General features: G+C 52.3%; 2 protein-coding genes and 1 non-coding gene across 3 annotated transcripts; 1 reads left to right on the top strand and 2 right to left on the bottom strand.

Annotated features, from left to right (window-relative positions):
- Positions 1–60,251: 60,251 nt before the first annotated feature.
- Positions 60,252–66,379, top strand: RNF32 (ring finger protein 32). The gene is made up of 8 exons (XM_049785299.1): positions 60,252–60,284; positions 60,634–60,910; positions 61,709–61,851; positions 62,530–62,562; positions 62,704–62,828; positions 63,154–63,262; positions 65,823–65,990; positions 66,167–66,379. Exons 1-8 carry the CDS (start codon positions 60,270–60,272, stop codon positions 66,377–66,379), a joined length of 1,083 nt encoding a protein of 360 aa, XP_049641256.1. The 5' UTR covers positions 60,252–60,269.
- A 4,446-nt stretch (positions 66,380–70,825) lies between these two features.
- LMBR1 (limb development membrane protein 1) lies at positions 70,826–142,168 on the bottom strand. Its single transcript, XM_049785278.1, has 17 exons — positions 141,990–142,168; positions 135,612–135,684; positions 133,746–133,785; positions 130,436–130,575; positions 117,923–118,026; positions 106,590–106,716; positions 106,370–106,438; positions 105,238–105,302; positions 104,481–104,553; positions 93,991–94,071; positions 91,456–91,532; positions 90,668–90,745; positions 89,556–89,629; positions 89,372–89,462; positions 87,789–87,855; positions 75,250–75,411; positions 70,826–71,454 (listed from the first exon to the last, which is right to left on the bottom strand). The coding sequence occupies exons 1-17, from the start codon at positions 142,053–142,055 to the stop codon at positions 71,369–71,371; spliced, it is 1,473 nt and encodes a 490-aa protein (XP_049641235.1). The 5' UTR covers positions 142,056–142,168; the 3' UTR covers positions 70,826–71,368.
- LOC126026850 (U6 spliceosomal RNA) lies at positions 75,647–75,750 on the bottom strand. Its single transcript, XR_007502061.1, has one exon. It is a non-coding gene; the product is annotated as a U6 spliceosomal RNA (small nuclear RNA).
- Positions 142,169–143,119: the final 951 nt, after the last annotated feature.

Genomic DNA, 143,119 nt, shown 5'->3' with positions numbered 1-143,119 from the left:
TTCTTTCCTGGTACTTACTGTTCCATAAATCCAGGGAGTCCGCACCCCAGAGAGAAAGGAGAAATAGGAGAGTGAGGGAGAGAAGGGAAGGAGAGTGAGACCGAGGGAGGAGGTGAAGGAGACAGCGGAAGGGGCAGGAAGTAAGAAAGAGATGGGGGAGGTGAGGGAGGAAGGGGGAGAAGGTGAGGGAGAAGGCCGGTGAGGGAAGATACAGAGGGAGGAGGTGAGAAAAAGGAAAGAGGTGAGGGAGACAGAAGGGGAGCTGAGGATGAGGCAGAATTTGAGGAAGTAAGGCGGAGGTGAGGAAAGAAGAGGGTGAGCACACAGAGACAAGGGTGTCAGGATCACTCTGCAAAAAGGACAGTGAGAATTGGGGGTCTGAAGCCAGAGATGAAGGGCCCAGATGAAGGACCCTTGCTCTGAGCAGCCCATCCTGGAACATCAGCATCAGCCACAGAAAACGAAGAGATTTCTTGGGTGAGAGTTCGTGGTTTGCAGATAATGAAGCCCAGTCAAGGCTCTCGCTGTGGGTGACCAGACCCATGGGCAGCGCTGGCAGCGGGCGTGGAGCCAGGTGGCTGGTGAGGCCCACTGGGGATATGGCCAGGGCTTGGCTTGAGAGCCAGGCAGGACTTGCAGGACCCTATAGCAAGCCAAACTTTTCCCACACTGGCACCTCCTCCTCCTCCATCCAAGCTCCATAGGCCCCTTGGGAGTCTAGGGCAGAGGCCTGAGCTCCAGGGGTTCTGGCCACATCTCTCCTTCTCATTTCCAGTCTATTGGGGGATGTCTGAGCACTTCCACATCCCCCTCAGCCTTCCCTCATGTCCCCCAGCCAGCCCCTGGCTGACCAGGTTGGTGAACCCCAAGTCAATCTTATCCGTCTCACAGCAACTACTTCTACTGTGGCTCAAGATGCTGTCTGAACCCAGATTCTGGGGTCTATTGGAAGGCCGGGGTCCCACCACAGAGGGGACACTGAGCAAGAGAGATCAGGCCTTCTAAAAGCCGGGACTTGGCAGTGACCTGGATGATACCAGGACTACCAATGATAAAGCACAATGAATTGGACTTTGCTAATATCAAAGAGGATGGTGCATCAAAGGGCTAGGGAGCAGGGGGTGGGTGGGGGACCACACACCCAGGCAGAGTCTGTGTGACTCACCCTGATAAGGGATAAGCAGCTCCAACAGATCAAGAATCCCACCCAAATATGGAAACTGCTCATTAAAGATGGGGAAAACCTGGGGCACAGATAACTGCTCCCAGCAGGCCAGATAGCATCCATAGGCACCATGCTCGAATGCAGCAAATCTGCCCCATGGACCTGGACAGTGCAGGTGAGTGGAGAGGAACAGAGAGTGTGGAAGGCACCCGGTGGCCCAGACCTCATCTCTAGCAAGTGTGATGGGAGCAGGGGGCAAAGACAGGGTGCGGTCATGTGCACCTCGTCCGGCCCATGCACCCACACACAATGTACACTTTCTCTGGCTCTTGAATCCCAGCCAAGGTGGGGCCATCCCCTGGACCACAAAACAGATCTAAACAATTGAAAAAAAATTCAAACTTTACAAAGCATGTTCTCTGACCACAACAAAATTAAATTCAAAATGAGTAACAGAGAGATAGCTGGAAAATGCCCAACTATTTGAAAGCTAAATAATATATTTATGATTATTTCTATATGTATGTCAGGGAACAAATCAAAAGAGGAATTTAAAAATAAATTGAAGCAAATTAAAGGGGTAAAAAATAATACCAGTATGGGTGGGAATGTCGTCTAGTCCAGCCTCTGGAAAACAATATGGAGATTCCTCCAAAAACTGGAAATTGAGCTCCTATATGATCCAGCTATACCACACCTAGGGATATACCTTAGGAACACAAAAATACAATTCAAAAATCCTTTCCTCACTTCTATATTCATTACAGCGCTATTTCCAATAGCCAGACTCTGGAAACAACCAACCAAGATATTCTTGAACAGATAAATGGCTAAAGAAACTATGGTACATTTACACAATAGAATACTATGTAGTGCCATCAGAAAAAAAATGAAGTCATGAAATTTTCCTATTCGTGGATGGACATGGAATGTATTATGCTGAGTGAAATTAGTCAGAGGAAGAGAGATAGATACAGAATAGTCTCACTTATCTACGGGTGTTAAAAAGATAAAAAAAGACATTATTGTAATAATACAGACACAATAGAGATGAGGGCTGGAAGGACCCACCACAATATGAAGCTTAACACAAAGAGAATGCAGTTAGAGAGATGACTACACTAACAACTCTCATGGCAATGTTAATGAGTGAGAAAAGTAGAATTCCTATCTCGAATATAAGGCAAGGGGTGGGAGAGGAAGAAGATAGTGGGCATTGGTGGTGGGAATGTTGCACTAATGAAGGGGGGTGTTCTTTTTTTTTTTTTTTTTGGTTTTTCGGGCCACACCCGTTTGGTGCTCAGGGGTTACTCCTGGCTAAGCGCTCAGAAATTGCCCCTGGCTTGGAGGGACCATATGGGACTCCGGAGGATCGAACCTCGGTCCTGATCCTTGGCTAGCGCTTGCAAGGCAGACACCTTACTTCTAGCGCCACCTCGCCGGCCCCAGGTGTTCTTTTTTATACCTAAAACCCAATCACAAACATGTTTGTAATCATGGTACTTAAATAAAGATATTTTAAAAAGTTAAAAAAATAAACAGCATGTTCCAAGTTCGCACACAAAGCTACACAAGTGTCCCTTGGCCAAAAATGAGTGTCCCCAATTCTCTGAGAAAAGGATGCTGGGTCAGGGAGCAGAGTGTCAACACAGAAGCAGGAGGAACAAAGAGCAGAAAATTCAAACAATAATGCGTCCAAGATAAGGCAAAGGTAAAACAGACACTTCTCCTAGGAGAGTTCGTCAAACGAATATGACAAAACAAAGTGACGCAGGTGCTGGTTAGAGGACATGAGGACCAAAGCTCAGGGAGAGTGTGTGGATGTGTGTGTGTGTGTGTGTGTGTGTGTGTGTGTGTATCTGTCTGTCTGTGTGTGTCTGTGTGTCTTGTGCCACTGCCCTGGGTTTTGGCTCATTGCTGGTGAGGAGAAGCCAGTGCACCCCTGAGAATCTTCCTGCAGACCAACCAATGCAGAATCCTTTGCTATAGCAAGACTTCCTGCCAGGAACTGAAACCTCTTCTCCAAGAACCTTGCTGGCCAAGAGATAATCACTTGAGAATTCTCTGAGAATCTAAGGAAACAAAAGTCCCTCAGATACGGAAGAGCAGTTGTGCCCCTCAGCACAAATCAGTGGCTCTAGAAAACAGTGAAGGAGTGAGTGTGCGAAACCCAGGGCCAAACTGATGGATGGACGGATTTTGGTTTGGGGGCCACACCCTGCAGTGCTGGAGACATACTACTAACTCTGAGCTCAAGGCAGGGTTCAGGAAACTATATGGGATGCCAGAGATTGAACCCTAACTGGGTATGTGCAAGGCAATCGCCTCTCCTGCAGACCCCCCAAACCTGAGCAAATTTTAGTACTTGGAACCTGGCAATAATAAAGATGGAGGACACCAGGGAGGAGAGTCACTGCAGGTACTCAGCCATAAGTTCGTGGGGATACAGGAGGGACTGACAGACCCCGAGTCAGACAACAGAAGCATCCAAGGAAATCAGCCAAGCATACCGTCCACTTAGGATTCCTAAACTCTGAGGGACTGGGACCTTCCCCAACTGAGGCAGGCAGGGCCAGTAAGCAAGAAGGAGTCTATGCAGCAGACACCAAGCAGCACAGACCCTGGAGGTGGCCGCTGTGCAAGCTGGAAATTTAAAAAAAAGGGGGGGGGGCGGAGAGATAGCATGCAGAAGGTTGGTGTTTCGAATCCCGGCATCCCACATGGTCCCCTGAGCCTGCCAGGAGCAACTTCTGAGCATAGAGCCAGGAGTAACCCCTGAGCACAGCCGGGTGTGACCCAAAAACCAAAATAAAAAAGCACACACAGAGGAAGCCTGGGGCCCATTGTCCTCCTTAGCTGCTGCCCTGGCCTTGCACAGAGTCCTATCCACCAAACTACTTCCCCAGCTGGGTCTGGCTGTAGACATGGGCACAGTGGTCAGGGTCCCTGCTCTGCTCCCCAAAGTCCATACTTGTCCTAACCCTAAAACCTCCCTATACAAGGGAATTGGACAGGACCAAGCCTGCAAGTGGGCAGGGCCTGTGGGTAGTGAAGGGCACAATGCAGGAGTGGCAGGGCACTGTGCAGGAATGAGGGGTGCAGTGCAAGGGCGTGGGGGCACATGTGCAGGACTGTGGTGGTACAATTCAAGAATATGGGGTACAATGAGGAATGTGGGGGCACATTGCAGGGATATGGGGGAACAGTCCAGAGGTTTTGGGGGCACGGTGTGCAGCAGTGTGAGGGGCACAGAGCGCTGCATGGAACCGACCCCCACCCTCTGCTCCATGTCTGACTTGGCTGGGTTCTGAGACTCAGACCACCATCGTAGGACAAGGTGCAAGGGTCTCCAGGAGATATGACAGCTTCTCACTAGGGGCTTGGCTGCAGGTGAGTAAATAAGTTGCAATGACCCGAGTAGGAGCCTAGGAAGCAGAAACCATAGGCATAGTTAGATCCAGCCCAATCCAATGCTGGTGACCAATGCTGGGTGAGGTGCTCTGCCAACCCTGTCTCTCCAGCAGGCCATGTGGCCTGGGAATCCCTGGCACCATGACACCCTATGGGCCCAAGATTTGGAGGGAGGACCCCAGGCCCCCAAACACCCACAACAGCAAAAATAAGCGAATGAAACCATGCCACCTTGGGATGGAAGCAGGAGTCCCATCTACAGGGGGAGGTCTCCTCAACACGCAAGACCATCCCCAACATCTCTATGACCCTTTTACGCTCCTTCTTTCCCAGCCAGCCACCAGACCAGTTGGTGTTTCCCAGAAAACATGGAGCTTTCTAGCTTTTCTAAGCCTCCCCTGGACCTCAGTCAGCGCGATTCTGGGAGACGGTTTTGTTGTTCCTGGGTGCTCTGCCCACTCACTCGAAGCTGCTGCAGTGGCCATGCTGCAGGGATGCTGATAGAGGTGATGCACTGCTATTGGCCACTTCCGCTTCTCCCAGGCTCAGTGCATCTAGTTGGCAAAAGGAGCAGAAGTGAACCAGTTAGCTTCGTACCAAGGGGCAGTCCTGGCATGGGTGAGTTCCCCACACTGCAACTCAAAGAAAGTGGGATCCAAGGCTTGAACGCCCTGAGAAAGCTCTGTCGAAAATGTTTGTCTTGTGCTATCTCTCTGGCCCCATGCTTGTCTCATTGTATTTTCCAGACAGGGTTTGGGAATAATAGTGGTTAAAAATTCTTTCTTTCTTTGATTTTGGGCCACATCCCGCAGTGCCCAGGGGTTACTCATGGCTCTGTGCTCAGAAATCACTCCTGGCAGTGCTTGAGGGACGCCAAGAATCAAGACTGGTCAGCCATGTGCAAGGCAAAGTCAGCCTCTGCTTGGACTCTGTAAGTGTCTCTGCTGTTGACTCCATCCCCCAACACACACACCCGCCTTCTGGAGGGCTGCCTGGCACCTTACCACAGTGACTGGGCACAGCAACTTGCCGGGACCAACTGGCCTTTGCAGATCTTCCTGGAGGAAGTGTCTGTTCACACCATCTTTCATTCTTAGAGGTTCTAGAAATGTCTCGTGACTGGCCTTTGAGAATTCTGCAAGGGACTTTGCTGAACATAATTCGCACGCGTTTTCCAGCCTGGGATTTATATTTTCATTCTCCAAACAGTGTGTTTGGAAGAACAGATGCTTTCCATTCTGATGAAGGCCGATTCGTCTAGATAGGTTTTGTGGGCTGCCCTTTGTTCTGGTTGTCTCCCACTCTCTATTTTTGCGTCTCCATATGAGTTGGGAATCAGTTTTTCAGTTTCTACAAAATGCAAAAAAGAAACTAGTAGGTTTTTGCCTTCTTTCCTTTCAGGTCTTGGCCCATGCCCAGTGGTGCTGTGGTGTGGCTCCCGCAGTAATAGCCTGGCACCGGGGCTCCGGCATGCAAAGTTGGCCCATGTGGTAAGCATCACTCGGGCGCTGTGGCAGGTTTCTGCACTGAATCTACAGACCCATTCAATGAGTATTAATGTCCTGATCCTCTGAGCTTTGCTAAGCCCTGAAGGTGATGCACTACAGAGCACTGCAGCCAGAGCCAGGCCCATTCCCAGATCACCACAGTTGAAATGAGTGACATTCCCGGGTCACTGCAGTGTTCGTCTCCCAACAAGGAACCATACTCAGCCGGCGACATGCAACAGAAGCTCACAAACCACAGGATCCAAATCCCAGGAGCCTCGCTGAAGGGGAGGGCAATACCTAGCATAGGAAAATAGGGGGCAAGAACTGATGCCCTGAACCCGTGTTTGCACACAGGCCTGGGGAAGCATCTAGGAACTGCCAGAGACAGCTCCAAGTTACAGGGATTTGTTCTACTTGAGACTCGGGGCAGCTGAGTTTGGTATGTGGACAGATAGACGAATTAACATGCCAATATGCCCTACTGGACCTACAGTGGGCAGGGAGGGTAGCTGACCATATCCCCTTGGGGGGACTCAGAATATAGGAACAAGCCTGACAGCACATGGGAGACCACAATGGCTCCACACTGACCTGGCCCTCTCCAGTGGGTCCAACTGCCCCTTAACACAGCTGAACAGAGAGCAGTGAGAGAACAGGGCCTGGGTGGCAGGACAGAGACTGGCAGGGTAGAGTACGGGGCAGGACAAACTGTTGGGGAACAGGACCAAGGTGGAGTACAGACAGGCAGACCCCCTCGCTGGCTGTTCTTCCCAGTAGTCCCTCACAAGAAAGGCTGAGTTTTGCTTCCCCACAGCCCTATCCACCTGCGAGGGTCCTGCTCACTGTTGCTTCCTGGGCCATGAGCAGACACCCAGGGGTGAATGCTCTCAGCACCTCCCCCAGTTTCCACAGGGATACCAGTTAGGAACGTCCAGCTTCACACATGCCCACTGGCCTTTTCCTCTCAACGTGCCAGTTGGTGCATTGGAAACTAGGATGGAAGCAAGATGTCCACTTTACCTCACCTGGTCCCTCTGGCAGGCAAAGGCAGGGGATGTACTCACAAGCACAATACGGACAAGAAAATTTCAAACAAAAATCAGGCTTGGGAAGCATTTACCTTGTATGAAGCCAACCCCAGCTCAATCCCCAGCATTCCATATAGTCCCCCAAGCCTGCCAGGAGTAATTCCTGAGCACAAAGCCAGGAATAATCCCAAACACTGCCAGGTGTGGCTGGAAAACAAACAAACAAAGAAATCAGCCTTGACCGGACCAAGGCCTGACCTTGGCCTGACTTGCATCCAGAACCCCTGGCTCATGGGGAAAAAGCATCAGGAGCCAACTGGGCCTTGGGTCATGGGCCAGAGTCCCCAATGGGCACAGGGTGATCATTTCTGCCCAGAGGAGGGGCAGTTCTAGCATCAGAGCCACAGACAAGGCCAGCAGTGATGATGGAGGAGCAGGGTCAGAGCAATCAGCATAATTCATTTCCAAATCAGCCACGCACCAGGCTGCTCAGGACAGACTGCATCTCTGCACACCGACACAGTAATGAGAGCTTGATTGCATGTAGGGCCCTCAATCAGGGCAAAGAGAAAGAACATGCGCCTGAAACCTACCCAAGCCCCTCACCCCTCGCCTCACTGCAGTCCATCTGCTGTCTGGAAAGCAACCTTTGTTCTGCACAACTGGACACCCACCCTACTCTGTCTTGTCCTGGGGTTTCTCAGCCCTAAGGGTTGGCACAGGCCCTGCAAAGGGCTGAGTGCCTGGGGTTCACCCCCTGGTCACCCATGTGCACCCTGGAATAGGGACTCTCCCTGAAGTGGGCAGAGTTCGGTTCTGCATGGTTCTCCCCACCTACTCTCCGAGTCCCAGGCTCTCCTCCAGGAACTCTTCCTCTTGCCAAATGTGGTCCATGATTTGCTCCATGCCTACCACAGTTCCACAGTCCCCACACTCTAACCAGTTCCCCCTTCCGTCCTTCCCACCAGAAACCCCACACACTGAACCACAAGCTCCACTCACCCAACAACAAACCCCACTCACCCAACCACAAAACCCATCTAACTCTACCAAATCCCACCCACCCAACCACAAGCTCTACCCACCAACTACCCACTCCACCACAAACCCAACCCACCCAACTACAAAGCCCATCCAACTCTACCAAACTTCACCCAGCCAATCCCACCCACTCCAGCCATAAACCGACCCAGGCAACCACAAACTCTACCAACCCAACCACAAATTCCACCCACCCCAAGGACAAACCTCTCCAGCCCAATCACAAACTCCTCCACCCCCCCCCCCCAACTACAAACCTCACCTACCCAACCACAAACCCCACTTACCAACCATAAACTCCAGGTTCGGCAATGTCTGCTCCAACTCTCAGGCTCCACCCAGCCCCTAGGCTCTGCCCCTGTCCCTCAGGCTCTGCTCAGCTCAGGCCTTCAGGCTATCTGAGTTCCCTGCTGCCACCTGGCTTCCTCTGCAAAAGCTCAAGCGTCCACAAAACCATGTTTTAATCAGATCATATTCTCTGGGATTGGTCCATCCAGTAACATGCAGGTGACCAAGTGGCACAACTCCAGGCCTGTGGACTGACTCTGCAGCTCACGGAAGTATCCTGGGCCCAAAATGCAGGCTGATAGCAGCTCTAAGCTTCCATCAGCACCATCACCTCTGATGCACTGACTGGAGCAAGGGCAGTGCCTCGACCTTGCATGGCAGAGTTCCAAATCATAGACCCCAACCCCTTGGAGCCACATCATCCCCTGCCTGTCAGGTCTGAACCCTTGTCTCTGAAAACAGCAACCAGCAAACATGAATAGAATCAGGAATTATAACCTCAGCAGGTGTCATCAGACTCAATACACTGACTATCAATGTTATCCGTGCGGAGACAAAAGCTATCAGACTATATTACACACCAACCAGGCCATCAGATTCGACACACTGACCAGGCCATCAAACTGTGACTCACCAACCATGCCATCACACTGTGACCCACTGGCCATGCCATCAGACTAGTATCATGGTTTTATTGCTCCAGCCAGGGTGGCCCTCACCAGGCACCTGACCCCCAGTTCCAGTATACTGCACTTCTTGTTGGGGACCAGGGGTTTCCCTGCCCCTTCCCACATCCACTCCTACCAGTGTGGTCCCAAACACTCAGCTGAGAAACACCCCCACGCCCCAGCCTTGCCCGCTGCTGTGTCACAGTCTCCATGCAGAAGCTTGTCCCGGGGCTCTCCTGGACCAAGTGGGCCCCATTGTGCAGCTAATCCCTGACAAGGAGCCTGGGAGCTGGGCAGCTGAGTCCAGCTTGACAAAGCACAGCTTCCGCACCAGCCCAGCAGCTCTGGCCTCTGCATTCCCCAGGAGGCTTGTGAAAACACCCAGGAGCTTAGCAGGGCACTTCATTTGCAAAAAGGTTTGTCTCCCAGCCTGTGTCTTCCATCAGAAAAGCGCTCGCATCCCGGATTACAAGAGCTGCAATTAGAGCAAAGCCAAGAGCTGGGCCCTTCTCTTCAGAGGCGTGGCAGGCCGGGCTTGGCCCCTGAGTCTAAGATTTCAGACAGAGGTGCCAATTTTGACCCAAGCCCCAGCCTCCCTTTAGCAAACAAAAGCTCAAGGAACAAGCGGGGGGGGGGGGGCTCCCTGGGGCCGGGGAGAAGCTAAGAGGCATCAGGGCCTCAGCCAGAGCTGGCTTCCGGACCAAACAGAGAACAGCGAAGGGGCTTTTCACACACCCGTGAGAGGCCCCGAAAGCTGGCTGACGCTTCTGAAGCAAAAAGCAAAGGGAAGGTGTCTTGGAGGCTGCTGGGTAGGTGTGGGAGAGGGAGCTGTGGCCACCCCGGGGTGCCCCACTCCTGCCCCAGGGAACCTAAAGCCAGCTCTTGGAGATGGGTCGGGGCTCTCTGGGTACCTCCAGGCCTCAGGTTCACTCTGTCCCAGTCCTACAGGTCAGAAGGCACAAGAATATATGAGTCTGTCCTAGCTGAGACGGATCTAGAGCAGGGGTCTTCAAACTTTTTAAAGTGGGGGCCGGATTACGGTCCCTTAGAGAGCTGGAGGGCCGGACTATATGAGCTACTAATTCCTACTCACACTGCACATATCTTATATAAATAAAATGAGAACCATTTATAAATAAACAGATCATGCACCAGTATTTCAATGGGAACTGTGGGCCTGCTTTTGGCTAAAGAGATGGTCAATGTCCGGTTCCATATTTGTCACTGCCAGCCGTAACAAGTGATGCTAGTGGGCATCAGTTAATCTTGATCTGGTTGGAGATTTCAGATGTTTCATTCTTGAAAAAGACTGCTCACAGGCATAAGTGCTACCAAAGATGGTTACCATTTTGAGTGCGTGGTTCCTGATATTTGGATATACACTGAGTGTATATGCTGGCAGGTATCTTGGCAACCAAACAGCGCTCACTGCTGGCGGGCCGGATCAGACTCCTCTGCGGGCCGCAGTTTGAAGACCCCTGATCTAGAGGCATCTGTCCCTCAGCAGCATCTGTAGGTTTCCAAGGAGAGTCGGAATCGGATGGATGTGGGCATCCTCGGACCTGGGAATGGGGCCTGACCTGTGGGGACAGAGGCCAAGAGCCCAGGTGGGAAAGCCTGAGGCCCTAGGGGCTTCCGGGACCCCTTTGCATACTGCACCCACCACACCAGATGTGAGACTTAGGGGCCACAGGGACGGCCCCGGGTGCAGGTCTGTAAAGTGAAAGATGTCATTTCTCCCCGAGATGGTGCCGTTGGCCGAAGCTGGGCATGGGTGGGTTTGAGGGGGTCTGTGGCTTTCATACTGAAGTGTTGTAGAAGGTGGGTGCCCTCAATGGGCCAAGGCAGGTGTGCCTCCCTCCGCTTCAGTCATGCATCTCAGCGAGGCTTTGTGGCTCCAAGCACCCTCTGGCCCCCATGGATACCACGAGCGTCCATATCAATTCACAGGTGGTAGGGGGGAAACGCCTCATTTCCACCCAGCAAATGAGCTCTCAGCTGAGGCTCAGAGCCTGGGAGCTCCAGGGGATTACATGCCAAACCCTAACCCTAACCCTAACGCACAAGGTAGGCTTGTGATCCTACAGTGACAGTGTCACTGCCCTCAGGTGTGCAGGCCCTGGCAGGCCCCAGGAGGAGGTGGAGACAGACACTGTGAGGGTACTCGGTGGCACAGTTGGGCTGGGGGAGTCGGGGACATGGTGGGGTAGACCAGAGGGTCTTGCCTGGCACAGGAAAGGATCTGGGAGGCCATGACACTGACAGGGGAGCAGGCCACGAGCCTGGACTCTGCTTCTCAAACCTGCCTTGGAGCACTGAGACCAGAGCATGGCGAGCACTAAGTGCTGCTCTTGGACCTACATGAGCAGCAGGGACAGGTGGACACCTGGAGAGGGCCACTGGGCAGGGTCCCAGGAGGGCACAGCTGCTTAGTAGGCCCATGGCCTGTCCACATACATAATCTCTCTCTCCTCCCTCCTTCTCCCTCTCTCTCTCCTACACACACACAGCTTTTACATACACACACCACAAATATTGACACACTTACACTATTTCCCATACACACACCACACACATTCACACATGCACTTTCTCACATACACAGATGCTCACGTGCATCTCATTTAGTCTCACACCATCACTTTCTCACACACTCACATGAACACAGAGACACTTTATCACACATCCACACCACAGCTCCCACAACCCCTGCATTATGTAAGAGACATAATCTCCCCACATGCCCCAGCCTTAGGGTTCCCTCCCCCCCCCCACTGTGCCTGGTCCCACCCCTCAGCCCTGGTGATCTAGAGCAGGGTTTGAGAAGGGCAGGGGGAACCTGAGTCCTGCACCCACCACACAGATATGTGAGACTTAGGGGACAGTGCTTTGGGGTCCAGGGACAGGGCAGACACAGGTCTACCCTGACACTTATGCTCCAAGGCCTCTGACATTAGTGGTTCCAGACCTACATTCCCATCCTATCCTCATCTAATTTCACCCCTGCAAAGCTTAATCCCGGCCTCTGCTAGGGTCCCTGGGCCACTCTGACTCCGGGTTGGGTGACCCCTAGGCCCCTCCCTGCCACCTCCCAGACCCCTACCCATGGGCTCCCAGAGCCAGGCCTGGGGTCTCTACTCAGGAGCAAGCAGGAAGTGGGGTACAGTGTCAGGCCTCCAACATCAGGTTCGAACCAAGAGCAGATGGGAACAGCAGGAAGGCTTTCGGGGATCTTTCCGGTGAGGCTCAGCTGAACTCCCTCCTGCAGCCCTTGTGGGGCTTTCTGCTTGGGCTCAAGAGCAGGCGAGCCCAGAGAACCACTTGAACTGTCTTGTGCACACCGGCACCTTACCTACCTCAAAGGGCTGTGCTGCTTAATTAATGAATGTTTGCACAGTGCTCGGGGCTCAGCGATGAAAGGCCCTCGACAAGAGCAACATGTTATTATTATGAAAATGCGCTGGCGGCTGGGCAGATGCATGCAGATAGGCTGGGCCGATGAAAGATGGGCAGCAGAAGAGAGTTAATGGGTCGTTCCGGGCTGCTAATGGTCTCGCTGAAATTACTCCTCTCTGTAATGAGGATTTCCAGCAGAGATAACATCTTAACTGCCTGCAGAACCGAAGGGTATTTCCAGCGTGGCTTTTCCAGGGCCCAGAGACAAGGCCGAAACCTCCAGGTGCCCATTGGCCTTCCCTGCCCTGAACCCACCAAGGCCAAACAGCCAGGCCAGGTGGGATCCCAAAGTGGCACACACAGATATCCAGGCCAAAGGCCTCAGTGGTGAGCTCGGGTGACAGGAAGGCTGAAGGCCTGGTTGCTGCCACACACCCCAGCTAGCCCTGCCCACCTAAGCACGTAGCCTGGTACCATCCAGCTGTGTGCTGTCACCCAGCCAAGCTGGTCTCTGAAGGCCCCAGTGCCCTGTGCCTGCTTCCCTCATCCTGCATCTTCAGGTCAGTTCCTGCAGACCAGGACAGGTCTGGGGGACACAGGCCCAGAAAGAAGCATTGAGTGCAGGCTGCCCCCCGCCCCCAGTCAGGCTGGACTGTCCTGTGCTTCACTGATTGGGATGCAGCTCACACAGGACCAGCTCAGCATGGGCAACAGGCACACTCTGGGGACTCCAGTGGGAGAGTCAGCTGAGATGACATGTTAAAGGGCTATGGAGACGGAGCGTGTGGGGTGAGATTAGGTCATCAGTAGGGTCAGGGGCTCACAGCCTCCTCCTGAAGTGCGGGCGTTTGGGAGATGGGGTGGGTGGGTAGGGGGTAAGGAGCACTGTAAGTGAGGAAAGGAGAGCAGCCTGGGTGTAATTGGGAAGCACTGCAGTGTGGGAGCACTGTATATGGGGATGGGATGCACTGTAGGTGGGAGTGAGAGTACTACAGGCAGAAGAGGGGGCAGGAACTGCAGGCAGGATCACCAGGCACAAGAGCATGGCTAAGAACGGCTGCTCCAGGGCTCCATGCTGGGCTCTGAGCATCCTGCTGGGGCCTCTGCACAGATATGTCTGGGCTACACCCTCAGGCTCTGGTCAGGGCTGGGATGGGTTGAGGGCAGTCAGTACACAGACAGGCCGGCCTGAGGGTGCTGGAGCCACAGCAACATTCTCAGACACTTTGCCTAACGTCGCTGAAGGTGGAGGCTGACACTGGCAGGAAGGGCACCTCAGTGAGAACCCAAAGGGGATGGTGGCCATCCCGGACCATGGTCTCAGACCTTCAGACTCACCCCACCGAAGACATGCACCCCCGCTGGGTTCTGCAGGGATCCAACTTTCTTTCTTTTTTTTTTTTTTTTTTTTTGGGTCACACCCAGCGGTGCTCAGGAGTTACTCCTGGCTGTCTGCTCAGAAATAGCTCCTGGCAGGCATGGGGTACCCTATGGGACACCGGGATTTGAACCAACCACCTTAGGTCCTGGATCGGCTGATTGCAAAGCAAACACCGCTCTGCTATCTCTCCAGGGATCCAACTTTCAACCAAAGAGGAGTGACACACTGACCAGATACACTGACTAGACACATTGGCCAGACACACTGACCTACACACTGACTGGACACATTGGTACTATGCTAGATTGGTGCTAGGCCACCACTGCCTGCCCTTTACTCAAAACCAACTGAGAAGGGCCAAGCAATAAGGTGCTTGCCTTGCACGTGACCAATCTGGGATTGATTCATGGGACCCCAGATGGTCCCCCCAAGCACCCCAGGAGTGATTCTGGAGTCAGAGTAGGGTAATCCCTGAACCCAGCCAGATGTGACCCAAGACCAAAATAAATTAAAGGGCTAAGGTGGCCCAGTCACTGAGATGACCTGATGACCAGCAGGCTTCAGAGCCTGATAGCCCTAACCAATCTGGCCCACCACCAAGAAAACTTAACTTCAGAGTAAAGCAACATTGGAAATGATGAACCCTCGCGTTTAGCTCATCTGATATGAAAACCTCATCATTTCTAAAATAGTCTATTGAGCTTCTAAATTTATCCTCATCTATCTCTAAACTTGCCAATAATAAAAAAAACACTTGATTTGCATTAAATTAATTCTGATGTTAAATTAAAATAGCATCATACGATGAATTAGCAATTGCTCGATATTTAATATTCTTGATTAATGCTTATTTAATCATTAACCGTGCACCATCAACTGAACTTCCCGATCAATATAGCCTGGCTGCATTCATTAGTCCCAAGTCCCTGGCAGGGCCCAATTTTGAAAATAGCCTACACATGACCTGTGAGTTGGCTGGGATGCTTTGCCCACAGGGTCAGCATTTGCTATTTTGATGGAGAAAAGCCACAGCAGCGTCTACAGCACGTGGCCACGGGAGTGACACAGCCTGGCTCCGGTGTATGTTAAGCTTCAGTCAAAGCTTTGGGGCTCTGAGCTTGGTGACCCCACGAAAACCTCCAGGAGGGGCCTTAGACCAAGTGAGGTCTTGATTTGAGCTACCACCTCCAGAGCCATGGCCAATGTCTGTGTTGGCTGACAGACATACAAGATCCAAGTCTGTGGAGCATTGTGCCCACCAAGCTAAAATGGAGCCCAGCCGTGTTTCCCGAGCATTGACCTAGCACCCTACTATTCTGTCTCACTGGGAGGGAACTGGATCTCTGCCCTCCAAGAACCTGGGCAGATGGGCAGGGCTGCCAGTCTGTACCTCAGAGCCAGTCAACCCCCACAGTGTAGCGTGATCTGAGCACATCTGCTGTGAGCCCCACCAGGAGTCAGCCCGGAGCGCAGAGCCATGAGTCAGCCTTGAGCACTGAAGAGCTGGGCTCAAAACCAAAAGGGAGAAGTCTTCCTGGTATCAGCAGCCCAGCTAAGTCGGCTGCCCTCAACCCACACTCTGCCCAGGATCTCTCTTTCTCTTGTCTCTTACTGACTCCTTGAACATCCTCTCTGCCTCCAGCAAGAGAAACAGCCAAGTCTGCCAACCTCTCCTGCTCCCCAACTCTTCTCATGCTTCACCCCTCCTATTTCTCCTGTCTCTCCCCCTCCAATATCTCTCCTCCTGGTCCCTCCTCTCTCCATCTCTTTATCCTTAGTTCCTCCTACCACTCCCCTGATCTTCTTTTACCAAATTTTCCCTTCCCCATCCCCTCCTATCCTCTCTCTCTCTCTCCCATCTCTTCTTCCCTATCAACCTCTCCAGTGTCCCTTGTCCCTCCTTGACTCTCCCCTTCTCTCTTCCTCTTCTCACCCCTCCACTCTCCCTGCCATGCCCTCCCCTCTCTCCCAACTCCCTGTCCTGCCCCTCTCTGCCGCCCTCTCTGCACACAGGCCAAGTCTCTCATACTGGTGGTCCCCTGTCAGCCTCTGAGCAGCCCTAGCTACTCGGGCTCTGGGTCCCTTCAGGCATCTGAGTTCTAACTGTGTCTGGCCCAGGCAGGTGGCATGGATGTGCCCCCCCCCAACACACACACACACACACAATCCGGATTCAGGGTCTACAGGCCCATTTCCAGCTGCCAATGGCCTGGACCTGGAGGCCGCAGTGTCTGCACCCTGCAGAGAGGCAGGTGGGACCAGGCACAAGGCAAGCCCCTCCCAAGCTCTGGGCCCAGGATGGTTGGCACTTGGCGGGGTCCTTACTACATGGGTTAGGTCCCTGAATATGCCCTGGATTATTCAGGAGCCTGCCTACTAGTTGGTGTATGCAGGGCTTTGGGCTGTGTTCAACAGTAGGCCTGTCACTGGGGCTTCAGTATGGTGGGGAGCAAGGGGAGGGACTCTGGTGGGGGTTATTGTTAGGAGCAAGGTCAACGCATGGCTGGGAACATGGTTAGGAATGTGGTCAAGAGTGTGGTCGGGTCCGGGCAAAGTCAGGGCATAGTCAGGGAAAGGTCAGGAGCAAGTTCAGATCGTGGTCATAGCATGATCAGAGTGTGGTCAGGGTGTGGTCAAGTCATGGTCAGTAGCATTGCCACACTCAAACCCACTTAGCCCTCCTCAGCCACAAGCCCAGCCGCACTAGCAGTAGCCCAGTAGCAGCTGCTCCGCTGTCCCTCCTGTTTCTACCTTGGCACTTGACAGTGTGGGATGTTAGAGGGTCTCTGGTATCAGAGTGTCCCTTGATGTCACCTATTGCAGCAGGCAGCACTGGGGACTTCTGGGCGTCCCCTTAAAAGGGAGCAGGCTCAGGGGATACTTTCCCAAAAGGGTGCCCTATGGCAGGCTCAGGCCATCTGCACATCCGCACTGCACATTACCACAGGAGCAGCGAGAGTGTCTGCGTGGCCGTGGGCTGCTGAGATGCGTTTGTCTAGCAAATACTGTGCTCAGGGGTCACTCCAGAGAGTGCTGGGGGCAGTTTCACGAGTGCCAATAATGAAGCCCGAGTCCTTCCTACCGTGCGGCCAAGGTTGAGGCATGTCCCCATCATAGATAGATACCTGTGTATGGCAACTACTCAACCCCTTGCAGCACCCCAGGAGGAAGGACACAGGAGTCCATGGAGGTACAAAAGCCAGAGCTGTGAACACATCCTGTCTCTGCCCTCTGACCTCCCACCACTTTCTGGGGAGTCCCACTGCTCTGTAACTGTGTCCCAGTGCCTGGGATCCACTCGTACATTCCACCTGTCCTTTCTACACGCTCTCCATCTATCCTTCCTAAATACCCTCGACCTATCTTTCCTGCATGCCCTTCTCACGCACCCTCCATCAGACCTTCCCTCATGCCTTCCTCCTGTCACACACACCCTCCATCTATCCCACATACCCTCCACCCGTCTCAAAGTCCCTGTCCCCCGATAAGCACTTGGCCCTCCTAGCCGCAGCCACTGACCTGAAGCTGCAGTTCAAAGGTCACCAGAGGCCCTTCAGTAGGGGCACTCGGGATGTGCCATTCCCTACCCGTTTCCTCTCATGGTCTGCAGAGCACCTAGTACCAAGTAACCCTGCACTGCTCTGCAGTCCCTGATCCTACCCCAGGCTCCAGGCTTCTGCCATGAGATGGTCCCAGCACCACCCCTGATCCCCGACATTGCACGAGGATGGGCATGTGCCAGCTGGAAGCAGCCCCCCCCATTGTCTGTGAGCTGGGCGGCTTCCCCACACTGGCTGACGACTCTTGAGGGTGCAGTCGAGAGCATCACCTCTCCCGCTCTCCCTGGCACGGGTTAACACTCGCAGCTTGGCTCACAATTTCCCAGAAGACTATGGGCACTGTGGGGCGGCTGCAATCTGAGCCTGCCCACCCCCACAGCAGTGCGCAGCTGAGCTAAGTGCTCCCTAAATGGACTCTTGGCTGGGAAACGCCCGTGTCAGCAGCGGCTGCTCCCGGTAATGAAGGACAATGGTCTGGAGGGGACCGGGCTGGCCGCACCGAGGACCTGGTCCTGGACACACCTCTGCTGGGGGCCATGGTGTAGCTGCCAGCTTTGTCCCAGGCTGTCTCAAGCAGCTCTCTTCTCCCGCCCTGCACCGCGTTTTCCCGTAAATGACATCACCGTCACCCTGACCGTTCCGACTATCTAAGGAATGTCAGAGAAATGCCTGCTCCTCCCTAACTAGGACCACTTGGCATTCTTCCTGATAAAGGCCAGTTTGTTGAAGGGCTGAAAATTCACTCACCATGTGTCAAAAGAAGAAGAAAGAAGGAGGACGAGGACGAGGATGAGGACGAGGCGAAGGATGAGGAAAGGAAAAAGCAGGTTTCGATTTGCAGTTGGCCATTTGCATTCTGGGTCCGGGAGCCATGCTGAGGAATCCTGGTCTTGACAGACTCTCTGAGGGCCAAGGAACCCATGCCTGCAGGTGCCCGAGGCAGTGTCTGGGCTCTGGCTGAGGGCAAGGATGGGACGGATAATAACACCCAAAGGCTAGCTGGGAGTGCGTGTGATTTTACAGTGCATCTGATAGCATATAGATATGTACAGGCCTGTACTGTGTGTGCAAGCGTATACAACTACGTGTGTGCAGGGGGAGATTGTTCAGAGTATACAAGCGTGTGCGAATATGTGGACAAGTGCAGGGGGTGATTAAGGGTGTGCATGTGAGGACAGGACTGGGGGGGGGGGTGCCAGCATGTGCACAGGTGTGAGGGGAAGAAAGGTTCATGCAAGGGTGGCCAGGGTGTGTGGATGGACGTGCCTGTGTGTGCAGAGGGTACAAGTGAGTGCAGAAGTATGCAGGTATCTAGGAGCACATGTGTGTGTGCAGATGTGTGTGATCATGTTCAGGTGTGTGCAAGACTGTGAGGTCTGTGCAGATGTTCATAGGTATGCAGGTGTGTGCATACATGTGAAGGTGTGTGTGGGTGTATGCGCCAATGAGCAGCTGTATGCACAGGTAGGTGGGTGTGTATGGATGTATGCAGGTGTCTGTAGGAGTGTGCACAGTTGAGAAGATGTGTGTGGGTGTGTGCAGGTATATACAGGTGTGTGCGTAAGTGTGCAGGTATGTGTGGTTGTATAAGACTGTTTGCAAAGACTCATGCATCTCACATACATACCTGCAAACCCCAGCAGGACTCCCAAAGACAAAGGCTCAGACCTTCTCCTGGAGCCTCAGAGCTAGACACCAGGTGTCAGGCCAAGAGGAGCAGCCCAGCCAGCCCTCTTGGGCCCCCCATGCAGCAAGGTTGAGTGTCCAGGAGAGAAATGGAGGACTTCCTCCCCAGAACCCATGGGTGGGTGGAGCTGGAACTTTGGGTCTCACTGTGCCAAGGTGTGAGGTTCCTAAGCTGCCCCCCTACGAATCCACACAGGGGGCCCGGAGGATCCTGTTCCAGAAGCCCAGCTCCCCGGCGGCCTTTGGGCCCTGCCAGCCTCTGCTGCGCTAATTACTCAGAGAAGCACCAGCAGCGCCTTAATGTGGTGGCGGCGCTGATTGAAAATCAATCAGGAAGAGGCTCCGCTCTCCTCCCCCATCGCATCAATCAAGGGGAATCGTGTTCCTGAACCTTCTGCTGCCAAGCCAGGGCCGAGGTGATGTCATTTCCATGAAGTCGACCCTGAGTCACAAAACAACTAAAAATAGACACTCTGGGGTGGGTTCCAGCACCTTCTGTGGGGACAGGGTCGGTGCTCAAGGTGACTCAGGGAAATAGCCCAGGTGGAAGGGCGGCTCGCTTGCTGCTGAGATCCTTCGAAAGAATGGCATGCAGGCAGGACAGGCAGGACAGGCCATAGTCAGGCCGACGAACGTCAGGGCAGGCCACAATCAGACCACAGCCAGCCCATAGTTAGGGCACAGCCCCCAGGGCTCCTTCCCAGCACAGCTTCCCCAGGGCTGGGCACACGGTGGGCATTGGGGCATCTGCAGGACCTCAAACAGTACATCTGGTCCCTCAGTGCCACCCACCTACTACCTGGAACCATCTGCTCCCCATTTGCACCTTCCCGGGTTGTGGGGACCCGACAGCTGGTGCCACAGCCCATGGGAGGGGCTCTGTGTTCGGGACTCAAGAGTCACTCCCAGTTCCGACAGTCATAGGTGCTGGGGATGGAACTGGGACCAGAGAGAAAGATGCCCTCATCCCTGTCCGCTCTTTCTAACCACCAATATGAACTTCACAAGCACCAAGGACGTCAAGGCAGTGTGTGACTCAGTTGGTGACACCTTACCTTTGGAGTCTGGGCTTATCAGCAACGTCTGGGGTCGGCTGGGGACTGCAGCTCAACCATCTTCACACCCATCTGTACACACCTGACTGTTTCTCATCAACAGATATGGGGGTGCAGGAAGCACTTCCATCCCAATGCCATTCTCTGTGGGCACTGCTGGGCCAGACTGTGCCGCTTGGCTCCTCCGGGTGTGACGCTGCTGCTGAGTGTTTTCATGTGTAGTTGTGCTCTTGTGTTGTTGAGGAAGCTGTTTTACTGGTCTAAACTTTCCTGATGATGCACCGAGTCGTGGCTGTTGCTTTCCACGAGGCAACAATTGTCACACAGGAGTTTGTTCACACTTGTTCTCTCACCTGGACCACTGTTCATCACAGAGAGACATTTCCTGCCTGTGGACATGTTTCTTTCTTGCCAAGTCTTTGTACACAGCTGGATTGTGTGGCTATGTGCATATGGGGGGTATTACAGATCGTGATTGTGTGTCTGTCTGTGTCTATGTCAGTCCAAGTATCTGTGTATCTGTGGGTATCAGTGTCTATGTCTCTGTGTGTTTCCTTCTGTGTGTGTGCATCTGTGCCTATATATATGTGTGTCTATATGCTGTGGCCATGTGTGCGTGTCTTGTGAGTCTTTCTGTGTGCCTGTCTGTGTGTGTGCACAAGAGAAGTCACAGTCATTCTGCCATCCCCTCTGTCCCCTGCATTCAGCCTGGCCATGGGCCCACCCAGTCTCTCCCTGTCAAAAGGGGAACCAGCTGCAACTATTGGCCCTGGCAGCACCGGGACTTATCTAATCTGTTCCTTTCTGGTTCAACTTTAACTCAGAATTACTGGGGCTTGCAGCTCAGGGTCCTAGAAAAAAACTTGGGAGGTGGGACTATTCCTGCACTGCCCTGTCCCAGCCCCATTCCTGCACACCCTCGTCTCCAGAGGGAAAGGGAGGGGAGGGGAAAGGAGGGGAGGAGAGAGGAAGAGAGGGAGGAGAGGAGAAGGGAGGGGATAGGAAAGGGAGGGGAGGGGAAGAGAGAGGAGAGAATGGGAGGGAAGGCCAAGCCCAGCTGCTCTGCTGCCACCTCCCCCATGGGGCTGTCTATGCCCAAGGGCATAGACAGGACCAGGCGAGGCCTCTAGGCCTGGATAAGCAGTGGTGGCCTTGGGAGATGCAGGAGTCAGGGTCTAGGGGAGCAGAGACGAGTGGGGCTGTGGTCAGTCGGCCCCCCAGCTGAGCTTCAGGTCCTACCCCACGCACAGCACCACATAGGCCCCTTCCTGCCAGCATGACACCCGCCCAGTCCCTTTGCCCACATGGAGTAAGGCAGCCTGAATCCACAAGACTGAGCAGGAAGACGGGGTGAGGCGTGAGTCCCACAGCACAGACACTGCATATGTGAAAAGGCACACCTGTAGAGGCACGTGCACGCAGTTCAGACAACACACATGCATGGCACAGCACACCGTCCACAGAGACAACCCATGCAGGTCACATGAGCATACAGATGGAAACTGTCCAGGCACCAACATGGATGTCACATCTAGAATCACACCGTACATGCAAGAACAGGTGTGCATTCGTATGTTCGTGTTCACGTGTGTGTCACATGTGTGTGCAGTCACATGTGTGTGCACCGTTTGTATCACTACCTTGTATGGGGCGTGTTGTACATGTGCTCTGCAGGTGTTCTTGTGTGCCTGGGACACATCACACACAAATGCACACAGCACAGCAGGCAGACATGCATGCATCGAGATGCACCTGCAGACAGACACAAAAAACACACAGAGACAAGCACAAAGAGACACATAGGCATACATGCACGTGAAGACACGCATGTATGCAGACTCACATGTACACTGGCACACAAGCACACAGAGGCAGGGGTGACTGAACCCAGAGACGGGTGACTGACCAGGGAATGCCCAGCACAGCTCCCCCGCACTGGGCGGCCCCTTTGGTCGATCTGTCTGCACCCCTGTCTGCAGCTGCCTGGCCTCCCTGCAGGTCGCCTGTGTCCCCATGAGCATGCGCGATGGAGGGGCTGGGGGGGAGCTGCCTGCTGGGGTGAGGTAGGCTGGGAGCATGATTGGGGTGTCTCAGCTCTTCGCTGGCACAGCAGGGGCCCAGGGGTGCTGCTGATTAGCAAGATGCAACCCTGAAAGGCCTCTTTGGGCGCCGCCCCTGAAGTGGGCCCATTAGCTCATCTGTGCCCATCAGCGCTGATGGGGTATTGTGAGGGGGGCGGGCAGCAATCAGCACCCCCGGGTCCTCATCACAGGGGGCCAGGGCTCTCCACGCCCCCTGAGCCTGCTAACGAGGGCTGTGTGCCCCAGATGCCCACTTGGACAGGGCCAGGGTGGTGTGCGGCAAGTCTTGGTGGGGTGGGCAGGGGAGGGCAGTGGGAGGCTGGGTCCTAGGGAAGCCCCAACCCCCTTCAGAAATCCAGCTGCAGCGTTGACCAACTCTGGCTCCAAACAAAAGGGGTTCAGGCATATTCTAGTCTAAAGAGGGTAAGGAAAAAGCCAGAAAGGAAAAATCAGACACTGGGGATCACTTGCTCACTCGCTCACTCGCTCACTCAGCCTCTTTTACTTCTCTCTCGAAGCCTTACTTTGGCGCATCCACGTCCCCCAGCCCTTTGAAGGGAAATGCAAACGCCCCAGATTCAGAGCGTCCCAAAAGGCCTGCCTGACACAGCTCAACTGGCTGACCAGAGTCTGGACGGAGCGAACTGAAGGTCAGGCAGGGCTGGAAGGGACAAGCTAGGCCCAGGCCCTGCCACAGTCAGGCCTGCTGCTTGGGCATTAGCAAGCAGACTGGGCCAGACTCTAAGTACCCATTTTTCAGGCACCATTTCACCTGGGCCCAAACCCCGAATGAGGGTGGAGAGACGGGGGAGGGGGTCAGGAAGTGGGTTGAGTGGCTCTGTCCAGGGAAGGGCCCCACTCTTGAGGGGGAAGTCCTCCACAAACTCTCGCATCTTCACCTTCACTCCAAAGTGGACACGTTGTTGTGAAAGGACACAGTGCTCAGCTGTAACTGGTCCCCACCTATTTACATGGCTTTCGTGCAGATAAGATCTCTGGTGTCTGGGCCAGGCTGTCACTCAGCCTCTATCACGACATCAAAGCACAGTGGAGATGAAAGCGCAGTTCTCCACCGGCATCATAAACACGGTTTACATGCTGTGATACTCCAAGAATCTTTCATTTCGGCAGGTGGAGAGTGTGGAGCAGCACCATGTAAAACAGGGCCACGGGCTTGCGGTGAGCGATTACTCTGGCCTGGCTTTGAAAGACGCGCCACAATTATGGCATGGCGATGAGCAGGGACATGCCTGGCTCTCACAGGACACGGTGTTTACTCATCCGGGGTCTGGGCCATAAAGCCGTCATCGTCCACACAGCTAAAGGGACTGTTTGGGTTGGGCTCTGGTTGCATCTCACCCAGTGCTGTGGCCTGGAGGGAAGGGCCGGGCCAGGCCGGGCTGGGCAGGGGGTACTGGGTGCTGCAGGGTGCTGTGGCTGCCCTCGTCAGGGAGCAGGGAGGAGGCCTCAGCCAGGTGCCGGGGGTGGGGGGGCACAGGCCGTCTGGGTGCAGCTCCACTGAGCAGGGCGAACACCTGGCTTTAATCAAGAATGAGTTACGAGCAAATTAGTTGTCTTCTAATTGTGCTGGAACCTTTGAAAGAGCCACTCGCACCCGTCTGACGTTTAATGATGGAAACGCCTCTCAGCACAGCACAGCCTGCACAGCTTTTTCTCCTCCTCTTTCTCCAGGTCTGAGCAAGCTGTGCAGGGCTGGCCACGGGGCCAGTGGAGAGCACAGGAGGACTGGACAGAGGGACCAGTAGGCTCTGGGGTGAGGCATCTCCCACAGGGACCTTCTGGCCCTACCCTGAGACTTGGCCCCTTGGGCACTAAGGCTTAGAGGGCCTATGGGCTGAGGTGCAGGAGGCCACCTGCTTCTGCCCAGGCTATGGGAGGTGGGGGCAGTAGGAGCCCCTGTCCGACTGGTCAGGTCCTACACGAAGAGGAGTGAAGGCCAGGCTGGACTAGTGGAAGGAGGAAGGGCAAGAAGCAGGGCCTGAACCCGAGCCCCTCTCTGTCTCTGCTCCTTCGTCCACTCCCCCTGCCCTTGCCCAGTCCTAGGACACCCCTGCCCAGCCCCACCATATGGGGTTCAACTATGGGGTGAATGTGGAATCAGAGCCTGAAAAGTGCTTCCCACACATGATCAGTGACCGGCTGTAAGACGCTCGACCTAGACCCTGCACATCTGGGCCGAGTCCCAGAAAGACCCTGAGCACCTTTCCATGATGGAGGAAATGGGGGGAGCCCGCGATTGTTCAAGGCCACCTATCAGGACTCCAAAGATCACCCCAACTGCCAGAGTCCAGGTCACAGGGCAGGAAGTAGACAAAGGAAAAACTTGGGTATAGACAGAGCAAGGAAACCCCCGGCTGAGTGAGCACCCCAATATTCCCTGAATGCTGCCCCTGGATGCTCACAGCCAATGTAGACCAAGTGACCACCCCAATGTGCATTCCCAGGTTCACTAGTGCTTAGTCCCAGTGTAGACCTAACATTGAGCTCATGCCCCACCCACACAGGGTCCAGCCCCCCTCCCACACACACACCCATGTCCCTGTTCATGTACTGGTTGCCATGGTTTTTACACTCTGCACTACCCTCCCGGGATTGGACACTTTGTCCACTCAGTGTCCACACTGGCATGAGGGCAGCTGGACAGGTCCACCCGTAACTCTTCCGGGCTGCCCAGCTCCCAGGTGTTCCCCCTCCCAGAAGCTGGTTCCATATTCTGCCTCTCCAGCAGGACAGTGGTGGCAAAGAGCCAGCTGGCACGCCTGTCCACACCTGTCCTGGACCCCACAGGCTCCTCGGGTGAAAATGCTGAGCGATCAGGAATAATCAGACAGTTGGACCCCAGGACAGAGACCGTGGCAGCCCAGAAGGTGCGTGCCACAGATCAGACTTCCCCTGGGAGCAGAGTAGAGAGGGCGGGCCAGTAGGACCACAAATGCCTCCAAATCTCAGGGCAACTGCCAAGGGCAACCGAGACAGTGGAACTCACTGCGGTGTGCAGATGCCAGTGTGGCCTCAAAAGGGACATGTGATGGGGTATGTGAGGGGACACATGAGGGCTATGAGGGGTCTAGAGGGTGTGTGTGTGGGGACAGTGAGAGGGCACAAGCTCACACACAGACTTTGGGCCCATCTCTTATGGAGTTTCTGCATTAGGGTAACTTGGTTCTCTCAGGGTCAGGACTGGGCACGAGCTGAGGAAAAAATCAGGAAAATTTGTGCAGCTCGGAGCCAGCAGAACAAGAAAGGCCATAGCTTCCCAGGGCTCGAGGTTGAAAGGAAGTAGGTATGTGACCCTTGTGGGCACTGACAGGGCAGGGCATGGCGCCCATCCAGGGAGAACAAGGACGTGGTGAGGACCAAGGATGTTCTCCAGGGAAGCAGCCACAGGGGATCAGTGAAAGGGTCGGAGGCACCTGCCAGGCCCCATGAAAACATAGCACTATGTTCTACCAGGCTCCTCGCTATCAGCGTTCCATTCAGAACAGAAGTGACAGCATCCACATGGGCCACTCCAACTGTCCTCAGAACCACGCACCAGCTGCTAATGCAGGTTTGGGATCTACTGACCAGCAGAGGGTCTCATCTTCTCAGCAGACCAGAAGTTGGTTGTTGGGGTCTCTGGGGACGCATCAGCTCCCTCAGTCCCACATCCACCACCACATTGTGGTGCTGGACAATCTGCATGTACACACAAGCACCCAAGCACAGGCACACAAACATGTCCCTAGCACCATATGCAAGCTGAACACAAACACATCTATACCTGTACAAAAGGCCACGTGCATAGACACGTGCAACAGCCATGGGCACCCTGAGCAGACATACATACGCACACACAGCCACATGCATGTGGACACGCATTGTCACACGATTGTGCACTGAGCACAGAGGTGCGCACACACAGCACAGGTAGAAGCCTAGCCGAACAGAGTGGTCTAGCAGGCTAGCAGGGCGTCTCCTTAGGGGGATGAGGGCTGAAGCATCCTGAAGCATCCTGCCATGTCCCACAGGCTCCCTGACACCCTCTAATATACCTCAGACCTCATATGTCCCAGCAGCCCTGGACAGGAGCAGCATCCACCAGCTGCCACCTCTCCCAAACCGCAGGCACTTGCAGCTCAGCACTGAGACAGGGTCCCCATCTCTGTGCGCCCAGGAAGGTTTGGCAGTGTTCAAAGGCAAAACAGGATGGCTGGTTTCTGGTACAGTTACCTCACAATTCTATAGTCACTTCCCTGTAAGTCACTCACTGGCCGAGTGTCTGTCGAGGTTTAGTGTACACCCACACCAGCTTGCCTGCGGTGGGGGGCACGACTGGCTGAGCCCCTTTGAAGTGAAACCTCACTCCCCATGCTCAGGGAACATGAAACACTCAGAAAAATTGAGCTTTGGGTAAGTATTAGCTGCCATCTGCTCTCAGGGCACAGGGACAACCCTGATGTGCCTTTCAGGAGGCAAAAATTCAGATTCTCAGGGCCGGGAAGGTGGCGCTAGAGGTAAGGTGTCTGCCTTGCAAGTGCTAATGTAGGACGGACCGCGGTTCGATCCCTCAGCATGGTCCCCCCAAGCCAGGGGCGATTTCTGAGCGCATAGCCAGGAGGAACCCTTGAGCGTCAAACGGGTGTGGCCCCAAAACCAAAAAAAAAAAAATTCAGATTCTCAGGACCAGAGTGGTGATACAAGTGGTAAGGCATCTGCCCTGCACGTGCTAACTTAGGATGGACCACGGTTCGAGGTTCGATCCCCAGCATCCCATATGGTCCCCCAAGCCAGGTGCGACTTCTGAGCACATAGCCAGGAGTCATCCCTGAGCATCACCGGGTGTGGCCCAAAAACAAACAAAAACAATTCAGATTCGTGCCCTTGCTGTGCCAGGGCTGGGGATGGCACAAGCTCCACTTCCATCCTGCACCCCTTGGTCAGCTCTGTCTTCCTCATTCCAAACCCTGTGTAGACAGAATGAGTAAGTTACACAGTCTGGGCCAGAAGCTGAGACCTCTGTGTGCAGAGCCAAGGGGGTGACTTCCATGGTGCCACCCATATCCCTCACTGTGGGGTCAGCCCCTGCCTTTTGACACCCACTTGCTCTCCCCCAGTTGGGCCTGGAGAATTCTCTGGAGCCACCTATGAGCCTCTATTTCTAAGGGACAGCTCTAGAAATGTCCCATAATCAGCTTCAAACAGACGAGCCAATGCAGCATCTCCTGTCAAGCACTGAACCTCTAGAGAGAAGCACAGAGACCCCTGTTCCACCAGATGTCCTCGAGCTGAGACTCACAGACATAGCTGCAGAGAGCTTTCCTTAATGGTCGCTTTCAACACACTGGTGGGAACTGAAGCTCAAATGTTGAATTCAAGCAAGACCCACAGTTCCTGGGAGAACGGTGGCTGCAACAGAAAGTGTGAACGGGGAATCAATATCCACACTGCATGATCAATATCTATTGCTAGGTCAATATCTACACCCTGCAATAAATATTCATGACATGTGATCAATATTAACAGGATCAATATCCATCCCTATGACCAATAGCCATACCCTATGATCAACATATATTTTTATGATCAGTATCGATGCCCCCAGATCAATATCCAAACTCTGGTTACTACCCATGCTCTATGATCAATATCCAAACCCTATGCTCAATATCCATGTCCTGTGATTAATATCTATTTCTGGAATCAATATCCAGTCCCAGGATCAATATTCATGCCCTATAATCAATATCCATGCCCAGTATCAGCATCCATTCCCAGGATCAATACCCATGCCCTGAGGCCTGTACCAGGCCCCAGATCAATCGCCACACCCTGTGGTCACTACCCACATATGTCGCCACCATGTGGTCAAGACCCACATGTTCCCACCATGCACACACCCTGTGGTCACTAACTCCGCCCCACACCTGGACCTGGCTGTGACTGTCCCTCCTTCCTACCCACTCTGAAGAACCCCAACAGAGATGCCTTCTTCCTACTGAATTGTCACAGTCAGCCATGACCCAATGTCTCTACCAACCCCAGGAGTCAGGTGACAGCCACTCTCTCTGAGAATCTGTGGGCTTCAGCTCCTCATAGCATGACTGCTCCTCTCATTCTGCATCTGATGACTCTCTGCTGCCAGATAGGGAGGCCAGGAGACCACCATAGTGGAAGGGACACAAGTGTCCCCCAATGGCCACAGCCCATCTTTGCAGTAGAAGGGGGAGCCCAGACACTGCAGGGAATCACGGAAACAGATAGACTGGAGTGTGCGTGATGCTGGCGTGGTGCCAAGTGACATCACTGCTGCTGGATCAGCAGAGGGGGAAACGGCCAGGCAGTAAGACACAAGGTCCCACACGACCTGGGAGAAGGGACTTGACACAGACCATCCCAAACAGAAAAGGATGCCCAGGACATTGAGCTTCCATAGTGAGACAGATGTCACTGCGTGTGGGCCCCACATTCCAGGGGGACAGTATGCATGAGGTGACTCAAACTAACCACGAGCTGCTTGCACATCCCAGCTATAGGCGTGGGTGGGGTCAGGAGACACCCCCAGGCCACTATCACAAGGGAGCACAGCAACCATGACTGTCAGGCTTAGAAACAGCCTGGACAAACAAGCTAGGTCAACTCTGTCCTGGTCAGAGCAAGTCTTGGCCTCTCTCCAGTCGACCATGTTCTAATCACCTGTGACCTATAACCCTAACACTTGCTTACCTGGAAACATGGTCACTTGTAACCCTGACCTGCTCACCTGTCACCTGTAACTGTCCTGTCACCTGTCTCCCTGACCTGACCACTTGTTACCCTGGTCTGGCACCTGTAACCCTGATCTGATCACCTGTAACTCTGACTCATCACCCTGAGCAGTTACTTGTAGCTGTCTGATCAGCTCACACCTGTTGATCACTAGCACCTAGGAGACTGAGGCTCAAACAGGTGACACTTCTCCAGTGACTTGGAGATCACCTAGGGTCACTTCCACTCCATAACCAAGTCAGCTTTTTCCCTTGAGAAGCCCATGTTCTCCTTGACACACACTCACTCTCTCGCTCTCTCTTTCTCTCCCTCTATCCTTCTCCATCTCTCTCTTTCTCTCCTCTCTCCCTCTCTCACTTTTCCTACTTCTCTAGATTTTTTTAATAATAAAATTAACGATTTTGCTTTAATTGGGGGGCCACTCCCAGTGACACTTTGGGGTTGCTCCTGCCTCTGCACTCAGCAATCCCTCCTGGCAGTGCTTGAGATGCAGGGATCGAACCTAGGTTGGCCTTGTGCAAGGCAAGTGCCCTATCTACTGTACTATCGTTTTTGAAAAAAATAAAGGATAGGGAGGAGAAGAGAAGAAAAGGAGGAGGATGAGAAGGAGGAGGAGGAAGAGAAGAGGTGAAAGAGGTGGAGGCAGCAGTAGCAGCCACCAGGGCACAGCCCATATTCCTGTTCTCTTCATCTATCCTGTTTTCTGCACCAAGTTTACTAAGGAATCTTGAAGAGGCCCCAGGGAGAAGGTCCTCCACCCACAGGGGCCCCTTGATCCTCCCTGGGGTCCCATCTCTGTCCTCACAGGCTGGAGGCACAGAGGAAAGCCTGAGCCCTTGTTCCCATTTAATCCCCCATTCCCCCCAGCCTGCCTGCCCAGTGCTGCTGCTTCTTGCCCCTACCTATAGGTGCCTGGTGACACCCGCTGACCCCCCAGCCCCATCCCTGTGTACAGGAAGGGGAAGTCAAGGAGCCTGGGCAGAGGTCCTGGCAATGCAGGTGGAGTCTTCTGAGGCCTGTAACCACATGTACCACATGCCATGCTGAGGGGTCTCTGCTCACGCTCAGGGGAGCAATGCCCTCTTGGAAGCTGTGGCTGAGGCCCACAGGCCCCAGTGCTGCTAGAGTGTCCAGAGAGCAGACATGTAGTGCCACCTGGAGGGAGGATGGATGGGACAGTGGGAACTACAGGGATATAGGGCCCCAGGCCACCAGCATGAGGGCTATGCAGGGACCCCCAGCATCTGTCCAGGTGCTAGCCACTGTCCCTCTGTTCCTTGACCACACAGACAAGCAATGTGAGCAGTACCTGGTGTGCAGGAGATGTGCCCAGCCGCCCCTCTGCCAACTTGGGGGCAGCTCCTCCGGCTCCCCAACACCACCAGTGCATTAAGACATTTCAGAGGTTGCTTGCAAGTCCCAACCTTAAAATCCTGATTATTTATTTATGCCCTTTTTGTCTAAGAAGTTAAACCCCCAGAGCATCTCAGTTGAGATCAAAAGCCTTTCCCAAACCCCACCTGGCACACCTGCATGCCTTGCCATTCGCTAATTACCCGCCAGCCTATTGGCCAGGCACGGCTGGCACCGCCCCTGCAGCTGGGCCTGCCCAAGGCCTGCCTGCGAGGTGCTGGCTTCTGGGCCATGGACACACACACACACACACACACACACACACACACACACACATCTCTGCACATTGCTTTTCTTTCCCAGAGTGAGGAACCCAACACCCAACACCAGCAAGCAGACACGCAGATGTTCGGGAGCTGCTGTCTTACTCCTGGCTCCCTGGTCATGTTCTATAATGGGACAAAGAACTCCTGGCCCAGACCTGGGGTGCCCATCATCAGTTCAGCCCTTGTCCTGTGCGCTGGGCTTACTCTTTGGGATATTGGGAATAACAGTGATGACTCGCTTTTACGCTTCTTCAAATGAAAGCAATCACTGAATCACAGGCCTGAAAAGGTGATGAAATTTCTAAGTGTGGCTGCTGAGTCTGTCTCCTCCTGTTCAAAGCCTCTCTCTCTGTGTCTCTCTGTCTCTGTCTATGTCTCTCTCTCTCACTCACTCTCACTCTCCCCCCTTATTCTTACAATCAGTCATGTCTCCACTGGTCTGAACACTGGTGGGGATGCCAAGGGAAGGGAGTTAGTTCATGGTGCTAGATAGTTCACGCCATGGTGTAGTTAGTTCACACAATAATGCAGTGAGTCCAGACATGGTGCCAGCGTCTCTGCAGGTCTTCACCAAGGCCCAATGGCAGCTTCAGTGCCAGACTGTGCCCATGGGCTCCACCCCTGCCCAGCCCCCACCCATGTCTTCTCAGCAGAATGAGTGTGTGTTTGTGTTTGTGTTTGTGTGTGTGTGTGTGTGTGTGTGTGTTTAAAGCCCCAGGGCCAAACTTTCACCATGACACACCTGAATTTAGCTGTTCTCAGGGGCTCCAAGAAAATACTCAGGAACCATGCACACTAAGTACCAAGTCCTAAGTACTGAGTATCCATGCATGTTGGTGGAAGAAAGGTCAGAAGAAGGGGGAAGGGAGGAAGGAGGAAGGGAGGGATGGAGGGAACAGAAGGAAAAGGAGGAGAAAAGGGTAGAAGGAAGGGAGGAGAAAGGGCAGATGGAGGCAGGGAAGGGGGAGCTAAAAGCTCCTGGCTCCTTCCCCTCCAGCTCTGGTTTCACCCTCTGGAGTGGAGAAGGGAACCAAGCTCCAAGCAAGGAAGGCTCTGATGTAACTACACCAGAAAGGCCCCGTGTGTGTGTATGTGGGGTGGGGCGGGTATTCTGGTCTTTGGAGTCTGCTGGCTGGGAAGGTGCTGCTGTGAGTCTCAGAGTCTGGCCAGCCTGGAGATGCCAAAGTGCATCTGTACAATCAGGTGGCTCCATGCAGGAAAGACAGATACTTTGGAAGCTGTGATGTGCAGGGGCCGGTTCCAGCCAATTTAGGAAGCGAGATTAAGGGCCACACAGAGCAGCTCGACTAATCAGGGCCTCGTGAAGGCAAGACGATGTCATCGGCTCTTACAGAGAAGTGAGTGCCGAGAGATGGGATTACCGGGACCAGGTTTGCAATTGAGGCAACACATTGTAAGCTGTCGGGCAGAGCCCCGGGATCAGGACTTGGCTCACCACGGCTGGAGCAGCCGCTGGTTGAAGAGACACATGCCGCTCAGCTCTGCCCTGTGACTTGGGCCTGCAGCACCTATGCAACAGAGAAAAACACCCCGAATCCGCAGAGCCAGAGGCACCCACAGATACTCCCCCCTCATCCAGCTAAACCCTGAAGTGTGGGTGCCAGCCAGGCCGACAGAAAAGACCTGGGTCCTGGCGTCACACCCCACTATTGCTATCCCCAGGACTTCTCTTCCCCCGAGTCTTGCCCATGTAGCCATCACCGTGCCTGGATTCCAGGGTCTTTCTGGTTTGCAGTGTGAGCCCTATGGTCCGTTTTCATGGTGCTGGGTGTGGTGGTAGAGATGGGTGAAGGTGGTGATGGTGGTGGTGACGGGATGATGGTGATATGGTGATGGGGGTCCTAGGGGTCAGATGATGGTAATGGAAGTGATGATGGTGATGGTGAAGGAGGTGAGAGAGTTGGTGGTGGTGGAGGTGGAGGTGATGGGGGAGTGGAAGGACAGTGAGGGAGGGTAATTTTACAAACTCTACAGGAAGTCTGTGTTAAATAGTGTTGGGTAGCTATCTGAGAGAAAAACTTAATATTGGAACGCAAAGGTTACTGACAGGAAACAGACAAGCGGAGTGGGGGTTGGGAGCAGACGCCCCCCCCCCATGCGGTTTCAGACCCCACCCTGCCTGCAGCCTCCCCCTCCCCCTGCCCACAGCTCCCTGCCCTGCTGTCCAAGCACCTCTACACCGTGGGCTCGTGGCCACTCCCTGCCTAGCTGCTCCCTGCCCCTCTCCTCTGGTGAGGAGCTGGCACTGTCCATAGGTACCAGGAGCACCTAGAGAGGAGTCAGCCCTGTCTATGAAGACCCTCAGACACTGAATGAATGAATGCGTGAATGTGCCAGCCTGAGTGCCAGGTAGAGAGAGAGAAAGGGAAGGAGAGGGGGGGAGAGAGAGAGAGAGAGAGAGAGAGAGAGAGAGAGAGAGAGAGAGAGAGAGAGAGAGAGAGAGAGAGAGAGGAGGCTTCTCCCAATCTCCGACCCACTTTTTCTAGCACTTTCCACCAGCATATTCTGCTCTGCAGTGTGAAGCTGCATCACAGGGAGACACTGGTCATGAGGGCACCAGGTACCACCCCATGTGGGGGCATCTCAGAGCAACACATTTCTCTGCTCCTCTTCTCTGCAGCCCACTGGGAGCTGGCATAAGCATCTAGCCAGGATCCCCGTGTAGCCTACAATGACGTGGAGAAAGGCACCAACTGGTCTGTCCAAGTCTCGCTTCCTGGTCCCCGTCACACATCCGTCGAGCTTCACAAGATTCATCACCACTGAGGGGAGGGACAGAAAAACTCCCACCTGAGGGAGGAGCCATGAAGTAAAGCTGCTGCTGCTACTGCCCGTCCTCACTGCCACCCCAGATGCCACCAGCAAAGCAACAATGGCGACCCGTGCCGGCACCTCAATGTGGTGGCTGACTTGTGAACTCAGGCCCCTGCTGAAGTGATTTTTCCGCACCAGTTGTCATGTCAGTAATAATTTTACTGCGCAGTCACACATCCCAGCAAAATGAAGCACTGTGCATGTGAGGCATCCTAACTCCGCTCGAGAACTCCCTCGACAACCCGGTCCACGGATGAGCGAGAGGCTGCTGGTCACATGGCCGTGGTCTCCAAATACCGTCTGGGCCAACACCACTCATTATTTCAGCACTGCATGTGGGTGCTGGCAACCCCAAGATCCACACCTTCTCTAAACGCATCTTAATATCTTAATTGTAGAAACACGACTTGGAGACCCCAATCACCTTCGATGAGAGTCTGGCTACTATTAGCTTCGAGCCCTGCTCCACTTCAAGGTTAGGCTGCTGCTTGTCTCATTTAAACAGATAAACGCTCAAAGATAATTGGACAATTATCTCAATACACTTGTCCAAGAGCTCCCCAGCAGAGTGTGTGGCACCTGAGTGCAGCTCGGCTCCTGCTAAGTCGAGCAGGCAGGACTTACGGGGGTTGGAGCTATGGAGTTTAAGAGGCTTGTCTCAGACCTGTGGTCGGTGCTGGGACCCTGGGCATGTCACCAGTAAGGGGTATCATCGCACTGTGCCCCAGCACCGGCACTATGCAGAAAGGGCCCCATTCCAATGGGCACAGACCCCCTCCCCGCCCCCAGGCTGCAGGACGCAGCTGGATTCTGGGACCTCACAGGACTGTCACCTGCTGAGATGGAGCCTCTGAGATACAGCTGGCTGGAAGCCACAGACTGAGTTCAAAGTCATGTTGCAGGTAGACCCTAACCTGTTTCTGTGGGTGTCACCTTCTGGGAGGCATGAAGGCTACTCCAAAGTGTATTTCCTAGTGTCCACACATGTTTCTGCGTACTTGCCGGACCAAAAAAGTGTGTCAGGGACTCTGAGAAAAATGACTGGGAGCACAAAAAGCTCATCTTTGGGAAAATTATTATACCTCAAGTGCTTCCTGCAGAGAGGCCAAAGGGCCTGGATCCAATTAATGGGCGGCTGTGCAGCAGCTGATGGGCCTCAGTGAGGACATGTGGGTGGCTCCCCCGAGACCCTCGAGAGGGCATGGCTGACCATCAACGTGGTGCCTGGTGAAGTGCAGATGGCTGTGGGGAGAGGCCAGGAAGGGCCCCTGATCACTGTCCAGCTGGCCCTCAGCAGCCCCTCCCCCTGCAGCTAGGTGTGTCAGGGTGCCTGGCCAGCTTGGAGCAGGACAGGGCAGGACAAACCAGAAAGAAAAGAAACCAGCCAGATGCTGACTGGAGGGAACCAGTCAGACTCAGGAGTCAGACGTGTCCTCCTGGTCAGGGATCCACAGTCCAGGTAAAGCAGATGAAGCACAGTAGAGCTCACTTAGAAGGCCCTGTCAGCTGGGAGCACAGGGTGCGGGTGTCAGTGCCAATATGGGGGTGCAGGGAGACTGGGGTGTGGGTGTCAGGGTGTGGATATCGAGGTACAGAAGTATCAGGGTGTGAACATTCTTATACGTACATCTTAGTGTGGAGATAATGGTTGCAGCTCTTAGGTGAGGGTCTCAGGTACAGGCCCAAGAGTGCTGCCTGGCCCAAGGCAGAGCCGCTGAATGGGTGTTCCCCACTCCCCTCTCTTCAGCAGGGTCCCACACAGGGAGATGATCTGGCCAGGGTGTGGGATTTCTCACCTCCCCTGACTGCCCAGCCCCTCCAGGGCTGCTTCTTTCAGGGTGGCCAGGACTGGCCACGGGGTTCCTGGGGCATCCATGCTGGCCGCCCACACCCTCCCGAAGCTGATGTCTGGTTGGGGGACCGGGGTGGGGGGTGGGAACTCTTCTTCCCGGGGAAAGAAAAGGCTCCTCTTAATCTCAAAATATATGTTCTGTGGGAGGGATATTTTGACAAAAATAAAGGATAACCTGAAAGAATGCAGGATAGAGGCTGTAATTCCCAGGACGGATCTCCCGGTGCTGTTTGAAGCTGCAACCCCACCCATTACTCTGCATTAGCGACAACGATAAACAGTGTTTTTGCTTGAAGCCTCAATTACAGGAGGGCCCAGGATCCGCCTTCCTGTGCCGCTCCACTCCGGCTGCTCCGACTGCCGACTGCCGTCAAAGCAAAGCACAGGCACCGGCCAAGTTCTGGGAGCCTCGCTCGGAGTCCACAAGTTCTATGCAAAACCCAGCGCCCCGAGACCCGATTCTAGGACGGGATGATGCACTGCCCATGATGCGGCCAGACCTCGGGCCGAGGTGCTAGGGGCCATGTCTCTCCCCTCAGTCCCAGGGCCAAGGCTGGTGCTCTGTGGTCTGAAATCAGGGCTCACGGCGGGCAGGAAGGGAGGGAAGGCCTGTCCCATCGAGAGGCCCCTCACCACAGCCCCTCAGCAGGATGCTGGGGCCTTGTGGCTCTGTGCGGGATGTGGGGTCTGCATTCAAGACACTGGGCAGCCAAGCCCTTCACGGCTTTCTAGCCCGCCACTGCCAGGAAGACCAGAAGTCATGAGACCCAAGCTGGTTTCAGAAGTGGATTAATCCATGTTTTTAAGACCCTGCCCCATGGCGCCACCTGGTGCCCACCTAGAGGAAGGTCTTCTGGGCCCAGAGCCCCCTTTGTTGCCTTTTATCACAGGAAACCCTAAAGGCTGCCCAGGGCCCTGTACAGCTCAGAGACAGAGACCTGGCTGGTTTGGGGATGGGGGACCTCATGCTGGCAGCACATGGGTCCATGCTCACACATTCACCGGCTCCTCCTGCAACGTGCCCTGGCCCGTCAAACACAGGAGAGGAACACAGGGCCCCGGGGTGCAGGGGACCCACCTGGACAGCAGTAGTGCCAACGAGGAATCGCCCATCTCTGAGGCCTGGATGCAACCCCAAAAAATAGCATCTGTGCATGCCGACAGTCCCAGGTACATTGCCAGGTCCCTCCATGCTCCGGCATGCATTCTGGTATGGGCAGAGCGAAGATGCTGCCCACAGGCCTGGTGCCCCTAGGAGCCTCTCTGCGCCCAGTCTGCCATGAGGTGCCCTTCAGCCCCTTTCTCTCCCTCAATTTTCCCAATGTCACCCCAAGGCCTCCCTGCTCCAAGATATCCTCCAGGAACAGACGGCTCCAGAACATTCTGTTGTCATGCTGCTGCTCCCTGGTAACCAGCGTAGGGTCCTGCCTGCCCAGCGCAGCATCCCATCTTGTGGACAAGATGTGGTCCACACCACAGCCCTGCCTGATACTTCCTTTCAGTGTCCAAACACTTGGTGCCCTCCTCTCTAAAGACTCTGCAAAGTGTCACTGCCAGGCCTTTGTCTTGACAAGAAACTGAGGCACATAGGGAAAGTCCCTCTGACAGACTGGCCTGAGCTCACTCACCTGTCAGGCCAGGGCACCAGAAACGAGGCCAGCAATGAACCTTCAAAGGCCACCATGCACCCAAAGAGCGGGTATGGGCCAGGGGCAGGGTGGGTCCATCCTGCTCACTAATTCAGCTCGGCTTACAGGCTTGCAGGAGAGGGACCAGAACAGAGTCAGTGAAGGCCAGGAGAGGGACACAGGACAGGGACAGGAAAGAATGGGAAGGAGACCAGAAGATGTAGCCACCAGCCAAAGCAGTAGAAACAGGTCCACAACCTCAGCTCTCTAATGTCCCTAGTTCTCCTAGAGCTTGAACCCCAAGTCTGGGCATCTGCCTTCCAGTCTAGAGATCAGAGAAGAGTAAGGACACCTCAATTACTGTGTTGGCTGGCTGGGAGCACCGAAACTGAAATACCCCCTGGCCCACCTGTTTTGGGGAAACTCATCCTTATGTCATGAGGTAAACACTCTGGGCTGGCAGTGACTGCTAATGGAGCTTGGAGGATCTCCGTCTGGCTGCGGGTTTCAGCGCCCAACAGTGGGACTCAGCAGGAAAGTGCAGCTGGGGACATAGCAGCAGCCAGTATGCCTCCCCCAGTTCTCAAGCAGCCCCACCATACTCAGCCAGCCTGGGGCCATGCAGGTGATGAAGGAGATCACAGGGGGCATCAGAGAGTCCACGAACCCCCTGGCATCTGCCCGAGACTGGAAGGTGAAAGCCAGCCTGGGGACCATAGAGATACATGGTGCAGAGGGAAAGGCTGAGTGGGGCGAGCCCTGGGTCCTGAATCCAGCACTACCCCCAGAACAGAGCTGGAGGGTGGCTGGCCAGGCCCCATCTCCCCCATTTCTGTGTCTGGAACCCACACCCGCTCCAGCAGGTTCCCTGTCCCTGACTGGCCCTGAGTCTGTCCAGCCCCTCAGGTTCCTCTCCTGTGCATCTCTCAGCCTCATCCAGTTTTCTTCTGGGCCTAAAATTTTCTAAATCTATCCAATTGGTTCTGGAACTAAAATTTTAGAAAAGCCAAGGCGATTGAGCTGGATATAGCTTGCTGGTACCAGGACTCCAATTGAATCCCCCTCGAAAACAGCAGAACCTGTCACATGACCTTGCACCATGTCTCTGGGTGTAGCCTATTTCCAAAGTGCCAATGTCGCACTGACACTCAATGGAAGAGATTTAGGTTCCATGTCTCCATGTGGCCCTGTGGCTGCCAAAGTTGCCTCAGCTCCCTTGGTGGACCTAGACACTCTGGAGCTCTCACGGGCACAGGGTCTGTGCTGGGGGGCCGGCCTCCCCCAACTATCTCTCCTCATCCCTGGGTTCTCTGGGCCACTAACACAGCAGGTACAAGGAAGAGCCAAGAGGCCCCAAGCCACAGCAGGAGATGGGTCACCCCCAGTCTCATATTGCCTTCTAATTAGATGTGTCTCAATTGGTTCCTTCGGTTTTCTTGTTAAAAAGAGGTTTCCCCATTGCCTCCTTATCTGCCTTTTCCTCCCCTCCCCTTGGGGTGGGCTTCATTTTCCCCAATAAAGGCTACTCAGGTGGCCTGGAGGGGAGGCTGACATCTTGGTTCGGCTCTTGGTTCCACGTGGTGGACTGATTGGCTTGTTGGTGAACAGCTTGCGATGTGAGTTTCTGGCCTGTTTTTCCTCCCCAGCTGTGTCTGGATTATTTCTTGCATTGGAGTTGCTGCTAAATCTGCATCTCTTTCTTGTCCTATGTCTCTTGTCCTATCCGGACAGGGGGCATGGGAATTCCTCTACCACTCTGGGGATTATGGAATGCACAACCCACATTCAAAAATTGTGAGCATGCCCACGGATGCATCTTGATGAGAGTGAGAGGTGGAGACTATGCCAACTCACACCACACCCTCTGTGTCAGGCAGCAGTTCCAGCCCAGGTATGGTGACCTGGTCAGGCACAGCCTCACCTCCAGGGGTAGAGGGAACCTGGAACAGGCAGGTAGAAGACAGACACACAGAGACAGAATGAGAGATAGACAGAAAAAAGATACAGGGACAGAGGATAGAGAGACAGAGAGAGATGTAGACAGAGACAAGGAGAGACAGAAAGATACACAAAGGCAGAGACACAAAGGATAGAGACAAAGACAAAGGAGAGATAGAGACAGAGACACAGAGACACAGAAGAGAAAGAGAGACACAGAGATATAGAAATAAAGGAGACACAGAGACAGAGAGATACCAGAGATAGAGACACAGAAGAGAGACAGAGAGACAGAGACATAGAGAGAGGGCAAAGAGATAAAGATACAGAGATACAGAGAGGTAGAAATAGAGACACAGAAAGACATAAAGAGAGTCACAGAAATAGGTAAGGAAAATAGAAAGAGACACAGAGAGACATAAAGAGAGTCACAGAGATGGGGGCAGGGAGACAGCAGACCAGGTATGGCTCCTACCCTCCTGGGCAAAGCCCTTATACTCTAAAGGCTCCAAAGTCCCGAAGCCCTGCAGAGACCCCCCAGAGTTCCCCCAGCCCCTCAAAGGCCCCCCAGCCCCCACCTGCACCTGTAGTCAGCAGCCCTCCCCCAGCAACCTGGCACCTCTCCTGGCCCAAGTGCCAGTGACCAGGCTTGGGGAAAGCCTGCAGGGATGAAGGAGACAGCCCCGAACCAATGGAACTGGACTCGCAGGAAGGGCACCAGTGACAAGAGCTCAGGGACCCCAAGAGGGGGGGGCATGTGATGTGGGAGGAGACCCAGGAAAGAGTCACTCCATGAAATGCTGCATGTGCCCAACCCACCCAGTCTGTGCCAGGTGCAGCTTCAAGAGTAGAAAAGTCACTGAGGCTTTAGGCTGAATCTCTACATCATGTCTTTCTACCGAGACCACACGTTCCATCCTGTTCCTGAGGACAGCACCTTGGCTGGGACAGACACAGAGTACAGCAGGGAAGGCACCAGCCTCACAATTCCTGGCACCCCAAATAGTCTGAGCCCTCAGTACAAAGCCAGGACAAAGCCCTGAGCACCTCCAGGTGTGGCCCCAAACAAATAGATATAGCCAGAAAACTCGACCCTACTCCCAAGCAATCCCATCATTCATTCTCGAGCTTGGAATTCTCAGCATAGCTGTTGTTAGGATTTAACTCAGTAAATAAAAGCTTCTCCTGGAATTCAAATGTATTTTCACAAAGAACATCAATCCCCTCAACTGTTAGCACATTTCTGTGTTCAGCAGTGGATTCTTAATCACATACAGGCTATGGCCACATAGGATTTCAGGCAAGACAATGCCGAAAATCAGCCAACACTAGTGGAAAGATGGAGTAAAAACTGACAGTAATATAGAGATCTGATCAAAACACATCAAGGAGGGATGGCGTGGGGGAGGGAGATAATAATGAATGATGAGTCTATGGGGAGGTGTAGATGAGGGTGCAAAATGGGTGGAAGATGGTGAGTGGAGGATTGATGAATGGATGCATGGAGGATGGATGGATGGATGGATGGATAGATAAATGGATGAATGGAGAAATGATGGATGGATGATCAAAGGATGAAAGGATGGTTGTAAGTCAGTGTGGGTGAAGGATGAATGGGTTAATGGAGGGTGAAAGATGGATAGATGGATGGGTGGATTATGGATGGATAGAGAATGAGTGGAATTCTGGGTAAATGGATGGATGGTGGTTGGATGGAAGAAGGATGGGTGATGCATAGATAAAGGACGGATGATGGATGGATAGAAGCCTGTCGGATGAAGGATGTATGGACGGATGGAAGTCTGTGTGGATGGAGGTTTGGTGGGTAGGTGAATTATGAAGGACAGAGGATGAAAGGATGAGTGGATAGATTATGGTTGGATGATGCATACGTGAATGGATGAAAGGAAAATGAATCGACAGACTGATGGACAAATGAATAGAAACAGGCTTCCTAGCAGTTCAACTAGAGATGAGTAAGATCATCGTGTCTTGATTTGGTTCTTTAGACTGAGTGAAGTTACTTACCCCAGGACTGAGCTACAGGAAGACCCTGAGGAATGCCCCCAGAGTGAAGCTGTCAGTGGAAGAAGGACAACAAGAAAAAGGAGAAGAAGGATGAGAAGGTGAAGATGAGGAGAAGGGCAGGAAGGTGGTTTTCTGGATGCCTCACAGATGTGAAGCAGTCACACAATCTCTCAGCTCTTTGACTCATTGTCAGGCTGAGGTGGCCCAGTTCTTACCTGTCATGTGGCTGACGGAGAGAGCAGACACCACACACTGCCTCTGCCACTGGACCTGCTGTGACCAGCATGAAGAAACTGAGGCTGAGAGCTTCTGGGAGAGCAGAGAGCAAAGGCCACGCATTTTCCAGGACACTGGCCATGAGAAGCAAAGAAAGGAGCACCCAGTTCCAGCGGTCCCCCGCAAACAATCACCAGCTTTTGGGTGTGTGCAGCTGCACAGGGTCAATCTGGGTTCCCAGCTATGCCAGTGGGACCTCACCGCCCGCAGATCAGGAGCACCAGCCTGCGAATAAGCACTAATTTGAACCAAAGAGCCAAACGAAACTGCCCTGTGCTGGTCATAGAGATGCTGATACTCCAGACCAGAAACCACCAAATCAAGGCATCTGGGCTTCCCAAAAACACTGGAGCAGGGAGACACATAACAGAACCCCCAAAGTAGCAGGGTGGGTCTAGGCCTCGTCTCCAGGACCATAGGGGCAGGAAAGTCAGCAAACACTGAATCCCTGCTCTCTGGAAACTGTGAAATTCAAGATGAGAAAAGCTACATCACGTGCAACATTGAGAGCTTCTGACTAACAAACACCGTCCATCAACACCCACCAATGGCAGGGGAAGGGAACCATAAGTCTAGGGAGCATCAGGAAAGAGCCTGAGCACAGAGGTGGGTGACAGACGCGGGAACAGTCCTTGGGAGGAGCAGGAGACCCTGGGAAAAGAGCAGATTATGTGATGGCCCAACAAAGGGCTGTCCCACTGTCCTCCAAAGGGACAGCACGGAGTGGTTAATGTTTCTCCTGAACACATCAATATTCCTGCACATTGGACATGGCCATAACATATGCACATGCAAAATATGGAAACACATGTGTGAACACAAGAGCATGGGAACACGGTGTGTGTGTATGCACATGCAAAGATGCCTGTGTACAAATGCCCACAGTTGTTGTGTATGTAAACATTTTTATGGGATTATTATGTTACTGACCCTACCCTGATTGTGCCCTACCCTAGGGTGTGACCTGGCATTCTGCACCCACCCTAGGGTGGTACCTGATTCTGCTCCCACCATTGAGTGGTACCTGATTCTGGGGCATAAAAGTAAGGGTCTGTGGAAGGTGAAGGGCTTTTTTCCTGGGGCCTATTCTTAGGTCTTTTGGCTTCGGCCTCTTCACGGAATAAAGAGCTGTTTTCTTCGGAAGACTGACTGCCTGTTATAGGCTTTCTTCCCGCCGAATTCACCTCAGAACCGCCGGCTGAACAGGGTAACAGACGCGTGGTCCAAGCTGGAGGAGAAAGGCCTCATCCTCCGTCCCTCCTTCAGTCAACCTCATCAGGGGGGCTGATTTGCAACACACAGTGAGGGATCACCGTCCATGTGGATACATACAAAGATGCCCGTGTGTGCACTGTACAGTGTGTGTTGCTGTACAGGCATGTACGTGCACATGTGTGTGGCGCAGAAAGGCTTTGTGGATGTGTGCAGACAGGCTTTGTCCTACAGCCTTGGGGAGGGCACACTCTGTCCCTGTCCTGCTATGCTCCTCTGGCACCTGCCTCAGAAACACACACACTGGGCGTGTCCAGTTCTGCTCAGAGAAGATTCGGCAGTGCAGCGAGCCTGTAGGAAGCCGTCAGACAGCACAGGAGCAGAGGAGACAGAGGCCAGGCCCGGCTGCATGGAGCAGGGTGGCCCCATAAGCAGCTCTCTCTACAGAGACCAGGAATGGTCCCACACTGCCTCAAGCCCCATATGTGGCGTTCCCACAAGGACCGGGCAGGCCCCCACACTGGCCAGCTGCGACTGGAAACTCTCGTTCATGGCTCAGTGCTTAGGTTTAGGACTAGGAGCAGGGAACAGAAACACGGAATATTGTTTGTAATCTCAAATCCCGACACCGACATTTACAAAGCTGAGATGCAGGGGAGGGGGCACGCTTAGCTGATAAAAGAATAACAAATACAAAAATCTGCCAAACAACAAAGCTTCAATTTATGATACATGCTCATCAGTGTAACCCCCCAAAGCCCTTCAAAGCCTGCGGGTGACCCAGCCCCTTTAATACCCGGGCCAGCGCTGCACCACACACCAGGCCCACGCCCCAGGCCGCTTTGTCTGCGGGAGATGAAAGCAGGTGTAGACAGCTGAAGCCCTTTTCGGAGTTATCACCTGCTATTAAGCAAAGGCACCAGGGGGAGGAGGGGGGAGGGAGGGGAGAAGGAGGAGGGGGGGGAAGAAGAGGAGGGGTGAGAAGAGGAGGAGGGGGAAGAGGAGGAGAAGGAGGAGGGCGGAAGCTGGAGGACGGGAGGGGAGGGGAGGAGGAGGAGGAGGAGGAGGAGGAGGAGGAGGAGGAGGAGGAGGGGAGGCAGGGAGGAGAGGGTGGAGGGAAGGAGAGAGAGCACAGCAGGTAAAATGCTTGTCTGCCGCAACAGCCCCTAAGTCGGATTTCCAGCATCCCATAAGGTTCCCGAGCACCACCGGGCGGGATTCCTGAGCACAGAACCAGGAGGAACCTCCTGAGTGTCACCAGGCTCGAAAACAAACAAAAATAAAAACAAGAGCTTCAAGTAACGTTGTGATACACGTTGCTGTACTTTAACACACAGAATATGTGTGACTGTTTCTATATAAATACACTGAATCTACAGTTGCTACACACATACATGTGTGAAGTATATGTCATCTGCATGCACATGTGTGTGTGTGGGTGGAAGAGAGCCTGGGCAGGAAAGCAAAGCTCTCAGTGCCACATCGAGGAGAGAGTCCCTGAGGGGAAGTGGGGCTATCCTGAGCTAGAAACACAGGCTCTGGGGCTGGAGAGCCAGAACAGCAGGGAGGGTGCTTGCCTTGCATGTGGCTGGCCTGGAACAATCCTTGGCATCCCGTATAATCCCCGAGCCCATCTGGAGTGACCCCTGAGTGCAGAGCCAGGAATAAGTCCTGAGCATCACCAGGTGTGCCCCAAATAAAAATGAAGCCATCAAAGGGAGAAATCAGGGACATGTCAGAGTGCTGTGGACTTGGTCTGGGAAGGACAGGAAGAAAAATAGGTGACAGGCTCTACTGCTACCCAGTAGGAGAGTCAGTGTGGGCTCACTAGCTACACCAACAGGTCGACCGACAGGTTGACAGACACACGGACATGTTGGGACTGGGCCGAGCGGTGAGTCTGGCTGGTCCCGTCCATAGGAGACATGCTGGACTTTAAACGACAAAGACGTGGAGTTTGTGGCCACTGGAGAAGCTTTACACTACCATGGGCATCGGGACTAAGGGGTCCCCTGCCATGACCACAAGCACACAAGCTGAGAAACTGGACAGTTCCCTCGCAGGAGACAGAACTCGCCACAGACGATAATCACCTCGAAACTTCACACAGCATTGGCCAAAGAAAGTCAGATTCTGCTCACGTACAGGAGACTGCCTCCAAACAGATCGGAAGCTGAGCCATGGGACAAGTCTTCCAAAACACAGTATGGCAGGCTCAGCCATCAAGCAAAAAGCCTCTCTGCCTACTCGACTCGACTCCGTGTTGTTCTCTCTCCAACATGAATGGCCTCCTCGCTCCCCTCACGGCTTTCTGTGTAAGGTTCACTAAAAACAATCTTGTCTCCTCTCTATTTCTTTTAAAGGAACAAATCATGGGAAGTCTGTCCTGAGCACGCAGCACTGAATTCTAAATTAATAGAAAACGTTTTCTAGCAACTACCCTGGGGTGTGGAAGTAGATGACGCCATGAAGCCACTCAGCGGGCCAAAGGGAGAAACCACTCAGCGCATGGCAAGGAAGAGAATGGAACGGCCACAGCTGGGCATCAGGGAAACTCCTCAAAGTCTGAAGAAAGAGAGAGTCAAGCAACAGTACAGATTCCACTTTTAGACACTAGGACAGAAGGATGCTTTCAACCCTCAGGTGATGGAGTGATAGGAATGGGCTGGGAGCCATGGCACCATGAAACCATGCAACAGGTAAAAATCAGCAGACCAAGAAGAGCAAGCCACCTTGTCTGGGTCAATTGCATTTCTAAAGTTCCAAGAGCTGAGAAACAACACAGATCCTGCACTGCGGTGTGGAAGGCAACAGGCCCATTGAACTGCTTCAGGCAGCTGCTCCGGAGACTTGCCCGGGACACTTGTGGCTTCCTCACGCAAGCCCAGCCTGAGGAGACCTGAATGGCCTTAGTGGGGACAGAAGCCAACTAGAGACTCCCACAGTGGCACATTCTGAGTGATGGGGAAGCAAATACTGGGGGGCACCTGAAGCAACAAGGGTGGGGGGAATCTCAGACACACCCCACTCCCCAAGGCAGCTGGACCAGGGTAGGGCCCAGCGGGAAGGGACTAGATCCGAAACTGTCGCTCCAGGGCTGCAACAACACTTGAGGAATACAACACTTGAAACAAGGGCATCAGCATTCATGCCACACGGCAACAGTGGGCGTATGTAAATGTGAATATGTGTGAGTATTCGAGAGTGTGTGAGTTCAAGGGGGTGTGAGTTTAAGCATGAATGTGTGTGTGGACACTTCGGTATGGATGTGGTCTGTGATCATGTGTGTATGTGAGGATGTGAATGGAAGTGCGTACATATGTAGGAGTGGGTATGTCTCCTTTTGTATAAGTGCAAGAGTGTTATGTGGTTTGTATAAGTGAGTTGTATGTGTGAGTATATTTGGTATGTGAGTGTGACACATACAAGCGTGTGGTATGTGTGGCATTTACACATATGTAAACGTTAGTGTATATATGGTTGCATCATCACACACGCATGGGTGTATGTGCTGCAGATGCGTTTGTGGTGTGAATGTGTGTGTTATGTAAGAGTGATACAATCATGAACACATGTGTGTGCATCCTCACATGAATGGGGTGCATGTAAATGTGTGCTAGTATGTGCATTGCTATACATTATTATGTGGGTGATATGATGTGTGTGAATATGTGGTTCTGTCATCATGTATGCGGTGTGCGTGTGGTTTATAGGGGTGTCTGAGTGTGGGGCTTGTACACATGGTGTGTGTACATGTGACATACACAGAGGCTGTGCATGTGGTCGCTGTGGTGTGCATACACACAATGTCCGTGTGGCATGCGTGTACATGTTGTGTGCGTGTGTGTAGTGGTGTGTGGCATGTGAGTGCATGTTTAGTATGCATGGTGTGTGGTGTGTGTGCGCCTGTGGTTGTGTGTTTTGTACATGTGGCATGCAAACACATTATAATCATTGGCCCCAGCACTGTCTGGCCATGGGACTCTTATGGCATGGCTCCATTTTTCTAAGTGAGACTAAGGACGGATAACCTGCTAGTAAACCAATCACCGCTTGGTCATTTGAGGAGCCATGGTGGGGCCAGGGGCCCTGGAGGAAGAGGTCTGAGGGGACACGTGCCATCTCACAGGCTCAGACACATCATGCCCCCTTCTCTCACCCACCAACCCACCTCCAAGCACAGCACACATTAGTTGTGGGCCGGCCAGGGCTCATCCAGTTTCATAGCTTCTGGAAAACCCTCAGCAGACAATGACACTGACACCCAGGTCAGTGTCCACGGAGGTCATCATAGGGCACAGAGGGCTGGTGGGAGACTGCCTCCCAGTCCCAGGAAACAGCTCAGAACTGGACTGGGCAGAGAATAGGAGCAGCTTATCCCAGGAACCTCCAGGAGACTGTGTGCCCCAGTTTTCTGCCCTCGCTGTCTCTTGGGTGGGGGGTGGTCAAGGGCTGGAGCATGCTGTGGAGTGCCTGTCCCCCAGGGTGTCCTACTCAGCAGCTGTTCATGTCCCAATACCACATTATAAGGGGTTAGAGATCAAGAGTTCACAGAATGGGGGGCCCTGCCAGACTCCTCAGACCCTTCTTGCTTCCTCCTGGGCAAGTCTCAGCATCGATCCAGAGATGCTTCGCTAACTTGGGCTGGAAGCCTCCAGCTGAGCTTGGTGAGAACTACAGTGCTGAATGCCACACAGCCCCCACCGGGGGGTCACAGCCACGGCGAGACAGCCACAGGCCCTGCGGGCTTGATTTGGGGCTTCACGTCATCTGGATAATTTTGCCCCTGGGCTTCCTCTAGGCTCTGGCAACAGGCTGTGAGCATCCAAGCAGGCTTCAGGACTGGGTGCCAAGGAAGCTGGTGAACAATCGATGGTCGGTGCTGAGTAATCTTTTAACATATCCGTTAATACCCGAGATGTTCTTGTCAAGCTCTGCAGAAGCAGCATCAATGTTGGCAAGGCTGCGGGCACCACCGCTGCCAGAAAGGCACGAGCACGTGGCTATTTAGAAGGAGCCACTCCAAACAGCACCCAGCAGCTGTCAAGGAGCATGACAGGGCCTTAGCTTCCTAATGGACGTTTCTCAGGGATTCACCACAGGGGGGAGGGCAAGACTCAGAAGCACTGCAGAGAGACCCACGAGACTTCTTGGTTTGGATTTGCAAGGCCCCACCCTGGGCCCACTTGTCTAGTGCCGTTCATTTGTCCCCAGAGTACAAACCCATCCTGCCAGAGTGAGGCCTATGTTGCCTTTGTGGCCCAGCAGACAGTCATCCCAGCCTGAGATTGCAGGAGGTCTGGGGGACTCTAGCTCCCCATTCTCCCCAGCCTTGGCTCCAAGCCTGTTACTTCAGGTGAGACCTTCGAGGGGACTGGAACAGCTGGTCCCTCAACCCTGGAAGCAGAGACCTGTAGGGTGAAGGCCCAGCCAGGGTCGGGGGTGGTGGACAGAGTCCAAGATAGTAGAACAGTCATCCCCACAGCAGGAGCACTGACAGTGGCTATCATAGGGACCTCAGGTCAAAGCACTTGGGAGGAAAGAGCCATGGAGGATGGACAGATCAGAAAGGAGAAAGGAAACTGAGTCAGGGGACAAAGGAACAGGGAAGAGGGAAAAGAAGTCAGGGGAGCAGAAACGAAACTGGAGGGCCATGCCCACTGCCATGGGGGGCCAAGATCACAGAATGGGGGGCGGAGCAATAGCATAGCGATAAGGCCTTGTCTTGCACGCTGCCAATTCAGGAAGGACCTTGGTTCGATCCCTGACATCCCATATGGTCTCCTGAGCCAGGAGCAATTTCTGAATGAATAACCAGGAGTAACCCTTGGGCATCATTTGGTGTGGCCCAAAAAGCAAAAAAATAAAAAGATTACAGAAGGATCAGCAGGAAGCTGCCAATATGCTGGGTCAGATGACAACATGCTCCTATGATGAGACATGACATGGGGACCCTCGAACGGTCCGGCCACTTGGCAAGGTAGACGTGTCATGCAGGGACTTGGGCATGAGCAATCACATGGGGAGGAGCAGATGGATCTGTGGCACAGTCACATAGCACATAGCATAGACACAGAATACATGCTCACCCATGGGATCACACCACATAGTCACAGAATACATGCTCACCTACAAGATCACACACCGGTCACAGAATACATGATCACATAAAATCACACCACACGGGGCCGGAGAGATAGCACGGAGGTAGGACATTTGCCTTGCATGCAGAAGGATGGTGGTTCCAAATCCCAGCATCCCATATGGTCCCCCTAGCCTACCAGGAGCGATTTCTAAGCACAGAGCAAGGAGTAACCCCTGAGCGCTGCCGGGTGTGACCCAAAAAACAAAAACAAAAAGAAATCACACCACATACATACTCACAGAATACATGCTCATACACTGGTTCATACCACATGGTCGCAGAAAACAGACTAACACATAGAATGACACTAGTCACAGAATACCTACTAGTACCCAAAACAGAGATGGTCCCCCAACTTTCTCTTTCTTTTTTACCTATCCCTTTGATACGTAAAAGTCTACCTGGATCTCATTCGGTTCTCCTCGTCGGTTGAATTTGTCCTACTGGCCTGGCACACAGAGAGACCTTGAGGCGAGAAGCCACTGATTCTCTCCTAATGCTTTTCTCCTGACTGGCTTGGTTTATTAATCCTTCACAGTACCTGCTTCAGATCCATTCACCTGGAGTTGGAAATACAGTGCATGGGGTGATTTTACATACATGTTCACCCATAGGATCATACCACATGCTCATGGAACACATGCTCACACGTATGATCACACCACAGAGTCACAGAATACATACTCACACTAAGATCATATCACACCTGGTCATACACATATGTAGATCCCCAGCGCAGGCTCATATATTTACAAGTTCACACACACACACATGCAGTCCCTCCCTGCATGTCAGCTCCCTCCTGTCTGAGGAAGCACAGGTGGAGTAGCAGCATGACGCTGAGGAAGCAGAGTATCAGGATGACTCTCCTGCTGTCAGAGGCTGTCTCGGGGGGTGTCATGACCCACAGGCTGAGTCCCCAGTCCCCTGCTGGGCTCTGATTGGACAGGATATGGGGGCCCCAGATACCCCAAGGTGCACTGTCCACTGTGCACTGAGCAGCCTGGCTGGGGTCATGCTCTGGGCACCCTGGTACCCCTTCTGTGGCCCCCAGACTCCAGGCTGAGCAGGTGACCCCTGGCCCGAATGCCTTTTGGGATGCTCTGGGCCCTTCTGGCAAAGCTGCAGCCAAGCACCTCAGTTCCAGGCCAGGCGCCTCCCAGCAGCACGGCTCCCAGAGCCTCCTGAGAGTCCTGAGAAGGCGCCTTCGGGGGCTATTTGCAGGAGCCGATGCCAGGCCCTGTGTGGCCTGGAGTGCACATAAAGGAAGAGCCCAGTTCCTTTCTCCCTTTACTCAGCCTTCAGACAAGTGCCTCATTGTCCGAACGCAGCCCCTTTAAAGGGACATGTTTACTGACAGCTTAATCTCTTCAGCCCTAAGACTGGACATTCCTTCCTCAGGAAAACAAAACAAAAAATCCTCCCAATGGCCCCTTAGAGACACCCGGCCTGGGGGCAAGAGGGTCCCCAGCACTGAGGGCCCATGGCCCTTTGTGCCTGGTCTGAGGGTCCAAGCTGGCATGTGGAGTGGCCTGGCCTGACTCACTCAGCTGAAAGGACTTTTCTGGGCATAGTAAAGGAGGGGAGTAGCTTAATTAGAGATGCAAAACCTCTGAAGAGCAAACAAGTTCCCGTAGATTCACACTCACACCAAGGAGTGGCCTTCCTCATGCTGAGCCCAGGTGTGTGTGTGTGTGCGTGCCTGTGTGTGTGTGTGTGTGTGTGTGTGCGTGCCTGTGTGTGTGTGTGTGTGTGTCCAGGCCCCATGATCTTTCTTTCCTCTGAGCACAGGGAGATCTTTCCCACTGGATCTGACTATAACACTTCCTTCAAATAATCTCATAGGAAGCCAAATCAGCCTTTAATGATTGTAGGAAAAATAACATTTCTGTGTTGGTGTCCAAAGTAACAGCACCATACAGTGGCCACTGAGCTGTGGGGCTGTTTCTGTAACTGACCTTTGCCCAAAGCCCACTAGCCAAGAGCCTCCTGCCCCATTTGAGCTGGCCAGGGTCCACAGCAGCAGAGTGACTACACACAGAGGCAGAAATGGTGACACTCATACACATCTCAACATGGAAATAGTTTCTAGAAGCCTGATCCCTTCATGGAGCTGGAAGTCCCCATTTCCCAGAAGCACACGGGCATCAGGAGAAATGGGAGAAACAGAGGTGACAGCCGCCAGGGGACTTCAGTTCTCCCTCTGTGCCTGCCTCCACGGACCAGTCAGGGCAAGCAGCTGCATCTTTCTCCCAGTGCAGATGGGCATGGGGAAAGGAGAGGAGACTCGCAACCCCATGACCCCCATCCTCACCCCCAAATCTTCTCTCCTGCCTGTGCCCCTGTCTCATGCACTAAGCCAAGCAGGAATCCTCATGGGCATTGCCATAGCAAAGCGGTTGGTCACACAAAGTGGGTTGGCCACTCTCTGTCTCCATGTGCAGCCAAGTTGTTAGCTTTAGAAATTAGATTCAGCATTACAGAGCCAGAGCCACAGCACAGGGGTAGAGGTCAATCCCCAGCACCCCACCGGGGCCCCCACGACCTTCAGGAGCAATCCATGAGCACAGGCAGAGCTCAAAAAACAAAGATCCAAAAACTCAGTATTCCAGAAATAGAGAATCCTCAAAAGGTATACCTGGTTATGTATATAAGCAAAAAGTGATTTATCTTGGTATAACAGAAACTTCTAGCAATGCTGTCATGGAGAAGAAGTTGGACCTCAGGTACTCAGGCTTTCCATGACGTTGGCAAAAGGCAAAGTGGTCACAGATGTTCATGACTGGGAGTTGTGCCTGACTCAGTCTTAGAAGGAAGAAAGAGAGAGAGAAAAAAAGAAAGAAAGAAAGAAAGAAAGAAAGAAAGAAAGAAAGAAAGAAAGAAAGAAAGAAAGAAAGAAAGAAAGAAAGAAAGAAAGAAAGAAAGAAAGAAAGAAAGAAAGAAAGAAAGAAAGAAAGAAAGAAAGAAAGAAAGAAAGAGGGAGGGAGGGAGGAAGGAAGGAAGAAAGAAAGAGAGAAAGAGATAGAGAAAAAGAAAGAGAGAGAAAGAGATAGAGAAAGAAAGAGAGAAAGAAAGAAAGAGAAAAAGAAAGAAAGAAAGAAAGAAAGAAAGAAAGAAAGAAAGAAAGAAAGAAAGAAAGAAAGAAAGAAAGAAAGAAAGAAAGAAAGAAAGAAAGAAAGAGAGAGAAAGAGAGAAAGAGAGAAAGAGAGAGAAAAAGAAAGAAAAAGAAAGAAAGAGAGAGAGAAAGAAAGAAAGAGAGAGAGAAAGAAAGAAAGAAAAAGAAAGAAAAAAGAAAGAAAGAAAGAAAGAAAGAAGAAAGAAAGAAAGAAAGAAAGAAAGAAAGAAAGAAAGAAAGAAAGAAAGAAAGAAAGAAAGAAAGAGAGAGAGAGAGAGAGAGAGAGAGAAAGAAAGAAAGAAAGAAAGAAAGAAAGAAAGAAAGAAAGAAAGAAAGAAAGAAAGAAAGAAAGAAAGAAAGAAAGAAAGAAAGAAAGAAAGAGAGAGAGAGAGAGAGAGAGAGAGAAAGAAAGAAAGAAAGAAAGAAAGAAAGAAAGAAAGAAAGAAAGAAAGAAAGAAAGAAAGAAAGAAAGAAAGAAAGAAAGAAAGAAAGAAAGAAAGAAAGAAAGAAGAAAGAGAAGAAAGAAAGAAAGAAAGAAAGAAAGAAAGAAAGAAAGAAAGAAAGAAAGAAAGAAAGAAAGAAAGAAAGAAAGAAAGAAAGAAAGAAAGAAAGAAAGAAAGAAAGAAAGAAAGAAAGAAAGAAAGAGAAAGAGGAAGGAAGGAAGGAAGGAAGGAAGGAAGGAAGGAAGGAAGGAAGGAAGGAAGGAAGGAAGGAAGGAAGGAAGGAAGGAAGGAAGGAAGGAAGGAAGGAAGGAAGAAGGAAGGAAGGAAGAGCAAACATAGAAGATGAATGATGCTGGTGATGAGAGGAGACAGGAGATGCTCAAACACCCACTTGTCACCTGACCCCAATAAAGGAACCAAGGGACCAAGGGGACCCCCAAGACCGGAATCAGTACCACCAACCAAGGTTGCTCTCGAGGTGTGTGTCTGTGTGTTTCTTTGTGTGTCTTTGTATGTGTCTCTGTGTGTGTTATCTATGTGTGCCTGTATGTGTCTATGTGCGTCTTTGTGTTATCTGTGTGTGTCTCAGGAGTCAGGAGGGGACTGTGTTGCTGCCTGATTCCCCTCTGCAGTCAGGGAGCCCTACTGCTCACTGAGCACAGCCTTCCAATCCCAAAGAGCATCATTACCTGAGTAGTAGCGACCAAAACCACTTCCTGCCCCATTCACTTAGAAGCCACAGCAAACTACTTACATAACCCATGGACAATCCCCACCAAAGCCTCTCACCATACCTCCAGGGTGAGGGTGAGGGTGAGGGTTAGGGACAATCTACACCAAGCTACTTCCCAGACCCCATGGACAATCCACAGTCATCAGTCATAAGTGCTATCAGCCAAACAGAAAATGTATAAAGAATTCTTTACATTACAAAAAATCCAAACACAAATAGCAAAACCTTCCCTCTCGCAAAACAGACTGTGTGGGTATCACCAGTATGTATATCCTGCGATCCCCTCACCCCGTGTTGATGCCCCAGCCCGCCAATGTCACCCAGTGTAGATCTCCATCCTACTGATCCTCTCACCCAGTAGAGACATCCCATTACACAGATCTTCTCACCCAGTATAGATAGATGCTCTATCCACCAGTCTTCTCACCCAGTACAGATACCCCAACCTATTGATCCTCTCACACAGTATAGACACCCCAACCTGCTAGATCCTCTGACAGGTCTGAACACCGCAGTCACTGTGATGTGGCCACTGCCCTCAGATTGTGCCAGAAACTCTCCCACTGCAGGGAGGAAGCAACCAGGACAGGGTGTCATGATGCCAACTGGTGCCAGGCCAGTTCTGGGAACAGGAGGGGCCCAAGGTCATAGGAGCTGCTAGAGGAGGTGGGGCTGCATATTCCAGGGCCGGTGGGAGGGGCCCAGGAGCCCTCACATGGAACCCAAGGCAGGCAAGAGCATTCAAATGGGGAGGCGGGCGGGCTTATGAGATGAATGAAGCACCTTGCAGGGAAAAGACATGGATGCACGTGGTCAGCACTTGGCCCTGTTCACACAGTCATGTACATGACCCCATGCTATCCTATGTGTGTCTGTCTCTGTGGCCATGAAGAGCCTCTTGAACTCTGCAGGGAAAAACGCTCAGGAGCGGGTCACTAATAGAACCAACTGTACAAGAAGTCTGACCTGAAACCACAGTGAAGTCTAAATCCTTCCTTCCCCCAGACAAGGCAAAGAGGCACAGTCTATGGGCTCAACATGTAGGGGCCCATGTCTATCTCCTGCCCCCTCAGGATTGGTAAAGCAACTCTGTGGTGCCCAGGAAAACTCCAGAAAGACTGTATCCCAGGTAAAAAGATGGTGCCTTGGCCACATCCCTATAGGGAGCCCATAGGCTGATGAGATGGGGTGAGGCTAGAAGGTCCCCACAACCCCTGGAGCAGGAGCCACAGGAACTCTCACAGGATACACCCGTGGTCAGGTAGATAGAATAGTGGGTAATGTACTTGCCTTGCACACAGCCCACCTAAGTTCGATCCCTGGCATTCTATAGGGTTCCCAGACCTATGGAAATGACTCCCGAGCACAGAGCCAATGATTAATCCTGAGTACTGCTGGGCGTGGCCCAAAGCCAAAAAGGGCGACTGGTCTGTGATGTAGGCCTAGGTAGGCTGACCATGTGACCTGCACCCACAGAACCCGAGCAAGTGAGGAACGGCTGACAGCAACAAAGGGCTGCCTGACAGCCCCCAAATATCCTCTAGGTACTCAATTGGGGTCCTGCCCTGAGCAGCTCCGGACAATGGGGTGAGGTGCTTGAGGAGGGGACCAGGCAGCTGCGGTTCTCAGCTTTGGCCAAATGGGTCAGAGCTGCAGTCTGCAGGTGTCAGAACCTGAGTCCGACCCACGCCCACTTCAGAGTCACTGTGGCAGCCCCCGGGCAACACCTGGTACCTACCAAATATACAGATCACAGCGCACTCAGCATAAAAGGGGCACAGCAAAGGTGGGCAAGCAAACACCCACGGTCAGGATGAGCCCGGTGGGGTCACCGGGGACCCCGAGCCTGCAGCTGCCCGTTCCATTCTCAGGACCCTTGTTTGAAGCCCACGCACCACTGCTCTCTCCCAGGCCATTCGTTGCTTCCCCAACCAGCTCTTGTACCTATTTTTGTTTAAATTGGTATTGATCTGAGCCCTTGTTTGTCAAAAGTGGGGAGGATATGGAGGCACAGAGCTATCTAGAAAACAATTAATTTATCTCCCAGGATGATCAGCCCAGGCGCAGTAAAAAACGAACCTGAAACCCGGTGTTCAGTTGGAGAGTCCTCGCCTTTGTCTCCCCCAGTTTTTACGGTGTTTGAACAAGGATCTCTCCTCCCTAAGCCTCGACTTTCACAAGGTCGCCTGTGCGACATTTTCCTAAATCTTTGTCTGGCCTCAAGGTGGGTTTCTGTCCTTAATGCGGCCGCCATCAGGTAAAAGGCATGCCGAGGGGAAAGTCAAATAAAGAGCATTTTTTAAAAGACAAACATCAACCTGGGAAGTATTAAAAGCACGTTCCCAAATCCACCCCGATGACAGTTTAAGAAAAGACGCTTTTATGTGCGAGCGCTTGCCCTGGCCTTTCAAATGCGCCTGTTTACCTAGAGAGCCCGGCCAGGGCCAGAATCTGGCCTTGAAGAGGCGCCTTTGATTACACACACAGAGAACTCAATCCCGCTAATAAATCGCCCACACCTTTGTCTGCCCCGAAAGGCAGAGGCCGCGCTCTCACAAGAACCTACAAGCCTCTTTCAAGTAACCCGGTTTCTCCGCTTCTGACTTGTTGATTCAGACCGTGGGAGTGCCAGCCCGGCCCGGCCCCTCAGTGCTGTCAGCTCAGCTACCGAGTGTACTTTGACTCACATCAAAGCAGTAAAGCTTCCAGAAGATACACAAACCCACAGTGACAAGGCTGCGGGTCTGGCCCCACCAACGCCGAGGGTCCACAGCCAGGGACAGGCTTTCCAGCCGGTGCGCCCCGCACCCTAACCCACCCTGTTTGCGGGAGGAACTGACTCAAGAGTGAGGGTTCGAGTCATCCTAGTCACATCCACCCCACCCCCAGGGACCTCTCTGGACCCATAATGGATCCTCCAGGGACCCATGTGTAGCCCAGGCAGTGTCTCCAGGCCCTCAGTGAGAGATTCTATGTCCATCCTGACTCCCTGGGGCATGTCTTCAAGCTTCTGCTGGCTGAGAGCAAGGTCCTGGCACTCTTGGCAAGGCACGGTGACTGGAACCAACACCAAGAACCATCGAGAAATGGTCTGAGCAACAAAACAGGGTCTCTCAGACATGGAACTGCAGCTGCCTCCCCCAGGGCATTGTTACATCCCTCTAGCCACGTGGCAGAAGGACAGACAGAGGGACAGACAGATGGACACACAGGGAGAGGGAGCCAGAACAGAGACTCTCATTACTGGCACTGCCCAGACAGCAGAGCTCGTAGTTCCAGCGCCCGGTCTGTGTCATACTAACACTTACACACACACTCACACATATGTGCACTTGCACATGCATCCACACACAAGCATGAAAACACACATGCACACATAGCCCTGCCCTCCCCAGGCCCTTCTGGAAAGTTCTCCTAGAACCAGAGCCCCTACCCAGACGCTCCTGCAGGGTTGAGACCCCCACAGCAGGCACAGGGAACCCCTGCCCCATCTCAGTGTGTCTCTACCCATGTCTGCTGCACCCCCACATCCTTCCAGAACTCTGCCCCAGGACTGTTCCCTTCTTCAGATCGAGTCTGCTTTGGCCTCTCCTGGGCAGCAAGGCCTCTTCTCACAGTGAACACCCAGGCAGTCTAGGCCCTGTGCCCAGCCGTGTCCTTTCCTAGGCAGAGCCCAGGGCAGGCTGAGACCCCACAGCAGCATGCAGAGGTGGCCAAGTCAGGTATGCCTGACAGGCAACTCCCACGATGCCTCTGCGGTCCCTCAGAAAGGTGCACCCTATCATGGCACCAGAACTGGAAAGTCACAGCTTATCTCTTCCTGCTGCCCTCAGCACCTGGCAGGGGCCCCCATAGTAGTCCACGCTGTCCTCTTCCATTCGTCCCTTCACTGCCTGAGATGGTGGACACCCCGTGCCCACTGCCTACGCACATGAGGACCCCGTGCCCGTTTGTCTAGTGGGACTGGCTCCTCTACCGTGTTCTCCACTCGCTCCTTCGCTGTGAGCACAAGCCAGTCACGTGTCTAAAGGCAGGCGACTGCGGCCTGCAGGACCTTGTGTGAACCGTGGTCCTGTCAATGGACATGAGACCAGCCATGTCCCAGCAGAGCAAGGCAGGTGGAGAAAGACGGAGTCGTTACCACACACATGTGCAGGAACAAAATGTCCCCCTGGATGTCCCTCGAGGTGATGCTTAGCAAGAAGGCGAGCAGCAAAGACAAAGACAGAGTTGCCCCCTCCTCGCCCAGCCTGACTCGTCTGTGGAGCAGGAGAGACACTGGGGCACCTTGATAGCTGCTCTAATGGCAGCACTAAAAGTCAAACCCAGGACAACAGATCAAAGTTGTCATTCAAACTTAACCCTCAGGCCCTTTAGAGACAGTGAAAGGACTGGCCATGGGGGGGGGGGGGGGGGAGGACACTCTGCACATCATTCCAAGCATCACAGCAATTGGAGCAACACACCAGCCACACCACCAGCCAGGCATGGAACTCCAGAGGCAGCACAGGTGGCCATGGTGCTTGAAGGCAAGGCCGATTCCTCTCTGCAGCCTGGGTTTCAGAAAAGGCAAGGCCACCCCTGGGCAGTACTCACTGCAGCCGGGGGTGGGGGGGAGGAGTCCCAGCCCAGAGGAGGATCCACAGGGGCTAACCCACACCCATGGGAGGCAGTGACAGGAAGGGCTGTGAGCCACTGGGGAAGCGCATCGGACCTTCTGGGCAAGCCCCGGGGGGGCCCAGGGGGCAAGTGGTGACCAAGGCCAGTGGCTGGACATGGACCCTCAACCCTCGGGAGCTGCAAGAGAGCACAGAGCGACACAGCTGGGCAGCCCCACCCCCCGGTGCTTAGGTTCGGGCTGAGCCAGGGCAGGAGGGAAGCCGACAGACAGCCGGCCTGGGTTCCATCCCCAGCATCCCACGGGTCCCGCGTCTGCCAGGCTTGATCCCTGCGTGCAGAGCCAGGCGTCAGCCCTGAGGCGCGCCGAGTCCCCCGCTCTGCGCTTCAGGGTCACTCTTGCAGGCCTTCCCGGCTGCCCAAGGAAAGGCCCGGCGCCCAGGTGCCAGGCCACGGGACGGGAGCGCGGGGCGGGCCGAGGCCCAGGCCCAGGCCCAGGCCGAGGCGCGCGGGCTCGCGGCGCGTGCGCGGACAGAGGGCCCGGCGGGCATGCGCGGGGCGGTCGGTCCTAGGCAACGTGGAGCCGCCCAACGGACGCGGTGGGTGCTCGGCCGGGAAGGGACAGCCTGTGCACGCCTCGGCGCCGCGATGCCTGCGGCCCGGCGGGGCTTCGGGGCGGAGCTTCGGGGCGGAGCCTCGTCGTGGGCGTGTCCGCGGGGTCCCGGGGCGGGGCTTCGTTATGGGCGTGTCTGGGCGGAGCCTCGTCGCGGGCGTGTCCGAGACGGTCTGGGGCGGGGCTTCGTTGTGGGCGTGTCCGGGGCGGAGCCTCGCTGTGGGCGTGTCAAGGGGCCTGGGCCCGGCTTCGTTGTGGGCGTGCCTGGGCGGAGCCTTCCTGGGGGCGTGTCTGAGCGTTATTGTGGGTGTCTGGGCGGAGCCTCGTCGGGGGCGTGTCCGAGAGGTTCCGGGGCGGGGCTTCGTTGTGGGCGTGTCAAGGGGGCCTGGGCCCGGCTTTGTTGTGGGCATGTCTGGGGCAGAGCCTCGCTGGGGGCGTGTCTGAGCTCTATTGTGGGCGTGTCCTTGAGGGTCCGGGCCTAGCGGTGTTGTGGGCGTGTCTGGGGCGGAGTCTCGTCGGGGGCGTGCCCGAGCGGTTCTGGGGCGGGGCTTCGCTGTGGGCGTGTCCGGGCGGAACCTTGTTGGGGGCGTGTCTGAGCGTCGCTGTGGGCGTGTCCGCGGGGGTCCCGGGGCGGGGCTTCGTTGGGGGCGTGTCCTGGAGGAGCCTCGTTGGGGCGTGTCTGAGCGTCGCTGTGGGCGTGTCTGAGAGGTTCTGGGGCGGAACTTCGTCGTGGGCGTGTCCGGGAGGAGCCTCGTTGGGGGCGTGTCTGAGCGGCACTGTGGGCGTGTCCAAGAGGTTCTGGGGCGGGGCTTCGCCATGGGCGTGTCCTCGGGTCCTGGGCTGGGGCCTGAGTGGGACCTTAGCGTCGGTCCAGTACGACGTGGCCAGGCCATGCAGCCGGTCGGCATGTGGCCCCACCCCGGACCTCTCAGCAAGCGGAGGTGCTTCTAGAAGGGTCCAGGCCAGGTCTGGCGGGTGCCATCACCGATCCGCCACCCGCCCCATCGGCAACAAGCCCCCACTCGGGACCCACCTCCGTGTGCTGCCACTGGCCCATGCTCCGAGTGACCAGTCACGGCCCTGTTTGCTGCTCACGGAGTAAGAGTCCCTCTACTACTGTCCGGGACTGTTTCCAGCCTTACTCCGAAAGACGGACACTCTGCTCTCCGGGGTCGGCTCTTCTTCAGTGGCAGCTTCGGTGTCCGTCCTGCTGGCCGGGACGTCTGCTGTGCTTTGCCGGCACTGGAATGGAAGCGGAGAAGGACAGGGCAGTGGACACCGCCTGGTTCGAGGCCTGACACCCAAGCCCGTTGTCGGGCCAATAAAATAGGAGACACAGAACAAGAGCCTCTGGCTCCCACCGGTCCTGCCAAGAGCGGGAGGGCTGTGAGCGCCGTCTCTCCGTCTCTGCCGTGTCTCCCTGCTTCTACCCCAGCACCAAGCAGCTGTCCCTTGGTCTTGGTGGGGATTAACTTGGTTCTGAGCAAGGAGGCCCCACAAGCCCACCTGGGAATTGCCGCTGGCGATTCACTGCTGCTTCTGGAAGCGCAGGCATTCTTGCAATTGTCTCTGCCCATGATAAGTTTAGGTATCCAGAGCCATGTCAACCTCCTGAAGGTTGCCGGTTGGGTGGCCCGAGGAAGGAGCACGCATTTGAGGGCCCCGTGAGCTGTATCCTAGGTGTTCTGGATGCCTCCCGATTCTCCCGCGAGCCTAGGAGCTGAAATGAGGACCAGACAGACATTTCAAGAGGCACCCCAGTGAGGGGCCCCATTTTACCAGGGCCAAAGGCGCTTCATCCAGTCCCACACACGTTATGTCTATGTATTCATTCTCGAGCCTAGCAGGATAAGGGAGTAAACTGACCACAGACAAGAGAATGACCCCTCCTTTGTTCCCCAGGCTGGACCTCAAGTGCCGCTAGTCCCCACCCTGAGTCCTGCCCTGAATTCAGTTTCCAGGGATGCCCTTTGCTTGGCCCTGCTGGCTGGGCTGGTGGGATAGCCTACGGGACAGTGTGTAGGTCTCTACCTCTTCCGACGCCTCCAGAGGACTTTGGTCGATGCTGACTCTGCCTTTCTCTGCAGAATTAAAGGCTGTGCACTGCGGCATGTGAGGGGAACTGCCCAGCTTCTAAATGCTCCGAAACAAGGTGAGCTGCTCGTACCTCGGTGACTCCTGCGCAGGTCAGATTCTAACAGAGAAGAGTCGGCCCTGCACCCCCTCTGCCTCACACCAGAACATGGGTCTGCATCTAGCACGGGGCCTCGTTCCCTACTCACCACAAAGCAGATGCATCATTGCAAGATTTTCTCCCCCAAGACAAGTGCTATTTACCCAGCGCCTTGCTTCATCCAAGTCCTCCTGAAGGTGGCTGGTTGGGCGGCCTGAGGAGGGAACATGCATTTCAGGGCCCTATGACATGTGCCCTAGCTCTGCAGTGACACAGGGACACAGGCTTGGCTCTAGAAGTTCAGATTGCTGTGTTTGTGGCCCCACAGCACCCTTCACCAAAGCAGGAGCCCTTGGCGGTGATGGCAGCCGCCCTGCAGGACCACATCGTACAGGACCTGCAGCTGCAGGGCCTCTCCGTGGCTCCCCAGGCCCAGACCCAGGAACAGACACGGAGGGACCAGGCCACCCTCAAGGCCCTGCGGAGGAATGCGAAAGCCGTGGTGGATACGGGGCTGCGGAGAAGTGTGCGGCCCCTGCCCACGGCCCATCCAGAGACAGAGACAGAGGCCGTGCTGTACCCCAGACGGCCCCCGCTGTCCCTGGGTATGCAAAGTGACTCCCCACACCTTCCCAGGGCAGCTGAGGGGGACTGGCTGCATCTCCCTCTGCCTTAATCCTCCTCCATGGGGGTCTACTCCCACCTCCCCAGTGCAACAGGTCCCATGTCTGTAAGAATGAGTGCGAGAGCATATGTGGGACTGAGGGGGGGCGTGAAAAGACAAGTCTCCTGCTGACCCTTGTGCAAGCTGTGACACTCTCTCTTTTACCCTGGGAACAGACTGAAGAGCACTCGGTCAGGCTTGCCCTGACCCTGATTCTGGCCCAGATACCTGCTCCTGCCCGTTCCTCAACCTTAACTCTTGCCCCTGTACCAGATTCCTGACCCTAATCCATGATCCTAACTCGGGCTCCGTGATCCCCAATCCTGACCTGATCCTAATCCTTGATCTCTGAACCGAACCCTGGCCCTGAACCCCATTCTGACCTTTATCCCTGATCTTAACTCAGATCCCTGATCCCCAATCCTGACCATAACCCCTGACCCTGATCCCTGGTCCTGACCCCAGCCCTAACCAATCCCCTTGGGCTGAGTGTGGCCCCCGTGTCTCCACGGGAATCTCGGGGGCAGCAGGCCAAAGCACACAGGCAGGGCCCCCGATGCTCCTTCTTCCCAGAAGTCACTTGCCTGCTGAGGGCTGGCGCTTCTCTCAGCAGAGGTGGACTTGGGTTGCGGAGACCACCTGGGGCCCTAAGACAACAGCCTCTTGAGTGCTCCACAGGGCGTACTGGGAATGGACAGAGCCCACTGACCATCCAGCCCACCCTGTGTTCCCACCACAGCACAGAAGCTGGGGCTACTGTCCCCACCACCTCCACCGCTGTCGCCTGCCAGCTGGGAGCAGGTGAAGCAAAGGTCTGTGGTTGAGGGCGACTCGAAGCGCCCATGTCCGATCTGCAGGGAGGAGTTTGAGCTGAAGCCCCAGGTGCGTCCCAAGAGCCCAAGTGGCCCCTGGGGGGCGGCAGAGCGCAGTTGAGTCCTGGGTTCTGGGCCTCAGGTATCCCAGACACATGGGCCAGCACTGACTTGATTGGATTCTTTGTCAAGGCCACACCCAGCAATGCCCACCACAGCAGATACTGCCAGCTGCTTCTATGCCTAGCACTTCTGGGCCTCTGGCCATTTATAAAAGGAAGAGGCAGATGCATCTGACAACCTAACTGACCCAGCCCCAAACCCTTAGCTGGCCTGGGGAGGGGGAAGGTTCCTGAAGGAGGCCTCTGCCCTGCCCAGCCCTGCCCAGCCCTGCCCAGCCCTGCTGGCTCTGCAGAGGACCCTTTTGGTCCAGGCATCCTTGCAGCAGGAGCTGGGCTGGGCAGGGACAAACCTGCACATACAGGATAGGGCTTTGTGTCCGTGAGGAAGGGACAGACCGACCCATGACACAGTGTCTCCCTGAAGCTGAGCTCTGGACCCTTGGCCTGTGGCCTCCTATGAGGGCCTGCCTGAGCAAGCCCCTGGAAGCAGGAGGCTATGGAACAGCCCAGTGTCCCCCCCCACCCCACCCCACCCCAGCACACACCTCTGCACCACAGCCAGCCAGGGCCGGGACTGGCCTGGGCCCCATAAGCTTAACTAACTCACTCGCTCACTCTGTCCACAGGTGCTGCTGTCCTGTTCCCACGTGTTTCACAGGGTGAGCCCCCCTCCACCCCAGTCTGTGGCTGCTCCAGGGACCCCTCACCCCTTGTGATATGGGGTTGGAGAAGTAAATGCCCTGAGGTTCACTGAGGGCAGGGAAGAGGCAGGATGAGCCCCCCCCTCCCGACCCCTGCAGGCATGTCTCCAGGCCTTTGAGAAGTTCACCAATAAGAAGAGTTGCCCCCTGTGCCGCAAGGACCAGTACGAGACGCGTCTGATTCACGATGCGGCCCAGCTCTTCAGGGCGAAGTGCGCCACCAGGTGTGTGACTGTGTGAGCAAGTTTGTGACCAAGTTTGCTTCCTGGTGTGCTACTAGGTGTGTGAGCAGGTGAGGCTGCTGGGATTCCTGCAGGCAGTACAGCACCTGAGGGCCCAGGAACGTCCAGTGGCCCTTTAGGGGAGCAGCCTGCTCTCGCTTGCACCATGCAGCCCCCAGAGTCCCCATGCGGTGGGGACAGCCAGAGGGGACACGGGCAATGGGGACATCCACTCCCACAGGATCCAGGCATGCTGGAGGGGCCCAGGGTCCCCACGGGCAGGGCAATGGGGACATAGCTGCGGGTCGAGGCTGTGCCACTCCCACAGGATCCAGGCATGCTGGAGGGGGCACGTGGTGAGGAGGTGGTACCAGCACCTGAGGCGCATCGTGCCACCCTCAGACCCAGTGTTGCGCCGGAAGTTCTTTGAAGACAAGGTAGGCCCAAAGCCACTACACGAGGCTGGCTCAGTGCCAGGAGGACAGGGTGGGGATCGTGAGGGGCTGTGGGCAGACGTATGCAGCAGCGGGGTTGAGCAGGGAGCATCTGCCTGGAGCGTAAACAAGGCCAGAGACCACCAGCCAGACTCCCCATGGCAGGCCCAGGTATAGGGAAGACAAAATGGCTTCTTAACTACTTGCTGGGGTCTGGACTGAGGGGCTGTGGCCCATACTGGGCTCCCCACAGACAATGTAACCCCTGTCCCCAATCTGCGGCACGAGCTATACCAGGCCAGGCCAGATGCCCCGGTTTGGCAGAGCTGGATTCACCATCAAGAAACACCGGCCGTATCTGCTGCAGGACAGAGCCCGAGCGGCCAGAGCTGGAGTCTTCCAGGCCTGGGGTACCCAGCTGGGGAGGGCAGGACAGCAGCTCACATGTGCTCCCATGCCCCAGGTTCATGGCCTTGCATGCACTTGGAACTTAGTTTCAGGAGAAACCATGTTCGCAGCCTTCCCAGGTGCTAGCTGGGAACATGGCTGGGCCACACAACAGTGTCCTCCTGCAGAGGCACAGGTGGGTCCCCCTCTGCTGCCCGCTACCCATATCTACATGCCCAGTTCCAGATACTCACTGGCTGCTCTCAGCTTCCTGTCTAGCCCTGGCCTGTCCTCACAGCAAACCGGGCAGCGTGAAACACCACAGCCTCACCCCCCCTTCTCTCTGAGGGTCAGGGCTCTAAACTGGGTCACTGGCCCATTGGCGTGCATTCTGTAGCGCCATAACCTCCAGTGGGCTGATGGATGCCCACGAATGCCTGACTGGGGGGTGGGGGGGCAGCCTGGGAATCATCCAGGGGTGCCACCAAAAGTGGCGAGAGTGGCAGGAGGGATTCACAGGAACAAGCAGGGAAGTGCCTGCCCAAACTGCCAAGCCAGAGGACCTGCCGGTCAGTGGTGCTCCCACATCCATGGGTGCCGCACAGTGACTCCCCAGGCTCCCCGCCAGAAGGCCAGCACAGAGGGCGGACCTATCTCTGCCCTGAGAGAGAGACTGCAGGAGGAGGGGAGAACTGAGCAGGGCCCCATCCAAGATCAAAGGCGACAGAGGCCACTGGGAGTGCCCGCCTGGTCATGCGGCAGCACTGGGGTCGCCCGAGGTGGGTCTGCAGCAGTTGTTGAGCCGGTGTGGCCTTTCTCTGCTGCTTGGCTCCTAGGTGCAGTGTCCCCTCTCCTCCGGCCCAAGACCCCAGCACTTTGTCCTTGAGATGACTCGGGAGCTGCCCCAGCCCCCCGCAGGAGGTTTCTGGGGCTTTTGTCGAGTTTACATCTCCTCAAATAGCGTAATGGCCACAGAGTTTGCTTAGCACCGGCTTCCTTTATCGCACCGGAGATGGCAAACATTCTGTTGCTAACGTCAAGTGGCTCCGAGCACCGAGCAGGGACGGATATTAAACCTGTAAAAGCTTATCAACGGATCCAACTGATATGCCGTAAATTCCAAGCTTTTCACTTGCCCGCAGAGGGGGCCGTGAGTCAACACATTAGGAAGCGATTTGCTGCCCTGCAGACGGGCTGGGGGAGGGAGCTAGCGGACGCGGGCATGCAGAGGTCATGGGGCCCTACTGGCTGCCCCAGTCATGGCCAGGACCGACACCGACTGGCTTCCTGGGGGTCGGAGAGGAGGTAAAAGATGCAACCAAGGGCCATCTGTGTCCTCCCTGATTCTACTGCCCATGTAAACATGAACCCACACCAGTTCTGAGGGCTCAGCCAGCCACCGTATCCCTTCTAGAAGGTTCTGTGAAGGACCCTGCAGGACTGACATGATCCTTGCTTGGTACAGTCCTGGGCTAACTGATCGTGCCTTGGCATTCCTGTTCACATTTGCCCAATCAGGCTCCTTCTGTCCTAGGCTTCACTGCAGGTGGCAAGACAAGCCATTGTCACAGCGACCTGGGAGGGCTGGACTCGTAGACTAAGAGCCCAGGGCTGGTCAGCTCCAACCAAAACTGCAAAGGACTGTCCTGGACTAGATCATCCTAGAAGCTGACTGTCTAGATGGGTAGTGTGTGTATCCAGCAGGTATCTGTTTCCAGTGGACAGTCACTTCTTAGGGGTGTCCGAGGCCCAACGCAGTGGGTTTTGACTCTCAGAACCACACAATGAGGATGTGACAACCATTTCAAGCAGATGATGAATTTACCAACAATATCTGCTAAAACCATGGCTCTGGGACAGAATCTGCAGATTGCAGGGACAGTGATCATGGCTCAGTTATGGGCTACCCCAGGGAACACTGGCCAGGAGATGGGGCCATGGCACATAAAACTGGATTCTCCTCTGTTTGTGGGCAGCAAACATGTCTTTGCTGACTGCAGCCTTGGAGGCCTGGGTGTCCGGGCCAGCCTGGGTGAGTGTCGGGGAAGGTAAGCATTAGGACAGAAGCTAAAGTCCTAGGTATCTGTACCCCTGTGCTCCAAGGGCCTCTGAAGCAAAGATGTCATGGAGGCAGTGATGGCCCTGTCAGTGTGGCTCACAGGTGCGGCCCATCCAGTTCACAGAGCTGAGCCAGCGCCTGCTGCGCTCCTACCAAACCAATGTGGATGAGCTGCTCTCGGAAGTGGAGCACTGCCTGGCCCTGAACCGCGGCATCCTGCAGCAGCTGGAGGAGTCATGGGTCCATGAGCTATCAGGGCAGGACTGGGAGCGGATCCAGGCACAGGTGAGCAAGCCAGCCCTGTCCTCTGCAGTGGGACTCTGTGCGGGTGGTGACCTCGGGCAAAACGGACCTGCAGGTGGCAGATAGGTCCGCCCTGAGAAGCTCCTGAAAAGGAAATGCCCAGGGATGCGGGACAGCCATGCCATGTTGGGCTGCACTGATGCAGCCTTGTCTGGCAGGCACTGCAGCGGGAGAGCTCCGAGTGCACCATCTGTCTGGGCCCACTCCAGGTGCCAGGGACCAGCCGTGCCACAGCCCTGCTGTCGTGCTCACACCTGTTCCACCACACCTGCCTGCTGGCCCTCGAAGACTTCACCGTGGGGTACACCTCCCCTTGCCCTACCTGTCCCCTCTGCCGCTCCTGCTACCAAAAGATAATTCTGGAATGTTGACACAATGGTCAGAAACATGATGGATTCTGGGGAGCAAGTGGGGTTCTGGCAGTCGGTTCAAATGTGACCCCCTTGTGCTGGCCCATTTCGGGGCACTTGTGACCCCAGCCACAGCCACATGCAGTGATGTCCTGACCAGACACTATCCCCGGTACAAGCCAGGCAGAGCCCCACACTGGCCGCACTGCCACTGATGCAGGCCCTGGTTGATGGGGCATTGTGCGCAGCCAATCGCTTCTCAGACCAGCAGAACACTGTCCACCTTCAGAGCACCAAGTATGTGGCCATGTCCTGCAGGCCCATCATCCACCTTTGTGCCCATGTGACAATGGCCCCCACTGTGGGTCTTGGCATTCCCTTGGGGAATGGGGATGCAAGATGGGCAGTCAGGTGGCCAGGCTCAGCAGGACAGTAAGCAGGTGCCCTTGGATGAGATGCACTATTCATCAGACCCTAGCCACTCCTACAGTGGCCCTGTGGGTGCAGCCACATAACCCTCCCCCACTCCAGAAGACAGAGGCATGGGGGAGGGTAGCGCTGCCCTTGGCTCCAGGGTACACCCACCCCTTGGTCATACACATCAGGGACGGGTTTTGGGGCTTCCTGAACACACACTGTTCAAGGGACCCCACCAGCCACCACACCAGGCACTGCCACACTTTCAAGTCTCATTAGTTTGGGAAAATCCTCCAAAGACTCGTTGCGACCTCACTCGCCCCTGTACCCCACAAGCTGTCTACACTTCACATATGGGAGGCATATGACAAATCACAAGCAGCAGCCAACAGACCAATTACACCTGAAAGCCCACAGCCCTCGCGCCTGTGCCATCCACAGCACAGCCAGCAGACCAGACCATACCTGAGGTGCCCAGAGCCCAGCTCCAGTCATCATCTCCACCACACACGTGGGTTACACACACACACACACACACACACACACACACACACACACACACACACACACACACGACCAGTTGACCAGACAGAGCACATCTAAGGGTTCAGGGCCTCAAACACCAGCATCGCCCACCGAGTCCTAAGTGGGCTTCCTTTTGTTTTGTTTTGCTTGGGGGGAATCACACACGGCAATACTCAGGTTATCCTGGCTCTACACTCAGGAATTACTACTAGCAGTGCTTGAGGCCATGTGGTATGCTGGGGATCAAGCCCAGCAAGGCAAATGGCCTCCCCACTGTGCTATGGATCCAGCTCCTTAAGTGGGCTTCTTAGTGAAGGTGCAGCCAGCTTCCCAGACAACCTAGATGAGTGGCAGCATCTGCCAATGTGCCTGCATGAAGACAACAGCAGGCCGGGCGACCAGAGCCATCATCTGGCGAGGGGTCCGATGTACAATTTAGCAGAGAGCACAAGTCACTCAACTTGGCAGGCCTGGCAAGCAACCCAAGTGTGTGCACAGGTGGGCATGTACATGTGCAGGTGTCCATATGGGCACCCATGAGTGGGTTCAAGTATGTTGGTGTGCATGTATATGCTGTCGTACATTGCGTGGGACAGAGCAAGGCAGGGAAATGGTACCCGAGGCAGTTGCCAACCCAGCATGTCCCAGGAAAGAGGGTGCCAGGGTTGTGTCTCTGGACGCTCTGCTTCCCACGTGCAGAACCTTCCCTCACAGCGTCTTTCCAGGAAATAAAGGACGAAGAGTCAAAGAGCCTTCTCCCTCAGTCTAGTAAGGTGGCGGTGGCAAGTGGCCTTCACAGAGTCCCAAAGTCCTGTCCAAGAAGTTCTGAATTGCCGCTTCCATTTGGTCCCGTTTGAGCCTCAGAAATTGTCATCAAGGCTGAGGAACTTGAAAGCTGCTCCAGGTCTGCTCCAGAACCCAGGCTGCAGAGGTAGGGGGTGCTATATAGTCTCTGGGTTCGTTTGCAATGATGCAACGAACAATCTGCACATGAAATCTTTGTCTTCCAGGCTGTTAGTAATGAATTTTACTGAATGTTTAAAAAAAAAAGGACAAATTTAAAAATGTGGGACCAGAGTGATAGCATAGTGGTAAGGCATTTGCCTTGCTCGTGGCCAATAGAGGACGGACCCTGGTTCAAATCCCAGCATCCCATATGGTCCCCCGAGCCTGCCAGGAGTGACCTCTGAGCGCAGAGACAGGAGTAACCCCTAAGTGCCGCCAGGTGTGACCCAAAAACCAAAAGAAGAAAAAAGAAAAGGAAAGAACGTTTGCTAATTCTTCACATTCCAGAGTCGCGTTCTCAGAGCCTCCCACCCACTGGCAGGTCAAGGAATGACTCTGATGGGCTTGCCCAGTATTTGAAAGAATCAGAAAGATCCGGACATGTGGGCTGTGCTGACTACATAGGATGTGGTGGTGTGGCTCACCTGGTTCCAGCCACCGCACCACAGGCCCCCCGAGCATCCCCAGCAGCAGCCCCAAAAGCTGCTCAACACTCCAGGGCTGTTCCCAACACTGCAACATCGGGCTACAGTGACTGTTGGCATAGTGACAGAGGAAAACAGGACTGTCCTGGGGGCCTCTAAGCAGTGCTTGGGAGGCCACAGAAAACTAACAAGTCATCAGGAGGACGGTCCATATAGATGCTGACTGAGACGACAGCTGAACTCCGAGGAGTCTGTGCACTGAGCCAGGGCAGCAAACACATCATGTTAGCATACGCATGAGAACAGGTAGATGCTGGAGTGTGAACCAGACACCAATACTGGGTCAATCCACAGGAACTTGGATGTTCAGATACTCAGCAGCGACAGGGAGAGGTCCCCTCAGCCCTGCCCCAAGAGTCAGGATGTGGGGCGATAAACAGGTGCACACCTGTGCCCCTAAGCCATTTGTTCCTTCCCACAGGCTTCCCACAGGGTAAGAGGTGTGGGGGATGCAGCAGGGAAAGCCGGTCGCAATCTCCCTCTCCAGGCCCAGCCACGCAGACATTGGAAAGACCACAGCACATGAAATGACTTTGCAAGGCTTTAATGTCTGAGACATTTAAAAGGTCACACTCATGAGTGTCCATGGAAACAAGAGCCACAGCGGGCAACAAGGCGCTGTGGGCAGGCGTGCCTGCTACGTGGCCTGTGCCTCAGTGACATAAGGTCGTGAGGGGCCCCAGGTGACACATGGTCTCAGTGGCACAGACCCAGGGAGCACAGGTGGGCCACTGAGCAGCTCACTAGCACAGCTGGTACAGCAGCCTGAACCTGGGCAGCTACCACACAAGTAGGTGCCAGAGACTCCAGGAGTCCCGTGGTCCACCACGCACCACCCTCACCACCATACCCCACCTTCACCACCCTCGCCCACCACATGCCACCTCGGCTTCCATAGCAGGGAGTAGTAAGAACCTTCTGGGGTGCAGTGACAAAGGCTCCAAGTCCCACAGAACCATGAAATGTCACCAGGCTGGGTGAGGCAGTGCAGACATGTGGACAACGGCCCCAGGAGGGGAATGGCAGGAGTGCAGCGGCTGGCTCCATGCCCATGTCCACACAGAGGCACTCAGACTCCAGTTCCAGGCACCCAGACCCAGACTGGCACCGTGCCTGCCGGCCTTCAGAAGAGCCCTCCAAGTCGTCACAGCGCCTGGTGGAGGGGAAATCACTCGCCCTTTCTCCCTTTCTAGATTTCTCCTCCCTACCACCCTTTCTCTCTCCTCTCCTTCCCTCCCTCCCTTTTCTGTCCTTTTCTCCCTCCCCCTTCCCTCTCCTCTTTCATCCCTCCCTCCCTCCCTCCCCCCCCCCCCCGTTTCTCAGCAGGAATGTTCTAGCTCCTTAGAAGTCCTAAGAGGAGTAGGCAGAGACCCCAACCCCAATCGTCCCAAAGAGCCACGGGCACTGCCCTCAGCCCACCTCCATGTGTCTGACACGTGGGAAGCGCCTCTGGGTGAAGGGTCCACATGGGAAACTGCGGCGGCTCTCCCTGGCCATTTCCGGGGAAGCCTTCCAGTCTGGTTTCGTTCCATAGCTCCACCCCTGTGCCTAACCTGCCCTGGACACACTCAGCTTCCACTCGCTTCCACGGCAGACGCCTGGGCGAGTTCCTGATGTTCGGGTCCGACACCAAGCAGCAGTGTAGACTCTGGTAGGTGGCAGGCGTGCTGAGTCTGAGAACCTCACTTCACTCACGCAGGAGTGCGAGTGCCTGTGCCTGTGAGGAGCAGTCAGCCCGTGAGTCCGGTGAGGGCAGAGAATGCCTTCAGCCATTCAGCCAAGAGAGAGGATTGCTCCCTCCTGCAGAGTCCACAGACACGCCATGCAGCTCCTCTGGCAAACTCAGTCTGTGCTAGGCATGAAGGGATGCATCACCACTTCCTCACACACTAAGCTATGCCCCTGTTGTCCCTGGACAGGCCTGGTCGGGTCAGGGGTCCGGGGTCCAGGCTCAGAGCTTCTGCGAGCCTGAGTTCCCAGGCAGTCCAATGCAGGCTGAGCCGGAAGGAGGCACGGAACAGAAGCTGCACCCAGGTGGGGACATGAAACTGTAATGAGGTAAAGAGCCAGGTGCGTGCTGTTTTGAGAAACCAAGTGGACGAGTATCTGCGACCCTGCCACGAGCTACAGGGGACACAGTTCACCCACACGTGATGGGCAGGGCAGCGCACATTCCTGGGTTCTCGGCCCCACTCAGATCTCTGCGCTGGACTCCACGATCAGTGGCCAAGGGGACTCAGCCGCTGGGCTCTGGGCTCTCGTGACAATGATGAGGACCGTGATCCTCCACCGTGAGAGTTGTGGGTGCTCGGTGTTCCCAGGCCCACAGACATCACTCACTGCCCAGAAAGTCTCTCAAAGCCCATCTGTACTTCCTGGTGCAGCCAGCGTACAATGGAACGACTGTCACAGCACGTGGCCCTGGAACCCCAGAAATTGGGTCCTGTGCTCTTCAGACCCATGGCAAGGCCACCAACAAGCTCAGACCCTGGGGGTCTCAGGCACCGTCTGTGTAGCCCAAGCGGAGGGAGAGCACGAGGTGACAGGAACAGACACGTCCCTGGGACGCAGGGCCACCTCACAAGGCTTTCTGGTGCCCATTGACTGCAGACTTCGAGGTGTCTGAGTCCCGGGTAGGGTTCGAGAGCTGCAGTTTGCGGAGCCCTGCAGAGAAGGAAGAAGCAGTGAGTCACATGCACAGTGGGGACAGGGATGGAGCAGGTGATGCATGGAGGGGCAGGTCACACAGGCCCTCCAAGCCAAGGCACACACGTCACCTCAGCACCACATAATCCATCCTGGCCACATCACATGTGTGACCTCCGCACTGCAGAGGCCCTCCTGCCCACATGATATGTATCACCTCAGCATCATAACATTCCTCCCGACCATGTCACACATGCCACATCAGTGCCACACAGGCTCTCCCAGGCATGTCACGTGTTCCCTCAGACCACAACATTCCTCTGGCCACATTACGTGTCACCTCCAATAATGAGAAGGAGCCCACGGCAGTTGGCCCAGGGGTGTTGGCTCACACCTATAGCACAGTACCAAGGACTGAAGAATTCATTTCTGTAAGGAATAAATCTGGCTCACCCCAAAAACTCATACAGGCAAGAAATGTCTCCAATGAAACCCCAAAAGCCATGTGCCTGCCATCGGATAAGCTGCCGTCACTCAATACATACCAACAGCCTTCTCTGACTGTGCTCCCCATCTGCATGATTCCTCCCATGGCCCTGGGGATGTTCAGGGGACCTCACTGCCTGGGGCCAGGAATGCACATGCACATGGGAGGGCTGGCCTGGAAATAATGGACATGGACATGGACATGGAAGGACCAGTCTGGAAATCCCACCCCCTGGAGCCAGGGATACATGGTGTACAGTGGTGGTTACAAGAGCAAAAGCTGAAGAAAGTAGCAGAAAGTACTAGTAAGTAGCAATGTAGAATATGAGAAGAAAAAGAAAAGCAGCGATATGAAAGTAGCTGTTGCATATTCAAGAGTACTAGGAACAGAGCGACAGTAAGTCTAAGAGAAACCGTGAAAGCAGTAATAGAGAAATAAGAAAAAGTCAGCGTAACGGTGAGGAAAGTAACCAAGTAACAACAATAGACAGAGTGACCAATGTGATTGCTGGGGCAATCATCAGTATGGGAGAGACAAGTGTATAAAGGGAAAGTACTAGAGGAGACAGAGAGTATAAAGCAGGGGTCTCAAACTCGCGGCCCGCGGGCCGTTTGCGGCCCTCCGTACAACATTTTGTGGCCCGCAGCCGGCCTTCAAATATCACAGTATTCGCGATTATTCGCTTACCAAATAATCGCAATAAAAATCGCATTACTAAGAAAAAAATCACATTAAACATTCGCATACCCCAAGCAGTTCCGTTCGGGGTATGCAAATGTTTGATGCGATTTTTTGCGATTTTTTTCCTACTAATGCGATTTTTCATTGCGAATATTCGGTAAGCGAATAATCACGAATACTTTGCATCTAGCGCAGATGTCATTTCCATTGCTCCTGCCTGCTGTCCCTTGCATTATCGGAGGCCTAAGGGAGAGAAGGGAGACAAGTTTATTACAGGATTAGATTTTATCATACCTTCATCATCACTTCATCAAAGCCTGCAGTGAAGAGAAAGATTGATGACGAGCACAGACAAATTCAGGAAAAGTGGGAGATGCAGTATTTCTTTGTTGTCTTAGTTGCTCAGAGAAAGTTACAGTGCACAAGGAATACAACTTGAAACGCCATTATTCAACTAAACATGCTGAGGAATGTGCAAAATATCAAGGAAATGAGAGAGCCAAGCGGGTTGCCAGTCTTAAAGCATGTCTACTGAGGCAACAAGATTTCTTCAAGAAAGCAATCAAAGAGAATGTTGCATCAGTCGAAGCTAGTTACATGGTTAGTGAGATGATTGCTAAGGCAGGGAAACATTCACAGAAGGAGACTTTGTTAAAAAAAAAAAAATGCATGTAACAGGCTGCAAGTATTATCTGTCCAGAAAAGAAGGTCAGTTTAGCAAAATCAGCCTTTCTGCCAACAATGTGGCAGAGCGCATTTCTGACATGTCAAGTGACATTTATCATCAACTGTGTGAGAAAGCCAAATGTTTTGATGCATACTCAGTTGCTCTTGACAAGGCCACAGCTATAACAGACACTGTGCAGCGCACAATTTATGTCCGTGGTGTTGATTGCAATTTTGAATTGACAGAGGAGCTGTTCACAATAACTCCAATGCATGGCCAGACCACCACTAATGAGATATTTCAGCATCTGTGTGATGCCATTGAGAATGCAGGTTTGCCATGGAAGAGGTTTGTTGGAATAATAACCGATGGAGCGCCATCGATGACAGGGAGGAAAAATGGACTGGTAGCACTTGTTCAAAAAAACTTGAAGAGAAGGGTGTAGAGAAGGCCATTGATCTTCACTGCATTATCCATCAGCAGGCCCTTTGCAGTGAATGCCTGCCGTGTGACAATGTGATGTCTGTTGTGAAATGCATCAACCAAATCAGATCCAGGGGCTTATGCACAGGAGGTTCTGTGCTTTTTTAGAGGAAATGGAGTCAGAATATGGAGATGTGTTCTATTTCACTGAGGTACATTGGCTCAGCAGGGGAAATGTCCTGAAAAGATTTTTTGAGTTGAGAGAAGTGAAAGCCTTCATGAGAAGGATGAGAATGCTGTTTCTGAGTTGAGTGATCATAAATGGCTCATGGACTTAGCTTTTCTTGTTGACATCACACATAAGCTGAATGTACTAAACAAGATGTTACAAGGCCCGGGGCAGCTTATCAGTGCTGCCTATGACAAAACTCTCCACAAAACTTGCGTTATGGAAATCCCAGCTCTCTCAGACAAACCTTTGCCATTTCCCAGCATGCAAGGAGCTTGTGGATGCAGGCATACCGTTCAGTGGTGAGAAATATGTTGATGCTATTTTTAAGCTAGAGAAGAAATTTGATCACAGATTTGCAGACTTCAAAAAGCACAGAGCCACTTTCCAAATTTTTGTGGACCCCTTTTCCTTTGATGTGCAAGACGCCCCTCCTATGCTTCAAATGGAGCTCATTGACCTGCAATGCAACTTTGATCTCAAAGCCAAGTTCAGGGAGATTAGTGGAAAAGCAGACATGCAGGGGCAATTTTCTCAAAAATTGCCCCCCAGCTTCCCTGAGCTTTCCCGAATATTCAAGCGCACCATGGGCCTTTTTGGGAGCACATATTTGTGTGAAAAGTTATTCTCCACATTGGACTTCAATAAGTCAAAGTATAGGTCTAGACTTAATGATGATCATCTTCAAGCCATACTGAGGGTCTCAACTGCTTCCTCTCTAAAGCCAAATGTGGTTCAGATTTGTGAGAAGAAGCGCTGTCAAGTCTCTGGCAGCAAGGAATAGGCAAAAGATGCCATGTTCAGAAGAACTGTTTATGATCTTCACTCAATGTTCTATTCATGTTCAGATGAAATAATTAAAACTGTTAATAATGACGTTTGAGGACTTTTTTGTTTTGTGAAATCCCTTATGCGGCCCTGCCTCACCCCGACTTTGCCTCCTGCGGCCCCCAGGTAAAGTGAGTTTGAGACCCCTGGTATAAGGGGAAATGAGTGTAAGCAGGACAGTGAGTACAAGGGGAACAGTGACTGTAGGGACAGTGAACATAAGAAGACAGAGAGCACAAGGGAGAGTGAGTATAAGCAGGAGTGTAAAGAGGACAACAGCAGCGGCCCCTCGGACAACGAGTCTAAGCAAGCAGGCGAACACTCAGGGACGGTGACAGGCAGCAGCCAGGAGTGAGCAGTCAGTGGTGCCCAGCCCAGCAACTGTGGGCTCTCCGCTCTCAACTCCCTTCGGTGCTCTGCGGTCTTGCCCTACCCCTGCCCACCCCCAAGTCCTCACAAGGCTGCACCCTGGGTTGGTGCCCAAGTGCTGTGGCTCACCCAGGGCCCTCAGCAGCTCCTCCCGCACGGCGGATGTGAACTTTCTGATGAGACACAGCGTGGTGACAATGGCGAAGAGCAGGTTGTATGCCAGCACGATGTAGAAGTTTCCCAGCCAGTTGAACCTCCCAAAGTCTCCAAGCAGGTCGAAGCGTGTGATTCCTGCCCAAAACAGGTGATAGTGGCTCAGCGTGTTGCCTGCACGCACAAGGCACAGCAGAGGAGGTGGTATGTGGCCCAAGGTAAAACATGACTCTGTAGGACGCACCATCCCCCAGGCCTAAAAATGACCAGCTCTGTACCTATGGGCCCCTTCTCAGCAGGCAGAATGGAATCCCCCTACAGAATGGAATCTTGCACTCCTGCCCTCAGGAGCAGCCCCACAGGGCAGAAGTTCTGAAATGCACAGCATCAGGACTCGTGTGTCATCCTTGCGCAGGGGCCATGCTATTCTTCTCTGTATCATTCCAATTGTAGTACATGTGCTACTGAAGCGAGCACAGGACTTGTGAGGTAGGGCCCATAGCACCCCAGGACTGCAGGAAAGTGCCACATGGACAGAACCTCACGTGCGAGACAAACTAAGCAACTCGGGTCACCTGTCCTGACCCACACACCCACTGTCCCAAGCATAAGCTCCAGGGCCACCTCCCCAGAAACCAGGATTTGAGTCGAGGACTACCTGTAGCCAGCTATCCCCTTACAGTGACAGGAAACAAGCGGAACAGAAAAGGCCCCTTTTACAGGAGCCAGCAGGCCCAGAGCAGTGGGCAGTAGAGATAGGCCCAGCACAGCCTTTGGACACCCAACTCCAGAGTGTCCTGACTGAGGGAGCAGTGAGAGGGGAGCGCAGCCCAGGAGGCCTCCACAGGGTGGGGATGGGGGTGCTGAACTAGAACCAGGAGGAGCAGGATCTGGCCCAGACAGAACCTTGGCAAGGCCAAAGGTTCATGTAGACTCTAGGGAGAAAAGTATTACACACATACAAACACACAGAGCTATCACATGGGCACACACAAATATGCATGCACACAACAATGCTCACATCAAGATATGCATGTACACACATGCTGAGATCGATATGTGCGCACACAAATGTGCCTCCACACAATGCATGCATACACATGCTCACATATTCCTAAGGAGCTAGAACCCATAATAGCCCTGAACCCCACCTGGTGAGGCAAGCAGCGTGAATGGAAGTCTTTCTTTCAGAAAGACCTTCCTTCACAGGGAGCAAAGCTCATCACACCCCACCCCCCATCTCCATGAACGCTGGGTCCCAGTGGCAAATAACACTGAATGAATGAGGAAAGAAGCATGCTCATCCAAGAGAACCAGAGTTGTTTTTAATGCTTCTAGCTAAGCTTGCTTTCCAAATTTGGGTCCTGAGTAACTTACAAGTTACAGAAAGAATTTCAGGGTAATAAAAGTAACTAGATGCTGCCTACAAAAACACACATCTAAACAGTCAGAGCAAACATAGATTCAAAATAAAAGGTTGGAGGAAAATCAACCAAGCAAACAACTCCCTTAAAAAAGCTGGAGTATGGGGCCGGGAAGGTGGCGCTAGAGATAAGGTGTCTGCCTTGTAAGCGCTAGCCAAGGAACAGACCGCGGTTCGATCCCCCGGCGTCCCATATGGTCCCCCCAAGCCAGGGGCAATTTCTGAGCACTTAGCCAGGAGTAACCCCTGAGCGTCAAACGGGTGTGGCCCAAAAAAAAAAAAAAAAAAAAGCTGGAGTGGCCATATTAATATCAGATGACACAAACTTTAGATTCAGAAGTTATAAGGGACAAAAATGGTCATTTCGTACTAATCAAAGGATATGTACAGCAGGAAGAAATCACTCTCCTAAACATATATGCACCCAATGTGGGACCAGCAAAATATTTAATACAATTGTTGACAAATCTGAAAGAAGATATCAATGGCAATCAATAGTAGGAGACCTCAACACTGCCCTGCCACCCCTTGATAGGTCAACCAGGCTGAAACCCAACAAGAATATACTAGCTCTCATGGGCCCGGAGAGATAGCACAGCGGCGTTTGCCTTGCAAGCAGCCGATCCAGGACCAAAGGTGGTTGGTTCAAATCCCGGTGTCCCATATGGTCCCCCGTGCCTGCCAGGAGCTATTTCTAAGCAGACAGCCAGGAGTCACCCCTGAGCACTGCCGGGTGTGACCCAAAAACCAAAAAAAAAAAAGAATATACTAGCTCTGAAAAAAGACATGGAAGTGGATGTGTGTGTTGTGTGTGTGTGTACTCAACAAGAATATACTAGCTCTGAAAAAAGACATGGAAGTGGATGTGTGTGTGTGTGTGTGTGTGTGTGTGTGTGTGTGTGTGTGTGTGTGTGTGTAGGGCACTCCATCCCCAGAAACCTAGACCACATTCTTCTCCAATGCACATGGGTCATTCTCCAAGATGCCCTTCAACAGACAAATGGCTAAAGAAACTGTGGTACATATATACAATGGAGTATTATGCAGCCATCAGGAGAGATGAAGTCATGAAATTTTCCTATACATGGATGTACATGGAATCTATCATGCTTAGTGAAATAAGTCAGAGGGAGAGAGAGAGATGCAGAATAGTCTCACTCATCTATGGGTTTTAAGAAAAATAAAAGTCATCTTTGCAACAATCCTCAGAGACAATAAGAGTAGGGCTGGAACTTCCAGCTCACTTCATGAAGCTCACCACAAAGAGTGGTGAGTGCAGTTATAGAAATAACTACACAGAGAACTACCATAATCATGTGAATGAATGAGGAAACTGGAAAGCCTGTCTGGAGTACAGGTGGGTGTGGGTGGGATAAAGGGAGATTTAGGACATTGGTGGTGGGAATGTTGCACTGGTGAAGGGGGTGTTCTTTACATGACTGAAACCTAATCACAATCATATATGTAATCAAGATGTTTAAATAAAGGGAAAAAAAAAAGAATCGATACCCATTCTACAACTAGCTATACAGAGAGGGGATCACATATACTAGTACCCCGGGGGCAAAGGCAGGGGATATGGGATGCATGCGGGGAAGAGAGGTGGAGGGAGAACCCCACTGGTGACGACAGTCCCCCTGATTTAATGTCACATATGTACCTAAAATATTACTGTTAAAGATTTGTAATTCACTTTGATCAGAATAAAAATTATTAAAAAATGAAAATTCTTGGACTCTTATAATCTTCCACGGTTGAAGGAAGAGGATGTAGCATATCTAAACACCCCCATTACCATTGATGAAATTAAAATGGTAATCAAGTGTCTGCCCAAAAACAAAAGCCCAGGCCCAGATGGATTCACTAATGAATTCTTTCAAACTTTCCAAGAGGAACTACTACCAATCCTGGCAAGACTCTTTCATGAAATTGAACAAACGGAAACACTTCCAAATAGCTTTTATGAAGCCAACATCACCTTGATACCTAAACCAGACAGAGATGCTACAAAAAAAGAAAATTACAGACCAATGCCTCATTAAGAAGATCATCCACTACGATCAAGTAGGTTTCATCCCAGGAATGCAAGGATGGTTTAACATCCGTAAATCTATCAACATAATACACTACATCAATAACAAGAAAAATAAAAACCACATGATCATATCAATAGATGCAGAGAAAGCATTTGATAAGGTCCAACACCCATTCTTGATCAAAACTCTCAGCAAGATGGGAATGGAAGGAACCTTTCTCAATATAGTTAAGGCCATCTACCACAAGCCAGTGGCAAATATTATCCTCAATGGAGAAAAACTAAAAGCATTCCCTCTAAATTCTGGCACAAGACAAGACTGTCCTCTCTCACCACTCCTATTCAACATAGCACTAGAAGTACTTGCTATAGCGATTAGGCAAGAAAAAGATATCAAGGGAATCCAGATAGGAAAGGAAGAAGTCAAGCTCTCACTGTTTGCAGATGACATGATACTCTACTTAGAAAACCCTAAAGACTCTACCAAAAAGCTTCTAGAAACAATAGACTCATATAGCAAGGTGGCAGGCTACAAAATTAACACACAAAAATCAATGGCCTTCCTATACACCAATAGTAATAAGGATGAAATGGACATTAAGAAAACAACTCCATTCACAATAGTGCCACACAAACTCAAATATCTTGGAATCAACTTGACTAAAAATGTGAAGGACCTATACAAAGAAAACTATAAAACTCTGCTCCAAGAAATAAGAGAGGACACACGGAAATGGAAACGCATACCCTGCTCATGGATTGGCAGGATTAACATCATCAAAATGGCAATACTCCCCAAGGCATTATACAGATTTAATGCTATCCCTCTAAAGATACCCGTGACATTCTTCAAAGAAGTGGATCAGGCACTTTTGAAATTCATTTGGAACAATAAACACCCTCGAATAGCTAAAGCAATCATTGGGAAAAAGAATATGGGAGGAATTACTTTCCCCAACTTTAAACTGTACTACAAAGCAACAGTTATCAAAACAGCATGGTACTGGAATAAGGACAGGCCCTCAGATCAGTGGAATAGGCTTGAATACTCAGAAAATGTTCCCCAGACATACAAACACCTAATTTTTGATAAAGGAGCAGGAAATCCTAAATGGAGCAGGGAAAGCCTCTTCAACAAGTGGTGTTGGCACAATTGGATAGCCACTTGCAAAAAATTGAACTTAGACCCCCAGCTAACATCATGTACGAAGGTAAAATCCAAATGAATTAAAGACCTCGATATCAGACCCAAAACCATAAGATATATAGAAGAGCACATAGGCAAAACACTCCAGGACATTACAGGCATCTTCAAGGAGGAAACTGCCCTCTCCAAGCAAGTGAAAGCAGAGATTAACAGATGGGAATATATTAAGCTGAGAAGCTTCTGCACCTCAAAGGAAATAGCGCCCAGGATACAAGAGCCACCCACTGAGTGGGAGAAACTATTCACCCAATATCCAACAGATAAGGGGCTAATCTCCAAAATATACAAGGCACTGACAGAACTTTACAAGAAAAAAACATCTAATCCCATCAAAAAATGGGGAGAAGAAATGAACAGACACTTTGACAAAGAAGAAATACAAATGGCCAAAAGACACATGAAAAAGTGCTCCACATCACTAATCATCAGGGAGATGCAAATCAAAACAACGATGAGATACCACCTCACACCCCAGAGAATGGCACACATCACAAAGAATGAGAATAAACAGTGTTGGCGGGGATGTGGAGAGAAAGGAACTCTTATCCACTGCTGGGGGGAATGCCGTCTAGTTCAACCTTTATGGAAAACGATATGGAGATTCCTCCAAAAACTGGAAATCGAGCTCCCATACGATCCAGCTATACCACTCCTAGGAATATACCCTAGGAACACAAAAATACAATACAAAAACCCCTTCCTTACACCTATATTCATTGCAGCACTATTTACCATAGCAAGACTCTGGAAACAACCAAGATGCCCTTCAACAGACGAATGGCTAAAGAAACTGTGGTACATATACACAATGGAATATTATACAGCTGTCAGGAGAGATGAAGTCATGAAATTTTCCTATACATGGATGTACACGGAATCTATTATGCTGAGTGAAATAAGTCAGAGAGAGAGAGAAAATCGCAGAATTGTCTCACTCATCTATGGGTTTTAAGAAAAATGAAAGACATTCTTGCAATAATAATTTTCAGACACAAAAGAGAAAAGAGCTGGAAGTTCCAGCTCATCTCAGGAAGCTCACCACAAAGAGTGATGAGTTTAGTTAGAGAAATAATTACATTTTGAACTGTCCTAATAATGAGAATGTATGAGGGAAATGGAGAGCCTGTTTAGAGTACAGGCGGGGGTCAGGCGGGGAAGAGGGAGACTTGGGACATTGGTGATGAGAATGTTGCACTGGTGATAGGTGGTGTTCTTTACATGACTGAAACCCAAACACAATCATGTATGTAATCAAGGTGTTTAAATAAAAAAAAAAAAAAAAAAAACAGGGCCCGGAGAGATAGCACAGCGGCGTTTACCTTGCAAGCAGCCGATCCAGGACCAAAGGTGGTTGGTTCGAATCCCGGTGTCCCATAGGGTCCCCCGTGCCTGCCAGGAGCTATTTCTGAGCAGACAGCCAGGAGTAACCCCTGAGCACTGCCGGGTGTGACCCAAAAACCAAAACCAAAAAAAAAAAAAAAAAACAGGGCCCGGAGAGATAGCACAGCGGTGTTTGCCTTGCAAGCAGCTGATACAGGACCAAAGGTGGTTGGTTCGAATCCCGGTGTCCCATATGGTCCCCCGTGCATGCCAGGAGCTATTTCTGAGCAGACAGCCAGGAGTAACCCCTGAGCACCGCTGGGTGTGGCCCAAAAACCAAAAAAAAAAAAAAAAAAAAACGGGCCGGACAGTGGCACAGAGGTAAGGTGCCTGCCTTGCCTGTGCTAGCCTTGGATGAACCACGGTTCGATCCCCCGGTGTCCCATACAGTCCCCCAAGCCAGGAGCGCAGGAGCGACTTCTGAGCGCATAGCCAGGAGTAACCCCTGAGCGTTACCGGGTGTGGCCCAAAAACCAAACCAGGGGCTGGAGAGAGAGCCTGGAGGTAAGGCGCCTTCCATGCAAAAGGACAGTAGTAAATAGTAAATGGGTTCGAATCCCATATGGTCCCCCAAGCCTGCCAGGGGTGATTTCTGAGCGTAGAGCCAGGAGTAACCTCTGAGCACTGCCGGGTGTGACCCAAAAGCCAAAAGCCAAAAAAAAAAAAAAAAAAAAAAAAAAGACCTCTCATCAGGATAGGAATGGAAGAAACTTCCATATAGTCAAAGCCATTTAACACAAGACAATGGCAAATATTATTCCTAATGGTGATAAACTAAAAGCCTTTCCTCCAAAATCTGGTACAAGACAAGGCTATCCTCTCTCACCCTCCTATTCAACATAGTGCTGCAAGTTCTTGCCATAGCAATTAGGCAAGAAAAAGATATCAAGGGCATCCAGTTAGGAAAGGAAGAAGTCAAGCTCCCACTGTTTACAGATGACATGATAATATATCTAGAAAACCCTAAAGACTCTATCAAAAAGCTTCTAGAAACAATAGATTCATATAGCAGGCTACAAAATTCATATGGCAGGCTACAAAATTAACATGCAAAAGTCAATGGTCATCTTATACACCAATAATGATAGAAAAGAAATGGACATTAAAAAAAATCCACCCCATGGGCCCGGAGAGATAGCACAGCGGCGTTTGCCTTGCAAGCAGCCGATCCAGGACCAAAGGTGGTTGGTTCAAATCCCGGTGTCCCATATGGTCCCCCGTGCCTGCCAGGAGCTATTTCTGAGCAGACAGCCAGGAGGAATCCCTGAGCACCGCCGGGTGTGACCCAAAAAAAAAACTAAAAAAAAAAAAAAAAAATCCACCCCATTCACATTAGTGCCACACAAACTCAAGTATCTTGGAGTCAACTTAACTAAAGACGTGAAGGACCTATACAAAGAAAACTACAAAAAACTGCTTCAAGAAATAAAAGAGGGCACAAGGAAATGGAGACACATACACTGCTCATGGATTGGCAGGATTAACACCATTAAAATGGCAATATTCCCCAAAGCACTGTACAGATTTAATGCAATCCCTCTAAGGATACCCATGGCATTCTTCAAAGAAGTAGATCAAACACTCCTAAAATTCTTTGGAATAATAACTCCCACGAATAGCTAGAGCAACCCTTGGGTAAAGGAGTATGGGAGGCATCACCTTTCCCAACTTTAAATTGTATTACAAAGCTATCATCCTTAAAACAGCATGGTATTGGAATAAAGACAGACCCTCAGATCAGTGGAATTGACTTGAGTGTTCAGAAAATGTTCCCCAGACATACAATCAGTTAATCTCTGATAAGGGGGCAAGAAATCCAAAATGGAGCAAGGAAAGCCTCTTCAACAAGTGGTGTTTGGGCAACTGGTCAGCCGCTTGCAAAAAAGCAAACTCAGACTTCCATCCAACACCATGCACAAAGGCCAAATCCAAATGGATTAAGGACCTGGATATTAGACCTGAAACCATAAGATATATTGAACAACAAATAGGTAAAACACTCCATGACATTGAGACAAAAGGCATCTTCGAGTCAGAAACAGCACTCTCCATACAAGTGAAAACAGATAAAAACAGATAAAAACTATATTAAGCTGCGAAGCTTCTGCACCTCAAAGGAAATAGTGCCTAGGATACAAAAGCCACGTACAGAATGAGAGAAACTATTCACCCAATACCCGTCAGACAAGGGGCTAATATCTAAGATATACAAATTACTGATAATCGAACTTAACAAGAAAAAACATCTAACCCCATCAAAAAATAGGGAGAAGAAATGAACACTTTCTCAAAGAAGAAATACAAAAGGCCAAAAGGCACATGAAAAAATGTTCCACATCACTAATCATCAGGGAGATGCAAATCAAGACAATGAGGTACCATCTCATGCCACAGAGACTGGCACACATCACAAAGAACAATAAGTGCCGGCGGGGATGTGGGGAGAAAGGAACTCTCATTCACTGCTGGTGGGAATGTCTAGTCCAGCCCTTATGGAAAACAATATGGAGACTCCTCAAAAAGGTGGAAATTGAGCTCCCATATGATCCAGCTATACCACTCCTAGGGATATACCCTAGAACAGTGGTCGGCAACCTGTGGCTCACAAGCCACATGTGGCTCTTTACACTTTTAATTTGGCTCTTCTGTGTGCCGGGCAGGACTCTGGTCCTAGCTTCTGTCAGTGCGCACCCTGTGTGGCTCTCAAAATAAATTTCAATCGTGGTTTTGGCGAGATTTGGTGCAGTTGAAAAAAAAAGGTTGCTGACCACAGCCCTAGGGAACACAAAAATGCAATACAAAAACCTCTTCCTCACATCTATATTCATCGCAGCACTATTTACAATAGCCAGACTCTGGAAAAAACCAAGATGCCCTTCAACAGATGAATGGCTAAAGTAACTGTGGTACATATGTACAATGGAGGGCCCGGAGAGATAGCACAGCGGCGTTTGCCTTGCAAGCAGCCGATCCAGGACCAAAGGTGGTTGGTTCAAATCCCGGTGTCCCATATGGTCCCCCGTGCCTGCCAGGAGCTATTTCTGAGCAGACAGCCAGGAGTAACCCCAGAGCATCGCCGGGTGTGGCCCCAAAACCATATGTACAATGGAATATTATGCAGCCGTCAGGAGAGATTAAGTCATAAGTGAAATAAGTCAGAGGGAAAGAGAGAAATACAGAATAGTCTCACTTATCTGTGGGTTATAGAAAAATTAAAGACATTATTGTGATAATGCCCAGAGATGAGGGCCGGAAGGACCCTCATCACAATATGAAACTCACCTCAAAAAGAGGTGAGTGCAATTAGAGAAATAATCCAGTAACAACTACCATGACAATGTTAATGAATGAGAGAAGTAGAATGCCTGTTTCGAATACAGGCAGGGGGTATGGGAGGAGGGAGATGGGGGCATCGGTGATGGAAATGTTGCAGTGGTGAAGGGGTGTTGTTTTAGCGACTGAAGCCCAACTACAGTCATGTGTGTAATCACTATGTTTAAATAAAGACATTAAAGAAAAGAAAAGGAGAAAGAAAAAAAAGTAACTAGAAAATACATCACTAAAAACTGTAAATTGTTCTTGCCAATTCTGTTGGCTGCACATGTGAGAGGACAGGAAGTTCCTGGGGGCTCTGAGATCTCAGTGCTGGCCACAGACACAGGTGCTGTGGACAGCTTGAGTTCAGGGCATGGAGATATCATAGCACCCAGGTCTCGGCCACAGACCCCAACTCAGTTTAGAGATGGTCTGAACCAGCCCTGCTGCCAGGGTCCCCATTGGAAAGGGCCACACGGGACCGCTGTGACATCAGCATTATCCTGTACTCCAACTCCTCAAAGCCAGGCTGGCTGGGGTGGGCGAGTGTGAGTGCTCAGCTCCCTCCTAGGACTCCCCTCTGGGCCCCAAGCTATGTGCCCAGAAGACCTGGTGCTATGAGCCCACGGACAGGAGACTGCGTGTGTCTTTCTCCACCTAGTGGTGCTCAGGGCCATGCAATGCTTGTGTAGGGAGCCTGGCTCCGTCCTTTGAGCGCCCTTGGGACAAAGGTTCCAGATGAGATGAGAACCTACTGGAAGAACCACTTTCCCTCCAGGCTCACTTTTTAGGATGCTTGCCACAGGGTGGGGAGGGGACAAGGCCAGGAAAGAGATGGCTAGGACAATGACAGGGGAACATGGTCATGGTGAGTTCAGCTGAGAAGCGGGTTCTGAAAAAAGGTCCCATGAGAGGCATGATTCCCCCCTCGGGAACAGACTGCAAACTGCAGTGCCCACGAGGAAAAGGGGGGAAAGAAAAGTATATGCCATTGAGGCAGGTGCAAATGGGAGGGACCTGGGTGGCAAAAAAAATAAGAGTGGGGCCAGAGAGATAGCATGGAGGTAGGGTGTTTGCCTTGCATGCAGAAGAACGGTGGTTCGAATCCCAGCATCCCATACGGTCCCCTGAGCCTGCCAGGAGTAACCCCTGAGTGCTGCCAGAACTGACCCAAAAACGAGAGAGAGAGGAGAGAGAGGAGAGAGAGAGGAGAGAAAAGAGAGAGGAGAGAGAGAGAGAGAGAGAGAGAGAGAGAGAGAGAGAAGAGAGAGAAGAAGAGGAAGAAGAAGAGGAAGAAGAAGAAGAGGAAGAAGAGGAAGAGGAGGGGGAAGAAGAGGAAGAGGAAGAGGAGGAGGAGGGGAGGGGTAAGGGAGGGGGAGAGGAAGAGGGAGAGAATCCACCAGGCACTTATGTATGTGGCTCCAGTCCAGCAGAACGTGAGGCCTTGGGAGCTGGTGCCAAGCCCTCGCCCCATGACACGCCTCCAGAGCTGTCCCCCAGCCAGCCCACTGTACCCTTCCTTGCTCCTCGGGCACAGGGGACGCCCCTGGTCTGTGTGAGGGAGCGCGAGGCCCATCCCCCTCTGCTCATGCTCGAAACCCGTCTGCAGGGCAACCCAAACCTGCCTCCCCAGGCCGGGCTTCGGGGCACCCCGCGTTCTAGCTCCTCAGGAATTCTAAAGAGTTAACAGAGGAGTCACAAAGCAACTAAACAGTTTGCCTTTCCCATCATCAGGAGCTAAAGCTCTCCTTTCGGCAGAGAGATGTGCTTTTCTCAACGCTGTGAAAGGCCCCTATGACTCTGTTGAGCGTGTTTCTTTCTTTTCATCTATTCAGAGCCGCTGGGCAGAACCCGGAGCGCAGGCGCGGTGCCGGCGAGGCCTGACTCACTGTACCCTAATGCGCCCCGTAATCCTGTTTGAACAGCTGGGCCCAGGCATTTGTTAGCTGCATTCTAATTGTTCATCTCGCTTTTTTCCCTCCTTTTTATTTATCTCTATGGCAAACGGCTCGGGAATTTAATTTGTTGATCTTCAAAAAGTAAATTTTGACTAGTGTTTTCTTTGTATTGAAACTATACTCGGCATATAATTTTCTTTCAAAAAATCAGTATATCATACTATTAGCAACTAATCTTCACAGAGCATCCTAGGTTCATAGATGAGAAAGAAAATGGCAACGCAGCTGTATCACAGGGACATGACTCCTTGGGCTATCATAATACTGGGATAACATTTAGCTACAAATCAGGTTTCCAAAGTGCCTCCTTGGGCACTCTCCAGATTAGCGCCCCACAAGCAGATGTCAGAACAATGACGTGTCCTATGAAGTGGCACAAAGGCAAGAAGCGCTCAGCAAACGCGGTGTGCGGCTCCCTCCTGTCTACACGGACATCCCACGTTCCTTGCAGCCTGGACTTCTCCATGAGAGCCGCCTTTCTTCTCCCGCCTGCGCCCAGATGGCGGCCTCCCCACCAACAAAAGAGACCAGGGGTGGGCCAAATGGCACCTGGGGGCCCGAGAAATCCCGCCAGGAGCCAATGCTGTGCTGAGGGGCACTGCAGATCCAAATCCGGAGAAGGGAATGGACCCGACCAAGGGTGATCTCTGGCAGGATGTTCAGCTAACAGCAGGGCCATGGCCTGCACCAGCCCAGCTCCCCAAGGACAGGAAGGCTTGGCCTTCATGGCTAAGTTCAACAATCAAATGATCAAACACTCACACTAGCACAGAGTGGGCACACAAGGAAGGCAAAAGGGTGCCTCTTCCACAGTGTGAGGGCATCGAGCTGACGGGGTGCCCTGGTATAGGAGCTCAGAGCTGACAGGGTCCCCCAGTGTTGGGGCTCAGAATGCTGACTGCTCCTCACAGACAGAGGCGCCCCATAGCAGTGTATCTGAGCCACATGCTAAACGATATTATTGAAAGCTTGGCTTTACTTTTTTCAGACTTTCCATGAGTTTCCTCTCCTGTCCCCTTCCTGGAGATGGACCAGCATGTTCCTTTCTGGCCGGAAGGAACATTCTAAGGAGCTTCCACGGGAGGGAACCAATGGCTTCAGCTACCAAGGACAGATTCAGAGAAGGGTTCAGAGAGAGGGGTGCTGGGAACCCCCGATACTGAGGCATAAGCTCTGCCATGCAGGCCAATGACTTACCCAAAGTCCTTGACATGACAGGCAGTGCTGAGCTGAGTACCAGGATAGACACGCAGTTCCCGATGATCTACAGGAGGGGGGGGAGGGGACGACAGAGCAGTCACACAAGGGAGGCAGGATGCCTGCACTCAGGGACATTCAGGGACACGAGTGATACGGCCACCCTCATGAAGGCATTCACTGTGGACCTAAGAGAGCACTAGCTCTCTCTTGGCACATGAAAACCATGAGCAGTGTCTGTCAGGGACCTGAGAGCACTAACCATGCACTTGAAACATGAGCACTGTCTTTTGGAACCTAAGAGAGTACTGAGCTAATCACGAGCAAAGAGAAGTCAAAGCAGAAACCACAGGCCCGGAGAGATAGCGCAGCGGTGTTTGCCTTGCAAGCAGCCGATCCAGGACCAAAGGTGGTTGGTTCAAATCCCGGTGTCCCATAGGGTCCCCCGTGCCTGCCAGGAGCTATTTCTGAGCAGATAGCCAGGAGTAACCCCTGAGCACCGCCGGGTGTGGCCCAAAAACCAAAAACAAACAAACAAACAAACAAACAAAAAGCAGAAACCACAATTCAGCAGGTACATTTCCTCCCTCCTGAGGTGCTGTAAAAGCTCAGTCCGCCAGAGAAGGACCAAGCTGTTTCCAGTCTCTAACAGGACAGTTGGGTCTCTCCAGCTGCAGGGCAGGCAGGGGAGATAACAGGTGTACGGGAGAACTCATCCTCCAGCACTTCCAAGTGTCTCCAGGGATAAGAGCACCTATGGGATACCTACTCCTAATGGTTAATGAGCGGTCTCAGCATTCTGCATGGTCCCTGAACTCAAGGATCCCTGAGCAGAGCCAGGAGTGAGTCCTGAGCACCATTGGGTGTGGTCCCCAAACCAACAATCAATTCCATCTAAATAAAACATTGAACCACGGGGCCGGAGAGATAGCATGGAGGTAAGGCGTTTGCCTTTCATGCAGGAGGTCACCGGTTTGAATCCCGGCACCCCATATGGTCTCTGTGCCTGCCAGGAGCAATTTCTGAGCCTGGAGCCAGGAATAACCCCTGAGCACTGCCGGGTGTGACCCAAAAAACAAAAACAAAAACAACAAAAAAACATTGAACCAACTTAAAAATCAAAAAGATGGAGGGGCTGTAGTGGTGGCACAAGTGGTAGGGCATCTACCTTGCATGTGCTAGCCTAGGACGGTCTGCAGTTCGATCCCCCGGCGTCCCATATGGTCCCCCAAGCCAGGAGCGATTTCTGAGCGCATAGCCAAGAGTAACCCCTGAGCATCACCGGGTGTGGCCCAAAAACCCCAAAACAAACAAACAAACAAACAAGCTGGAAGCCCAGCCTCTAGTTCTCAGGGCCAAAGTGTCCTGTGCTTTCCCCAGGGTCAGGAGGCCTGGCATGCGGGTGAGAGTGAAGCCTGTGCAGGACAAAAAGGGGAGTCCAAGCTCCAAGCAGTCCCTCTCCATGGGGCACCTGGGGGTTATTCTGGGCCACACAAAATGCCCAGGGCCGAGACAGGATGTGTGCTGGGCTGAATGAGGAGAGGCTAGGAAGGCGCCACCCACAATCACTGCATTGCCCTTACCTTGGTCATAGTCGTATCATCCTTCCTGGGCATGAAGCTTCTGAAGATGCGAAGACTGTAGAAGCCAACCACCGAGGACACCATCAGGTAGCTGGGAGGGTGGGTAAAGGGCGAATTCTGCCACGTATGTGTCCCCCGAAACCCCTGTGGGCCCACAAGAAGCAGAGTGGCCCAGAAAGGATACAAAATCAAGATGATCTCCAGGGCAGCACCCACAAAACCAAATGCAGAGAGAGATGCACTTCCTATGCCTGGGCCCTGCAGGAGAGACACACACCTTAGAAACCTAGCCCCGCCACACCAGACCGTCCCCACACCACGGCAGTGGCATTCACAGAGCCTGTCGCTGACCCACCCATGTCCATTTCAACCTGCTCCAATCCCTTCCCACTGACGGCAGACACCAGGTAAGGGTGCCTCAGAGCAACCTAGACATGTTCACTGCTAAATCCCACAGAATACTTCCTGTGGATATTTGCGGGACAGAACTACAGCCACAGGTCATCACCCATAGCTGCTCACTTAAGCAACACAGCCCAGGCCGGCCACATAGAAGGTATATGGTCCAGGCTGGCCACGCAGGAGGGACATGGTCCAGACCCGCCAGAGAGGAGGAACATAGGCCAGCCAAGCAGGAGGGATGCAGCCCAGGCCAGCTATGCAGAAGGGACCACAGTCCGTGTTTCTTCCACCAGTGGGCCATGGGAATCAAGTGTCAAATCAGAACGGACAGGGTGTGGTATCCAATTTCTTTTGAAATGTGGCATAAAAATTGCCCTGATGGGGCCGGAGAGATAGCATGGAGGTAAGGCGTTTGCCTCTCATGCAGGAGGTCATCGGTTCGAATCCCGGCGTCCCATATATGGTCCTCCCGTGCCTGCCAGGAGCAACTTCTGAGCCTGGAGCCAGGAATAACCCCTGAGCACTGCCGGGTGTGACCCAAAAACCACAAAAAAAAAAAAAAAAAAAAAAAATTGCCCTGAGCATTGTGCCTATTCTCAAAGTCTATGCTGACCCAGAATTTAGGAGGGATCTGAAAAAGGAAATGATTCCTTAATAAAGCCAAAAGGCAGAGGCACTCCTGTCTGAGGAAGATCAGACTGTGCCTGACATTGGCAAGCTCACCGCCAGCTGCAGCCACTCGGACACTGGGGTCTGCATCCTGGGCATGTCTCCAGTGGGTGGTGAGGACAGGGCCCGAAGAGGTCAGACTTGGGGAAACTGGACCCACATAGCACAGTTTCTGGCCACACTGGCCAGGCCCTGTCTTGAGTCACCCCCACGCTGCCCCCTTACCCGCGAGCCCTTTGGCAGGGCAGTTTCATCCACCAGCAGATACAGGATGTTGCAGGCCACCAGGAGGACCGAGATGGTCTGTGAGGCAAAAGGCGGCGTCAGCTGCAGTGTGTCCAAGAGGGAGGACCATGCCCTGAGAGGGAGAATCATGCCCCAAAAAGAAGGGCCATGCTCTCAAGGAGGGCTGCCCTGAGGAGAGGGAGGGTCGTGTCCGGAAAGGGAGGACCATGTCCCCAAGAGGGAGAACTATGCCCCTGAGAGGAAGGATTATGCTTCCAAAGAGCAGGAGGACTGCTCAGCAGGAAAGGAGGGACCATAGTATACACTACAAGGAGGAACACTACAGGAGTGGGAGGACCGTGTTGCTCAAGAGAGGCTCAAACTGCAGAAGAGAATCACGTGAAACAAGGGGAGGAATCAGACAACAGGGAGAGGATGGTATCACACTAGAGGAGGGAGGACCCGGCTACAGGAGGAAAGAACCACACTGGAGAGAAAGAAGGCTATGGTGCAGGGGGGAGACCACAATGCAGAGCCCAGCAGGAAGTGCTGCGCATGCTTCGACGCACCACCAAGTCCTGAGGGGCATGAGACCGAGACCCCCATGCTGGCCATCCCGGGAGTTGCTCTTGGCCCAGGGACCCCAACACTGAGCCAATGGGGTGCTAGGTGGGCAGCCACAGACCAACCCAGGCACAGGCCATATCCCCTTGGGCTCAGTGACCATCCGGCAATACTCAGGCAAACAGGAAATGACACGCTTGACTTCACTGGGCAGATGAACTCACCGTCTCGATGAGGAGGAGGACCATGACGGCTGGGTACCCCAGATTCCGCTCCCATACTGAAGCCTTCTTCCGCCTCTCTGTTAGGGGGGAACCAGACACAGCAGAGGTTCAGCAATGTCCAGATGTGCACCTCAAACTCACAGGTGCAATCCAAATTCATAGGCACACCCCAAATTCACAGGTACAATCTCCATTTTGTTGTTAAATTTTGGGTTTTGGTTTTGGGGCCACACTTGGTAGTACACTCAGGGATCACTCCAGGCAGAGCTTAGGCTCCAAGAAGAGCCTATATGGTGCTAGGGTTCGAGCCAGCTCAACCACATGCAGGCGAGCACCCTCCCCACTCGTCCATGACATCAGTGATGTTACAGTTAGGATCTTTGTCAAGAATCAAAACTTTTCATTTTCTTCAATCAGCTATAAAAACCTGTTTACAAAGGGCTAGCACTGTTACATCATTACATTACACAGCTCAATCTTCTTCGGCTATTACTGGACTCTGCAAAGACATTTGCCTGCTTTTGGTTTTTAGGAACAGAGAAAGTATGGCTTGGGAGCAGGTGCGTAGGGCATGGGCGCCAATTCCTGGAGCCAGCAGAGGATTTCTTCTGAGAACGCAGTCTGTTCCAAAAGGCTTTTGAGCAATGTGAAAGGAGTGTCTTGTCTGGCTCTGTGCTTATGGAAGCGTTGGAGCCACTACTGGCCCAGACACATGCACTGTTAACAACCACATGGGACATCTACAGCTGACTCAGAAGATGGAAGCAGAGAATGAAGAACCACGAATCAAACCCAAACCAACTCCTAAGGCCACAGGCATTGCCTTCCTGCCATCCCAACGCAAAGCATTGCTAGCCTCAGCCGCGAACAGTAATGATCCCTGTGTGAGGGGATCTGAGTCACTGAAGGCCGAGCTCATCCTGAATAGAAAGCTGCCATGCACCCCATGCTAGCCACAACCCCTCATGAGGGCACATGGCGCCCAGATGGGCAGGAGCAGTGGGTCCAGGACTCCACAGTATAGGGGTACAAGCAAGCAGATGGTGGGGTGAGAGAGAAGGAAAGGGGCCTGAGGGCACTGAGGTGGGTAAGAGAGAAGGTAGGAGGGCAAAGATACATGGCATCAATTGAAACTGTTTCATTTTCCAAAGGGGATAGCCACACCAAGTATAAGAGACAGGCAGGGAGCATGAAAGCAGGGCTCAGAACCAGGTAACAGTGGGGTCTGAGGAAGGGGTGTAGGAGGAGGGTCCCCAAATGCAAAGGTACAGCCAGAAATGAGTCCAACAAGAAGGAAGGATGGAGCCAGGGTGATGAGGACAGATGGCCTTGGAAGGGGCAGAGAGAGACAAGGATCAAACATTCCCCAAACAGGAACATGGCTGACCAGAGAAATCATAAAAGAAAGAATAGGAAGAAGCAAGGAGAGTCCAAGACACAACCATTTCAGGTACAGTCATCTCAGACCCAGCTGTGAGCAGGAGGAGTATTCAAGACACAGCTCAAGATACAGCCATCTCAGGTACAGCTGTAATCAAGTCCAGCCATTTCAGACACAGTTATCTAACTAATGTCCCAGATACAACCATAGGTACAGCCATCTCATGTACAATGATATTAGCCATCTCATATACAGCCATCTCAGAAACAGCTGTCTCAGGTACAGCCAGGTCAGGTTAAGACAGTACAAAAGAATAGAGGAGGCCGGAGTGGTGGCTCAGTGGTAGGCCATTTATTTGCCTTGTGGCTAACCTAGGATGGATCTCGGTTTGATCCCCCAGCATCCCATAAGGTCCCCCTAGCCAGGAGTGATTTAACCTCTGAGCGTCACCGAATGTGACCCAAACCCCCCCTCCAAAAAAAGCATAAAGAGAACTGCTAGAATGAAACTGGTGAAAATATAAAGAGTTCTTAAATTAGGGAGTGGGGGGGGGGGTGTCCACACCAGCAGCACTCAGAAATCGCTCCTGGAAGGCTCAGGGTGGGGGGGCCCAATATGGGATACCGGGAATTGAACCAGAGACTGTCCAGGGTTGGCCGCATGCAAGGCAAATGCTCTACCGCTATGCTACTGCTCTGGCCCCAAGATTTCTTAAATTTTTGTTTTGTTTTGGTTTTGGGTCACAGGCAGCGGCGCTCGGGGGTTACTCCTGGCTCTGTGCTCAGAAGTTGCTCCTGGCAGGTTCAGGGGACCATATGGGATCCGGGATTCGAACCGGGGTCTGTCCTGTGTTGGCCGCATGCAAGGCAAAATGCCTTATCACTGTGCTATAGCTCCGGCCCCAAGATTTATTAAATTTTTAAATATTTCAAGCAAATAAAAGTTTTAAGGAGGGGCGGAAGAGATAACATGAAGGTAAGGCGTTTGCCTTTCATGCAGAAGGTTAGTTGCTCGAATCTCGGAATCCCATATGGTCCCCCGAGCCTCCCAGGAGCGATTTCTGAGCATGGAGCCAGGAGTAACCCCTGAGCGCTGCTGGGTATGACCCAAAAACAAACAACAAAAACAAAAAGAATAAAGAAAAATAACTGTACCTAATTTTGTCTTCAGTGTCTTTACATTTTCAAGTTCTTGTTCCAACTCTGTTAAGTTGTATTCCACAGATGAAGACAGTCCTATGAAAACAAAAGTGTCTTAGATGTGTGGCTGCAGGATTAATGGGAGACAGCAGGCAGCACTCAGAAAACAATGGTTCTAGCCCTAACATTCGGGAACAAGCAAACCTGCGGCATCATCCACTGGAATACCTGCTAACCGCTCACAACCTCAGGCTCCAGCTCTTACTGAGTAAATACAATGTGCTGCCTCAAAAATTTCTCGCGTTGATGTAAAACTATGTTGCTCCTTGCAGATGGGCCTTTGCTCAACAGCTCTATTGCACGCCTAGGCTGACAGACACATCAAGGACCACACACAGGAATATGTCACACACACACAAACATACAGACACACATCATCATCATCATCATCATCATCATCATCACAAACATCAGAGTAAGGGCCAGGACACCCACCCTTGCTGACACCACTGGTCCTCCACAACAGGAAAGGACATGCGCCCACTCATAATGGCAGCAACTGTAAATAGATGTCCCTCGGTTTATTCTGCCCCAATAAATTAGTGATAAAATCATTGCTCTAAATATTTAAAATGCATCCAGAGGACTGGAGCGATAGCACAGTGGTAGGGCATTTGCCTTGCATGCAGTCAACCCAGGACAGACCCCGGTTCAAATCCCAGCATCCTATATGATCCTCTAAGCCTTCCAGGAGCAATTTCTTTTTTTGGGGGGGGGGGCACACCCATTTGATGTTCAGGGGTTACTCCTGGCTACGCACTCAGAAATCGCCCCTGGCTTGGGGGGACCATATGGGACTCCGGGGGATCGAACCGCAGTCCGTTCCTTGGCTAGTGCTTGCAAGGCAGACACCTTACCTCTAGTGCCACCTCGCCGGCCCCAGGAGCAATTTCTAAGTATAGAGTCAGGAGTAACCTCTGAGTGCCATTGGGTGTGACCCAAAAACCAAAAAATAAAATAAAATAAAAATAAATAAAATATATGCTTTAAACCAATGAAGGGTTGTCAGAGGTGAAGTGAATGGCAGACCTTGCAGCCACTTGGTGTGAGAAGACATCTCCTGTTCACTGTGCTTGCAATAAAAACTTTTCTTGGCATCTCAGTTAATCTTCATTTTTTAAAACTTTTCTCTGAATTCTTAGGTACCCAAAAAGGCAAGCAGAGTAAAGAGAAATTTTTCTCATTTAGAAATGTTCCAGGGGAACGAAGAAGTTAGAACTTGACTGGTAGCACTGGGTATTTGGTTAAAACAGTCAAAAATCTTTGTGAAACAACGCATTTTAAAGATCTGTTTACGATTTGGTGACCAAAAAAAAAAAAAATGAAATGTGGTTTTGTAAGTGAACTAAACATTTGTCATGCTGTAGTTGCCAGCGCAGAATATTAGAAGTTATATGACTGACTTAAACCAGCTCTGATTTAATGCCACATTATTGTGTCTTCCAAGGTTTCTTATGTCATTCATTGTTAAGCCAGAGATCTAAGGTTTAGACTCCATATGAATAAACTAGCTGGCCTGCCAAAAAAATTAAATAAATAAATAAATAAATAAATAAATAAATAAATAAATAAATAAATAAATAAATAAATAAATAAATAAATAAATAAAAATACATCAGATAGGAAAGGAAAAAGTCAAACTCTCACTATTTGCAGCTGATACCATACATGACAATATATTTAAAAAATTCTTTTTTTTTTTTTTTGGTTTTTGGGCCACACCCGGCAGTGCTCAGGGGTTACTCCTAGCTGTCTGCTCAGAAATAGCTCCTGGCAGGCACGGGGGACCATATGGGACACCGGGACTCGAACCAACCACCTTTGGTCCTGGATCGGCTGCTTGCAAGGCAAACACCGCTGTGTTATCTCTCCGGGCCCTAAAAAATTCTTAAGACTATAAAAAAAGCATCTAGAAACAATAGATTTGTACAGTAAAGTTAGCAGCAGGCTACAAAATTAACATGCAAAAGCCCGTGGTTGTCCTATATACAAATAACAAAAGAGAAGAGAAAGGGTTTTTGTTTTGTTTTGGTTTTGGTTTTGGGGGCACATCAGGCAGCACTCAGAGGTTACTCCTGGCTCTTTGCTCAGAAATTACCCCTGGCAGGCTCAGGAGACCATATGAAATGTTGGGATTCAACCTGGGTTGGCCACATGCAAGGCAAATGCCCTACCCGCTGTGCTCTCACTCCAGCTCTAAGAAAGACATTTTTAAAACAATCCCAATCACAACTGTGTCTCAGAAAATCAACTACCTTGGAATCAGCTTAACTACAGAAGTAAAAGACCTGTACAAAGAAAACTACAAAGCATTACTTCAAGAAATAAAGGAGGAGGACACGAGGAAATGGAAACACATCCCCTGTTCACTGATTAAGAGGATTAAAGTAGGGGCCGGGTAGGTGGCGCTGGAGGTAAGGTGTCTGCCTTGCAAGCGCTAGCCAAGGAAGGACCGCGGTTCGATCCCCCGGCGTCCCATATGGTCCCCCCAAGCCAGGGGCGATTTCTGAGCACATAGCCAGGAGTAACCCCTGAGCATCAAACGGGTGTGGCCCAAAACCCAAAAAAAATAAAAAAAAAAAAAAAGAGGATTAAAGTAATCGAAATGGCAATAATCCCCAAAGCATTGTAAAGATTCTATGTAGTCCCTATAAAGAAATGACATTTCTTTCAAAGAAATAACTCCTGAAATTCCTATGGAATAACCTCCCAACCAAGCAGCTAACGTAATCAATCCTTGGGAAAAAGAAGATGGGAGGTATCATGTTCTCCAACCTCAACAAACTGTTCTACAAAGCAGTAGTCATTAAAGCAGCATTGTTTTAATATAAAGACAAACCCTCAGCTAAATGGAATAGAATTAAATAACTGGAGACAGACCTTCAGGTATATAATCAATAAAATTTTGATTTATAAAGAGTTATCCTTTACCAGCAAAAAGCATGATGTGGAGCAAGAAAAGCCTCTTCAACCAACGGTGTTGGGAAAACTAGTCAGTTACAAGCAAAAACAAACAAAAACTCACTTCTTCCTAATACCGTACACAAAAGTCAAACCTAGATGTCAGACCACAGAAACTGGCACACATCACAAAGAATATGAACAACCAGGGTTGGCACAGATGCAGGGAAAAAGGGACTCACATTCAGTGCTGATGGGAATGTCGACTGATCTAGTCTTTTGGAAAACAATATAAAAATTCCTTGGAGCCGGAGAGTTAGCACAGTGGTGTTTGCCTTGCAAGCAGCTGATCCAGGACCTAAGGTGGTTGGTTCGAATCCCGGCGTCCCATATGGTCCCCCGTGCCTGCCAGGACCTATTTCTCAGCAGAAAGCCAGGAGTAATCCCTGAGCACCGCTGGTTGTGGCCCAAAAATCAAAATCCAAAAAAAAATTTTTTTTTAATTCCTATAAAAAAATCTAGGAATTGAACTTCCATTTGACCCATAACTCTATTTCTTCGAATATACCTTTAAGGGTCTGAAGAAAAACGGGATAAAAGACCCCTATGTTCCTTGCAGCACTATCCATAATAGCCCAAATACAGAAACAACCCAAGTGTCCAAGAACAGATGAGTGGATAAAGAAATTGTGGCATATGTACACAATGGAATATGACTCAGCCATAAGAAGAAGTATCCAATTTGCTGCTACAAGGAGAAACCTGAAGGGTCTCATGCTGAGTGAAGTTAATCAGAGGGAGGACAGACCCAGAATGACTCTTAGATGCAAGATAGAAAGAAACATAATAATGAATAAATAATAATGAATAAAAAAATGCCCAAAGACGATGGGACAGAGTGGCCCTCCATGCCCCCCACACAGACAGTGGCCCATCCGTGCTCCCCACCCCTGAACAGTGGCCTGTCCCTACTCACCGGCACTTGGAACCCTGCCCTCTGTGGTGAAACAGCGTGGTCTGAGGCTTGTGTGCCTGAGTCTCACACACTGGCCTGCCCAGGCCTAAAGCCAGCCCTTCCCTTCCAGTCCCACCACATCCAGGCTGACACCGAAGTCTCTGGGGTTCATGCTCAGAGGGTGCAGGGTGAGGAGCGAGAGTAAGGTCAGGTCCCTCCTGCCTGTCCTGCCCTGCCTCCAGTGGACATGTGGAGACTGGGAAAGTGCCCCCCCCCCACGCCAAGACCAGCCCCCACTCCCTCCTGGCTGTCATGGCCCTCCCATTCACCTCCACTCACCTCCCTTCCCTTCCTATTCAGCTGCCCTCACCTCCCTTCAGTTAGAACCTCTAACCACTGTTCTACCCATGACGGTCCACTGCTCTACCGAAGGCCCTGCCCACAGCCATCTCTGTCTCAGGGTGGGGATAAATTGGCTGGAAGTGCTGCCTCCAGAAGATGCTTGTAACCCTGGGCACCCATAGGGGTAGCAGTTAAGCTGTGCCTTGTCCCCCAGGGCCGCTGGTGGGGACACACACCCTCTGCCTGGTTCCTGAGAGGCATTACTTTCTGCTTCTCTTCTCTCTTCTCTCTCTCTCTCTGCTTCTCTCTCTCTCTGCTTCTCTCTCTCTCTGCTTCTCTCTCTCTTCTCTCTCTCTCTCTCTCTCTCTCTCTCTCTCTCTCTCTCTCTCTCTCTCTCTCTCTCTCTCTTCCTCCCCCATCCCTTTCTTGTTCTCTCCCTGGTTTCTGAGATAGGCATTTCCCCCACCCCATCCAGGGCAGGAGAGAATGCTAGGCTGCCCTCAATGTTCAAGGTACTTCTAAGCCCAGGCTGTGATCAGCACAGGGAGGCTGCACAAAGACTCTTACACACGAGGCAGGGTGACGCAACCCAGCACTATGAAATACCTAAAGCCAAAGCTCATGCAAGTCCCAGAGCCAAAATTCTCAGCCAGGCAACAGATCTCATACACCTCTCCCTCCCTAGGCCCTCTGTAACCTGTGCTAGCATTTGCTCATTGGGTCTCGACACCCATCAGTCACCTGCTTACCCCCAGACCATGGCCTGTTCTGAGCACGTGTAAGGAAATGGGGCCCCAGACGACAATGGTACTTGAGAAGCTGGCCTGGCACATGCCTGGATTCTGGAAAGGAGAGCTCCAGCAAAGGACACTCCTGGAGGGCGGCAGCCCAAATTCAACATAAGCGGAGCTGTCTGGGAGCGGCCCACAGGACCCGCACAGCACCAACAGTCTCTCCGGCCCTGCGCAGTGAAGCCTCGACCCGGAACTCGGGCTCAAAGACCTTGTGGGTCCATCTGTCCATTCATCTGTGGGCAAATCCTGCTTTCTAGGCATTAGTATCTGCTCCCCGGGGACCTGTGTCCTTAGGGCAGGGCCTGCACTACCCACAGCCCCGGAGGAGGCCCAGGCGACTCGCAGGATCCGAGCTAAAGTGCTTCCAGTCACAAAGACATCCAGAAAAACCGACTTCTTGCAGCTTTACTGCAAAGTGCATCTGGAACGTCCGATGTCGGCCTGTCTAGTCACTAAGTCAAGTCTGTAGACGGGACCTGTTGGGACTAGTCATGAAAAATGGAAAGGGATTCTCCGAGAAAACCACAAAGCAGCTCATTCAAGGTCAATTTAACGGTATTATTCTGTTTTTCTTCCAGCTTAGACACAAGATTTCGCTACCTCAAAGGAAATGGAAAGAGTATCTATTTGCATTCCCCTGGGTGATGGGCAGCCCAGCAGCAATTAGTTCAGAATTACACTGTCACTAGCGTGCAATAAAAACACCTCCTTTCATCTCACTTCGCTCAGGAATACCTGCAGAGCGGCCACTTTGATCACCTAAGTATTTTTGATCCTGCCCCACCCGTCTCTTTGGATTCAGGAAAACTAAGAGCTGGAGGCGACTTTTCCCGGCTTTCTTCTTCAGCTGGAAGCAGTGCTGTGTTGAAGACACTTTGCTCCAAGGTAGCAGAGCCTCCCCTGTTCCGGTCCAGCGTTACCCTCCAACCTTTCCTAGGAGAGGGCAGGTACTTGGCACGCCATGGGGGCAGGCCCAGATGGCCAGGATGCAGGACATGGTTTCTCCCACAGACGCCCGGGGTGTAAACAGGATCCTGGTTTCCTGGAACAGGCCCATTCACCACAGTGCATTTGACTCCTATCAGTAGATCAGAAACTGCCTGAGCAGCTATGCATTAAGACACTGTCACTGTCCACGTGACGGGCTCTCTAGCACATGACCAAGAACGTCCATCATTGCTGGGCCCTGAAGATAGTCTGGGGGGTCCAGCAATTCATAAAGAGCTCGCAGCAAACTAGTTCAGGAGGGCTAGACTCCGTCCTTTGACATCCCACACCACAGCTCAGCTCAGCCTAGCCAATTGCTGCCCGCAACCCAGTGCTTGCGGCCTCTCTGCTGCTCCAAAGGCAGCTGAGTGAGGACCCAAGGAAAAATATAGGGTGGTGGCAGCGTTAGGGGACCCCTCATGGTACATTCACTGTGAGGAGGTGTCCGGAGCAGGATAAGAAGGTCCAGCTCGTTTTTGTTTTTCCTTCAGATAAAAGGTATCGGTGGAGCTTAGAGCAGAGATGTTTGATTATTTTTGAAACTTCATGCTCTTTTGGGATCCTGAGGGAACACCATCAGCCAAACAGCCTATATGTGTCAGATTCTCCTGCAGTCAAGCTGTTTCCATCAGACATCACCAGGTGCAAGTCGCCTGCTCTCAAAGACCAGCCCCACTGCCACTGCTACAGAAGTCAGCTCCTGTCCCTTCCCACAGCTTGCTGCACCCTGCAGCAGACTAGCCTGAGCCCCACCTTACTGCCATGAAAGTGACTCTTTGGCCCAAGACTGACAGTGTCAGAGGTGGGTCCCTCAGCAAAAGTCTCTTCCTGTCAGCTCAGAGGCCGAATGAGCAGCATCTGCCGAGGGAGGAGCCTGGGACCAAGTTCCCGTCGTCCTCCCACCCCCCACTGCTGCTGGAACCTGGCATTCCATCAAGCTGCTCAGGGACCCTTCCCTGGCACTTCTCAGAGTGGCCCAGACTCTCGCACGTCCAGAACACCTCATTTCCAATCTCCCTGCAGTCGACGGTGCTCTGGGCAAGCCCCTGTGGAGAGAGTAAGCCTTGGGATAGAAGGGGTGCAGAGGAGCAGCTGGGCTGCAGCTAAGCCTGTATGTGGGAGCATCAGCAGGGCCCGTGTCCTGGCCCCGTAGGAAGGGCACCTTCATGACCACGCTGACATCCAGCCCAGGGCTTTGGTGCCAACTCTGAGTCCATGAGTTCCAGGAGGACGCAGGCTTGTGTGCCTAGCACCGTCCTTCCAGAACTCACTAGCAGCGCAGCCTGAATCTCCACACCTGAGAAAGCAGAGGAGAGTCCAAACGAGCTGCGCTGGGCAAGGCTCTGTGCAAGATTAGAATCAAGTGGGAAGGTAATTGGTGCCCAGAGTGACAGACATGTTATCGTAAAGATGAAAATACCACCGAACAAAACCGAACTCAATCATTAAGTTCAAAGACAACAATATTCTAAAATAAATTACATTAAAAGAACTGTGAAGGTTTTGAACTCAAACAACAAAAAATAATTCCTATTCATTATGGCACTTCTAAAGGTACCCAGTACACCCATAGGCTATACACACAAGAAAGCTAATTATTTCAATTAACGCTGCTGCATTACTTAAACATTTAAACATGCTAATGACCTCCAGACCCTCCTTGCACTGGGAAGGAATTACCAAAGGATTTCTGCCACAATTAAAGTAATGGGACTTTCTGTTGGACTGAGTCGAGGAGGAGGAGGAGGAGGAGGAGGAGGAGGAGGAGGAGGAGGAGGAGGAGAAAGAGGCCTGAGTGTGTGCAGGTCACTGGGGTCCGGGGATCCCCTGCCATGGCCCCTCCTCTTCATTCTCCTCAGGCCTTCCTATCACTCTCACCATGCCCCTGTCCCTTCCCAGCAATACTTCCTTCTCCTGCGTCACCTTCACACACACTATCCAGTCTTGGCCACACCTGTCCCAGGCCTACAGCGACTGGGGGCTTCCTGAGCTGCAGGAGATGTCACAGAACAGGAGACCATCGGCTCAGCCCTCAAAGGCACACAGCGTGGACTGTAGAAGGCGTGTGCGTGGGAGGAGGTCGGGAGGGCTAACTGCCAGGGCCACACACTCAGACCCAGCCACGTCACACCCATGGGGACTGGTGCTCAGGAGGTGCTCCTGGTCTGCACATGGGACAGTCCTGGCAGTTGGGCAGTCCACAGGCACTGCATAGATCCACCTCATGGATGGCAGCACCAAACTGACATGGAACAATACAGCAACAACTTTCCACAGAAAGACAAAGTCAAACCTGCCCTGGAAAAACACAGCATAGACCTGCCACAGGAAAACACTGTACCCCAGGCCCAGCCACTCACTTCAACCTAGAGGCTGAACCTAAGATCACCTGGACTTTATTTTCTTTTGGTGGTTGTTTTCTTTTTGGGCTACACCTGGTGGTGCTCTGAGATCCTTAGGAATCATTCCTGGTGGTGCTCATTGAACCATACATACAAAATACCAGGGATCAAATCCAGGTTGGCCGTGTGCAAGGTCAGAGTCCAATCCACTGCCCTATCTTACCTGACCCTTATCTGTACTGTCAGAAATGTGATGAATCTGACACTAGTGAGTAAGAGCAGTAATTCTGAAATCACTTTGGCTTAACTGTCCATGCAGCTTTTAGTTGTGATTTGGGTTCTTGGACCATGTGGCACTGCTCAAGGGATTATACATGGTACAGGGATTGAAAACTCAGTCACAGTCAGCACTGCGTGTCAGGCAAGCGCCTCAACCTCCATACCATGCAAACACAATTTTAAGAAATCTTGGAAGAGAAAGGCTACACGTAGTTCTGGTCTCAAACCCCTGACGAGAACCATCTACCACTGCCAACAACACTCTGAGAAGCCTTGCTTTTCATTGCACTTCTCACAGATTTTATGCCAGATTGTTTGGGGGTAAAATGTGGAGTGTGATCATCACATGAATTTTTTAAGTTGTGCTTTTTTTTCCCCATAAAAACAGGTTGCAACAATGACTTGGTAAAATATGGTAGATATGATCTGAAATTCTTTGATCTGAGAACAAGGTCTAAACAGTCTCAGCACTTTGGAGTGATGATTTAACACAAAGTGGCTAGAGAAAGTGGGCACAAGCAGCCGCAGAGCCATGCATTCCCCACCCATCCACCCACCCAGTGACAGTGCCTGGCCCGTGCCAAGTCACCCGAAGATGGCCGCACATGTCAGAAGGGACTCGTGCAACCACAGGAGCTGGCACCAGGACCCACAACCTTCCCTCGGACAAAGGCAGGACTGGACATGTCCCCTCACGCCAATGTAACAACCATCCACTACAGCTGATTTGAACTGGGATCCTAAAACTCAGCTATTCCGCTGCTTCCTAAAAAAAAGGAGCACATGGGGCCGAAGAGATAGCATGGAGGTAAGGCGTTTGCCTGAGCACCCCTGAGCACTGGCAGGTGTGACCCAAAAACCACAAAAAAAAAGAAAGAAAAAAAAAAGGAGCACATGGGGCCGGAGAGATAGCATGGAGGTAAGGTGTTTGCCTCGCATGCAGAAGGATGGTGGTTTGAATCCCGGTGTCCCATATGGTCCCCCGAGCCTTCCAGGAGCGATTTCTGAGTGTAGAGCCAGGAGTAACCCCTGAGCGCTGCTGGGTGAGACCCAAAAACCGCTCAATCAATCAATCAATCAATACATTTTAAAAAAGGAACACAGAGCACAAAGGAGCTCAGCAAGGTCAAACGTCACTTCTCTAACCTACATCGTGTCTCTTTCCTTTCCGCTTCCTGAAACCAAACATGAGCCTTGAACCTCTTGCTTGCTTCTGTGGCTCTCAGGAGCCAGAGACCTGCATCACAGATGACCACAGAGCCCTGCAGCATGAATACTTGGTGAGAGGGGCCAGCACCCTGGGCCAGAGACCCCACCAGGGGCGAATAAGGCAGGGCTCAGCTGCAAGGCAGAGCACACACACACTCATACACACACACATACACGCGTGCATACCCAGACACGATCACACAGATCTGTTCACACTCAGATACATGCACACACACTTCTACAGACCATACACTCAGACACTACACACACTCATAGTCCTACACACACTCTCACCCAGGAGCAAGCAGACCATGACCACTCCCTAGACCGTGGCTGCCAGACCTCTGCCCACAGACACCCAGCCAGGTGTGCGCAGGACCAGCCGTGCCCCAGGCGACACACCAGGTGCAGAAGCTGAGCCTCCTCCCAGCACTGGCTCGTCCCCATTAGATGCTTCTCTCCAACTTCCTTTTGTTTGTTTGGGGTCACATGCAGCTCAATACTCAGGGATCGTTCCCAGCTCAGCACTCTGCAGTCTCTCCCAGCCCTGTTCGGGGATCTCTCCCTCAATGCTGGGGACTGGCAGTGCTGAGTTCTCTGGTTTTACCTGTCTCGGAGCATCCCATCTGCACATACCATTCAGGCGTCTCTGCAGTGCCTCCTCCTCAAGGCTGATGATGTACATTTGCTCATCCAGGTCCTCAAGGATCTGGAGGGAAAAGCAAGCCCCTGAAAATGCCCTGAGACATTAACTCCACCGATATCAGCCAGGCTGCCGTTCCAGTGGCCAGCGACCCAAGAACAGACATGTAAGCCAGTGCAGTTTCTGGTACATGAGGGTACATCAACAGCTGCGCAGTGAAGGTCTATCCCATTTGTCATGACAGCTTCCACTTGAGGCCTGCAGAGCTTGACCCCTCATGGTAACCAGCAGCTTACGGGTCCCTCACTCCTGCAGAAGCCGGGTACAGTCACACATGCTGACTGTCAGGTGACACTCAGTGCTAAGGAAGCAAACGGCCTGGCAGTGGCCCAGGTCTGTGGCCTCTGGTCTGCAGTGCCTCAGTACTGTCAGACAAGGTCCCCGCTGAGCAATGTGCACCAACAGTGCTGTTCTGTACCTAGAGACAGAAGAAGCTGAGAATGCTCCTCTCTAGTCCCGTGGCTGGGCAATGCAACTCTAGGCACACACATCACTGAAACCACCAGCACACTGCAGACACAGCACCAGTACATTCTGGCTTAGCACTCGAGTCAGCACTGAGATAGCAGAGCCTGACTCCTACCATGGAGAAGCGCATGATCGGAATTTGACTGGCATTTGCACAGCACACAGACCCCAGGCCCTAGGAGTGTTGGCCCAGAAGGAGCACAGAGCCGGGTGGGCACTCACCGTGGGCTTCACCAGCAGCTGTCCCATCACTGTGAACATGCGCGACAGGCCCACAGGTGTGCACACTGTGGGGAGAAAGGAGGAAACATGTCAGGGCACTTTTGGGGGGAGGAAGGGAGAGCAGGAGACATGGCCACACCGCAGACCACACAACACTCACAGGAGCTGAGCGAGCTGCTCTCAGTCAAGCTCATACAGGGAAAGGGAAGAAAACGGACCCGAGAACAAAAGGGCTTCTCTGCTAACGCAGAGGCGAGCCTGCCAGACCCTCCCGGCCTCTTTGAACAGCACCCTTTGGCAGACACTCCACGCGATGAGGAGCAACAAGAGGACCTGGAGCCTCAGTCTGTGTGTGACCAAGAAGGAAAGCCCTGGGCAGAGTCCTGCTGTGGCTTCAAAAGGGCTGCAGCGGGGCGAAAAAGGACCAAGACCACTGCTGCACATCTGTGCACAAGGGTGGATGACGTGTGCATAGGCGTGAGTACATGTGCCGGCGTGTGTCTGCAGCAGAGCTTGTGCACGTGTGCCGACTGGGGGGGTGTAGGCATGTGTGTGATCGTGCCCTGCATGTACACATAGGCACATGCATGTGCTTATGATATGTGTAGGTGTTTTGAATATGTGCATGACATGTATGCAGGTGCATGTTGCATCAGTGTGTGTATACAAATGAGCAGGCAGGCAGGCAGTGTTCCTATGTATTCCTATAGGTCCACGTGTGCACATGCACAGGCAAGTCTTGTACGTGTGTGAATATACTGTGCAGGTGTGTGGGTACATGTGTGCTGAGGTGGGGTACGTGTGTGCAGGTGACTGGGTGAATGTACAGGTGTGGGGGGTACTTACTTGTGTGCAGGTGTGGCGGTACATTGCGCAGTACAGGGCTATGCGTGCAGCTGTGTGAGTACGTGTGTGCAAGTCTATGGGTACGCACATACAAGTGTGAGGGTACATGTGTACAGAGGTGGGTACACGTGTATAGGTATGTAGTACGTGTGCGGGCGTGTGGGTGTGTGTATGCATGGGGCAGTATGTGTCTCTGTTCTGTGGAAGATGCTCCCAGAGACCAGTAACCGTCTCCTTAGGTCCCTGTGCTTGCACCACCCCTGTGCACAGCAAGAAACGTACTTACTGAGAAGCAGCAGGCAGCCCATGAGGGAGATGCCAGAGTAGAGGTAGGGCAGGTAGAAGTCCCAGAGATCTGGAAACAAGGCACGGGTGTCAGGACCTACTGGCCAGGCCCTGAGCCACCCACGATTCCCCACAAGAGCGGGAAAGAATCTTCCAGCAAGCCCTGCACCGTGCCACGCACAGCTCCCTGAACTCATGCCTCCCAGGGCCAGAGCACACACCATACAAGGACTCCATGCTGGCTGCATCCTGGTCCAGTAGTGCTGAGGCCACCCACACAATTCCAAGGATGAGCAGGGCCAGCAGCAGGAGCATGACCAGCGTCTCCAGGATGCGGGCACGCAGCCCCTGAAACACAGGGAAAGAACATCGTGGCTCCAGGCTCTATGGCCCCACAAGGGACCAGACCTGGAGTTCCCTAACTCACTCATCCTTCCTAGGTGCAGGAGAGGCCAGAAACGATGGGGCCGATGGACCCTCTGCAGGAAACCAGAACCCACCACAGCGCAAGCTGACAGGGAGCTGGGAACCCCAGTGCAGGGCCCCAGCCTCCACTCACCCTCGGGGCTGTGACCTGCGGAGCACAGGCCTCCAGAGCCCCCTAGTGCTCAGCTATGAAGTGGTCGCCATGGACAGCAAGGACCATGCAGGCCTGGGAGCACCTGGCCAGAACGGAACCACAAATTCCCAAAGGGTCAGCCGCAGGCCAGACCTCCACTGACCAGCAAGGTAGGCACAGCTCTCTGCTAGCAGATGCGTTCCAGATGGGTAAGTCATGTTATCACGTGGTTCTCTCTGCAGTACTAGAGCACTGTCCTAAGAAAGAGAGCCACGGAACAGATACCACGGGCTTCAGGAATGAGGGCATCCCCACAGGAATTCTGTTCGACAGTCCAACCACCGCTGAGCTACGGACAGAGGTTTCTTCTGGGATTTAAATAAACACGGGGTGAGCCAGGCCCCGCACACTCAATTGCTTCTGGAGACTTCTATGCTGCACGTGAGTCAAGGGAAAGTGCCGCTCCCATAAGCCTGTGTGTTTCTATGGCAATGAGTGTGCAAACAAGGGTCTGCCTGGACATCGTGACCCCACAGAGGCGCTGGGAGAGCCTGGGAAACAGCGCCACATTGGTGGAACGTCTAAAATAAATACCCAGTCATTGTTTCTAGCTAACAAAAAGGGTCTCTTGGTCACATCAGAATAAGGTTTGCTCAGCAGCCACGTGACAGAGATCGATAGACGCACCAAGAAAGGACGGAGAGGAAACACAAGTATTAATGATACTACCATGAAACACCAGAGTCAGATGCTCCCCGACCCATGCCCCAAGCATCTGTAAGAGCACAGACTTGAGAGAAGACTTGACAAGCAGCTTTGCCATGCTCTACAGCAAAAGCTTGGGGGCCAGTACTTCCCGTAATCTGTTACATATACTGATTTAACGTAGTCAATGTAATAGGAGAATAAGAGAACTGCTAGAACCTGATCAAAAGGAAGTAGTCTGTGGTAAAGTGAAATAAAAGCACTTATAGAGGGAGAGGATGCAGTCTGAGTGGAAAAAAAAAAAAAAGCACTCATCCTGGGGGCCTGAGCAATAGCACAGCAGTAGGGCATTTGCCTTGCAAGCAGACAACTTGGGATGAACCTGGGTTCAATCCCCGGCATCCCATATGGTCCCCCGAGCCTGCCAGGAACAACTTCTGATCACAGAGCCAGGAGTAACTCCTGAGCACCGCTGGGTGTGGCCCAAGAACAAAAACACTCATCCTGGAGCCAAAGACATAGCACATTAAGGAGGATTTTTGCCTGTCCATCACTGACCCCTGTTCCATTCCTGGCATCCTGTAGGGTCCCTGGAGCCCACCAGGAGTGAACCCTGAGCCCTGCCAGTGTGTTTTATTGATTCAAAAACTATGTTGCAAACAAACAAAAAAAAAACATGAATCTGCTCCCAGAGTTTTCAAATTTACAACAGAAAATTTAGTCCCTATGAGACGTGGCAAGCAAGAACCCCACCCCGCCCCTACCCAAAGTCCATGAGTTAACACAGTGTACATGTGGCACACTGGGTTGAAACTACACACAGGGGCCTGAGAGATAGCATGGAGGTAAGGCGCTTCCTTGGATGCAGAAGGTTGGTGGTTCGAATCCTGGCATCCCATATGGTCCCCCGAGCCTGCCAGGGGTGATTTCTGAGCGTAGAGCCAGGAGGAACCCCTGAGCACTGCTGGGTGTAACCCAAAAAAAAAAAAAAAAAAAGAAGAAGAAACTACACACAGGTCAAAGAAAACCCTGGCCTGCAGGTTCCCCAAACACTGCAGTTTGGGCCACGCCCCCGTGTGCCCAAAATTGAAGACAGGTCAAATGATCAGCCCAGCATGCACTGTGTCAGGTCAGGGATAAACAGTGGCAGCTCAGGAGAGCTCAGAGAGCAGGGCAGGCCTGGGTGGGAGCCCAGGAATGGGGAGGGGGTCTGGGGAGTGGCTCTTGGCAGCTGTGTTATTGAGGTGACGTGAGCTGACTACGGCTCACTCGTGGCTGTAGGGTCCACAGATCAGGGAGCAAGGACAGCGCTAGTGAGTAGAAGACTGAGTGGGCCCCTGCCCACCACCAAAGTCAGACCTCCACTGCCTCTTCAGGCTGACTGAGCCCAGGGCCCATCCAGCACAGCTGCACCAGCCCCTTCTTCTCAGCTCAAGTCCATGCTGTGGCTGTCTGCTTCTCTAATCTATCTGGGAGGGGGGAGGGAGTGGGGCACTCATAGGCAATGCTCAGGAGGCCCAGAGATTCCTCCCAGGCCAGTAATCATTGCCAAGACAGGCATCTGGGCTACACCAGCCATCCTCAAGGACAGCAGTGTCCATAGAGGCAAGCACAGGACTGGCAGGTGCCATAACCCACTGAGGACTCTCCTGCAAGGTGCTCCCTCCAGTGTGCCAGTCCTTTCCATACGGATCTGCATCAGGACATTAGCATGCTTCCCACCCACTGACTACTGTACCTGCCTGGAGACTGTCAGTGCTCCTGAAGGTTAAAGCAAGAATGTTCACGATCCATCTACAAGTTGGCAATAGTTCTAGAGTGGATCCAATTTTATTTTATATATTTTAATTTAAACACCAGGCAGCACTCAGGGCTTACTCTTGGCTCCACACTCAGAAATCACTCCTAACTGACTCAGGGGACCATAGTGGATGCCAGGGATTGAACTGAGTCAGTTGCCATGCAAGGCAAATACTCTAACTGCTGTGCTATTATCCCAGTCCTTGAACTTCTTTTTGTTTTTGTTTTTGTTTTTGGGCCACACCCAGCGTTGCTCAGTGGCTACTCCTGGCTGTCTGCTCAGAAATAGCTCCTGGCAGGCACGGGGGACCATATGGGACACCGGGAATCGAACCAACCACCTTTGGTCCTGGATCGGCTGCTTGCAAGGCAAACGCCGCTGTGCTATCTCTCTGGGCCCAGACTTCTTTTTTTAAATAAGATTTTTTTTTTTGTGTGTGGTTTTTGGGTCACACCCGGCAGTGCTCAGGGGTTTTTCCTGGCTCCGTGCTCAGAAATTGCTCCTGGCATGCACGGGGGACCATATGGGACGCCGGGATTCGAACCGATGACCTTCTGCATGAAAGGTAAATGCTTTACCTCCATGCTATCTCTCTGGCCCCCTTGTTTTTGTTTTTTAATAAAAATTTTAGTTGATGGGCCTGGAGAGAGAGCACAGCGGAGATTGCCTTGCAAGCAGCCGATCCAGGACCAAAGGTTCGAATCCCGGTGTCCCATATGGTCCCCTGTGCCTGCCAGGAGCTATTTCTGAGCAGACAGCCAGGAGTAACCCCTGAGCACCGCTGGGTGTGACCCAAAAACCAAAAAAAAAAAAAAAAAAAAAATTTTAGTTGAATCACCATGAGATCTACTGTTCCAAAGTTGTTCTGAATTGCATGTCAGCCATACAATGTTCCAACACCCTTCATCCATGCACATTTCCCTCCTCCAATGTCTCCAGTTGCCCTCCCACCTTCCCCCATGCCAACCTCTATGGCAGTCATTTTCTTCTCTGTCCTAGAGTGATCCAATTATTTGGGGGGAGGATGGACACATCCAGCAGAGCTCCTGGTTCTGCACTCATAATTTACTCCTGGCTATGCTCAGGAGACCACAGGATGTCAGGGATCAAACCCAGGTCAGCCAAATGCAAGGTAAACACCCTCCCTACTGTGCTATCACTCCAACCTTGAATGATTCAAATTTTTTTTTTTTTTTTTTTGGTTTTTGGACCACACCCGGCGGTGCTCAGGGGTTACGCCTGGCTGTCTGCTCAGAAATAGCTCCTGGCAGGCACGGGGGACCATATGGGACACCGGGTTTCGAACCAACCACCTTAGGTCCTGGATCGGCTGCTTGTAAAGCAAACGCCGCTGTGCTATCTCTCCGGGCCCGAATGATTCAATTTTTTTTTGTTTTTGTTTGTTTTTGTTTTTGGGCCACACCCGGCATTGCTCAGGGGTTACTCCTGGCTGTCTGCTCAGAAATAGCTCCTGGCAGGCACGGGGGACCCTATGGGACACCGGGATTCGAACCAACCACCTTTGGTCCTGGATCGGCTGCTTGCAAGGCAAACGCCGCTGTGCTCTCTCTCCAGGCCCCGAATGATTCAATTTTAAAACAACAGAAGGGTTATAAAATAAAATGTCTTCTTTAGTGATTAGAAAAGAAGATTAGGGGGGCCAAAGCAAAAAATAGCACAGCAGTAGGTGTTTGCCATGCACGTGGCCAACCCAGGATGGACCTGGGTTCAATGCCTGGCATCCCATATGGTCCGTTGAGCCAGGAGCGATTTCTGAGTGTCACTGGGTGTGGCCCAAAAAAACAAAACAAAACAAAAGATAGAAGATTAGGGGCTGGGGAGGGCTCTTGCCTTTATGCATGGGACCCTGGCTCTGTCCTTGGCACCACATAACCATTCTCCTGTACCCCACCAGGGTTGATCCCTGGTGCACACCCTGTGTCCCCCCCAAAGATTAGCAGACCCAAACCAGAAACACTTGGAGTGACACCCAGCAGCGAGGTGAACAGGACGACAGGATGTATATGAGGGCCCCATCTTCCTCCTGGGACACAGAGCTTCGTTGTCTCTGGATGCAGTGATGCTACTACACATCAGCACTGGGTTCTCTTCTTTACGCATCAGCATCAGTCTGGGCCGCAAAGTCACAAGAAGAACCAGGAAGAGCTTGGAACAGCCTTCGAGGCATCAGGATACCTGTCTGCTGTTTTCAGACTGCCTTCCTAAGTGCAGGCTCACTTGTGTTTCAGCCACAGTGACTTAAGCTGTGTAGCTCCCGCTTGGATGCCACTCCAGAGACCTGGCAACCTCCTAAGGCCCCGGGGACCTACTGCCTCCACCGGCCTCCATGGTATACTGCTCCATGAGGGCCTCTGCACCAGCTCAGTGCAGGTGGATGGACACTCCTGCATTAGGCGTCTGTCCTTCAGTCCCTCTGTTGGGAAGGCGTGGCCACAGTCCTAGTATGCAGGAGCGAATCGTATGTGTCCTGTAAGCCACAGGTGGCATGGCAAGGTTGACAAGGTTTATGTTTTTTTTGGTTTTTTTTTTTGGGCCACACCCTGTGATGCTCAGGGGTTACTCCTGGCTATGCGCTCAGATGTTGCTCCTGGCTTCTTGGGGGACCATATGGGAAGCCGGGGGATCGAACCGCGGTCCGTCCTAGGCTAGCGCAGGCAAGGCAGGCACCTTACCTCCAGCGCCACCGCCCGGCCCCAAGGTTTATGTTTAAAGATTCTATGGAACATTGTTCACTTCAGCCACAGCTCCTCCCAAGAACGTGTCCTTGCTGGGAGCCCCTGGGTAACTGAAAAGCCAGTTACTTTCTATGCACCTTAATAGTAGTGTAAGAATATGGTCTCAGGTGCCGTGTGAGATGACGTGCTGGGCCTATCTGCTGGGCCTCTGCCTGGTACATTGCTGACACCGGAACAAGTGGGGTCACTCAGACACACATGTCAGAGGTAAGAGACTCAAAGCCCACCCCCACAGTGGGGCATCCGCCAGGTCGGAAGCCTCTGTTTAGCGTTGACCTGACATGCAGCCTCACCCTCCAGTAAAGCTCATTCTCAGCACGCTGGTCTGATTTCAATGGCCCCCAAAATGGTCCTGGAAAAGAGACTAATGGCAATGAGGCCTTCGAGAAAATCGTTTGATGAATATGGGAAGTATGGGGGCCGGCTTAATTAACGTATAATTAAAATCTGAAGCCAGTTGTTTTAAATTTCCTCCCCACCAAAGCTTTTTCCTCTTTTAACAGAGTGCTGGATTATGAGACATCACTTAATCATTTACCCATCATATAAAATAAAGTTTGAAGTTTAGTTGCCTAGTAAACAGAATACCTTTTTTTTTTACAGCCTAGACTATTTTCAAACAAGCTGTTTGGAAAAGTAAATGAGAAAGCTACATGGCTGCTGCTGAGGTTTCTCTGGAGCTTGTCACAATGTGTACAAAGTTCTCTGGCCGGACCCTTCCCAGCTTGCCCACACTGATGAGCCAGCGCCCACTGGCAGGAAAGAGACAGCAGGCTGTGCTGAGGGGCAGACACCAGGAAACAAGGATAGGGTCAGGAGCTGAGACATTCCCCTGAAGCTCTCACTGACCCTGTCCAATGCCTCCATGCAGAGTCTGGCCCCAGTGCAATCAGCGCAGCGAGAGGCGAGAGCTATGTGTCTTCTCGAGTGTCACACCACCACCAGGTGCCACACGAGCCACAATGACTGCAAAGCCCTCCATGGCCTCTGCAGATGAATCCCAGAGGCAAGTGGGCTGGCACAGGCCCTGCATCCTACCACCACCACCCACCGCTCCAGAGATAACCTGCTGAATGGAGCTTTCCCTCAAAGGCATAGGGAAAATCAGCACCCATGCAGCCACCACTGGCAAGCAGTGATGGCCCAGATCAAACCCACCCGCAGGTACAGCAACTGGGAGGCCACCAGCAGGGACTTCCTCCGTGCCTGCAACTTCCGCTCACACACGGAACCCGCCAAATCTGCACAGGTGCCGCTGACACTGAGCAGTACTTCCTCCAGCGTTTCCAACAATTTATGGATGCGCGGCAGCAACGGCAAGCAAGAGTCATCAAAGAATTGCCAAGAGGCCGAGGCACTTCCTACACGCTGGCCTCCGGGACAGGAGCCTGATCCAAATTAGCCACTGGGAGAAAAGTCATTTGCTCATAAAATACAGTACAAGGTCACTTTTATGTAAGTTTGCCAAAAGGGACATAAACCAGGACGGCCTCAAACTGTGACCCAGGACAGAAGCACACGAAGCGACCTTTGTCCCCGTGCTGGGCGGCAGTGGGGCATGGCTTTATGGGCCTCCACACCGGCTCCCCTCTCCCCTCCACCTGGCTGGCCCAACTCATTAAGAAAGGAAGTCACCTCAGATTCTGTCCTTGGTTTATTGTCAAGCCCCGCGTTTGAAGTCCTGGAGTCGTTCTAATCCCGCAGGCCGTGCGCAGTCTGGGTAATTGGTCAGGATGCAGGCAGCACGCAGCCCACTGATGTGTGGCCCCCGATCGAACACACACATGGCTTCAGGGTGAAGTCACCTGCCCACACCTCCCTACTCCCTCTCCTGCGACCATCCAGGAAAAGCTGGACGCTCAGACTCAAACGCATCTGCGAAAGCCTTGAGCTGCTATTGCCACTGGGACAGCTCTCAGTTACTGGCCCTCACCCGGATGGTCCTCTGTATGGTGGGGAGGGGGCAGAGGGCATGGAGCACAGATACCTCCACAGGCCCATAGTGTCACCACCTGCAAACCAGCAGCACAACCTACCCACAAAGCTGGGAACTGCCCACCAGAGGAACAGGAGAGGCTGTGGGCAAGGAAGGCAGGAGAGGCGGAGAGGCTGTGGGCATGAGGGAAGCTGGATGGGCAGAAAGGCTGTGGGTATGAGTAAGGCTGGACAGGCAGAGAGGAAGCAGTGAAGGGCTCAGACTGGAAATGCATTTAGACACTAAGAAATCAGAGTCCAAGCGAAGGGGGTGCTGTGTCCTCGTGTGGGTCTTTCTCCTGGAAAACTCAGGATCCGTCAGGACACAGGGCTGATAGCACAGGAGGGACAGTGGCCAGTCTGCCAGACTTAGGCTCTGTTTGACCACCCTCCCTGCCCCCTGGACCAAGGGGCAGAGGAGAGCCACACAGACCCCAGCAGGCCAAGCCCTGGGGTGTGAGGCTGACCCCCTTGCAGGGTTCTGCAGCCAGTCCTACCTCAGCTACTGCACCACATGTACCGTGGATAGGGGACATGGGCTCCTCTGCACCTGCCAGCCAGCCTCAACACTGGGGCTCGGGTGGTAATAGTTGTCCAGGAAGCACTCCCATAGGGAGGGAGAGGAGACCCCCAGTGATGTCTGCTGTAGACCTCGAGTGCAGAGGGCTCTGGGCACACCCAGACTCAGCCGAAGGAGCCCCCACCCACTGCAGGTGCCTGAGTATCTCGCCATCCCGGGCAGCATCCAGGGCGCCCTCCCTGCCATAAGCCTGAGCACAGACCAGCTCACCTGGAATGAAAGGCCTCCCAGCAGTGCCCAGGAGGCCCTGCAGACTAGAGCTGAGGCTGCAGAAGTTCCCTCTACCACTCTCCATTTGAGCAGGACACAAGAGCTGAGGCTGCAGAAAGTTCCCTCTACCACTCTCCATTTGAGCAGGACACAAGAAGGGGACCTGCAGGCTCCCAGTCTGCCCATTCTGCAAGCAGTGTCTGCTCCCAGGCAGAAGAGTGACGGTCACCAGAGGGGTGCTGCACCACCAGGGTGGAATGACGAACACCCCATCTTGGTCATTTCCTGGCCATATTTCCTGTCCTGCTGCTGAGCTATGGCTCATGCTGTCCTCACCCGGGTCTCAGTGAGAACCACTCACTCTGGGGCCTGAGACCCTGCTCCAACAGCCACACTGGTCCCATGCTGGTCTCAGTAGGGTCAGGGTAGGGACAGCGGCAAGTGGTTTGACTCTCGTCCATCAGCAAGAGAAGCAGAGTTTAGTCATATCATTTCCATTCTAAGAAAGCTGCTAGCTCTGCTGACAGTTCCCCAAAGACCTTCTCCACACGGCAAAGGACATTGACAACTGGCAAAGAGTTTATCCACAGTGCATTGCTCCGAAAACCAGGTTTTCATAAAAAATAAAAAACAGATTTCTAGGGCTAAAGAGACAGCAAGAGGAGAGGGCACTGGCCTTGAACACAGCCAACCTGACTCAATCTCAGCACCTCATAGTGTCTCCCAAGCCCTACCAGGCCTGATCCCCAAGTGGCACTGTCTATGGTCCCTCCACAAACCACACCAAACTCTGCTGGCAATCAGCCCAAGTTCCTGGTGGATACAGCTCTGGCTCTCACACACAACATGCAGGATCAGCCCCCTTTCCCCCATCCCCGGAGTCCCGCTGAGGATATGTTCCTTGCAGGATGCAGGGCACACATCCACATCTCCTGGGTGACCCCCAAGGAAAAACTCCTGCAAAGCAGACATGTAAACCCTCCTCCCCGCCACAATCCTTGACCTGAAGCTCAGCTACCCCATGCCTAGCTCCAAGGCTAGTCCATCCTCACACACCTGGTCTGCACACTGCAAATGTTGGCCCACACACACAACTCAGTCACTCCAGCCTGGATTTACAGAGACTCTTTCCACGCTCTCATTTTGCTCCTAGAGCGCCCCATAGGGTAGGAGCACCACCATGGCACCATGAAGGGGAAGGGGCCCTCATCTTCCAGATAGTCCAGTTTCAGCTTCTAGGGTAGATCCCACTGGCACTGCCAGCCCCTTTGGGCACAGCCACCAGGCACTGGGACAGGGTGTAGGTACCCCACATTGGTAACACCCCAATCCAGATCAATGGAATTGTAGTACACAGAGAAGTCAAAGGTGACCCCAAGACTATCCCAGCTATGGCTCTAGCCAGCCAAGCACAAAGAACCCTCCCACCTGCCTACAGCTGTCCTTTGCGATCAGTAACCAGGACACCCCCGGGCAGAAGCCTGGAGTTCTCCTAGATCAGAGCACATTCCTGATGCGTGTCTAGCCCATTGCTGTACCAGATGATCCACTCAGGGCTGCCATGCTGTAGCCATCAAACTCATTCCAACACATCTCTGGAGTCTACACACACAGCTCTACGCTACACGCCACAACAACAGCTGACAACTACTCCTTGCAGGGACCCACAGAGGCCACTTCCTGTCTCTTTAGAAATGCCACAAAGGCCACTTCCAGTCTCTGTAGGACTCATAGAGGCAACTTTCTCTCAGTGATGTGACAGAGGTCATTTCCTGGCCACATTTCCTATCTCAGCAGGACCCCCACAGAGGTCACTTCCTATCTCTGAGAGAGGCTTCTTCCTGGGCCTACTTCCTGATTCTTCAAGGATCCCAGAGACCATTCCTGGTTCCACTTCCTGTCTCTTCAGGACCTCACAAAGGCCACTTCCTGTCTCTGAAGAGAAGCTATTTCCTGGGCCTACTTCCTGATTCTTCAAGGATCCCAAAGAAGCCACTTCCTGGCCCCATTTCCTATCTCTGTAGGACCCCAGAGGCCACTTCCTATCTGCAGTAACTCAAGAGGCCATTTCCTAGCCCCACTTCCTGTCTGCAGGGACACACACACACACACACACACACACACACACACACACACAGAGGCCACTTCCTGGGCTCACTTCCTGATTATTTTTCTCTTTTTGTGGGGAGACCACATCCATTAACGCTCAGGAGTTACTCCTGGCTATGCACACAGAAATCGCTTCTGGCTTGGGAGACCATATGGGACGCCGGGGGATCGAACCAGGTCCATCCTAGGCGCCTTACCTCTAGCACCACTGCTCCGACCCTCACTTCCTGATTCTTTAAGGATCCCACAGAGGCTATTTCCTGACCCACTTCCTGTCTCTGCAGGGACCCCAAAGAGGCAACAGCAGACAAAAGCAGAAATGTGTGGTGTGGTGCCACACACAGCAAACAGAGCTGGTGCCCACACACAGCAGAGATGCCTTCAGCCCCCTGCTGGGTTTCTCTTCTCCCAACCCCAACAGGAACCACTCAGCCAAGGGTGGGAGCCCCACAGCAAAGCCTGCACCCAGACTCTACCCACTGCCCACTCCTCACCCAGGTTAAGCCCCTCAGCTCCAGGGTGCCTGGATATGACACTTAACAGCACCCTATCATTCTCCCAATTCACGCTTCCCCCCAGCAGAGGGCCTAGACACTTCCTATTTGTTAGCTTAAAGAAGGAAATTTCCAGGGGCCCCATGATTTTCCCTGAAGTGGACCCAGAAGGTGCAGGAGGAGTTGCCAGAGGTGGCCGAGCATCACAGTGCCATGTCTCCACCACTGACAGTGACCATGATACCTACCAACCAGTTGCTGCCGCCAGCGGTCCCACTCAAAACAGTCACTCGCATCAATTTTCCCCAGCACTGAACAGGCTACACGTGATTTCATTTAACAAATATAATTCCAAAATCTACTTACCTTTTTCAGGCCAGCAAAACCTTCTGATTCCAGAAAGAAAAAGGCAAAAGGCATCAACACAAATAAGCAAAGGTTGGAAAAGAGGGACGCAAGGTTCCACAAACCTACAAAGAGAACCATCAAAATGGATATTAGCAAGAGCTTCCCAAACTACCTCCCACCATCAACTCAGAAAATACCCATTTAGTCCCTCTGGAACCAACCTTCCTTAAGCAAATAGCCCCTGGACTGGCCATGTTCTGCCAATGTGGCCGTCTGCCAACACATTGGTCCCAGACTTTGGGAGCATGAAGACAGGCCCAGAAAGTCCACTTAGAAATAAAGAACTAACTATACACTTATTTGCAGTGTTTGTGAGTTTGGAACCAGCACTCACTGAAGTTTCCTCAAGCTTCTTTTCCCTCAGAGCTGCTCACCATGCCCAGGTCTGATGAACACCACAAATAAAAGGAGCTGGCCCTTGTGTGGCAGCATCTGACTGAGCTGGGACTATCAGCACTGGCCCATGCCACAAGCCAACCCGTCAGGACAGCAATGTCCTTGCATCTTACAGAGATTCTATACCCTGGGACTTCCCTCCAAGCCCATGTAGCCCAGCAGGACACAGCTGCTTCGAGAATTTCCAAGTGGCATCTAAAAACAGAGAGTCTCCTTCTTGGGTGTTGAAGCACCATATGGTAAGCGACTGCACGTGGAAAAGAAAAACAGGCAGGACAGACACAATGCCAACCATAGGGGTACACAGGCTCTGATAAAGACAGTGAGCAGGGGTCAGAGAGAGCACACCAAGGAGGTCACTTGTATTGCACACCGCTGACCTGCTGACCTGGGTTCAATTTCCAGCATCCCATATGGTTCCACAAACAGTGCCAAGAATGATCTAATTGCAGAGCCAGGAGTAAGCCCTGAGCACTGCCAGATGTGGCACAAAACAAACAAACAAACAAAAAGAGTAGTGAGCAGATGAGACCAGAGAGATGATACAGTCGTGTTGCACACTTCCAACACAGGTTGATCCCCAGCATCTCATATAATTCCCCAAGCCCACCAGGAGTGAACCTGACTGCAGAGCTAGGAGTAACCCATGAGCAGAAAAAAAGAAAAAAGAAACCACCAAGCAGAGATGAAGACAACAGCAACAAGAGAGGTGTACACTCTAAGGACCCTCTAGATAGCATGGTCCAGCACCCAACACTAGTGACAGGCAAGACAGTCTCCCTTAAGCCCACTGACTTGTAACAGTCAAGACTGTCTCCTAAGGCCCAATGCACACCCAAGCAGCAGTACTGTCTCCCTCAGGCCCACTGCACAGGCACATGGCCCAACTGTCTCCCCCAGGCTAAGCCTTTCCAGAACCTGGACAGACAAATGGCAGGCTGCAGCACTGGAGCATCACCTGGAGTGATGTGCTTTCCTTCACAAGGCAAGAGAGCTCACTGAACCCATTCACTCTTTCTTATTCAAAACCCTAGGCAGAGTTAATAAACTTTGTAGTACATTTATCTTAGGAAAACTGCCTTAGAACTGTTCAAAGGAAAATGTGGTTTTTGGTGGGTAGCTTTGATGTGAAGTTTTTGAGATGAAAGTTGATTTGAAATGCTTCTCTCCTTCCCAGCCTCGAGAAGAAAGGTGTCAACTGTTTTGTCCCGTTTCTCCAGTCCTGGGGGTCCTCTGTCTGATGTACCAGGAGGCCCCTGAGGGCTGCATCAGTCGGCCTTGGCCCCATCTGACCTTCTACACGCAGGGGTCCTCCAACTTTTTAAACAGGGGGCCATTGGAGGGTCTGACTATAGTAAAAACAAAACTTATGAACGAATTCTTATGCACACTGCATAGATCTTATTTTGCAATGAAGAAACAAAACAGATACAAATACAATATGTGGCCCGCGGGCCATAGTTTGAGGACCACTGTCAGGGTCATCACCAAAGACCCCTGTATGTGAGGCCATTTGCCGGCCCTGCCACACAGCCAGAATGGGGTCTGCTGCTTGCTCCAGCAAGGGGTCACACTCCCTCAGTTAACACCCAGCCAAGGAACAGAACAGAGTCGAGGTCCCCAGTGGTTTGCATGTGTCCCCACCCCTGCCAGCCCCTTTGAGTAGTACACTCTGAGCCCAGCCTGCCCAGCTCCTACTCATTGGGGGGGGTCACATCTGGCTGTGCTCAGGGGCTACTCCTGGCTCTATGCTCAGAAATGGCTCCTGGCAGGCTCGTGGGACCCTATGGGATGCCGGGATTCGAACCACCGTTCTTTTGCATGCAAGGCAAATGCCCTACCTCCATGCTGTCTCTCCAGCCCCTAATTTCTGCTTTCTATCCTGAATATTTTTTTATTTTTAGGAAAGCTCTAGGATGCTTGACTAGAAGTGGTAAGTGAGGCCTTGGCCCTGTTCTGATCCTACGGAGAACGCCTTCAGCCATTTTCTCTTGTATCTGCTGCTCAAAGCTTACTCCTAAGCTCTAGGCTCAGTAGCCACTCCTAAAGGAGGTGGGAGCACCATACGGAGTGCAAGGGATCGAAAATGGATCTGCTATGGGCCAGGAAAGAGCACTCTCTATGGTACCATCCCTCTGATCCCTATAAATGCTCCTCATTCGAGTGAGATTTGACACTTAGTCCACTGAAAGACTACTAGGAAAAAACTGAACTGCATGGATCCCACTCATGGATTTTCCTAGAGGTTACACTTCCCTTCCTATATATTGTCTATGTTATGTTGAAATGTTGCTTGGCCTGTCTACATCTGGGCTGAGAGGAAGCCAGGCCATGGCAGGGCCTTGTCTGGTTTGGGTCAGGCCGTGCTAGCTCAACAGTAGGAGCCAAGGGACTGTGATTGTTTCTTTCATAGACACTTGGTGGCGCCAACAACCAAATTCCGTAGCCCGAAAGCGCTGGGACATTCCAGGCTCTGCTTTTTCTCTGAGTTGGGGAACATGTGGCCATAGGTAGCCAGCCCTGCTCAACCTGTGGCCTGCTGCAAAGACTGGTACCTCTCCTTCCCATGGGGTCTTCTTCAGCTCCTGCTGAACCTCAATCTACTCAGGGCTGTAACATTCCTGACATCTCACTCACCTTTTTCAACTAGTTTCCTGTTTCACTGGCTTCTTAAATGGGAACACCTCCCTTAGTGGGGCATTCAGGGGCTCATCTCTGACGAAGCCCCTAATGCTATCACTGACCAGCAAATGCTCTCAGCACCAGCCCACACCATTTCTGATATAGGACTGCCTTCTTCACTTGCTTCAAAGTGCTTCCAAATTTCCTTCTGGATTTCCTTTTTTGTTGTTTTGTTGTTGTTGTTGTTGTTGTTGTTTTTAGGGCCACACCTGTTTGATGCTCAGGGGTTACTCCTGGCTAAGCGCTCAGAAATTGCCCCTGGCTTGGGGGGACCATATGGCTAGCACTTGCAAGGCAGACACCTTACCTCTAGCGCCACCTCACCGGCCCCATGGATTTCCTTCTTTGACCCCTGAATTACTAAATACTCCCAGAACTTTCCAACTACGATTCTGTCACTGAAGTCATCTGGAAACATCTGCGTGACTTAGATCCTTCTGAGAACACAGAGCCTGTACTTATGCAACATGAGCCAATATTCCTGGTATGCTGAAAAGAGGTACACTGCCACTGCTGGGCAGAAGGTTCTCTCCATGCCAGTCAGGTCTGCTAGGCCCAGCATCTCTCACAACTTCCCTAACATCGCATCTGTCCTGTCTACTCTTCCCACCCACCGTTCACAGGGCTGTTGTTAGACCTGAACACAGCTGTTAATCCTTTCACATTCTGCTTCATCTATGTTACAGGCCGATTGTGGTTGGTTTGGGTGTTTTTTTTTTGGTTTGGACTAGAAAGTTTTTTGTATTTGGGCCATACCCAGCAGTACTCAGGGCTGACTCCTGGCTCTGTGCTCAGAGGGCCTATGGATTTCAGGGAAACAAACCCAGGCCAACCATGTGCCAGGCAAGCATTCTACCAATATGCTATCACTCCAGCCCACACTAGGGTTTTTTGAACACATAATGCTTCTCTTAATCAGAATAAATGGTCTTCTCTGTCTGGCCACATCCCACACCCTGGTACAGTTCCAGCTTCTACTCTGGGTCATAGTGGGCTCTCCCCCACTCCTCCTGCTACTCTCCTGGCTCTGCCCTTACAGTGGAAGCAGGCTCCCTGCAGCTTCTTCCCAAGGACTCAGGCTGCCAGCCTGTGCCTCCTGAGTGTGTGGTCAGGTACAAGTTTATTCAGTGTTTTGTTGTCCATTTCTCCTGTTCTTCTTTCCTTTGCTCCTTAGGAGTGCCTACTTCTTCTTCTTTTTTTTTTTTTTTTTTTTTTTTTTGGTGGAGGGGCCACACCCGGTGATGCTCAGGGGTTACTCCTGGCTTTGTGCTCAAAAATCAGTCCTGGCTTGGGGGACCCTATGGGACACCATGGGGTCAAACCGTGGTCCGTCCTAGGTTAGCACATAGCAAGGCAAACGTCCTACCGCTAAGCCACCACTCAGGCTCCAGGCATGCCTACTTCTTTGTAAATCTATTTTGTCTTCCTGATCTGCACGTTGCTTCTCCCTTAACTGCCCTATGTCAGTCTTCTCTCTGTCAGTACCCTAAGTTTCCAAGTACTCTATGTGATACTACTTCAGAGTAATCCATCAAAATCTGCCTGCAAGTGCTGTTCTAATTTCTCATGTTCAGCCTCAGAACATCAGACAATAGGTGGCATCCTGTCACCTAGACGTACTGCAATTTCTCTGAAGTCAGTTGTTCTCCCAGAGGCTCATGCAACACAGGAAGATCCGTTTCTAACCACCCTTCAGGGCAGTACATCAACATGCTTCCTCATGCTGTGAAGCTCCAAGTCCCTCCACCAAAAACTCGCCTGAGCTCTCGGGGCTATGTTATGTGGACGTACACTCACCAGGCAGATGAGCGTCATGTCTGAGAGAAGCATCCCACAGTCACAGGGGAATGGCAGTACTTGTCCCAAGGCTCTGCAGATGTCCCTCTCTTCCCACCTGCTGTGGCTCTTATAACTGTTCTTCTGCACTGTGTCTTCCCTCCAAATCCCTTCATATGGTATGGATTCCTTGTTTTCTCTAGAGAGGTCACACCCAGCAGTACTCGGAACCCAGCGGGGCTTGAATCCAACTCTGCTCTCACACATGAAAGGGAACAGGCTCCCTGGTCACTCAGCAGGGCCCTGGGTCGCTTCCTGCACTCAGCCACTATGCCTGTAACCTTCTCCACACTCACTGCCCCATGTAGGCTATTTCCATGCCCCAGGAGCTAGCATGCCAGCCTCATGAGTGTGAGCAACTCTGTAGAGTTTGCACCGACTGGCTCTGCTCAGTGCTGGGGTCTGCAGCCAGCAGTAGGGACACTCTCTGCTCTAGCCCATGGGAGCCAACTGCAACAGGACAGAGAGTACCCAGATATGCTCATCCTCAACACGGCCCATGTACTGGACAGTGTCCTGAGATTCTCCAGCAGTTCTAGGGCTGCAGAGTTGAGGGCCAGCCTGCGCTTCACACACATAATAGTTGGCCCTCTGCAGCCACCTTGGGCTCCTGGGGCATTGTCTGACCTCTGCCTTGTTCCCAGCACATCACCACTCCCCTGTTCACTTCAAAGCCCCCCGACTCATCATGGCCTCATGGAGAAATAGCCAGGTACGAACGGCCCTTAACCAACAAGAAACAGTCACTTACCAAAGAGCTAAGAGACGTGGTTACACACCCTACCTCGCAAGTCTACTGTCCGTATCAGAAATAACAAAGACTAAGTGATTCATGCGAAAGTTTAAATTTGTCAGAAAGGCAGGAGAAAGGAATCTTCAGCTTGCCACTGAAGGAGATGGAAACTACGGACAGTAACAGAGGGAAGTAGACACTCATAAAGCGACAGGTGTTGAAACATGTACACTGAAAATCATGACTAACTCTGAATTCACATGTAGTTAATTTACAGTGATTTAATTTTTCAAAACATTTTCAACATATTTTTACACATTTATAATTTTTTTTTTGTTTTTGTTTTTTTTTTGTTTTTGTTTTTGGGTCACACCAGGCAGTGCTCAGGGGTTATTCCTGGCTCCAGGCTCAGAAATTGCTCCTGGCAGGCACGGGGGACCATATGGGACGCCGGGATTCGAACCGATGACCTCCTGCATGAAAGGCAAACGCTTTACCTCCATGCTATCTCTCCGGCCCCTATAATTTATTTTTTATTTTTAAGTGGGTTTTTATTTTATTTTATTTTTGTTTTTTTGTTTTTTTTGTTTTGGGGCCACACCAGTGACCAGCTCAGGGGTTACTCCTGGCTATGTGCTCAGAAATCGCTCCTGGCTTGGGGGACCATATAGGATGCCAGGGGATTGAACCGAGATCCATCCGAAGTTAGCGTGTGCAAGGCAAACCCCTACTGCTTGCGCCACCACTCTAGCCCCTTTTTTTAAGTTTTAAGTTTATTAACCAGGAAATGAAAATGAAAGTTTCAGATTCAACAAATAATATAACTTGCACACGGCTGAACCAAGGATGGACCTTGGTTTGATCCTTGGCATCCCATATGGTCCCCTGAGCCAGGAGCGACTTCTGAACGCATAGCCAGGAGTAACCCCTGAGCGTCACCAGGTGTGGCCCAAAAAAAAAAAGTTAATGTTACAAGAAAAATATCTTTGATAGTACAGGGCTTATGGTGCTTGTCTTAGATCCCACTGGCCTTACTTAAATCCCTGACATCTGGTTCCCACAAGCACTGCCAGCAATCACTTCTGAGCACAGAGCTAGGACTAGGCCCTGAGAATTGCCAGGTGTTGCCCCAAAGCTAAAAATATAACAATAAGCAGCCTATTAAATGTACCTTCCTGGGGCTGGAGCGATAGCACAATGGTTAAAACGTTGGTTTTACACATAACAGACCCAGGTTCAATCCCCAGCATCCCATATGGTCCCCTAAGACTGCCAGGAGTGATTTTTGAGTGCAGAGCTAGAAGTAACCCCTGAGCACCAATGGCTGTGGCCCAAAAAACATTAAATAAATAAAATGTACCTTCCTAAATAATAATTATATTAGCAAGTGTGCAAAATAAAAGGCTTTTATTTTTAATGACAAAACATTTTTGTTGGGGACTGACAGATAGCACAGCGGTAAGGCCTTGTATGCAGAAGGATGGTGGTGTGAATCCCGGCATCCCATATGGTACTCCAAGCCTGCCAGGGGCGATTTCTGAGCAGAGAGCTAGGAGTAGCTCCTGAGCCCTGCCGGGTATGACCCAAAAACAAAAAGTGAAAAACAAAACAAAACAAAAACATTTTTGTTTTGCCTTTTATTAACATAATCATATACATTTTTTTTTTTTTTGGTTTCAGGTCATACCAGGTGATGCTCAGAGGTTTATCCTGGATCTGCACTCCACTCAGGAATCACTCCTTATAGTGCTCAGAAGATCATATGTGATGTCAGGTATCGACCTCAGGTCAGCAGTGTATAAGGCAAGCAAGCACCTTACCTGCTATATTATTTCTCTGATCCCAGTATATATATTTATCCCTTTATATTACACTATAATTTTGATAAAACATTCCTAATTTGAAATCATAATAGCCCTAAATTTAAAATATCCACAATATGTATGTTTTATTATTTTACATATTAATTTATAAGATATTAATCTCTTCAAAAACTAAAATAACAAATTGCAATAAGGCAGTAAACCCTCAGAATTCAGTAATCAGTATCAATGACAACCTTAAGGAAAGAGAGCCTTAAAGAGGTATCTTCACCTAAAGGTGACTTACTAACCTCAGAAGACCTGGCTTAACCCCAAAACCAACCAAGCTACTGGCAAGTTCATTATGGGATGGATTAGTTTATAGCTCCATCTGCTGGAGCCCCAGAATATTTCATAAACACACAGTGCAAGGCTGCATAGCCAGTCCTAGATGACTTCATCACACAGACAAAAGACTTCCCAAACTCAAATTAGAAAATGGAGCGCTGGGCTGGAGCAAAAGCATAGTTGGTAGGGATTTTGCCTTGCATGCAGCAGTCCCAGGTTTGACCTCCAGCATCCCATATGATCAGGGGTAAATTCTGAGCACAGAGCCAAAAGTAACCCCTGAGCCCCACCGTGTGGCCCAATCCTCCCCCCTAAAAAAGAAAGAAAATGGAACACTGCCCTGCCCCATCTGGAGTCAGAATCCAGACATACACCCTCTCTGTTTAGGGGCCTCTGGAGCAGAGGCTTGCTCTTAAAGGCATGAGAGGATGTTCAAAAGAGAAGGAAAAAAAAGAAACATGTTCGATCATTTCCAGAATTACAAAACGATGCCGACAACAGTTATTCCCAATCTGCTCCAAGAGTCCAAGTGTGAATCATATGAAGAGAACCCCAGAGGGCAGTAACTCATATTGACAGGATACACTGAACTTGCTTCAGAAAAGTGATTGAATACTAGTGGTATTAAGAAAGGACAGAAATGGGGCCGGGCAGTGGCGCTAAAGGTAAGGTGCCTGCCTTGCCTGCGCTATCCTTGGACGGACCGCGGTTCGATCCCCCGGTGTCCCATATGGTCCCCCAAGCCAGGAGCAACTTGTGAGCGCATAGCCAGGAGTAACCCCTGAGCGTTACCGGGTGTGGCCCAAAAACCAAAAAAAAAAAAAAAAAAAAAAAAAAAAAAGAAAGGACAGAAGGGCCCGGAGAGATAGCACAGCGGTGTTTGCCTTGCAAGCAGCTGATCCAGGACCAAAGGTGGTTGGTTCGAATCCCAGTGTCTCAAATGGTCCCCCGTGCCTGCCAGGAGCTATTTCTGAGAAGACAGCCAGAAAGGACAGAAGTGGGCCGGAGAGATAGCATGGAGGTAAGGCGTTTGCCTTGCATGCAGAAGGATGGTGGTTTGAATCCCGGCATCCCATATGGTCCCCAGAGCCTGACAGGAGTGATTTCTGAGTGTAGAGCGCTGCCGGGTGAGACCCAAAAACCAAAAAAAAAAAAAGAAAGAAAGAAAAAAAAAAGGACAGAAGTACATATCCAAGCCAAAGTCAACAACAATGAAATCATGAGACCCAAACTTTAATAATCGAAGCTTAAAATGGCCCTACTAGTCCGGTTACGGAGAGGGGGAGGGGGCAAGGGATGGTAGCATGGGATACACTCGGGAACACTGGTAGAGAGAGGTGGTGGGATTGGCCCTGAAACATCGTATGTCTGAAACCCAACTATAAAGAACTTTTTAAATCACAATGGTTTCAATAAAAAAATTTTAAAAAAAGGAAGAGTAAGTGAATACATTGAGAATTACAATGAGAATTGCTCGGATTGCCTGCTCCAGAGAAATGGAAAACAAAACCAGTTTCATCCTTTATGCTGATAGAACTATTCTCATCCATAAAGCAACATATTTTCATTGTAGACCCAAAAGAAGAGCCAAAAAAGATGTCAATGTCTCCCCACCTAGGGCCTAGTCCTTTTCCAGCCTGGCCTGTCTGACAGAAATAGAGCCCAGCAGAGTCCTACGAAGCAGCCCCACGGCCCCGTCACAGCCCTGAGATTATGGTCTATCTCAGCAGGCACACAGAACCCAGCACAGCCCCACAGAATAGCTCCCTGGCCTTGAGACCATGGCCAGTCTCACAGGCACCCAGAGTCTAGCAGTGCCCCTATGGAGCAGCATCATGACCCTGAGAGCATCGCCTGTCTCCTACTCTCATCAGTACAGGCCCAGAACTCTGCTGGGCAGGCTCCAAATGACTGTCAGCACGTGGAAAGCAAGCAGTTAAAGCAGCTGGGAGCACCAGAAAGAGCACATACTGCAAGCTGGGCGGAAGCACAGTGACACACCAGGGTCCATGTGGAAATACCATCACAGGGAGCACATGAGGATCCACTCAAATACACGTCAGTGAACACACACAAGGGTCTACATAGAAACACAGCACCAGAGACATAGGAAGGTTCAGGGCATCGTTGTGGCCATCCCCATCACATCCCCATGAGCACACTTGACGGTGCAGCATTCAGGCCATTAGAGCTCTCCCAGAGCTCAGGGTTCCAAGATTGTAAATAATCCTAACTTTGCTTCCCCACTCTACAGAAAACTTAAGTTTCTTTATATATACACCAAGGAGAAGAAAAAAATAGAGTGACCCATGTAAATTCCTGGTTGGTGGGACAGTTAGATATAAATAAAAAAATCTTAAAACTGGGCCCGGAGAGATAGCACAGCGGCATTTGCCTTGCAAGCAGCCGATCCAGGACCAAAGGTGGTTGGTTCGAATCCCGGTGTCCCATATGGTCCCCCGTGCCTGCCAGGAGCTATTTCTGAGCAAACAGCCAGGAGTAACCCCTGAGCACTGCCGGGTGTGACCCAACAAAAAAAAAAAATCTTAAAACTGATGGGAAATGGAACATTTCCCTCCTTAAGAATGTAAAACCGGGGGGCCGGAGAGATAGCATGGAGGTAAGGCGTTTGCCTCTCATGCAAAAGGTCATCGGTTCGAATCCCAGCGTCCCATATGGTCCCCCGTGCTTGCCAGGAGCGACTTCTGAGCATGGAGCCAGGAGTAACTCCTGAGCACTGCCGGGTGAGACCCAAAAACCAAAAAAAAAAAAAAAAAAAGAATGTAAAACCGGGGCCGGGAAGGTGGCGCTAGAGGTAAGGTGTCTGCCTTGCAAGCGCTAGCATAGGACGGACAGCGGTTCGATCCCCGGCGACCCATATGGTCCTCCGTGCCTGCCAGGGGCGATTTCTGAGCATAGGTCCAGGAGTAACCCCTGAGCGTCAAATAGGTGTGGCCCAAAAACCAAAAAAAAAAAAATAATGTAAAACCTGGGCCTGGAGAGATAGCACAGCGGTGTTTGCCTTGCAAGCAACCGATCCAGGACCTAAGGTGGTTGGTTCGAATCCCAGTGTCACATATGGTCCCCCGTGCCTGCCAGGAGCTATTTCTGAGCAGACAGCCAGGAGTAACCCCTGAGCAACCCCGGGTGTGGCCCAAAATCCAAAAAAAAAGAATGTAAAACCTGGGGGGCTGGATAGACAGCACAGTGGTAGGGCATTTGCCTTGCACGCAGCCAATCCAGGACAGAGGATGGTTCGAATCCCTACATCCCACATGGTCCCCCGTGACAGCCAGGAGCAATTTCTGAAAGCAGAGCCAGGCATAGCCCCTGATAACACAGTGGGAAAGATATTTGCCTTGCACGCAGTCAACTCTGATTCAACACCCAATATCCATAGGATCCCGCAGTACCTCCAGGAGTAATTACTGAGTGCTGAGGCAAAAGGAAAATTTGAGCACCACAGAGTGTGGCCCAAAAACAAAGCCAAAAAAGAAGATGAAAAATAAGAACCTGATCACAAAAGCAGTCAGAGAAAAATAACAAGGGAAGTGACAGGCGTTCAAGGGGTAAAGTGACGTGAATCATAGAAACCAAGTCAATGAAATGGAAAAACAAAATACGTAGCAAACATACCTCTGACTGTCAAAAGCAAGGTGCTGAGAATATAAAGTGCTTATACAGTTTAGTATGAAAGAAAGCGGCCAACAGTGCTCAGGGGTTCCTCCTGGCTCCATGCTCAGAAACCACTCCTGGCAGCTCGGGGGATCACATGGGATGCTGGGATTCGAACCACCGTCCTTCTGTATGCAAGGCAAACGCCCTACCTCCATGCTATCTCTGTGGCCCCAGGTTAGATTTCCTTGGAATTTTTGTAAATTACCATTAAGCTAGCCCAATCTAACTAAAACTTCTAGGAAAAAGAAACCAGAGCCAAGAGGAAATGCAGGTCCATTTGATTGCCAGGCAACTTAGATGTTGTCTTTATAAGTCAGTATGTTTAAGACCACATTAACTTTAACACTGATCCACAATGAATCTCTCCTGTAAAGGACACTGTAATGCCTAGAAAAACTGAAGCAAAGCAAACAAAACAGAAAAGTATAAGAGAGGGGCCGGCGAGGTGGCACTAGAGGTAAGGTGTCTGCCTTGCAAGCGCTAGCCAAGGAAGGACCTCGGTTCGCTCCCCCGGCGTCCCATATGGTCCCCCCAAGCCAGGGGCAATTTCTGAGCGCTTAGCCAGGAGGAACCCCTGAGCATCAAATGGGTGTGGCCTGAAAAACAAAAAACAACAACAAAAAAATTACCAGTGTCTCGGAGAGAGTATAGCAGGTTAGGAGCTTGCCTCCCAGGGCAGCCAACCCAAGTTTGATCTCCAGATCCCATAGAAACCCCCCAAGCTCTGCCAAGAGTGATTCCTGAGCACAGAGCCACGAGTAAGCCCTGAACATTGTCAGGTATGATACAAAAACAAACAAAAATGTATTTAACAAAGCGACACCAGAGAAAAACTGCCCTGTTTTGTAAAAGTGAAAGGTAGTGCAAGACTAAACTAGGACTGCTCGGCAGCTGCTGGTTTTCTGAGGATGGGGACTCGGATGATGAGCCAAGGAAGCAGAAATGGGTGGAAACGAAAGGAAAACCTGAGTAGCCTGCGAGCCATACTACACTGACCGTGGATCAAGGAGCCGTTGAGCCACTGCATGTAGTAGTTCTGTGGGAAGGAGAGCAGGATCTCGTTGCTGATGATCGAGAAGGGCAGGAGCAGAACAGCACCCGCAGATACCGCCAGTGTGAAGGTGCAGAGGAACAATCTGGAGGAGAAAGGGCGTCAAGGGCAGATGGGAGCAGCGGGGAGTCAGGGCAGATAAGAGCAGGGGTACATCAGGGGCAGAGGGGAGCAGGAGTGAAGAGAGCAGTAAAGGGAGCACAGGTGAGTCAGGGACAGATGGGATCAGTGATGGACCAGGGCAGACGGGAGCAGGGGTGCATCAGGGGAGATGGGAGCAGGGGTGGGTCAGGGGTAGATGGGAGCAAGGGTGAGCCAGGGCAGATGGAAGCAGGGGTGCATCAGGGGCAGATGGGAGTAGGGATGGGTTAGGTAGATGGGAGCAGGGGTACATCAGGGGCAGATGAAAGCAGAAGTGAGTCAGAGAATAAGGGAACGTGGGTGGGTCAGGGCAGATGGAGAGAGAACAAACAGTGGATTCGGTCTAGATCAAGCAGGCTCTCTGCAGGGAGAGGCTAGGGGCTCTCACCCCTCACACCCTCACTTAAACATAGGCATACTCACTAGACTCAGCCCCCTGAAGCCCTAGTCTGTTACCCCACTGCATTTCACAAACTCTCCAGCAGGAGCCAACTGCAGGGTCCCGCAGGCAGCAGCAAAGGGCCCAGCTAAAGGGTATGATTTGGTTTAGTTTGGTTTGGTTTGGTTTGGTTTGGTTTCGTTTGGTGGCTCAGGGGTTACTCCTGGCTCTGTGCTCAGAAATTATGCCTGGTAGACTCAGAAGACCAAATGGGATGCCGAGGACCAAATCCAGGTCAGCCACGTGCAAGGCAAATGCCCTACCACTATGCTATCCCTTCGGCTCCACAAAGGCTACTCTGGACTACCTACCACCCTGGGACTCCACAAAGGCTACTCTGGACTACCTACCACCCTTCCACTCACAACACACTTAACATTGGACAATACTTTCCACAGAGCTCCCAGGCTTCCTGAATTGGCATACACTTACAGTCCAATGGCCTAGACTCACCCACTCAGCAGCCAGGCCCAGGAGGAGCAAAGGAGAGACAGAGGGTCACAGCCCACTCCCAACAACTCTTAACAAAATAAAGCAGCAGTACAAGGACACCCCGGGCACGCGAAGGAGCCTCACTTCACAGCAGCCCAGCAGAAAGAACAGAGACTGGACAGATGAGAGGCCCAGAGGCAGGGGCACGAAGGCCCCACTGAACAACCCATCCTCCCAGCAGCTGGAAGCTAGGCGCCCTCTTGTGGCAGCCAGCAGAAACACACTCCACCCAGACAATCTTGAGTCTGGTGGAAGCAGACTATTGAGGGGTGGGAGGGAGGTGCTGCTCCCCATCCCGAGCCCTGGCAGAGGGGCCATCCTTCATCCCAGAAAGACTCACCTCTATTCTCAGGTTCCCAGAACGGGAAGCTCATAAATGGCTCGCAGATACCTCCAGGGGTTCTGGGGCACAAGCCAGGCTGTGGGGAGTTGAGGAGCACCACCCCAATCCACCCACTGCTTTAGCCATGGGCTCTCTGGGCAGGACATGGGTCACCCTCTGGCAGATGGGGTGTGTCATCCGTGCCGGACAATGAGATCCACAGAATGGCTCCCACAGAGGGAAACAGTCAGGTGGGCTAGGTCAAAATGTGAGCACAGCCCTGGAGCTCCCGTGTTAGATGCCTGCGTATGCCCTACAAGAGCTATCCCTGTGCCCACTGACCCACCACACCCCCAACAGGACCCAAGCTGGTCCAAACCACGTGCAGGAGTGCCCGCTGGTCTGTCCAGCCCAGAGAAAGCTGTGGCCCGGCACCCTGCAAGGAATGCTTCGGTCAGTGGCCCCACTCAGAGCCCCTGCCCCAGCTCTTTCATTCCAGCTCAGCTGTCCCCAGGAGCAGTCTCTCAGACGACACTGGGCTCTGGGGGCAGAAGCCCGGGAGTCTCAGGAGAGAAGGCAAGATCAGTTCTCGCTCAGCTCGTCTTTCTCTGAGCCAACCATGAACACAGAGAGCGTGTTTCCGTAGACAGCTAAGCCTGGCTCAATGGTAGCACTAAGTGGTCACCTCAGTCAGTACCCCAAGACAAAGCCACGCATCTCTCCCACAGTCCCAGCAGCTCATCAAACCAATGCTGAAAGACCCCATCTTCTGGACATTCCTCACTGGAACACTTGTGACTAGCTCCTTCCAGCATCATATCTGGGCGCTCAGGAGAGGCTGTCTGGGGTGTCCTCTCCCACAGGCACCGTGTCCAGAGATCAGGAGGGAAGGGCAAGGCCCAGCCCCGGGGTGTCCTCAAGACCAGCAGGACAAAAAATCTGGAAATGCAAGACAGGAGCTTCCAGCTTAGGGACACAGTGGCTGTCTAAGACTCTGCTATGGTGGAGTCACCGGAAGAAACAGGAGATGCCAGCAGGGTGGGGAGCACCTCAGGCCTAACCCCCAGGACAGTGTACACCAGCCAGGGGGCTGATACTCCTCCATGACCAGACCCTGCAGAAATGGAGCAAACAGTGCTGGGGGTGGGGTGGGGGTAGAAAGCCAAGGATGATCTCCCCAAAACCCTAGACTATAGTGCAACCTCCCATGTTATCAAGTGAGGGGCTCAATGAGCGGACAGTACACAAAGTCCCCTACGGCACTTCACCTCTTGCCTGTGAGCTCAAACTCAGAGCTGGAAGGACCATCTAGTCACATGTCCCAGAAGAATGCTTCTATGTCCTTGTTCTGTGCCCTGTGTCCTATGCCCTGAGTCCTGTGCCCCATACCCTGTTTCACATCCCAGAAGACAGCAGAGAGCCAGGCCACAGGCAGCCCCACTGAGGCTCTGTCTGCCCGGGTCTCCCCACTGAGCACATAAAACAGAGCTGATCGAGCCTATCAGCTGGGCTCACACCTCCATGTTGAGGGAAGAAACACACCAAAAAAAGTGTGGAAATCTTTAAAGGTACTTTTCCACACATCTATCCCAAAAGCCAACACTAAGTTTCCAGAACTTATGTCTGAAAAATTAAAAACTAAGTAACTAAACTTTACACATGGAATTCGAGCTAGAGAGAATCACAGCGAATAGGGTACTTGCCTTGCATGGAGCGGACCAGGGTTTGACTCCCAACATCTCATATGAACTTCAAGTATCACCAGAGTAATTCCTGAGCACAGAGCCTGGGCTAAGCCCTGAGTATCACCAGGTGTGACCCAAAAGCCAAAGTAATCATAGTAAGAATAATAAATACATACGAAATCCTGTTGACTATGGCATCTTCATCTTCATGTTCATCTGTAAAATGTTAAGATAATGTTTTTATCATGCAAAAATACTTTACTAACATCATAAAATAACTTAAAAGCAGCAAAGCACAGAAACTTTAAGAGCATATGTTTATTTCCATACAAAGCAAATTTAAATCCTACAGAACAGAATATACCTTTTTTTGACTAACAAAACCCTGCTTATTTTGTGAGAACTTCCCATGGAAAGTAAAACCTCCCACACAATCAGTGGTGAAGGAAACATAATAGGGCTGAGGGCACTATTAACCTGGTGGCCACACAAAGGGCTGAGCTCAAGGAAGAAGTCAATAGTCCAACTGTAGAGAAGGAAGCTGGACGACCCCAGGCCTGGAGCCTGCTCTCCCTGAAGCCCAGCCAGCTGTCCTGCATGCCCTCCTGTGACAGACCCACCATATACTTAATCATAATTACCCTAAATAGCCTCACAGTCAAAGGAACCAGAGAGCCAGGCCCCTCAGACCATCAGCTCCGGAGGAAGCTCCAGGATTTCCATTTCCAACTGAAGCCCCTCTCCTGACTAAGCCAGGCCTGGGGTCTCATCACCAAGCCCCTGTACTCATCATTCGTTGATTGACCTCAATTCTCCCTGCCCTTCACCCCTCAGCTTCCCTTCAAATGAGGTCTTGGATTCATTAAGTCTCTCTCCTTTTGTGCTTACAGTATATAAAACCTGAGGCCAAACGTCCTTAAAAAGATGCATGGCTGGGATCGGGGTGACAGCACAGCAAGGGAGGGCATTTGGCTTGCAAGTGGCCAACCTGGGTTTGATTCCTGGCATCCCATGTGGTCCCCTAAGTCTGTTTGTTTTTGTTTTTGTTTTTCGGTCACACCCTGCAGTGCTCAGGGGTTAGTCCTGGCTCTCTGCTCAGAAATCACTCCTGGCGGGGCCGGGAGGTGGCGCTAGAGGTAAGGTGTCTGCCTTGCCAGAGCTAGTCTAGGACGGACCTCGGTTCGATCCCCCGGTGTCCCATATGGTCCCCCAAGCCAGGAGCGACTTCTGAGCGCATAGCCAGGAGTAACCCCTGAGCATCACTGGGTGTGGCCCAAAAACCAAAAAAAAAAAAAAAAAGAAAGAAAGAAAGAAATCACTCCTGGCAGGCATGGGGGACCAAATGGGATACCAGGATTAAAACCACCATTTGTCCTGGGTCTGCCACTTGCAAGGCAAACGCCCTACCACTGCGCTATCTCTCCGGCCCCCTAGGAGTGATTTCTTAGCTCAAAGCCAGGAATAACCTCTGAGTGCTACCAGATGTGACCCCCCCCCAAAAAAAAAAAAAAAGAAAAGAAAAAAAAAAACGCATACCATCCTGAATCTGTGGGCTTTTGTGCTGAAGACTTGTGGAACCCAGCCACTGGCCACCCCACAGCAGAGACATGGAGCCATGACAGCCCCATGTAAGACCCCTCAGGATGCCCAGCATCTACCAAATTAGCACCCAGGAGAAGGGCCTTGACTCAAGGAAACAGAAACCTGCAGAAACCACAGAACAGCTAGGTTTCTGCTGAGGGGCTATTAAGCTGAGTGGATGCCTATGACCTATGCCTATGCCTGGAGCCTTCTCAGAGCACACCTGCAGGACAGACTGGGCGAGAGATGCCACCCCTGGAGGGGAGGCAGAGCCCCAGAGCTAGAGCCCTAGCAAGAAGCAAATGGCCACATCCACCCTGCACCAGCCCAGCCCCGCCCTGGCTGGCTACACAGAGGCCTGAGCAGCCTGACTGAGGGGACAGGCACTGGGAGATGGGGATGCATTTCTAGGCCCCCAACAGGCCTAGCACTGTGCTCCAGTTCTCGAGGGGTGCACTTGCCTGATTTCCTCTTGTACCGCGTGATGATGAAGTAGGAAATGACGTAGAGGACTGCAAAGAGGAGGAAGCAGATCTGAAAGACAGAGAGCCCAGGCTGGCACCACAGGACACAGGCGAGAGCACAGGTCACTCTCTTGGTGCTACAAATCCCTGGAACTGTGAGATTCCAGACCACATCCAGCCCCAGGTCAGTGCCTGCCAAGCACAAGGGGTTGCCCTCACGAGCATGCCAGCTGCAGCAGGCACTTAGACTGGGCTAGCTCTCTCCCACAGTGTCGGGAGCCAGCTCCTGTCCTGTCCAGGTGGCGCACATGTGCTGCAACTCAATGTGGTCCATTGGTGACTTGTGCTGCTGAAGTAAGAGTCACTGATGTCCCCCATCTCCTCACTTCTCTCTGTGCTTTATGGAATGTTCCAGGCTCGAGGAGTTGTCACAGTTCTGCAGATGATCTATCTACAGGAGGAAGGTTCAGGACCTCTCTCCAGCCACTTCACCCAAAGTGGACAATCTTGACCAGGTACAGGGTACAGAACTCATGGCACTGACATCAAAGTAAAGGCACAAGGCACAAGACTCAGAGGACAGGGCTTAGGGCACAGGGTTTAGGGCACAGGGTCTAGACCACAGCAGAATCTCCCTCTGGAGCTGTGTACTCAGGCACACACACACACACACACACACACACAGTCACTCACACAAAGGGGCAGTATCTTGTCCATCTCCCAAACCATCCAGAGTCAAAATAAAATGTGTAGGGGACCAGAGAGATAGCATGGAGGTAGGATGTTTGCCTTGCATGCAGAAGGACGGTGGCTCTAATCCCGGCATCCCATAGGGTCCCCCACGCCTGCCAGGAGCGATTTCTGAGCGTAGAGCCAGGAGTAATCTCTGAGCGCTGCCAATGTGACCCAAAAATCAAATAACAATTAATAATAATAAATTTTTAAAAAAATGTACAAATCCTTCTCCCTGCCTCAGGCTGGCAAACCAGGGCAGAGAGCAGATACCGGGAAGTGAATGAAAGGTGGATAGTTGGATTCCGTGGGACCACACAAATAGCATGAGAGGGTTGCCCCAGGCTGTAGGGATCAGGCACCACTGAGTGTGGATGGATCACAAGCCCACTGAGCAAGCGGAACTGAGTACGATCACTCAGAAAAGCTCTACTTCTACCAGACTTGTGTAAGACACACTTTTCACACTCATCATTTCAGTACAGACCCTCAATTGGCTAGCAGGGACCTTAGAGGGAGGGTATCAAAAGCACTAGGCACCAGACCCCCAACTGTCCCAGCCCCCAACTATCCACCCCCTGCACTGGCCCAGACTGTCCTGTACTCTCGGGTAGAACAGCCCCTTTGGGAGGCAGTACTGCAAAACTGACGGACCAGCATGGATCTAAGGTGCATGGTTCACCCCATCTACTTGAGAGGACATGGCAAGTGCCCAGCCCCATTATGCTGCCCAGCTCGTGGCTCTGGCCTCCCTGACTGAACAGCACGGCAGGCGAGGCTGTGTGCATGGACTGAGGGTGCAGCTTCCTGTTGACTGCAAGCTACTGACTAGTGTACATTCTGAGAGCTAAAGTCCCTAACTTGGGGGTCCTCTGATAGGAGCCACTCTGCCTGCCCTTACAGCAGCCAGTACTGAGAACACCAAGGCACGAGCTTTGTACCTCTACTAAGTTGATGCCTTATATAAGCGCATACACTGAACAAAAAAAAAAAAAAAGAAACTACTTAGAAAGCTCCTGGGGCCAGAGTGATAGCACAGCGGAGGGCATTTGCCTTGCACATGGCTAACCCAAGTGAACTCGGGTCAATTCCCGTCATCCCATATGGTTCCCTGAGCCTGCCAAGAGTGATTTCTTTTTGTTTTTGTTTTATTTTGGGGGTCACATCCGGCGGTGCAAGCATGGGGGACCATGTGGGATGCCAGGATTCAAACCATCTACCACTGTGCTATCTCTCTGGCTCAGCCAGGAGCAATTTCTGAGTGAAGAGCCAGGAGTAATCCCTGAGCAAGGCCAGGTGTGGCAAGAAAAAAAAGAAAGAAAAGGAAAAGAAATGAAAAGAAGAGAGGGGAGGGGAGGGGAAGAAGCGGGGAAGGGAAGGGAAGGGAGGGGAGGGGAGGGGAGGGGAGGGGAGGGGAGGGGAGGGGAGGGGAGGGGAGGGGAGGGGAGGGAAGGGAAAGGAAGGGAAGGGAAGGGAAGGGAAAAGGAGAAGAGAAGGGAAAAGGAGAAGAGAAGGGAAGGGGAGAGAAGGGGAGGGGAGGGAAGGGAAAGGAAGGGAAGGGAAGGGAAGGGAAGGGAAGGGAAGGGAAGGAGCTACTCTAACCAGGTGCCTCCAAAAAAGCTTGTTTCATGATTTTAACTTCTAGTTACCTGTGTAAATAAAACACCTTGTAAAGTTCTGTGCAGTTTTTTTTCTCAAATATGCAAAGCATAAGAACACCTGTAATATTACAACTCAGTTTCCAGGAAGTCCTTGTGCAGACAGCATTAGAAATAGATGGCCGGGGCCGAAGAGATTAAAGCACTTGCCTTGCATGCAGAAGGACGGAGGTTCGAATCCCAGCATCCCATAGGGTCCCCCGTGCCTGCCGGGAGCTATTTCTGAGCAGACAGCCAGGAGTAACCCCTGAGCACTGCCAGGTATGGCCCAAAAACCAAAAGCAAATAATAATATTAATAATAATAATAATAATAATAATAATATTTCCTGATCTATTTCCATATACTCAGAAGAGAATCTTAGCTCATTCTGATTTGTACTTGGGGGTGGGCCAAGAGTGGTCAGGAGGTCTGGAAGGGATCTCCCCTCTGATGATTCCTGACCAACAAGGTGAGCACTTCACTGTGAGCACTGAGGGGAAGGTTTCAGGTCAGCTCTGCAATGTCAGGATTACCAGGACACCTACTGGTGCCCCGGGGATCTCTGGTGCCTGGGATCGAATGCAATCAGGCACATGCATGAGCCTTCATCTCTTAGCCACTTAAAAAATACTACCTCCGGGCCCGGAGAGATAGCACAGCGGCCTTTGCCTTGCAAGCAGCCGATCCAGGACCAAAGGTGGTTGATTCAAATCCCGGTGTCCCATACGGTCCCCCGTGCCTGCCAGGAGCTATTTCTGAGCAGACAGCCAGGAGTAACCCCTGAGCACCGCCGGTGTGGCCCAAAAACCAAAAAAAAAAAAAAAATACTACCTCCAGGGCCAGAGAGATAGCACAGCGGTAGGGCATTTGCCTTGCAAGCAGCCACACCAGAAGGACCCTGATTCCAATCCCAGCATACCCATATGGTTCCCCGAGCCTGCCAGGGACAACTACTGAGCACAGAGCCAGGAGTCACCCCAGAGCGCTGCTGGGGTGACCCAAAAACCAAATAAAATAGAATAAAATAAAATAAAATAAATACTACCTCCAGACCCTGGGTTTGGGCTTCGTGTGAGATCTAATACTGCCTCAGAATCAAAGAGCCCTCTTTAATGTTATCTATACCAGCTTCAAACATATGAAAATAACATGTAGAAAGCAGTTCCTTTAAAATATCTTCAAAAAAGGGCAAAGCACTTAGAAGTTTAACAAAATAGAATAAAAGAAAGAAATAATTACTAAAACTGGTGTTTTCGCTGTTGAAAGAAACTCCCAGGTACCAAGGTACAGCAAGTATGAACTTGCCCTGCATGCAGCCAACCAGTTAATCCCCAACATAAGGCCCTCAGAACTTAACATGGTTCTCTGAACCAGAAGTAACCTCTGAAAAAAAATAAAAGAAGTGACCTCTAAGCACTGCCTGTGTGTGTGTGTGTGTGTGTGTGTGTGTGTGTGTGTGTGTGTGTGTGTATGTGCACAAACCCAATACTTGAATATAGAAAGAATGCTAGTATTTGTGGTGCTCAGTACTTTGGATACATGTACCAATTTCACTGGTCAATCCACATGGATCAACACCTTGGGCCCACGTCTGTACATCAGTTCACAGGACTCTGTACTGTGGGCCCATATTCACAGGGCAGAGCACTGAGCAAGCGTGGGCCCATGTTTGTGAGGCAGAGCACTGAACACTGAGAGCCCACGCTGAGCATCATGGATCCATGCTCATGGCTCAGAGCAGTGAGTACTGTGGGCACAGGGATCCTGCTCTCCACTGCTGGGCCAAGAGTCCATTAGGTTTCCTAGCAGAAACCCAGTGCCATGGAGAAATGAGAGGCTCAGAACCATGAAGGTGGTGAGAATGCTCCAAGTGGAGGACGTCCATCCCATTCACACAACAAGCTGCTGAAGCTGAGCAAGACTAGACACACCATGATGCTAGAGGAAGGAAAAAGTCTCTTTGGTCAGCAGATTTCAATATGGGATGGGCATGGCATCCCCTGGGGCTAGAAGAGCCTTCTTTTTTGTTTGTTTGTTTTTGGTTTTTGGGTCACACCCAGCAGCGCTCAGGGGTCATTCCTGGCTCTATGCTTAGAAATCACTCCTGGCAGGCTTGGGTGACCATATGGGATGCCGGGATTCAAACCACTGGCCTTCTGCATGCAAGGCAAATGCCTTACCTCCGTGCCATCTCTCCAGCCCCAATAAGAACCTTCTTGGGGCTGTGAGAATTCTAGGAATACCCTGCACAGAGGCAAACAGCAAGCCAGGATCCATGCAAAATGTACCAAGAAAAGGCCACCAAGACTGCAGGAGTCTGGGGCCTGCCTCAAACCATCTTCAGAATGACCGAAACCTACAAGTCCCCAAGTGGACTCTTCAACCAAATTCCAAACACGGAGAAAGGGACACAGCAGAGGGGAAGGCCAGATGTGGGAAACACTGCTAGGATCATTTAAGGGTTGTCCTGGATTCCCAGGAGCCAGGAGGATGATGAACAGGGGTCTCCACTGGAAATGGGGACAGCCTTCTGGAGAAGAGGACACAGCAGAGGGGGCAGTGGCAGCAGCACAGTAGAGTGTGTTCAAGAACCCTAGACACTGAAACACGCAATTCACATCTGGGAGTATTCTATCACAAAAAGGGGGGAAGAGGCAAGACAGAAAAATCAAAGCACTCAATGACTAAAACATGCAGATTGAACAGGATGCCTCTAGGGTGGAAAAGTTTCTGAGCCAGCAGTTGGGCCCTGAGGAGAGGCTCAAAGCCCCCACACCAGTTGGCTGGGCCGTGCAGAGACTGCAAACCTGGACCAACCCAACCTGGATGCAACTCTGCAGCTGTTGTGGGGGCTCTCAGCTTCTAGGACAAGAGTCTGGAGAAGAACCTGGACTAGAGCTTATGGTGGACTACAAGCAGAGCCATAACCAACATGATACCAAACCCCCAAGATGCAGGTTCCTAGACTTTAACCAAGAATGTGAATGGTGCTCCAATGATAGGCAGAGAGTACAGAGAGACAGTGGAAGAGGCACTGCACGGGTATGGAGAGCAGTGATGCTCTTGAGCAGCAGAATAGGTCCCTCCAAATCCTCAGAGAAAAAGCCGAACAGTATCACCCACAGACCATCACCCAACGGGGTCACCTAATGCCACATGCACAATGTGATGCCCACGGAGCATGACCACACAGGCATCACCCATAGACAGTGTCACCTGCAAAACGTCAGTGTCACCGCAGAGCAGCACCCACACTGTGCTACCTGCTCAGCATCACCTGCAGTGTCACAGCATCATGTGCACAGCATCATGTCACCAACAGAGCCCACAATCCCACCCACAGTGTGCCACCGACAGCGTCACCCAGGGCGCTACCCACACAGAAGAGCGCAAGGCAGGCAGGACTGTGTACTGTGAAACCAAAGGTGTATGTGTGGATTCAGACGGTGAGGTCAGAGTTGTTGGCCAACAGCCCCTCCGTGTGTGCCCAGAGCAGAGGCTTCCCAGAGACACACACAGGGGGGTGCTTAAACCGCTGCAGCTTCGAGGAAGGCACGGTCAGAAACAGCTGGACGGGCTGGGGGCGATCCCACGCATCAGTGACGACCGGGCTCCCTATGTCCCTCGGTGATTGTGGCTGCCTCCTCTCCTGGCCCCCAGGCGCGGGGGTGAGGCACTGGGAAAGGGAGAGGAGGAAGAGCAGGCGGGCAGCTGCGGCGGCTGGACCCTGAGGCGCAGAGCCCGGCGGCTGAAGCGAGAGGCCCCTTTCCAGCTGCCCCAAGCCCCACTGCGCAGGGAGGGACTCGGGCGCCCGGAGGCAGGCGTGGGAGCGAGCGCCCAGCAGGTGAAGGGGCAAGCGCCGGCCCCGGCAGCGCCAGGCGGCTCCCGGGTCCCCCGGGGCGCGGGACCGGAGGCCGCGGGCCGGGAAGGCGCGCGGGAGCTCGGGGGCGCCGAGGGCGGGCCACGGGGCCGAGGGAGCCGGGGGGCTCGGGACGGGGCTCACCGTGGACTCGCGCACTTGGCTGTGGAAGTGCTGCTCGCGCGCCGACACCTCGTCCAGCCCGTCCATCGTCCTTCATGCCCGCCCGCCCGCCCGCGGGGACGGCGGGGACGGCGCGGCCAGCGGCTCCGCGGGCGACTCGGGAAGCCGCGCGCCCCGGAGGACTGGACTGGACTGGACGGGACGGGACGGGGCGGGCGGGGCGGGGCGGGGCGGGGCGGGGCGGGGCGGCGCGCCGACGTCACAAAAAAGCGCCGGCGCGGGCGGTGACGTCACGGCGCCGGCGGGCGGGGCGGGACGCGGGGAGGCGCGGGCCGAGAGAGGCGGGGCTATGACGAGCGGGGCGGAAGTCGGTGGAGGGAAGGGAGGGCGGGGCTTGAGGGTCACGTGAGGCTCGGGGGTGGGCCTCTGAGGGAGGGAGGGAGGGAGGGAGGGACGGAGGGGGAGGGAGCGCAGCTCGAGGAGAGGCTTCCGGGCGGGGGAGTGAGTGGGAGGACTCTGCTCAGAGGCGGGGCCCGGTGGGTGGACTCGAGTCGGGAGAGCCGCCTCTCGGGGCGGAACTCGGTGGGCGGGGCGGAGCCGCAGCGGCCTGAGGGGCGTGGTCCGAGCGGAGGATAGGGCGGGGCTTGGGCCGAGGCGCGCTCGGAGGGCGGGGCCTTGTGTGGGCGGGGATTCGGCGGCGAGCCTTTGTGGGAGTGGTCTTTGCGTGGGCGGTGGTTTGGTGGGCGTGGCTTTTGTGGGCGGGGATTCGGCGGACGGGTCCTTTGTGTGGGCGGTGATTCAGTGGGCGGGCCTGTGTGGGCGGGGCCTTGTGTGGACGGTTGTTTGGTGGGCGGGGTCTTGTGTGGGCGGGGTCTTTGTGTGGGCGGTGATTAGGTGGGCGGGCATTGTGGGCGGGGCCTTGTGTGGACGGTTACTTGGTGGGCGTGGTCTTGTGTGGGCGGGGCCTTTGTGTGGGCGGTGATTCGGTGGGCGGGCCTATGTGGGCGGGGCCTTTGTGTGGACGGTTATTTGGTGGGCGGGGTCTTTGTGTGGGCGGTGATTCGGTGGGCGGGCCTGTGTGGGCGGGGCCTTGTGTGGACGGTTACTTGGTGGGCGTGGTCTTGTGTGGGCGGGGCTGAACGCGCTGCACG

The sequence above is a fragment of the Suncus etruscus genome, chromosome 13 (genome assembly GCF_024139225.1).
Source record: "Suncus etruscus isolate mSunEtr1 chromosome 13, mSunEtr1.pri.cur, whole genome shotgun sequence".
In the NCBI taxonomy this organism is placed as follows: domain Eukaryota; kingdom Metazoa; phylum Chordata; class Mammalia; order Eulipotyphla; family Soricidae; genus Suncus; species Suncus etruscus.
This window is presented reverse-complemented; position numbering and strand designations above follow the sequence as displayed.

Bases quoted from the DNA above. Each gene is read 5' to 3' on its own strand.
- RNF32 (XM_049785299.1), top strand. The intron at 62,563-62,703 runs GTGAGCCCCCCT...CGACCCCTGCAG, and splicing joins GTTCCCACGTGTTTCACAGG to GCATGTCTCCAGGCCTTTGA. The intron at 63,263-65,822 runs GTAGGCCCAAAG...CGGCCCATCCAG, and splicing joins GGAAGTTCTTTGAAGACAAG to TTCACAGAGCTGAGCCAGCG.
- LMBR1 (XM_049785278.1), bottom strand. From the start codon at position 142,055: ATGGACGGGCTGGACGAGGTGTCGGCGCGCGAGCAGCACTTCCACAGC. The intron at 106,717-117,922 runs GTAAGTAGATTT...CCTGTGTTTCAG, and splicing joins GTTTTGCTGGCCTGAAAAAG to GGGCTGCGTGCCCGCATCCT. The intron at 87,856-89,371 runs GTAAGGGCAATG...CCCCTCCTGTAG, and splicing joins ATGATACGACTATGACCAAG to ATCATCGGGAACTGCGTGTC.